Raw genomic sequence first — 139,919 nt, forward strand, 5'->3', positions numbered from 1 at the left:
ATGAATGAATGAATGAGAGGTGGAGGAATAGTACAGAGAACCATATCAAGATGTCCATTCTGGTTTCATTGATCTTTCAAAAGCATTTAACACAATCAGGGCTATGGACGATGCTAAGTAAATTTGGTTTTACTAAGAAATTGAAGAAATCCCTCAGGCTTTTTACATGAACAATTTAAGGTGAACACTGCACTCTCACCATTTCCGGTATAGAGTTGGGGATAACTGAAAAATAAATGGTATTTATTGAACATGGGAAGTAGCGTGGCCTAATGGATAGAGCAGAGTCAGTCAAATCCTGGCTCCACCACTTGTCAGCTGTGTGACTTTGGGCAAGTCACTCAACTTCTCTGTGCCTCAGTCACCTCATCTGTAAAATGCGGATGAATACTGTGACCCCCGTGGGGGATATAGACTGTCTGCAATCTGATTAATTCGTATTTTCCTTAGTGCCAAGAACAGTCCCTGGCACATAGTAAGAGTTTAACAAACACCATAAAACCTCCCCAAAACAATTACTGCATGCAAAATACTTTGCTAAGCACTTGCACATTTGATATTCTCCCCACACTAATAATAATAATAATGATGGCATTTATTAAGTGCTTACTATGTACAAAGCACTGTTCTAAGCACTGGGGAGGTTACAGGGTAATCAGGTTGTCCCACATGGGGACCACAGTCTTCATCCCCATTTTACAGATGAGGTAACTGAGGCACAGAGAAGTAAAGTGACTTGCCCAAAGTCACACAGCTGACAATTGGTGGAGCCGGGATTTGAACCCATGGCCTCTGACTCCAAAGCCCGGGCTCTTTCCACTGAGCCATGCTGCTAACCCACAGCACCTATGTACATATCTATAAATAATAAATTGTAAATTATTTATTTTATATTAATGTTGGCAGGGAATATGCCTGCCAACTCTTCTAGACTGTGAGCCTGCTGTTGGGTAGGGGCCGACTCTATATGTTGACAATTTGTACTTTCCAAGCTCTTAGTACAGTGCTCTGCACACAGTAAGTGCTCAATAAATACGATTAAATGAATGAATGAATGAATGTAGCATACCCTCCCAAGTGCTTAGTACAGTGCTCTGCTCATAGTAAGCATTCAAGAAATACTATTGGTGATCGTAAGGCTGTTGATGATACAGTCTAGTGGAGTTGGTAGGTAAAATCCCTGTCCGTAAGAGGGAAACTTACAGTCTAGAGGAGAGCTTAAGTCTGATGGGGAAGCAGCATGGCACAGTGGAAGAGCCACGGTCCTGAAAGCCGAGGGTACTGGGTTCGGGTGCTGGCTCTGACATCTGTTCACTTTGTGGCTTTGGAAAAGTCACTTAACCATCAGGTGCTTCAGTTTCCCCAGTTGTAAATCGGGGGTAATAATATCTGAACCCTACCTCGCAGGGGTGTTGTGAGGACTAAATATCTAAATAATTAATGTAAGACACGTGGGTAATAAAAGCACCATCTAGAAACACGAGCCCCTCTTCTAGACTGTGAGCCCGCTGTGGGCAGGGATTGTCTCTGTTGCTGAATTGTACTTTCCAAGAGTTTAGTACAGTGTTCTGTACTGTAACAGAGTAAGCACTCAGTAAATACGACTGAATGAGTGAATGATAATGATAATGATACTTGTTAAGTGCTTATTATGTGCCAAGCACTGTTCTAGATGCTTGGGGTAGATACAAGTTAATCAGGCTGGACACAGTCCCTGTCTCACATGGGGCTCACAGTCTTAATCCCCATTTTACAGATGAGGTAACTGAGGCACAGAGAAGTTAAGTGACTTGCCCAAGGTCACACAGCAGAAATGTGGCAGAGCTGGGATTAGAACCCAGGTCCTTCTGTCTCGCAGGCCTGTGTTCTATCCACTAAGCCACACTTCTTCGCTCCCTGGATAGATGAGTATTATCACTCATCCTATCCTGACTGGATTACTGCATCAACACCCTTTCTGCCCTCCCAACCTCCTGTCTCTCCCCACTTCAATCTGTACTTCACTCTGCTGCCCAGATTATCTTTCTACAGAAACATTCTGGGGATGTCACCCACCTCCTCAAAAATCTCCAGTGGTTTCCTATCAACCTCCCTAGCAAACTAAAACTCCTCAATATTGGCTTCAAAGCTGTCCATCACCTTGCCCCCTCTTACCTCACCTCCCTTCTCTCCTACAGCCCAGTCCGCACACTCCGTTCCCCTGCTGCCAACCTCCTCATTGTGCCTCGTTCTCACCTGTCCCACCATCAACCCCTGGTCCACGTCCTACCTCTGGCCTGGAATGCCCTCCCACCTCAAATCTAGAACTGACCTCTACAAATGAAGCACCCCAGAAATAATTGCTTATTTGGATAATAGGCTCTTCCCATTTAGGGGCAGAGTTGAAGATTGAATTTTAAAGGAAGTCTTGGACCTTAGAAGGCAGTTCCACCTAGTGCCTGGGAAATTAATGTGTCCCTTTTTCTTTCTGGGTGGAAACTAGTCTGAAACATTGAGAGGGTTGCCAGCGGAAAATAACTGACTTGTTTAAGGTTTTAAAGCTCTCTCCCAACCTTTAAAGTAGTGGCACTTTGATGCAGATACTGGTTAGAGTAAGAATATAATTGATAAAGAATACAGAAAGCATCCCGGATTTCCATGTCCAAATCTGTATTGTATTGCCCTTCCCATTTCTCCATTATCTAGTTTCATTGTGAAGCTCAGATAAAGCTCCTCAATTCATTTGGAGTAAATTTAATATTAATCAATCAATTATAATTTATTGAGCACCTACTGTGTGCAGGACACTGTATTAAGCATTTGGGAGAGTACAATACAACAGAGTTGGAAGACGTTCTCTGTCCACAACAGGATGTCAGAAGAGGTACACAATCACATTAAGCAGTGTTTTAGAAGTAGAAGAAATCTTATCAGTCTTCCCAATAGAAATGAATGGCAGACTCCACAGTGGTGTAAAAAGTGGATGTAGATGTGATATCTGCCCATATGGATCTTATAATCACCAGGAGGGGACTGACATTAAAATAAATTACAGATACGGGTACTAGTAGAGCAGAAGGATATTTAAGGTAAGTGGTGTGGGGCTCTCTCCTATGATTCAATGCCTTAATGATAATAATAACATTTATTAAGCGCTTACTATGTGCAAAACACTGTTCTAAGCGCTGAATTGTGCTGAAGCGTTTATTGTGGCAGGACAGTTTGTACTCTGATGAAGCTTAGAGTCATGTCATATAGGGTTACCCATAATGGAAAGATCTAAGCAGGAGCATCACACAAAGTCGATTCATCTATGCTGGGCGACAACGCCATGGGAAAGAGTCAAAGGCGGATAATCAAAACATTGATCAAAGACAATGGCAGAGACTCAGTTTTTTACTGCGTGGAAGAAGGTAATGGTAAACCACTTCCGTATCTCTACAGAGAAGACTCTATGGCTACACATACCAGAATGACTTTATGATTGAAGATGGGACATTCTGGAAAGAGTGCATCCATGGAGTCACTATGGGTCAGAAACAACTCAACCGCATTTAAAGAAGAAGGGGTGGGACAGAGGTGAGTATAAGAGCAGTCATTTGTATTCAAGGAAGATTCTCCTTATGGATGTCACCATATATGTGACATCCTATATATGCACGTATTGTACTCTCCCAAGTCCTTAGTACAGTCTTCTGCACACAGGAAGTGCTGAATAAATATCGTTGATGGGTTGATGTAGGGGAGGTTAGAAAGACCTCAGGGGCACAGTGAGATGGCAACTTCAGAAACAAGTCAGAAATACAACATTCTCCCTCACCACTTGTGTATATATGATATATCATTCTGCACTTTCCCAAGCAGTTAGTGCATTGCTCTGAACACAGTAAGCATTCAATAAATACCATTGATTGATGGAATAATTGATTGATTGATTTAAATGGTGATGGTGGCTGCAAAGAGAAGTACTGTTGTGGTTTTTGAATTTCTAGTACTGTGATAGGAGAAATATATTCTCCCTAGAATGTCATGAAATCAGGGAAATGTTGGCCTACCTCCTTTCAATCTGGGTTCTCTCTGATATTACTGGTATTGTGGTTTCATGCCATTTCAAATTCTTGGTGGTAATCCCAGAGAGGCAATGAATTTGTTCTGAAAAGAGATGTGAGGAAGCTTCCCAAGGAAACAGCAGCATTTTCAAGTCAAACACCCCTAGAATGAGGATATTTAGAACCCAGTCAGGATCCTTCTTCAGCATCTTCAGATTAGATGTGAGATTATATGAGTGGGATAAAAAACACTCACTGGATTAGAAATAGTTTGCTCAATTCTCTTGTCTGTACCATCCTCTTTCCTCCCAGGTTAGCAATGATAGTAATAATGATAATGATAAAGCAATAATAACAATATTTGTTAAGTGCTTACTATGCACCACACACTGTACCAAGTGCTGAATTAACTCATGAAGACAGTAATAATAATAATGATGGCATTTGTTAAGCGCTTAACTGTGTGCCAGGCACTGTACTAAACCCTGGGGTTGATACAAGCAAATCGGGTTAGACACAGTCCCTGTCCCATGTGGGGCTCACAGTCTCAATCCTCATTTTGCAGATGAGGTAACTGAGGTCCAGAGAATTGAAATGACTTGCCCAGGGTCACAGAGCAGACAAGTGGCCAAGCCAAGATTAGAACCCATGACCTTCTGACTCCCAAGACTTTGCTGTATCCACTAAGCCATGCTGCTTCTCCTAGAAGGTAGTAATCGTAACAGTATTTATTAAAAATACTCTAAACATATATATTAAATGAATTAAATACTTACTGTGCACTGTATTAAACACCAGGAAAGATTCTAAGGAGCTAATAGAGGTAAGGGCCCTTCTTCTCCGCAATATTCCTTACGTGATCTTTCTATTGCAGCCATAGATAGGTGACCCTGTAATAAACAACTTGAGACCTAAACAGAGGTCTCAGGCAGTCATTTTGTGACTGTCCCTGGGGAAGCAGGGTTCATTGAGTGGATAATACTCAGAAATAGAAGGACACAGTCCCAAGGGGAGATGAGGAAATTTCCTGGCTGGAGAATAGCCCCCATTTCCCCGGAGACAAACCAGGTTACATTGTAAAGGGGGTTTCAATTTAATCTTCATAAGATTAAGTTAAATGAAGCTTTCGTTAATCCGGGATGGTGCTGACTGATGCAGCCATAGCAGAAAGGAAAGAAAAGCCCTGGGTGTATTTGTCGGGGTCGGTCAGAAGTCGAAACCGACAACATGTCATGTTCAAGCGAGGCTGAAGTCCATTTTGCTCATTGCTGTGGTGAGCAGGTGTGAAACTCTGAGCTGTGCCCCTGTTGAAGTGGTCAGAGCTATCTCACACAGGGAAATAGAAAACAAACTGTCACGTCCCACCCATGACAGGGAAAGGACATGACTCTTTTTCTAGAATCTACAGTATGCACTTACACAGAGAAAATGTAGAAAACACGACTAGAGATCAGGCTGGCCTGGACTTTCCCTTCACGTGGATGCTTTGGGAGTGTGTCCTGTACTCGCAAACACCGTCCTTTTTGTTTCGGCCCCATCTGTGGATCCTGGATGAATAAGGTTCTTGCCATGGGGCCAGAGAGTCTCTGAGAGGAAAGGACTTTGCTCTGAGCTCTGCACGGAGAGGCACTGCAGCTACAGAGAGCTCTCCAACTATGAGGTTTCCTGTGTGGTTTTGGTCAAATTGTTCTAGTGAGTAAACAACTTTGCAAGGGCCAGTGCCTCTTTCCTTGACGTGTCCAGGGGCAAACATAGTAATAATGATGGTATTTGTTAAGTGCTTACTATGTGCAAAGCACTGTTCTAAGTGCTGGGGGGGATACAAGGTGATTAGGTTCATCCCCATTTTCCAGATGAGGGAACTGAGGCACAGAGAAGTTAAGTGACTTGCCCAAAGTCACACAGCAGACAAGTGGCAGAGTTGGAATTCGAACCCATGCAAACAGACTCCCAAGCCCGTACTCTTTCCACTGAGCCACGTTGCTTCTCAAACATGTTTATGGTGTTAATTCTAAACTAAGTGAGAGGTAGGAAAAATGTTCTTGGGTGATGCTAACAGGGGATAATCACCAGATTATTGGGTCCAGTAAGGTTTGGAACTAACGCATTGTGCAAAAGGCTATAAATATCTGTTCTTTCCGCTCAAAGATGATGCTATTGATGTGGCTGAAAAGATCTAGGCACAATGACACTCCTTCCCAAATTTGTTTTGAAGCTTATTAAATTAGCATGTAGACATTATCTTCTGTCATGTTGATTTGTCTACCTTTTGATGCTCCTATTGTTTTCAAATCTTTCTCTTAGTTTCTCAACAAAGCCAGTGAGGAACCCACATCTCTGACCACACTGTGCACTTAGTTTTGTGTCTCTGGTTGCATCAACATGTTCACTATTTATACTACTTTCCTTTTTGCTTCTTGTTCCTTACAAAGCTTTTTCTTGCAGACTTTCCTTTCTTGATAGCGGCATGCCATGCTGGTCTAATCTTCAGCAGTTTACTCCCAGATTATAACTAAGATGTAGCATTGTCTGAGGGTTAGTTTTACTACGTCCTTAAAATTTTTCCTCTGTTGTCCTTTGTTTTTGATTTCCCAACTGCAGCTTCCCATTCAGCAGCTGTTTGGGTATCCTTCTGTTGCTCTTTCTCCTCACCTGTCCCACCCAGTGGAGCTGATTTGCAGAATTTCATTTTTGGTACTGTCTTGCATGGGTTATTGAATATGGACCATCTCAAGAAGTCAGACCTAAGCCCCTGTATGAAGTCCAGATCTAGTTTGGTCTAGAGCTAATATTATCCTGCTGCCACACTCCGGCAGTCACCCAAAGGATATGCTGGTCTTCTTGATCTGTTTTATTCTACTTCCTTGTATCATTGCATTGCTGGTCACTTTGCTGCCTTCGGAACAGAATTCTGTAAATTTTGCTACAGCTTCTGTCTCTGTGGTCCTTTTCCACACCACTGAAACACCCACACACAGATTATAACCCAATAACCGATTTTTAATATGCAAGCATACTTCCTATTCAGCTATCCCATGATGCATTCAACAAGAAGATACAGCTGTTATTGTATGATATCTTACTCCAGGTTCCATCCACTCGATGAAACATGCAACTTAGGGGTACAGCTAGCATTATGCAAATTTCGATACCTTATCCCAAGTTACAATCACCCTCTGATATTTACAACTTGGAGATAAATCCAGAAAGATTTGATATTTGATATTTGCCACTGGCCACAAATACCCTACATACATATGTCTCAGAGTCAGTTTACTTTGTTTGATAACCTACCTATGCAAAAACCTACCTGCCCTGATACTTCGCTGAACACTACAGATAAGTAACTTCCTCTCTGCTTCCTCTTTTCCTGGATCTTGGTGGAAGTTCTATCCACAGCTTGTGTCAGAAAAAAAAAGGAGTTATCGAACCAAGGGTGCAACTTCATTTAGAAATAGATGATGCAGACATGATTTCATTGAGGAGAATTGGTGAATAGGTGAATTGGAGAACTGGTGCCCAATGAGAACATTGTCCAGCTTCGGCGATCCAATGCCTCTCTGTGATTGGTTGAACAGATATAGAAGATATAGATACAGATATAGAATTGGACTCTCCAATTTTAAAGAAAGCATATGAATTAGCAAAAATACTGAGAACTGATGAGGAGAGGAGTTCAGTGTTTTGTAGAGGTGTTTGGAAAAACAAAGTCTTCCTCAAGGTATTTTATGAAGACAAGAAGAAGGCCATCGGTCAGCCTAAGGTGGACAAATTCTTCATTAAAGGTGAAAGATCGTTACCTCAGTCACTGGTCAGAACAGACGCAACATAGCCTAATGAAAAGAGCACGGGCCTGGGAATGGGACATTAACTAGATTCAATCTGATCAGTGCTTAGTACTGTGTCTGGCACATAGTTATTAACAAATACCAAAAGAAAAAAAATCAGCAACAACAATACCAAAAAAAGAACAGGTTAATTTGCAGCCTGCTGTGAACAATCAACATCACACTACAACTTCTCAGTTAGGTAATGTGAGGTTTAGGCTTTGACTTTTACTAGGAAAGAGGAAGAAATAGTTTAGTGATGTTAAATGCAGATGTAAATAGTAAATAAAGGAGTTTCCTAATATTTTTCCAGAGAACAGATCACATTTGGAAAACACACCCCACAATGCAACTGTTCCATTAAATCAAAGTTCCTGAGGCACACATCTTGGCTCTTGAGTAGCCTATTCCTTATATATGGAGAGTGAACCTGTCAACCATTTCTTGTTTCAGTAACAGTAGAAAAGGAAACCAATTTCAAAACCCCTAGCCAAAGTTTAACTCTCTCTACATATCCCAGAATACTTTCAGAAATTTTCTCATTGAAGAGAGACTTTGGGAAGCTCAAGATGACAAGAGGAAAAATTGGAAATTGGGTCTTGTAAACAGCAACTTCATTAGCACAGTAAAGCAGTATTTAAATTCACACCCTGTGGAGGCTCTCGGCCCAGTGGAAATAGAATTAAAGTGGGACTCAGGAGACTCAAATTTTAATCCCGCTTCTGCTACTGGACTCCTGTGTGATCTTAAATAGTCAATTAACATCTCTACACTTCAGTTTCTCATCTGTAAATTGAGAAAAAAAATGCCCTGGTCTCTATTCCTTAGATCGCTAGCCCTGCATGGGACAAGGAATGTATCCGATTTTATAATTTCGTGTCTACCATAGCATTAAACACAGTGTCTGGTGCATAGTAACTGCTAAACAAGTGCCATCATTAAGGATTTTCAGCCATTCATTGGTCTTTTCATTCATTCCAACAAACTTGGATAGACTTTCACCAGAAATAGCATCATTTTTGAAAGTCAAAGATTACCTTTCCTATACACATACTGATACCCACTAAAGCTTCTCACCATTCTCCAACCAAAAAACAAGCCAGAGAAATGCCTATCAGAAGCAGCCACAAACAAAAGTGAGCAAAAAAGAAAAAAGAAAGTAATGTAACAAAAGCCTAAACTTATCTTGCTTTAATAGATCAAGTGAAAGGCAATTCTATATTCTCTCTGTAACAACTAAAATTCACATAAACACAGGAGGAAAAAGAAAAAATAGACTATTTTCTTCATTGAGAACTTCAGTGTTCTACCTTGCACAAAGCCTAAAAACCTCATTAAGAGAAAATCCAATCAGCAAACTACCTATAAATGCATCCTTCCATCAGAAATGTTTCGTAAGGAAGCTGTCCCCTGCTGACTTCTATTTCACCAAAAGATTATTTAGCAAAGTCAGTGTTTGGGAGTGCTGGGCAAACATCTAAGACATGTCCTTAACTCTTCTAAAAGTGACTCTTTGTTACAGTGACAAAACATCTATGCACACTTTACCTCCCCCACCTCCTCATCCCTCACTCCAAGAGTACTAGTAGATTGGGCAAAAAATAAGTCAGTGAGTTTCCTGTTCAACTGCATTGGCGGAATATATAAATCTTTTTCCACTCAGCTCACTTAACTCACTTCTCACGGAACCGTCAGCATCTGAACATCAGCCAGTGTCTGACTCTTTCTTTCTTTGCCTCAGAAAGTCAAGTCCAGGACACAACAATCTTGGGAGTCTCCTGTTCCTCTCCAGGATTCCTTCCATCTTCCAGAATTACATGCGCATCTCTCTGCAAACACTCATCTCTCTGTATAAGCTCCAAGACCCTCCTTCCTGCAGGTATTTCCCACGTGCTTTGTTTTCCGATTCAATATCATTCAGGCAATGAAAGGCATTAAGAGACATGTTAAGGCAATTTTTCTGTGAGAATCCATTCTGTGTTAATAATCTGGAGATGACATGAATCAGAACGTGAAGATTTGGGGATTTATTTTGGGAAACCTCTTGGAGTTCAAAATTTAACAGATTTTTGTTCTCCTCTGAGCACCTAGTCTACATGCAGTGTAAATAATATGAAAGGCATGGATTTCAGGGATTTATTTGAGAATGAAATAAAGAGGTGAAAAGGGGATAAATTTACAGAGGAATTATGTGTTCATTCAATCGTATTTATTGAGCACTTACTGTGTGCTAAACACTTGGAAAGTGCAATTCAGCAATAAAGAGAAACAATCCCTGCCCACAGTGGACTTACAGTCTAGAAGGGGGGAGTCAGATATCAAAACAAGTAAACAGGCATCAATAGCATTGATATGCATCAGATTCCTTATTTTAAAATCAAGTTTTCCATTCTGTGTAAGCTTTGATAAATTTTGGAAAACTGGAAATTTTAGAACTGTAGTGATTCAGATATTTCAAGATTTACAGTTAACACACCTAAATATATGTGAGTCATGTTACAAATGACTTACAACATACATTCATGTTCATTCACAAGCATAACTGAAGTTCCCAAAATTAAAGATGTATGTTTTTTTGAAAAATGACATCGCTAAGGAAAAGATGCATTAATTAATATTTGTTCTGAACTGAGCTAATAACCTTTTGTTACGTGCATTTAACCTTAAGCATTCTTAATAAACATCAATTTCAATTCAATTCCATCTTAGCTCAATGAATTAACCCATTGGCCTCTTTTTTCTCAGTCTTGTTTAAAAGTCCATCAGATAACATTTAACAAATTAAATTCTAAAGTCTTATGGATCAGTCTAGTATCTCACCAATGGCATTTATATTTACTACGTTAATGGCCGAAAGGCTCCCAATTCTAGACAAGATACAGAGAAGATGGTGTAAGTCAGTAAGAGATGGGTTTTGACTATAACTAATCAATCAATAATGCAACTATTACTAATGAAACAATCAATTAACAGTAGTAATAATAGGTAGTAAGAAAAGTAAGGAAGTAAGAAGAAGGAAGTAAGGAAGTAAGAAGAGAAGTAAGGTAGAAAGAGAAGTAGCATGGCTTAGTGGAAAGAGCACAGGCTTGGGAGTCGGAGGTCTTGGGTTCTAATTCCTGCTCCACCACTTGTCAGCTGTGTGACTTTGGGCAAGTCACTTACCTTCTTTGTGCCTCAGTTACCTCATCTGTAAAATGGGGATTAAAAATGTGAGCCCCCCGAGGGATAACCTGATTACCTTGTATCTACCCCAGTTCTTAGAACAGTCATTCATTCATTCCTTCAATCATATTTATTGAGCACTTACTGTATGCAATTGGAAAGTACAATTCAGCAACAAATAGAGACAATCCCTACCCAACAACAGGCTCACTGTCTAAAAGGGGGAAGAGAGACAGCAAAACAAAACAAGTAGACAGGCATCAATAGCATCAATATGAATATGAAACAATGGTGTTGATTGACAGCAGTTTCACCCTGGCATCTGGAAATCTTTAGGGAAGAATCCAGAGAGGGTGAACCTGAAACCTCGGGTTTTCCAAAAGCGGAACATGCACCAGGAGAGTTGCAGGAAAGCACAAAATATGCTGAGGGGAGCAAAGAGTTATATTAGAGGATGACATTCTAGAGAAAAGGCAGTTTAAATCAGAATTCTTTTACTTGTGTTGTCTAATTAAGGTAATATCTATTTTTCTTTTCAAATTCACCTTCAAACTCTAACTCCATTACTGCATTTCATAGCGGGCATGAGTGGCTCCTGGTTGTTAGAAAGATGATATTTTCCTGGGAATCTGAGGGAGAGGGAAGGTGATTAGACCCTTACAAACTTCTTGCAGGGAGTCTAAGGAGTTTGTGGCAGCTGGCTGGATCCCCTGGCTGTTTGGGGAGCTTATCTGAGAGACAAGCGGGCAGGGTAATGGCCTAAGAGATAGAAAACTGGGGTTTGCTTTGCTCTACGGTGTTTCCCCAATTCACATCCTTTTCTGGAAGGGAAAAACTGGAGGGATGCTGAAGGCACTATCTGGCTTCCTGGTGCTCCTATGATTGTCCCAGGAGTCCCAGATAACTAAGGAGACCTCAGGCAACCATCAGTGGGTACAAACTGTGGAAGTGAAAATTAGTCGGGAAGTGCCACTGGGAAGAAGTTGGATTTCAAAAGGCAGTCCAACCTGGACAGGATTGTAATCCTCTGGATTGGAAAAGGGAGCTGGAGGCTGGGGAGAATACTTGTCTATGCATCTTGTTAACTATTTAGGAAAATAGGATTGAAATGGACAAATGGTAGGTTATTCTAGCTGACATGGGATGATCACTGAAGAGCCAATCCAGAACTATTATCCCACGGGTCTTTTTGAACAACTTCAGAAGCCCAAGGAACGAAGGCTGGATCCTTTCTACCCCAGGTTCTACTTACTGTACCCAGCTCCTATGGGATAAACAGTCTGCCTTCTAACCACTGCCCTAGAGTTTGAACCCTTTTTCCTTTCCATTTTCCTTCTGCAGAGATGAGTGAGCGACAGATAACTTATAAAGGACCAGATCTCCAAAATTCCCAGAAGAAAAGATTCAAGAATAGAGGTACCCCACATTGCACACCCCTGGCCCTATAAAAGTCATGGATTGAACATTTTTATCCCACTCTCTAAACCCTCAAAAACTTAAAAATGGAAGCTTGCTACAGTACCCTCAGTAGCCAGAAAGTAAAGAGGAGTATGATAGAGAAAAATATAGTTCTGAAAACCATAGAATAGATGGAGTTTTCTGGGCATGTTTGAATATTTTTCTTTCTGAAACAGGAATGTTTGTTTTCTCCTCACTTTTTCACTGTAATGATAATAATAATAATAGTAAAGGTATTTATTCAGTGCTTACTAGGTACCAAGCACCTTACTAAGTGCCGGGGTAAATACACTGTCCCTGTCACACATGGGGCTCATAGTAAAAGACACTGGGAGAAGAGGTATTTAATCCTAATTTTACAAATGATAAAACTGAGGCACTGAGAAGTTAAGCAACTTGCCCAAAGTCATTCAGCAGGCAAGAGTGGAGCAGGGAATTAATCCAACAATCAATCAATCGATCGTACTTAGTATATGCAGAGCATTGTATGGGCTTTAGAGTCAGCGTTCATGGTTTCAAATCCCAGCTCCGCCAATTGTCAGCTGTGTGACTTCGGGCAAGTCACTTAACTTCTCTGTGCCTCAGTTACTTCATCTGTAAAATGGGGTTGAAGACTGTGAGCCCCCCGTGAGACAACCTGATCACCTTGTAACCACCTCAGTGCTTCGAACAGTGCTTTGCACATAGTAAGTGCTTAATAAATGCCATTATTTATTATTATTATTGTACTAAATGGTTGGGAGAGTACAGTAAACCAGAGTTGTTAGACATGTTCCTTACCGATGAGGAGTTTAAAATCCAGAGTGGAGAGATCAGGTCTCCTGTCTAGCATTATACCAATGGTCCCTGTCCTGGAAATGTTTTTTTTTAGGCTTTTATTGGGTAGCTCTAAGTATCAGTTTCCGCATTCCCCCCACCCTCTGTCAAGACTCCCAACCTAGTTGTTGCTACTGAAGTTTTTTTTGACTCAAACACCCCTTTTCTCTCTGATAGGTTCTCTCTGGAGGCTTATGACTGGGATCCTTGGAATTTTCTGTCTTGTCCTTGTGGTAACAGTGGGTATATTGGTGTCACGCTGTAAGTTGCAAAGATGTTAAGAAAAGATCACCTCTAGTACAGTGTTCTGAAACATACAATAATAATTATGACATTTATTAAGTGCTTACTGTGTCCCAAGCACTATTCTAAGCACTGGGGTAGATTCAAGGTTATCAGGTTGTCTCACATGGGGCTCATAGTCTCAATCCCCTTTTTACAGATGAGGTCACTGAGGCACAGTGAAGTGAAGTGACTTGCCCAAAGTTACACAGGGGACAAGTGATGAGACAAGTGATTAATTAGCTGGGATTAGAACCCACAATCTCTCACTCCCAAGCCCGGACTCTTTCTATTAAGTCACTGTAAAATTGGGGTTCAATCCCTGATCTCCCTCCTTCTTAGATCTGAGCTCCATGTGAGATAGGGATGGTTTTTGACATGATGACTAGTGTCTTGACTAGTGTCTCCCCCAGTTCTACAATATTTGGTACATAGTAACTGCTTAACAAATACCAAAAATGTCATTGCTATATTTTCATTCTTTAGTCTTGAGTCGTTAATCTTCTTATTACTTTTACACAGAAAATGTTTCTTTTTAGCTATTTTATTGATTCTCACATTTAAGATATGTGAGATATGTTCTCACATATCTCTATGTGAGATATGTGGCATATGTTATATTCCAGATTATCCAAACCCTGTCCAACAAGCTTCCGTGGCAACACCTGAAAGAGGTAGGTGATGAGTCTGTGTCATTCTGCTTTCTAGTCAGGAGTGTGTCAGGCAAATAATAATAATAACGATGTTATTTGTTATGCGCTTACTATGTGCAAATGTGATGTATGGAGCAGGGCTGGAGCTGGAAAGAAAACTCAGTATTTTGTCCTAGTCAATTTCATTTGCTACTCCAAATATAGCCCTGGTCCAACTACATGTCACATTACCATCAGTTAAAACTAGATTGCAAAATATTTATTAGGGAGTATGTAGAACAGGTTCACGAACCACCAGTGACACTGGGTATGAAGGAATAAAGAATCTTTGTCTTTTCCAGTTTCATAGCATTAATGCTTTATTCATTTTTTTTAAAATTCAGGGCTTCACCACTGTTCTTGCCCTGAGAACTGGGTTTGGTTCCGACACAGCTGCTACAGATTTTTTTCTCATCATAAAACCTGGAGAGAGGGTCGATCTTCATGTGAAGCTCAGAATTCCAGTCTCCTTATATTGAAAAGCAAAGAAGAGCTGGTACATTATGTCCTCTAGATTGATTTTGGTTTGTGTGTTGGGCTGTGAGCTCCCAGGATAATAATAATGATAATGATGACATTTGTTAAGTGCTTACTATGTGCAAAGCACTGTTCTAAGCCCTGGGGAGGATACAAGGATGAGATGATCAGAGTGCTAAGGTAGGTGTTGAGAATCTTTGATTCTCACCCCGATGAAGATGAACGGTATAAGTCCCTGAGACCTCTCAAAAGTCAATTAACCTCTATCTATCACAGTTTGTCTATCTATAAACTGGGGGAAAGGATACTTGAATTTTATCTTTAACAAAGAATTACAGGTAATAATAATGAGACATGAGTTCAATCAACCAATCACTCAGTGGTATTCACTGAGCACTTATTGTGTGCAGACCATTCATTCATTCATTCAATCGTATTTATTGAGCGCTTACTGTGTGCAGAGCACTGTACTAAGTGCTTGGGAAGTACAAATTGGCAACATATAGAGACTACTGTACTAAGCACTTGGATGAGTACAATACAACAGAATTGCTAGGCATGTTCCCTACCTTCAGTGAATTTACAGCCTGGAGTGGGAGGCTTTAATATATTAATATAAATAAATGTTACAGATATGTACTTGAAGTGATGTGGGTCTTAGGGTGGGTGGCAGATCATATGAACCTGAAGTGAGTTGAAAAGGTGACCCCATCCATCCCTTGTCTCTTACAGAAGCCGTGTGGCTCAGTGGAAAGAGCATGGGCTTTGGAGTCATAGGTCATGGGTTCAAATCCTGCTCCGCCAATTGTCAGCTGTGTGACTTGGATTCTCTGTGCCTCTGTTGCCTCATCTGTAAAATGGGAATTAAGACTGTGAGCCCGACGTGGGACAACCTGATCACCTTGTAACCTCCCCAGTCTTTAGAACAGTGCTTTGCACATAGTAAGTGCTTAATAAATGTCATTATTATTATTATCAATCAATCAATCAATCAATTGTATTTATTGAGCGCTTACTGTGTGCAGAGCACTGTACTAAGCGCTTGGGAAGTACAAGTTGTCAACATATAGAGATGATCCCTACCCAACAGTGGGCTCACAGATGAGAGCAGCCCAACGAATGAGACTCCTTCCTAGTTTTAAATAATCCTCACTGATACTGCATTCTCCTTATGCTTGAAATTCTTGGCTTCCTCTAAAATTTATGTTCTCACCTGTGGCCTTTAGTACATATGGCGAAGACCAAATGTCACCCTTTGACTAAGAGAACTTCCAACCCCTATATCTGAGTGTCTGAACATTGGAAACAGGGACTCATCAACAACCCACTTCATGTTATTTTAGTGGTTGTTTTATGGTATTTGTTAAGTAATTACTTTGTGTGAAACCCTGTTCTAAGTGCTGGGGTAGATATAAGTCAGTTATGTTGGACACAGTGCCTGTCCTGCATGGGGTCCATGGTCTAAGTAGTTGGGATAACAGAAGACCTGAGGAATAGAGAAGTTAAATGACTTGCCCAAGGTCACGCAACAAGCAACTGGCAGAGTCAGAATTAGAGCCCAGATCCTCTGATTCCCAGGCCCATGTGCATCCCACTCGGCCATGCTGCTTCTCATTCATTCAATCGTATTTATTGAGCGCTTATTGTGTGCAGAGCACTGTACTAAGCACTTGGGAAGTACAAGTTCGCAACATATAGAGACGGTCCCTACCCAACAACGGGCTCACAGTCTAGAAGGGGGAGAAAGACAACAGAACAAAACATGTAGACAGGTGTCAAAATCGTCAGAACAAATAGAATTATAGCTATATGCACATCATTAACAAAATTAATAGAATAGTAAATATGTACAAGTAAAATAAACAGTGAAAGACTAATAAGCCAACTAATGGTACTTGAGGAGAAGGACTGAGTGTTTGCTTAACACTATACTTGGTACTTGAGAAAGTATTATTCTTCTCAAAGATTCGGGTTCTAATTCTGACGTGGCTCATGGATGCTTATTTGACAGTAGGCAAATCACTTACCTTTTCAATTTCCTCATCTTTAAAATGTGGATTCCATACCTGTAACTTCCTTCTTAGACGGAGTCCCCCCTACCCCCGCCCCATCCAACATTCCACCACCTCTTTCTCCCTAATCTCCTCCTCCCAGCTACTCCTACCCCCTTCCTCCACCTCCCCATCTCCTCCACACTTCCCCCTGCCTCTTTCCTCCACCTCCTTCTCCCCCATCTCCTTCCTCCTCTACACTTAGCTCCTTCCTCCCACTTTTTCCTTGCCCCACCTCTGCCTCCCCATCTCCTTTTCATCCATGGAGAAGCAGCATGGCTCAGTGGAAAGAGCATGGGCTTTGGAGTCAGAGGTCAGGGGTTCAAATCCTGGCTCCACCAGTTGTCAGCTGTGTGACTTTGGGCAAGTCACTTCACTTCTCTGTGCCTCAGTTACCTCATCTGTAAAATGGGGATTAAGACTGTGAGGCCCCCTGTGGCACAACCTGATCACCTTGTAACCTCCCCAGCACTTAGAACAGTGCTTTGCATATAGTAAGTGCTTAATAAATGCCATCATTATTATTATTATTACACTAAAAGTAGGACACATGGCCCTGCCCTCAAGAAGCTTATACTCTAAAGAAGAAAGTCAATGAATTCATTTTTCTGCCTTTTTTTCTTGTGGCTCCCAAACAGGAATTCTTCACGTTAGAATCATTCCATTGGATTGGACTCTCCCAGGAAGAAGAGACTGGGAGCTGGATATGGGAGGATGGCTCAAATCTTTCTTCCAAACTGTACGTCTCTGGTTCAGTGAAGATTCACCTGTTCCCTAAGACATTGTCCCCAAAATTTGCACACAGCTGGCACAACCCAGCCCACATACTTTGTCCTTCTAATGCCAACCTACTCTTTGTACCTCAACTTCATCCATCTCTTCACTGACCTCTTGTCTGTGTCTTCCTTTGGGCCTGGGACTCTCTCCCTCTTCACATCTGACAGTCCACCACACTCCCACCTTCAAAAGCCTACTAAAATCACAACTCCTCCAAAAGGCCTTCACAGATTGAGCCCTTATTTCCCCATATGCCCTCCCCTCAGCATCCAGTCACTTGCAACACACTTGCTGTTCACCCTTTAATATTTTGATACTCACTCCATCTTCTTGTGTTAGTATCCTTTGACTAAGAGAACTTCCAACCCCTTTATCTGAGAGTCTGAACACTGGAAATGGGGACTCATTAGCAACCCACTTCATGTAATTTTAGTGTTTGTCTGTTTTATGGTATTTGTTAAGTGCTTACTTTGTGTGAAACCCTGTGGATACTCACTCCATCTCCTCAGCACTTACACTCTATTATTTCCCTTATCTGAATTGCATTTTAAGGCCTGTTTCCCCCTGTAACCTCTAAACTCCTTGTGAACAGGAATTGTGCCTAATCTATGCATAGTACTTCCCAAAATGCTCCATACAGTGTTCTGCACACAGTAAACGCTCAATAAATACCACTGATTGATTGATTGTTTGATCTAGGGAGACATTTAATTTTTTTTTTCTAGGCTTTCTTTTCCCATGGATGAAAAAGACAGGAGATGTGTGATTTACAAATCACAGCATTCAGTTTTATCAGAACGTTGTACCTACAAAACCCCCTATATCTGTAAGTTAAAATACTTTTAAACACCTTGCTTTGGAATAAGACAACTTCAGAATGTATCTAATTCACAGTGAAAAGAAGTCTTCTTCAGCAAAATGAAAGAATCCTTTCAATGCTCCCTGGACTTCACTTCAAAGTGTTTGTATAAGGCAATAATGTACTTGTTGACAGAGTAATAAACTGCTAGAATTGAGAGGAATGGATTTCAGCCTTTTATCTGTAATGGCATCTCTTAGGAGAAGAGAAGTAGCCTGGCCAGTAGATAGAGCAGGGGCCTGAGAATCAGAAGGACCTGGATTCTAAACTCAGCTCTGCCACTTTTCCGCTGTGTGACCTTAGACAAGTCACTTAACTTCTCTGGGCCTCAATGATCTCATCTGTAAAGCAGGGGCTGAGACTGTGAGGCATGGCTCAGTGGAAAGAGCCCGGGCTTGGGAGTCAGAGGTCATGGGTTCAAATCCCGGCTCCCCCACTTGTCAGCTGTGTGACTTTGGGCAAGTCACTTAACTTCTCTGTGCCTCAGTTACCTCATCTGTAAAATGGGGATGAAGACTGTGAGCCCCACACGGGACAACTTGATCACCTTGTATCCTCCCCAGCACTTAGAACAGTGCTTTGCACATAGTAAGTGCTTAGCAAATACCAAATTATTATTATTATATGGGTCAGGGACAACATCCAACCCGATTAGCTTTTATCTGCCCCAGCACTTAGAACAATGCCTGACACATAGGAACTGGTTAAGAGGTCTATAAAAAAAAAAAGAGTCAATGAAAGGGTGATTGAAAAACATGGTAAATGTGTTCCGTGATAAGATGTATCTAGGGGAGGGACATTTCTTAATTCTCCCTTAGTTCCCTTTCACCTCTCTTTCCCTCCTCATTTATCATAAAATCCTCCAAAATGAGATGAAAACCCAATTGGTCAGATAATCTGTGGCAACTGCCTCCCTCGCCATAGCTTTAGAGGGAAACTTCAAGGAATAAGACAAGGAATTACTCAGGAAAGCAGATTTGTGGAGGAATATCCAAACAATTACTCAATTACTGTCTCACATTCAAAGCCTTACTGAAGGCATTTCTCCTCCAAGAGGTCTTTCCTGACTAAGCCCTCTTTTCCTTTTCTTCCACTCCCTTCTACATTGCCCTGCCTTGCTCCCTTTATTCATCTCCCCTTCTAGCCCCACAGCACTTCTAAACATATATGTAATTTTATTTATTTATATTAATCTATTTCTCCCACTCTAGGCTGTAAACTCATTGTGGGAAGGGAATGTGTCTACTATAGTGCTGTATTGTACTCTCCCAAGCTCTTACTTTAGTGCTCTGCATACCGTCAGCTCGATTAATATGATCGACTGAACGAATATCACAAAATGCAGAAAAAGGTGAGCCTCAGTGTTTGGGGTTTGGGGCATAGTGTCAGGTGATTCAGGTGTGAGGAGAGATTTGGGCTTTCTGGGAGCCAGTGACAACAAGAAAAAAAATCTGTTTTATGCAAGCTGTATGCAGTGCATTTCCTGGTAGCACAATCACATTTAAAAAAATTTAAAACAATTCTAAAAATACCAGAGCTGTGAAAATTATTTTTGATAATAATAATGGTAGTATTTGTTAAGCACTTGCTATGTGCCAAGCACTGTTCTACGTGCTGGGGGAGATACGAGGTAATCAGGTTGTTCCATGTGGGACTCACGGTCTCAATCCCCATTTTACAGATGAGGTAACTGAGGCACAGAGAAGTTAAGCGACTTGCCCAAAGTCGCACAGCAGACAAGTGATGGAGCCGGGATTAGAAACTCTGACCTTTGGCTTCCAAACCCGTGCTTCTTCCACTAAGCCATGCTGCTTGTCATAACAAGGGTATTTGTTAAGCCCTTACTATGTGCCAAGCATATAAAACAATTCACCAAAGGCAAATGTTCTTATTTTCTTGAAGTTCCCATCTTTCTCCAGATGCTGGTGCCCGTATGTATGCTGATGTCCAAAATCTCTGGATCAGGTGGTCCAGTGGGACCATATCCCTGGGCCTTTCACATCACAGCTCAGATTGAAGATCTGATTATTATTATTATTAAAACGGGCCACTATACTAAGTCTGTTGTGTTGCCACTATGATTTGTTACCGATGTTGGTCTGTTGTGCTCCCTGCAGTTATCTTGTGCAGCTGTGCCAGCAACTCCCTGCACTGATTGGAGTAATAATAATGCTTAGTACAGTGCTCTGCACACAGTAAGCGCTCAATAAATAATAATAATAATAATGATAACAGTTGTGGCATTTGTTAAGCATTTACAGTGCTAGGCACTGTACTAAGTGCCAGGGTGGATACAAGCAAATTGGGTTGAACTCAGTCCCTGTCGCACATGGGGCTCACGGTCTCAATCCTCATTTTACAGATGAGGGAACTGAGGCCCAGAGAAGTGAAGTGACTTGTCCAGGGTCACACAGCAGACAAGTGGCAGAGCTGGGATTAGAACCCGTGACCTTCTGCTCTATGAAAAGACAGTACTGGAGGTGTCCTGCCCCAGGGAATGTAGCTGCCATGTAAGGATTTCTAGAGAAAATAGGGTGCCCCAGACCCCTCTCCCTATAGCCATATTCAGCATCCCCCCCTTTCATTCATTCATTCATTCAATCGTATTTATTGAGCGCTTACTGTGTGCAGAGCACTGTACTAAGCGCTTGGGAAGTACAAGTTGGCAACATATAGAGACGGTCCCTGCCCAATAGTGGGCTCACAGTCTAGAAGGGGGAGACAGACAACAAAACAAAACATATTAACAAAATAAAATAAATAGAATAAATATGTACAAGCAAAATAGAGTAATAAACATGTACAAACATATATACATATATGTACACACATATATATGTATATATATATATATATATACACACATATATACACACATTCATTCAATCGTATTTACTGAGCGTTTACTGAGTCTAGGCTCACTGTCTAGAAGGGGGAGACAGACTACAAAACAAAACATATGGACACGTGTCAAGTCGTTAGAACAAATAGAATTAAAGCTAGATGCACATTATTAACAAAATAAATAGAATAGAATCATATCATGTGCATAGACATCTGGTATCAGTGCAAATGAAAGTGCAGATGGTCTTTCATCTGACACAGTGAACTAGGTACCAATACTGCAGTGCCAATTTTGGGGAAGAAAAAGGGTCTTGGGGAGATATGGAGTCACATACCAGGCTCACTGGAAACATGGAATTAGTTTCACAGCTGGAATTAGAGCTGGCAACAATGATAATCCTTCAGAGGGGATCTGATGGAATGACTCTGTCTAGAAACTAGAGGGAAAATGGAGCAGGAGGTGGAGAGTGACCTGGGGTGTTTGCTGCTGGGAGCTATAGCTCTCTAGACTGTAGGTACCTGTGGGGTACTGATAATAATAATAATGGCATTTATTAAGCACTTACTATGTGCTAAGCACTGTTCAAAACACTGGAGAGGTTACAAGGTGATCAGGTTGTCCCACGGGAGGCTCACAGTCTTAATCTCCATTTTACAGATGAGGTAACTGAGGTACAGAGTCACACAGCTGACAATCGGGAGAGCTGAGATTTGAACGCATGACCTCTGACGCCAAAGCCTGTGCTCTTTCCATTGAGGCACACTGCTTCTCATACTGATAAAGGCAAGAGATTAATAAGTAGATTTATTGGGAAAGCTGCAGTGTGGCTTAGTGGAAAGAGTGCAGGCTTGTGATTCAGAGGATGTGGGTTCTAATCCCAGCTCAGCCACCTGTCTGCTGTGTGACCTTGGGCAAGCCACTTAACTTCTCTGTACCTCAGTTATCTCATCTGTAAATTGGGGATTAAGATTGTGAGCTCCACGTGGGTCCTGTATCTACCCAAGCACTTAGAACTGTGCTTTGCACATAATGAGCCCTTAACACACACCATAATTATTGTTATTAATATAAGTAAATGCATTACATGAAGGTGTTCCAAGAGGAAAGGAACATTCTAGAAGAAAATGTACAACAAACAGTTGGAAACAGAAATGGAAGTGACGGCTTTATGATCTCACACCAGAGGGCAGGAAGTTTAACACTTCACCATAAACGTGAGTGGTGAAAGTGATGCAGAGGAACAGGAGCATGAGGTAAATTAATTGATCAGTTGTATTTATGAAGTGCTTACTTTGTGAGCACTTGGGTGAGTGACCCCTCCACAATATAATAGAAATATTCCCTGCCCACAACGAGTTTACAGTCTAGAGGGGGAAAAAGATAATGGTATAAATAAATAAATTACGGATATGTACATCAGTGCTTTGGGCCTGGGGGGAGGGATGGTGGTGATTAAAGACTTTGAGCCCGTTGTTGGTTAGGGAACATCTTGATATGTTGCCAACTTGTACTTCCCAAGTGCTTAGTACAGTGCTCTGCACACTATAAGCACTCAATAAATATGATTGAATGAATGAATTAAAGGGAGCAAATCAAGGCTACACAGTGGGAGTGGCAAAAGAGGAAATAAAGACTTAGAGGTAAGGCCTCTTGGAGGAGACGTGCCTTCATTAGGGTTTTGAAGGTAGGGAAAATAACTGTATTTTGGCTATGAAGAGGGAAGGTGTTCCATGCCAGAGGTAGGACATGGTCAAGAGATCAGTGGATAGATAGATGAGAGCAAGATACAGTGAGTACTTTGGCAGGAAAGAAGCAGGCTGGGTTGTAGTAGAAGAGAGATGAGGTGAGGAAGGAGGGGACAAGATAATTGAGTGCTTTGTGTGCTTTAAAGCTGCTGGTAAGGACTTTTTGTTGCATGGGGAGGTAGATGGGCAACCACTGGTGATTCTTGAGGAATGGGGAAACATGGCCTGAAAATTGTTGTAGAAAAATGATCCAGGCAGCAGATTGAATTGTGGACTGGAGTCAGGAGAGCCAGAAGGCTAGGAGGGTCAGCAAGGAGGCCGATACAGTAATCAAGGCGGGACAGGACAAATGCTTGGATTAATGTGGTAGCAGTTTGGATCCAGGAACATTTCTGATCACACACACAAATCCTCACCTCAGTTCCACACAGTGGAGAATGTGGAATTCCAAGATTCAGATACCATCCCCTTTCCCCCACCTCAGATTCCCTTCCTTAATTAATTAGTTAGTGATGGCATTTATTAAGTGTTTCCTATGTGCAAAGCACTGTTCTAAGTGCTGGGGGGGTTACAAGGTGATCAGGTTGTCCCACGGGGTGTTCACAGTCTTAATCTTAGAGAAGCAGTCTTAGAGAAGCAGGGTGGCTCAGTAGAAAGAGCCCGGGCTTGGGAGTCAGAGGTCATGGGTTCAAATCCCAGCTCCGCTGCTTGTCAGCTGTGTGACTCTGAGCAAGTCACTTAATTTCTCTGTGCCTCAGTTACCTCATCTGTAAAATGAGGATTAAGACTGTGAACCTCTCGTGGGACAACCTGATCAACTTGTATCCTCCCCAGCGCTTAGAACAGTGCTTTGCACATAGTACACCCTTAAAAAATGCCATTATTATTATTATTATTATTAATCCCCATTTCACAGATGAGGTAACTGAGGGCCAGAGAAGTTTAATGACTTACCCAAAGTCACACAGCTGGCACTTGGTGGAGCCAGGATTTGAACCCATGACCTCTGACTCCAAAGCCCGTTCTCTTTCCACTGAGCCATGCTGCCTCTCTAATTTTTAATCTCAAACAGAACCATCTTCCTTCCTTATAGAGAATGAGACAACAGTCTACAAGGAACACACCTTCTCCTAATAATGGAGACTACCACAGACTGAGCCTAAAACTTTTGCAATCTAGAAATGATGGGAAGGAGGTGCTTCTGCTCCTCCTTAATTCCCCATCACAGAGTGGAGATTCCCTAAAATTCTGACAATTGGAAAATGGTGATAGTAGTAACCAAGTTCTTGGAAATATGTGTCGGGGAGGAGTAAACTGGAATTTGGAAGTTAGATTTCCTCCTTGTTTATCAGGATTCAGATTAAGGCAGAACTTGGAATAGTTACAGCGTGGTTTAGTGGATAAAGCACGGCCTGATAGTCAGAAGGGCCTGGATTCTAATTCTGGCTCCATGACCTGTGTGCTGTATGACCCTGATAAAGTCACTTCACTTCTCTGTGCCTCTGTTTCCTTGTCTAAAAATGGGGATTAAGACTGTGAGCCCCATGTGGGACAGCGGCTTTGTCCAATCTGACATGCTTATATCCACCCCAGTGCTTAGTACAGTGCCTGGCACAAAGTTAGTGCTTAACAAATACCTCCAGGCTAATGAGATCAGACTCCATCCCTGGTCCCACAGCTCACAGTTTAAGAGGGAGGAATAGTAGATATTTAATTCCCCTTTAACAGATGAGGAAACAGAGGCACAGAGAAGGTAAGCAACTTGCCCAAACTCACAAAGCAGGTGATCAGCGGAGTCAGAATTAGAACCCACACTGGGAAGCAGTGGGGCCTACTGGATGAAGCATGGACTTGGGAGCCAGAGGGCCTGGGTTCTTGTCCTGGCTCTGCTACTTGCCTTCTGTATGACCTCGAGCAAGCCACCTAACCTCTCTGTGCCTCCATTTCCTCAACTGCAAATTGGGGGTTTAATACCTATTCTCCTTCCTATTTAGTCTGTGAGCCCCATGTTTCACTTGTATCTACTCCAGCCCTTAGAACAATGCTTAACACATAGTAAATACTTAATAAATATCATAAAAAAGGTATCTGACTCTCAAGCACATTGTCTATCCATTAGGCCATTCTGCTTCCTTTTTCGCTTGATACTCTCCTCTCAATCAATGACCAATCCTCCAAAAGTGTTTCACAGAAGTTAACTTTCATTGAATAAATGAACAGTCCCAGAATCACTTGTTTGACTGTAAGCTGCTTGTGGGCAGGGAATGTGACTACCAACTCTCTTGTGTTTCACTCTCTCAAATGCTTAATACAGTCCTCTGTCCACAGTAAGCACTCAATAAATACCATTGATAGATTAAAATCCAGATGTTTATTATCCTGGTAAGAATCTCACATAGGCATTTCCAAAAGTATATGTATTTTACAAACATGCACACAAGTATACTTTGTTCTCAGAGATGATCTTGCCATTGTGCAATGCAAGAAGTTGATTGGTCTTCATATTAGATCCAGTACTGACAATTATGTGGAAGATTGGATACCACCACGGATTAATATTACTTCAATTTGGTATGAAGTTAGATGTCCCAAGGCTGCTACAACCTAAATAAATTAGATGACCATTGACAGTAACTGAATTGAAAGGTTAATTAGCTGGTGACAAACACAAAGAAAGGTGGAAGAGTGGCATTGGTTTCTCCACCATACGAAATGACCATCCATCTCCTTCCAAATCTGACAAAGGACCCTTTCTGAGAGAGTAGCTTTAAAAATGCGGAGCTGTATAAATATCACTGAAATGTTTAGGGCCAGTGTTGTTGGAGTTCCTGAAGGCATTATTTCCCAGAATGTACATTTTCGCTTCTGCTGAAATTCTTGGATTCCAAAATTATCACAGTGAGCAGGACTACAATTTGCAGATATAGGTCATTTTTTCTTTGCAATCATCATAGTAGGGAACATAAACTGTTCTGAAAATGACACAGTTCCCAGATCCTCGAGCTTTGTGTATTTGGATCCTAAAATGGAAGAAGACGTGTTTTTATTTTTTCTTACTTTTACATAGAAATCTAAAAATGGGTTTCTTTGTGGTATGATTTAACTACCTCACTCATCTTGTAAACTACCCTGCGTTCCTGTTCACCATCCAAATTTCTGATCTTCATTTCCTGCCCACTGGGGTGAGTTCTCCTGTCACCTCAAACTTAACATGTCCAAAACAGAGCTCCTTATCTTCCCACCCCCTGACCTTCACTTTACTGTAGATGAAACCACCATCATTTCTGTCTCACAAGCCCGTAACCTTAGCATTTTCCTTGAATCCTCTCTGTCATTCAACCCATTTATTCTATCGCTCCCTAAATCCTGATGGTTCCACCTTCACAACATTGCTAAAACCTGCCCTTTCCCTCTATTCCAACTGCTTCTACATTCATGCAATCGCTCATCCTATCCAGCCTGGATTACTGCATCAGCCTCCTCATTGACCTCCCAGCCTCCTGTCTCTCGCGAGTTCAGTTCATACTTCACTCTGCTACTCGAGTCATTTTTCTACAAAAACATTCAGGACATGTCACTCTGCTCTGCAAAAAAACTCCAGTGGTTGCCCATCCACCTCCACATCCAAAAATCCCTCCTCACCAATGGCTTTAAAACACACCACCACCTTGCCCCCTCCTAACTCATCTTCTCTCCTTCTACAATGCAGCCCACATGCTCTTGTCCTCTAGTGCTAACACTCTCACTGGGCCTCGATCTTGCCTGTCTTACCTCTAGCCCATGTCCCGTCTCCTGCCTGAAATTTCCTCCCTCTTCAAATCCGACATATAATTACTTTCCCCTGAGGCCTGCTCAGACTAAGCCCCACTTTTCCTCATCTCCCACTCCCTTCTGCGTTGCCCTGACTTGCTCCCTTGGCTCCTCTCCCATCCCAGCCCCACAGCATTTACATACATGTCTGTAATTGCATTTATTTGTTTTGATATCTGCCTCTCCTGTCTCTAGATTGTACGCTCATTGTGGGCAAGGAATGTGACTGTTTATTGTTGTACTGTACTCTTCCAAGCACTTAGTACAGTACTCTGCCCAAGTAAGCGCTCAATAAATATGATTGAATTAATGAAGGATGAATGAAGCTGTCTCTTCCATTTCCATTTCCTACTGTTTGATATGCATTTTCTTCTAGAATGTTCCTTCTTCTTGGAATACATTCATGCCATGTATTACTTGTATTTGCACATGTGAGAATAATGATAATAATAATGATAACACTAATAATATTCATTAAGTGCTTACTATGCACCAAACATTGTACTAAGAGCTGGGATAGGTTCAAGGTAGTTGAGGCAAACACATTACTACATGGCGCTCACAATCTAAGTAGAAAAACAAGTATTAAATCCTCATTTTACAGTTGAGGAAACTAAAGCCCAGAAAAGTTAAGAGACTTGCCCAAAATCACAAAGCAGGCAATGAGAAGAGCCAGGATATCCATTCAAAGTTTTAATATATAACGTCTCATCCAGAAATCTCTTTCTAATGAAGTGAAGGTGACAGTGGGAAAGTCGCAGATTTTGTCAAGAGAGAGTGATTAATCAAATATGATAAGAGGTGTTCCAGCCTTGGAAAGATTTCCTCCCACCTGGCAACCAGCCTCATCGATTAAGATCCCAAAACACCCTCCCTAAATATAACAACCAATTGGAACCTCAGACCACACCTAAGCTATCACAAACTAAAATATACGAACATGGTCAACGTGTGAGTATGGCCTAGTAGAAAAGACCATGGGCTTTGAAGTCAGAAGTCCTGGGTTCTAATCCTGACTCTGCCAATTGTCAGCTGTGTGACTTTGGGCAAGTCACTTCATTTCTCTGTGCCTCAGTTACCTCATCTGTAAAATGGGGGTTAAGACTGTGAGCCCCACATGGGACAACCTGATGACCTTGTAACCTCCCCAGTGCTTAGAACAGAGCTTTGTACATAGTAAGCACTTAACAAATGCATTATTATTATTATTATTATTATTATTATATGGATTGTATCCAACCTGCTCAGCTTATATCTTCCCCAGCACTTAGTACAGTGACAGGCACATAACAAATACAGGTAAAATTAAAAAGTGTGAGGATGAAATCTCTAAAAACAAATTCAATGGAAAGATCAATTGTAAAGCATCAACATTTCCTTGGCATTCATTCATTCATTCATTCATTCATTCATTCATTCATTCACTCATTCAATTGTATTTATTGAGCGCTTACTGTGTGCAGAGCACTGTACTAAGTGCTTGGAAAGTACAAGTTGGCAACACATAGAGATGGTCCCTACCCAACAGTGGGCTCACAGTCTAGAAGGGGGAAACAGACAACAAAACAAAACATATTGACAAAATAAAATAAATAGAATAAATATGTACAAATAAAATAAATAGAGTAATAAATCCGTACAAACATATATACATATATACAGGTGCTGTGGGGAGGTGAAGGAGGTAAGGTGGGGGGGATGAGGAGGGGGAGGAGGGGGAGAGGAAGGATGGGGCTCAGTCTGAGAAGGTCTCCTGGAGGAGGTGAGACTAGAAACTTTTGAATTTCCTGGCTGCTGGGCTCTGCCAGGTTATTTTGATATATCAGTTTAGTGCTCCAGAGATTTAGCATTAGAATGGTAGACTGAACAAACTGGTTGGCGATCTCTCTCATCTCATGGCCTTTACTCCAGCACTTAGGTATATACAAGTGTTGCATTAGCTGGATTAAATGTTGTAGGCAGAGTCCATTCTGTGCCAAGAATGGGTACTAGAAATTAAAGTCCACATATTCCCACTCAAATCCTCTCCTCCAGCTAACTTTCCCATGAGAAGCAGCATGGCCTAGTGGCAAGAACACAGGCTTGAGAGTCAGAGGTCGTGGGCTCAAATCATGGCTCCGCCACTTGCCTGCTGTGTGACCTTAGGCAAGTCACAACTTCTCTGTGCCTCAGTTACCTCATCTGTAAAAAGGGAATTGAGACTGTGAGCCCCATGTGGGGCAGGGACTGCATCCAACTCGATTACCTTGTATCTACCACAGTGCTTGGCACATAGTAAGCGCTTAACAAATACCGTAATTATTATTATCACCATCCTCTCCTTCTCTGAAGACTGTAAACTTGCTATTATTTTTGATTCTTTCCTCTCTTTCAATATTCAAATTCACCAAGACCTGTCAGCTCTTCCTGCACAGTATTTCTAAGGTGTATCCTTTTGTTCCATCTAAATGTCCCCCACGATGGTCCAGGCACTTATTCATTCATCCAATCGTATTTATCGAGCACTCACTGTGTGCAGAGCACTGTACTAAGAGCTTGGGAAGTACAAGTAGGCAACATACAGAGACGGTCCCTACCCAACAACGGGCTCACAGTCTAGAAGGGGGAGACTTATGCAATTGAGAACTACATAAACCTCCTTACTGGTATCCCTCCCTGCCTTCAGTCTCTCCCCTCTCCAAGCCCTACTTAGCTCAGCTGCCTCAATCATTTTTCTAAAGTTTTCTGCCCAAGTCTGCCCCTTCCTCATAAACTTCAAATAGATGTCCAATTTCCTCCACTTCAAGTATAAACAACTTGCCATTTTTCAGGCATTCAACCAGCTCTCTCCCTCCTTATCTTCTCTCTTCTCTCATTGTACTCCAGACTGCCCTTCTCCCCCTTCTAGACTGTGAGCCCACTGTTGGGTAGGGACTGTCTCTATATGTTGCCAACTTGTACTTCCCAAGCGCTTAGTACAGTGCTCTGCACACAGTAAGTGCTCAATAAATACGATTGATTGATTGATTGATTGCCCCCTTGTTATAATAATAATTACTACTAAAAATAATAATAGTGATTTTTATTAAGCAGCATGACTCAGTGGAAAGAGCCCGGGCGTGGGAGTCAGAGGTTGAGGGTTCTAATCCTGGCTCTGCCACTATCAGCTGTGTGACTTTGGGCAAGTCACTTAACTTCTCTGTGCCTCAGTTACCTCATATGGAAAATGGGGATTAAGATTGTGAGCCCCATGTGGGACAACCTGATTACCTTATATCTACCCAGCACTTAGAACAGTGTATGGCACATAGTAAGTGTTTAACAAATACCAAAATTATTACTATTATTATTATTATTAAGCAATGTTCTAAGGGTTGAAGTAGCTATAAATTAATTAGGTCTGTCACAGTTCCAGTCTCACATGGGGCTCAGAGTCTAGGTAGGAAGAAGAATAGGGAGTGAATCCCCATTTTACCACTCAGGAAACTGAGATTCAGAGAAGTTATGTGATTTGTCCAAGGTCACACAGCAGACAAGTGGAAAACCTAGTATTAGAACCCAGGTCTTCTTAATCCCAGGCCCGTGCTCTTTCCACTAGGTCATGATGCTTTTTATCTCTCTTTTCCTCATCATTTCTTGCCCTCCCTTTTTTCTGGAATTCCCTCCCCTTCATAATAATAATGATGGTATTTGTTAAGCGCTTACTATGAGCAAAGCACTGTTCTAAGCGCTGGGGAGGATACAAGGTGATCAGGTCATCCCACGTGGGGCTCACAGTCTTAATCCCCACTTTACAGATGAGGTAACTGAGGCCCAGAGAATAATAATAATAATAATGATGGCATCTGTTAAGCACTTACTATGTGCAAGGCACTGTTCTAAGTGCTGGGGGGATACAAGGTGATCAAGTTGTCCCATGTGGGGCTCACAGTCTTAATCCCCATTTTACAGATGAGGTAACTGAAGCTCAGAGAAGTGAAGTGACTTGCCCAAAGTCACACAGCTGCCAAGTGGCAGAGCTGGGATTCGAACCCATGACCTCTGACTCCCAAGCCCGTGCTCTTTCCCCTATAAATCAAACAGACCATAATTGTCCCCATCTTCTAAGTCCCTCTGGAATTACATTTCCTCTAGGAGGCCTTCCCTGTTTAAATTCTAGCCATCCAGTTTATATCCTGCCATCCAGTTTATATCCTCCCAACTGCCATTTCAACACCTCTCTGCTTCCAAACTAGTTGAACACTCATTACTTCCTGAGGCACATAAGTATATGTCCTACATATCTGGTTACTTTAACATTTACTCTTGTGCCTATTCCTTTTCCTATTTTTCCTATCTGTAATTTTGAAAGAGTATCTGTCTTTTACACTATGTTTTAAACCACTTTGAGGGGAGGGCTTGCATTTACTAACTCTATCATACTCTCCCAAGGGTTTAGTCCAGTGCTGTGTCCTCAGTAGATTCTCAGTAAATTCTTTTGGTTGATAGGTTGGTAATCCACAGAAGACGGAGGAACCTACAATGTGTTGCGTACTTACAAGTCCTTCTGTAAAAGTGAGCCATCAGTCCACATCCAAGTATCACCAGATGACTGGCGGGAGAGTCTCATCCACCCCATCATTGGAAGAAGTTTAAGGAAATCCTGTGTGGATCCAAAAATCGATCAGATCGTTAACATTTGCCATGGGCAGCAGTACCGAAAGGAGGATGTCTGGGACAGAGTAGATTCACCATCGTATTGGGTAGGAATCTTAAACATCTGATTAGCCAGAGGAATACTTTTTATTCTTGGCAAACAACAAGTGACCAAGTCACCGCCAGCATTTTGGATGTCGGGGCAATATTGCTTCCCAGTTGGGGCCAAACTTTCAAGAGGCTGCGAAGAGAAGACTTGGAAACTTCTCTGATAATTTCATGATGACACGTATGAGTGGGGCCCTTTGAGAAGGTTCAGTGGCTCCTTTCGCTCAGTGTTAGTGAGTCATGGCATGACCTGTTGGAAGGAACGTGAGCCTGGGAGACTGAGGATGTGGACTCTGAGCAAGACTCTGTCACTTGCCGGCTGTGTGACCTTGGAGAAGTCACTTTACTTTTCTGTGCCTCAGTTTCCTCATCTGTAAAGTGGGGATTAAATATTTGTTCTCCCTCCTATTTAGGCTGTGAGCCTAATGAAGGACAGGGACTCTCTCAGCTATATCACAGCTGAGAAGCAGCATGGCATAGTGGATAGAGCATGTTCCTGGGACTGAGAAGGTTCTAATCCCGGCTCCAGCCCTTGTCTGCTGTGTGACTTTGGGCACGTCACTTCATTTCTTGGGGCCTCAGTTCCCACATCTGGAAAATGGGGATTAAAACTGTGAGCCCCACATGGGACAGGGATTGGGTCCAACCCAATTTCCTTGTATCCACCACAGCGCTTAGTACAGTGCCTGGCACATAGTAAGCACTTAACGAATTCCATCGTTATTATTATTGTTATTGTTACCAGACTCCTTTAATCTGAGTGAGAGCAAGATGAGAACCGAGACTCATCCCAGACTTCCAATGGACTGACTCCAGCACAAGTAGGTTTGAAATGCACCTGTCCTATCCCTAGAAGGGGCTGAAATAATAACAACAATAATGATAATAATAGACTTTATTAAGCATTTACTCTGTGTCAAGCATTGTACCGAGCTCTGGAGTTGATACAATATAAGCAGGTCAGACACAGCACATGGAGGTCACAGTCTTAATAGGAGGGAGGACAAGAATTGAATCCGCATTTTACAAATGAGGGAACAAGGTAAATTAAAATTAAGTGATCTAGATCCCACTGCAAGCAAGATGTGAAGCTGGGATTAGAACCCAGATCCTCAGACCCCCAGGCCCATGATCTATCCACTAGGAAAGCTTAGGAATACATTCAACGTAAGTTATGCATCTAATGAAATGACCACTTTGAATCTCCCGTGTTCATAGAACACAAGTGTTAGATACAGTGTTATCTTTCGACAAAATAATTTTACAAATGGGAATACTGAAGCATGATGCAATTCCAGTGATTTAATCATTTAATAATATAAATCCACCTAGGACTAGAAGACTAGGTCTTGGTTTCTAGCCCTGAATGGTGGACATTCATAACTCAGGAAACCTCTCAAGGTAAGCTATAGGAAGAAAACATGGAGTAAATAGGCTACCAGCTCCTCCTTATTGTATATCTGAAGAAGGGTGGCATTCTGAGAGAAGCAGGCATCTTTGCTCTCGTGCCAAGATTTCTTTTCTGAAGAAATCTGATAACAGTTTCTTCCAATTCCAAACCAAGGCTCTGGGCAAGTTCGGTAATGACAACCTAGAAAGAGAGAAACTTTCACTAGAACAAATAGATTTAGACATTTTATATAGGCTTTGTCTGAGCATAGCTACAAACACACACATACATCTACAAACACACATGCACACACACAAATAACCACAAGCTAATTACTACCTAGAAACCTGTGACTTAAAAATAATGATAATAAAGATCTCTCCACTCGAGTTCATTCTTCATTCTGCTGCCTAGATCGTTTTTCTACAGAAACCTTCAGTCCATGTTTACCCACTCCTCAAGAAACTCCAGTGGTTGCCCATCCACCTCCACATCAATCAATCAATTGTATTTATTGAGCACTTACTGTGTGCAGAGCACTGTACTAAGCGCTTGGGAAGTACAAGTTGGCAACATATAGAGACAGTCCCTACCCAACAGTGGGCTTACAGTCTAGAAGGGGGAGACAGAGAACAAAACCAAACATATTAACAAAATAAAATAAATAGAATAGATATGTACAAGTAAAATAAATAAATAAGTAAATAGAGTAATAAATATGTATAAATATATATACATATATACGGGTGCTGTGGGGAAGGGAAGGAGGTAAGACGGGGGGATGGAGAGGAGGGCGAGGGGGAAAGGAAGGAGGGGGCTCAGTCTGGGAAGGCCTCCTGGAGGAGGTGAGCTCTCAGTAGGACCTTGAAGGGAGGAAGAGAGCTAGCTTGGTGGATGTTGGGAAGGAGGGCATTCCAGGCCAGGGGGATGACGTGGGCCGGGGGTCGACGGCGGGACAGGCGAGAACAAGGCATGGTGAGGAGATTAGTGGCAGAGGAGCAGAGGGTACGGGCTGGGCTGGAGAAGGAGAGAAGGGAGGTGAGGTAGGAGGGGGCAAGGTGATGGACAGCCTTGAAGCTGAGGGTGAGGAGTTTCTGCCTGATGCGCAGATTGATTGGTAGCCACTGGAGATTTTTGAGGAGGGGAGTAACATGCCCAGAGCATTTCTGGACAAAGACAATCCGGGCAGTGGCGTGAAGTATGGATTGAAGTGGGGAGAGACACGAGGATGGGAGATCAGAGAGGAGGCTGATGCAGTAGACCAGACGGGATAGGATGAGAGCTTGAATGAGCAGAGTAGTGGTTTGGATGGAGAGGAAAGGGCGGATCTTGGCAATGTTGCGGAGCTGAGACTGGCTGGTTTTGGTGATGGCTTGGATGTGGGGGCTCCACATGAAACAGGAACTCCTAAACATCTTCTTTAAAGCAGTCAATCACCTAGCCCCCTCCTACTTCACCTCATTACTCTCCTACTACAAACCAGATGCACACATCGCTCTTCTAATGCCAATCTACTCACTCTACCTCGATCTGGTCTATCTCAACTCTGACATTTTTTGCCCACATCCTGCCTCTTTCCTGGGAACGCCCTTGTTTTTCATATCCAACAGACAATTCCTCTCCCCATCTTCAAAGCCTTATTAAAGGCATATCTCCATCAGCACCCCTGCCTTTCCTGACTAACCCCTACTTTCCTCTTTTCCCACCACTTTCTGCATCACCCTGATTTGTTCTCTTTATTCACCAGCCACTCCCCACCAGTCCCCAGCACCTATGTACATATCCATAAATTATTTATTGATGTTAAAGTCTCTCTCCCCTGCTAGATTGTAAGATCATTGTGGACAGGGAATGTGTCTGTCATACTGTTGCATTGTATTCTCCTAAACACTTAGTACAGTGCCCTGAACACAGTAAGCATTCAATCAGCACTGTCTGTGCTTCTTGGGCAGGTACAGTGGCTCTGGAAAAGGACTTATATTCTTGGCTGGAGTGTGTTAAGGAAACAAGGCAATTTCATTTTTCTCACACTTGCTTATGAGTTAACTTGTTTAAACTATTACTTCAGTACATGACTACCTAATTGATTGATAGTAATAGTGATTATAGCACTATGCTAAGCATTGGGGTAGACAGTACTATCAGATCGAGCACAATCCCTTTACCACGTGGGACTTATGGTATAAGGAGTAGGGAGAATCGGTATTTTAAAATGCTTTTTTCAAATGAGAAAATGAGGCACAGAGAAGTTGTGAGTTTCCCAAGCTCACAAAGCAGTCGAGTGGCACATTCAAAATTAGAAACCGGGTCATCTGACTCCCTCTGACTCTTTCCACTGGGCCATGCTGCTCCCTTACTCCTTTTGTAATCCATCTGTTGGAAGGAAATGGCTCCCTGAACCAGGGAGCAAGACAGTGATTGGTCAGAATGTCAATCCTCAGGCTCCATTATGATTCCACATTTATTGTCTGCCTACTATTAAGTTTTCTGGAAAGCACAACAAAAGTAAGATGCATTTTTTCTGCTCTGAGGGAGCTTGCAAACTAGTGGGAGAGCCAGACGCTAAAATATATTACAAAGAGAAGGACTTGATAGATATTATACAATATGTACTAAATATGTACTAAAATACTTACATTTAATTCCACTGCTTCAATAAATCTATCAGTGGTATCCATCACTGGTAGCATTTAGGAACGTACAATATAACAGAGTTTGTAATCAATCAATCATATTTATTGAACACTTACTGTGTACAGAGCACTATGCTAAGCCCTTGGGAGAGTACAAGAAAACTCTAATAGATGGTAGACACATTTCCAGCCCAAAATGAGCTTATGAGCAGTGATCATGATGCAATGGAAAAGAAAACAGATATCTTATTGTGAAGTGGCTTCCCCACTAACTTTCTTGTCTTGTCTCATGCCGTTGAGTCGTCTTCGACCCATAGCGACTCCATGGACACATCTCTCCCATAACACCCCACTCTCCATCTGTAATCGTTCTGGTAGCTTATCCATAGAGTTTTTTTGGTCAAAATACAGAGGTGGTTTACCATTGCCTCCTTCCACGCAGTAGAGTCTCTACCCTCGATTCTCTTCCATACTGCTGCTGCCCAGCACAGGTGAATTTTGGTTTGTAGCAGATTGCCTTCCACTCGCTAGCCACTGCCCAAGCTAGAAATGGAAGGGGCATGCCTCTGCTTGACTCTCCCTCCTGCAGTCGAGACTGGTAAAATACTGGAAACTCTCCAGGTGTGACCCTGAGAGGGGCCGCTAACTTTGCGTAAGAAAAATTCTATACACTTCAATTCCAAGACATCTTTCTAAGAGACCAAAGGTGAATGCTGGGAGTGATTGCAGGATGATGATGAGAATATGTGAATTGGTTGGAGAAATCGTGGTGCTGTACTGCCTGGAAGGAAACAAAGGCAGGTAATGCCTTTTTGCCTTAGTTTATTGAATAGAAGGAAATTTTTAAAAAAACATCAGTACTTACTTTTCTGTGTCACTGCTTCCTGGGGAAGTTTAGTGGCTCTGGCAGAGGACTCGTGTTCTTGGCTGGAGAATGCTATGGAAACAGGGCCATTTTATTTTTCTCACACTCGTTTATGAGATAACTTGGTTTCAAAGATTACTTCAGTATGTGAGCAATAATAAATCAAGGCAAACTTTCTAGAGAGAGAATATCTGGTGTTAAACAACATCAACTTATCAGCCTCACCCGATTTTGTTCCCAGAACAGCCAACACAGCCACTGCTGCCAACAACAAGAGGCAAAGGATTCCCAGAGTCAGAGCAATGAGCTGCCAGAGAGGGGGTGCTGGAGAAAGGGAAATCAATCAATCACATTTATTGAGCATTTACCCTGTGGAGAGTACTGTATTAAGCTCTTGGGGGAGTACAATAAACAGAATTAGGAAGCACTTCCCCTCCTTACAACTATCTTATAGTAAAGAGAAGACATAGCCATTCTTAGGTATTCTGTGGGTGGAGAAAATTTGCAAAAGAAGCTGACAACCCAGGGCCCCAGGAGTCCCTTATCTCTTGGTGACAGTGAAACTTGGAGACCTTTAATTAAACAATAGATAATGTTGCTAATGAGTGAGACGTGTTGTCTGAAGAAGAGGTGAAACACATTCACACTCACTGGGCTTCTTCATCCTTCACTTTCTCCTGTTACTTCTTTCCAATCAACAACTCCATGACATTTATGGGGTGTTTACTGCATGCAGAGTACTGCTCTAAGTTCTTAGGAAAGTATGTTGCATTAGGGTTGGTAGGCATGATACCTGCTAACAAGGAGTTCACAGTCTATGGGGGAAACTGACATGAAAATAAAATTCGGATAAGGGATATAGGGCAGTAAAGTAAAAATGAAAATTCTTTGGGGTGAGGAACATGATACCAACTTTGTTATATTGCACTCTCCCAAGCGCTTAGTACACTACAGTGTTCAATAAATACAGTTGATGTACTGATTGATTGAAGCCCCGCAAAAATCACTTAGAGCATGGTTCCCTCTCTGTCTAAAAACGAGAGGATATTATAACAAGGAACTATCAAACTAAAATTGAAATATTAATGAATCACTAAAGTTGAACTATTTGAGCATAGGAACAGTAAAACATGAATACCAGTTCTATTTTCTGCCCTTGTGATTTGTCTTCCCTTTCCCCCTTATCCTTCATTACTCTCTCCTTGAAAGTGTTTCCCTTCATCATATCCATAATCTCCCTTCACTAAACTGTTCTTCCAGCTTGGAATCCCTCTGTCCTCTCATGAGTCAGCTCAAAACACTACCCCATTCAAACCTTTCCAAAAATTATACCTCCTCCAACAAGATTTCACCATTTAATTTCCTTTCATTGCCAGCTCTAGCGCTGTATTTCCACCCTCTTTAATACTCATGCATGTATGTCTGCTCAGTTTATTTATTTTGAGCACTCCAGTTGTAAATAGCTTGTTTGTCTCCCCTCTTACAGATTAAACTCCCTGTAGGCATGTAGTGAATTATTTCACTACTCGGAATTTTCCAAGCACCCAAAGTACTGTGTACCACACCAATTTGGCACTCAATACATTCTATTATTATTACTCCTATTACTCCTATTACTGTGATTATTATTACTACTACTACTGTTACTACTAATACTATTTCTACTATTACTATTATTACTACCACCAACACTACTACTTCTACTTTGCTATAAATCCAGAGACTTGATCATTTTGCTTTGAAAGAATTTGACGTGCAACGTCTCAAAATAAACAACATTTTTCATTCAGAATTCCAACAATAAAACAACAACAGCTACTGCTACTACTACTGCTGCTGCTGTGTCTACTGCTTCTACTAACTTCCTTCTTTATCATTTTATTTCTTTTAAAAAATATTCAGTCCTTAATGCACCTGCCTTCTTCTACCTTAATAAAAGATGACACTCAGAATCCCTTGATGTAAAGCTGCAGAATTTGGGAATGTATTTGCTCTGGGCAAGAGAAAAACAAACCTGCAGGGTTTGGGCTGTGCAACCTGCTTTTTCTCTTAAACTTCTCAGGTTTTCTTCTATGCTGCTCCTTCTCATGGTTGGGAATATTCCACTCAGGATATCTCTCCTGCTCTCTGCTCATCTCTGTCCTGAAGACTTGAAACACGGGGGGCCTTGGCATTTGCAGTTGAAAACAGAGGGTGAAATTATTGAGGCAGCGAAACGTGATTCAGTTGTATTGTAATAATAATAATAATGATGCTGGCATTTTTTAAGAGCTTACTATGTGCCAGGCACTGTACTATGAGCTGGGGTAGATACGAGCAAATTGAGTTGGACACAGTCCCTGTCCTATGTGGGGATCACCGTCTCAATCCCCATTTTACAGATGAGGTAACTGTAGCACAGAGAAGTGAAATGACTTGCCCAAGGTCACACAGCAGACAGATGGTGGAGCTGGGATTAGGACCCATGATGTTCTATCCACTGCATCACCCTGCTTCTCCCTAGTGTTTAGGACTCTCCCATAAGTGCTCAATAAATACGATTGAATGAATGCACGTAATACATGCTAAATAAATACGAATGATTGATAGACCAGAAAAAGATGATACAGACATTAAAGTGTTCCTGAACTTTCTTTACACGCAGTAAGCTCTCAGTAAATATGATTGAATGAATGAATGATCGTGGCAGTGTCAATGTAAAGAAAGATCCTGAGGTCTCTCTCTTTTACTTTGTCTATTCTCCACCTTTTTTTCCATTTCTCTAGGAATCCCTACCTGGATCACGGGGTTCCCTGGATACTGCGGTTGTTTGGCTAACTAGGAATGAACTCACATATGGTCATTTCAACTTTACCTCAAAGCTTGCTACTTCAGTCTACGATATTTCTAGAACACCCAACCTTACTTCAGAATTACGGAACACAAATGGTCACTGCGGATGTCCAAAATTGACCACAACCACCCAAGTGACCAATTCAGGGGGGTGACCAGGTAGCTATTAGCACGGTGCTTTGCTCACAGCTCACATATTGAATGAATGAATGATCAATAATATTCCTAATGCACAGAGATAGGTTCTGAACATAATTGTTATATTTCTTACAACCTTCCACAGTGTCTATGACAAGCAGCATGGCCTAGTAGAGAGAGAATGGTCCTGGGAGCCCGAGGATCTGTGTTCTAATCCCAGTTGTTCCTCTTGCCTGTTGTGTGACCTTGGCCAAGTCATTTAACTTGTCTGTACCTCGATTTTCTCATCTGTAAAATAGGGATTAAAGACCTGTTCACCCTCCTACTTAGAGTATGAGCCCCATGTAAGACAGGAACTGAATCTGGCCTGAAATACTTGTATCTATTCCAATGCTTGAAGCATGGTAAGAGCTTAATAAATGTAATAATAATAGTGATTCTACTGATAATAATAATGACTTGAACAATTTGTGATTCTCAATCAACCAGGATACAGAGTAGGAATTGACATTTTAAAGTTCTTCTGATTAACATCAGCAAAGTTGAGATAAAATGTGTAGAATATGTTGGAAAAATCGACTATGAAAAGAATCAACAGATGGTTAAGACTCTTTGTGAGTTCACATTATGCATCTCTACTAGGAAGAAGGTGAAACTGGGATGAATTTCTCGGAGTAGCATACTGATCAGGAAGAAGAAAATGATTTCCAGAAAAATTGTGAGATGCAACCTGTATTGAATCCCTCTTATCTGTCTTCTTCCCATTTTCTCTGTGGATTATTGAGAAGTTACAATGCAGTACACATTCTCTGAAGTTTTACTTTAAAAATAATCATATTCATTCATTCATTCAATCGTATTTATTGAGCGCTTACTGTGGGCAGAGCACTGTGCTAAGCCCTTGGGAAGTACAAGTTGGCAACATATAGAGACGGTCCCTAGCCAACAGCGGGCTCACAATCATTATATTCCCTGAGGAAATTACACATGAATAAACACTTATTTTCAGTTTAAGAATTGGAAATACTTCCTCAAATTTGTTAGGAAAGCAAAGGAAAACACAGGTATTTACCTGTGTGTGTGTGTGGATCGGCCAAGCGCTGGAATCCTGTGATAAACGTTGAAATGGAAGATGTGAACGGTGACTTCAAGGTTGGAGGACAGGCCGAGTTTAACAATCTCATCTGATGTGTTCAGGGAGGAATATATAAAGTGACAGAATGGAACTTTTGTGCTTTATATAATGTTCCCAATCAACCGCACAGGAAGTTCTCAAGCAGCTAATCGCTTTGCAGTTTTTAACACTCACTGACACCTTTAGGATGGACTGAGGCTTGGCAAATTTCTTTGCTTTATACTTCTTGAGATGAACTACATGATTTATATAAAATTTGACCTTGAATTCACTAGTGGGATGTTATTTTTTTAAAAAGGGAAAAATAAAAAACCTTTGCTCCACATAACAAGCTTCTTCAGGATATAGGGAAAGCCTACAGAATCAATCCATCTGCTCCTAGCGACTTTTATTTGGGCTGTATTTACTATAAAGTTTGCTTTTTTTGAGATGGGGCACTTCTAACCCTAATTTCCTGCCTCGTGCTTGGACAGCTTACAAGAACCATCACTTTTTCTATATAATCATTTTAGCTGGGGCCCTCTAACTTGATGACAAGAGCCCTTCCACTCCTAATTGCTGTTGACAGCATTAGCAGGAAGTGGCAGAAGAGATACTAACAGAACCCAGAATGAATCGCCATCAGCACAAAAACCCAATCTATGTTAATAAAATACTTCCACCAACCTCATTTTCAGTCACATTTTAATGGCAGCTCTGCCACTTGCCCGATGTGTGACCTAGGGCAGGTCGTCTAAATTCTCTGAGCCTCAGTTTACTCATCAGTAAAGTAAGCATTATGTGGTCCACTGCATCTGATCTGATTTTCTTGTACCCATCTCACCTAGTAAGTGCTTAACAAATACCACTACTAATATGATTTTTATCATGAAAACATTTAAGTTCCAAAATTTATTGAAATTTCACATCCTTCCCCATCCTCTGCCCTTGATGATACCAAAAAGCTCAGAGTAGATGGAAGAAATAATTACAATAGTAATTGTTGTATCTGTTAAGCACTTACTATGTACCAGGCACTGTATTAAGTACTGGGGTGGATACAAGCAAATTGGTTGGACACATTCCCTGTCCCATATGTGGCTCACACTCTCAAACCCCATTTTTCAGATGAGGTAAGGAAGAGAAGTGAAGTGACTTTCCCAAGGTCACACATCAAACAAGTAGTAGAGCTGGGATTAGAAACCATGACCTTCTGATTCCCAGGTTCATGCTCTTTCCACTAGGCTATACTGCTTCTGTTCCAACAGTGGTTAGTTGTGGTAATAATAATAATAATAATGATAATAATGATGGCATTTGTTAAGCACTTACTATGTGCCAAGCACTGTTCTAAGCACTAGGGAGGATACAAGGTGGTCAGGTTGTCCCACGTGGGGCTCACAGTCTTAATTCCCATTTTACAGATGAGGGAGCTGAGGCACAGAGCAGTTAAGTGATTGTCCAAAGTCACACAGCTGACAAGTGGCAGAGCCAGGATTAGAACCCATGACCTCTGACTTCCAAGCCTATGCTCTTTCTACTGAGCCATGCTGCTTCTCTATGTATCTACCATCTCCATTGTATTGTTATGTTGAACTCTCCCAAGTGCTTAGTACAGTGCTCTGCACAGAGTGAACACTCAATGCATATGATATACATTCTCAATGCATAGAGGAAGCAGCGTGGCTCAGTGGAAAGAGCCCGGGTTTGGGAGTCAGAGGTCATGGGTTCTAATCCCGGCCCCGCCACATGTCTGCTGTGTGACCTTGGGCAAGTCACTTAACTTTTCTGTGCCTCAGTTCCCTCATCTGTAAAATGGGGATTAAGACTGTGAGCTCCACATGGGACAACCTGATCACCTTGTATCCTCCCAGCGCTTAGAACAGGGCTTCTCACATCGTAAGTGATTAACAAATACCATTATTATTATTAAGATTGATGGATTGGGTAAACAGCCTCACATTTATCAAGCATGAATTGATTCAGCCGTGAGATTCTGGACTCATACTCAATACTCAATACTCATTGAACTTTCAGGATCTGTCTGAGTTGTGTCAAATCCCGGCTCCACCAACTGTCAGCTGTGTGGCTATGGGCAAAGTCACTTAACTTCTCTGTGCCTCAGTTCCCTCATCTGTCAAATGGGGATGAAGACTGTGAGCCCCCCGTGGGACAACCTGATCACCTTGTAATCTCCCCAGCGCTTAGAACAGTGCTTTGCACATAGTAAGCACTTAACAAATACCATTATTATTATTATTATTATTAACTTCTCTGTGCCTCAGTTCCCTCATCTGTAGAATGGGGATTAAGACTGTGAGCCCCCCGTGGGACAACCTGATCAACTTGTAACCTCCCCAGTGCTTAGAACAGTGCTTTGCACATAGTAAGCGCTTAATAAATGCCATTATTATTATTATTATTAAATAGGTTGGATGGGGGGGGGGGATACATGGGAACAAATCAAAGATAGTTTGGTAGATGAAAGAGGGAAACAGAACTCCAGGAGGAGGAAACAGGTGATTCTGAGGCAGCCAAACGTTTATCTTAAACCTGCGCATTGAGGGCTGAAGGAGGACAACAGTTTATCAATGACCTGAGCAGGAACAAAGTACAGTATGGTTTTACAAGCTCCTGGGTGCATAGTAAAGACCAAATATTGTCTTTTCCTGTGCAGAGGTTTCTCGGAGTCAGGGGACCTGAGATCGAATTTTGACTCTGCCACTGGCCTGTTATGTGTAAGCTTGGGTAAGTCACTTAATTTCTCCGTGCCTTAGTTTAGCACATTGTTAGGCACAAAGTAGGTGCTTAACAAATGCTGCAATTAATTATTATTATCAGTATTATCATTAGTCTTTAAATACATTTCCCAGACTTACAGGCCCCGAAAAACATTCAGTAGCAACAATGGAATAACATGCTGTGACTAAAGATTTCATGTTTCTCACTTGAAATGAGGGAATACATATATATTTTATATTATATATTAATATATAATATATTACATTATTATAATTTATATATTACATTATATATATTAATATGTATTTAATGATATTGGATAAGTGCTTTACTATATTCTAGGCACAAGATACTAGATAATCAGGCTGGACACAGTTCACATCCCATATGGAATTCACAGTCTTAACCCCCATTTTCCAGATGTGGTTACTGAGGAACCGAGAAGTTAAGTGACTTTCACAAGGTCACACAGCAGATAAGTGGCAGAGCTGGGATTAGAACTCAGATCCTCTGACTCTCCGGCCCGTGCTTTTTTCAGTAAGCCATGCTGCTTCTAGAGCAGTTAGAGCACAATGTTCTACCAATAAATCTACACATGAAGTTAGGGCCTAAAATTAATTAAATGTGAAAGAAAAAAAGCACTATAAAACAGATTTCTGTAGGAGGATGCCTCCACTCCCAACTCACATAAAATCTGGGAATCTGGCTGAGGTCCCTTTGTTAATAATAATTAAAAATTATTGGTTTTTTATTAAACACATACTAGGTGCCAATATTAAAAACAAAATAATAATAGTAATAAAAAAAGACTATAATATTTGTTAAGCATTTGCTATGTTCCAGGCATTGTATATAATGATGGTATTTGTTAAGTGCTTACTATGTGCAAAGCACTGTTTTAAGCACTGGACTAAGCACTGGAGTAGAGACAAGGTAATTGGGTTGAATATTCATTCATTCATTCATTCAATCGTACTTATTGAGCATTTACTGTGTGCAGAGCACTGTACTAAACGCTTGGGAAGTGCAAGTCGGCAACATATAGAGATGGTCCCTACCCAACAGTGGTCTCACAGTCTAGAAGGGGGAGACAGACAACAAAACAAAACATGTGGACAGGTGTCAAGTCATCAGAATAAATAGAAGTAAACTAGATGCACATCATTAACAAAATAACTAGAATAGTAAATATGTACAAGTAAAATAGAGTAATAAATCCGTACAAATATATATACAAGTGCTGTGGGGAGGGGAAGGAGGTAGGGCAGGGGGATGGGGAGGAGGAGAGAAAAAAGGGGGCTCAGTCTGTATACAGTACCCTTCCCTCATGGGGCTCATAGTCTTGATCCCCATTGTACAGATGAGGTAACTGAGGCACAGAAAAGTAAAGTGACTTGCCCCAGGTCACACAGCAGACATGCAGCAGAGCCGGGATTAGAACCAGGTACTTCAGAGTCCTAGGCCCGGGCTCTATCCATTAGACCACACTACCTCTCAGGTGTCCTCAGCCACCCAGACTTGAAAAGAGAAAATGAGCCTGTAGCTGTTCACACTCGATGAGGGTTTCTCTTTTTTGGCCCTGCATCAGTCTGAAGCTGGCTAAAGGGGACAACTCAGGAAATAACAGCAGTTTGTTTTTAATGGTATTGTTTAATAATAATAATAATGATGGCACTTATTAAGCGCTTACTATGTGCAAGTGCTGTTCTAAGTGCTGGGGAGGTTACAAGGTGATCAGGTTGCCCCACGGCGGGCTCCCAGTCTTCCCCATTTTACAGATGAGGGAACTGAGGCCCAGAGAAGTGAAGTGACTTGCCCAAAGTCACACAGCTGACAATTGGTGGAGCCGGGATTCGAACCCATGACCTCTGACTCCAAAGCCAGGGCTCTTTTAAGCACTCACTATGGGCCAGGCACTATAGTAAACACTGTGGTAGATGCAAGTCAGTCAATTTGGACATTGTCCCACTTAGGGCTAACAGTCTAAATCCCCATTTTTCAGATGAGGTAACTGAGGCCCAGAGAAGTTAAGTGACTTGCCCAAGGTCACACAGCAGACAAGTGGTGAAGTGGGATTAGAACCCCTCTAGACTGGAAATTCATTGTGGGCAGGGAATGTGTCTCTTTACTGTTGCACTATGCTCCCTCAAGAACTTAGTACAGTGCTCTGCACACAGTAAGTGCTCAATAAATATGATTGAATGAATGAATGAATGAACCCGAGTCCTTCCTTCCTTCATTCAGTCAGTCGTATTTATTGAGGGCTTACTGCGTGCAGAGCACTGTAATAAACACTTGGGAAGTCCTTCTGATTCCCAGGCCCATGCTCTGTCCACTAGACTATACTACTTTATGTAATGTGGGCAGGGCAGATTCCTTGTAAAGAGGTGACTTACACATTCATTAGATTGATTTTTAACTTTCAGATAATTCATGCAAAAACGAGGATACTATTTAAGTTAAAGTGCTTAGAGCAGTGCTCTGCATACAGTAAAGTGTTCAATAAATACCTGGGTGGATCATTTTTATATTACTCATTTTATTGCATTGATTATCATTAGTGTTAGCAATCACTGGTATTTCTTAAGCACTTTCTAGGTACCAAACCCCGGTAGGTTAAGTGCTGGAGTAGATTCAAAATATACAGTATAAAGTCTGTCCCTCATTGGACACATAATCTAAGATGTAGGGAGACAGGTATCTTCTCTCCAGTTCAAGATGCCGAAAATGAGACACAGAGAGGTGAAGTGACTTGTCCAAGATCACCCAGGGGGCCAGGGGCAGAGCTGGACTTAGAAACAAAATTTCCTGACCCTAGTCCTATGATTTTTCCACTAATGATAATAATAATAATAATTAAGTCATTTTTTCAGTGTTTATTATTTGCCTTGCACTGTACTAAGTGCTGGGGTAGATATGATAATCAGGTTAGACACAGTTCTTGTCCCACATGGGACTCACAGTGCAAGTAGGAAGATTTAATCCCCATTTTACAGGTGAGAAAACTGAGGTGCAGAGAAGTTAAGTGTCTTGCCCAAGGCTGCACAGAAGACAAATGACAGAGCTGGGATTTGAACCTAGGTCCACTGATTCCCAGGACTGAGCTCTTTCCACTAGGCCATGTTATCTTTCTAATAGTAATAATAGTTATAATAATAATAATAATATGTGTTGAATACTTAGGATGTGCTGAGCAGTAGGGTAGAGAAAAAATTATGAGATCAGACTCACTCTCTGTCCCACATGAGGTTCACAATCTATTTTCTCCCCATTTTCCAGATGAGGAAACTGAGTCTTGGGGGATTTAAGTCACTTGCCCAAGTTCCCATGAAGGTCAGTAGCAGAGCTGGGGCTCAAACTCATGTTTACTGTTTTTTCCACTGGGCCCTCCTGCCCTAATGATGTGGGAAAGAAAATTACTAATGAATTATTTGTTACGATGGAAGCTCTAGATGTGTCAGAAATGGCAATAAGGTAGACTGCTGGCAGACTGGCCTGAGGCCTGGGGTATTTGAGTCTCCCTTCCCTTTCTCAGTGGGTTCACTTGGGGACAGAGGGAAATTCTCGCTTCCACCCTGTGTGCCTTCTGGGTCAAACCAGGGTCTTGAAGGGCTGTATTCCCAGGTGAGCAAACACATTTATCACAGATATCAGCTCTGTGTGACTTCTCCTCAGAATACCACAAGACCAGTATTGTTTCTGACAAGCTGTAATGTCACCCGCAGTAGGGATTCTGCGTTATTCCCATTTCTGATTTTTCTAAATAGGCCTGGTACCCGATAAGGGACACTAAAAGCCCAGGCCTTTTGGGAGTTCAAAGTCACTCAGGTTGGCTAATGAAACTAGATCCAGAAGCTCCCTGTTGAGTTCTCTCCTCCATGATGAGGGTGCCTCTTTAGGAGCTGTGGTCAATCTTAGTTGTCACAGTAGTCTCCTGAGAAGCCAGCTTTCACATATGCAAAACCCTTGAAGTCTCATCCCTGCTCTGGGGAATTGTTCCCGGATAATTAACTCCCTCCTTAAATCCATCTCTTTCCACCTGAGCACTCGGGTAAATTGTTAAATCGAAAGCACCAGACATCACCTCCCTAAAGTTTCTGCTGCTCTTCTCCAGTCCTCTCCTTCTATGTCCTCTTCAACTCTGCCTTCTTACCCAACAGCATCTCAAGAGATTTCCTGCCTCCTCTCAAAATCTACTCCCTCCCCCATTCACTGAACCCATCCCTTCACACCTCTCTTCCTCCCTTTCTGAATGCCATCTTCAATCACTTTCCAATGGTTTGCCCCCTTTACTTCTACCCCCTCACCTTTCCTTGTCACCTCTGAACCTGTATCTATACCCTTTAAGCACTTGATTAATGACTTAGCCAGTGCCACGGCACTTATATAACCACAACGTATTTATTCATTTATTTATATTAATGTCTGTCTCCCACTCTAGACTTTAAGCTTTGTAAGGGCAACCACCTGTTTTGGGACAGCGCTCTAAACACAGAAAGCGCTCAAAAAATACCATTTATTCATTCATTCATTCATTCAATCATATTTATTGAGTCCTTACTGTGTGCAGAGCACTGTACTAAGCGCTTGAGAAGTACAAGTTGGCAACATATAGAGATGGTCCCTACGAAACAGCAGGCTCACACTGATTGATTAATTGATTGATATACTTCTTCAGACAGGATCTGGACCTGGACATGAGGGCGATGACAATGCCAGTATCCATGAAGCACTTCCATGTGCAGAATGCCCAGGTTGTTACCGGGATGGGAGTTGGGACACAGCGCTTTTCCCATATGGAGCTCACATTTTATTTCATCAGCTTCAGAAACGATTTAACAGATCAGATGACTGAGGCCAAGAGAGATTAAGGGACTTACTCAAGGTCACTGAGGAGGCTAGCGAGGAGGTGAAACTCAAACCCTGGCCTCCTGACTTAGAGTCCTGTGCTTTTTCCATTAGGCCGGACTCTTCTCATGGACTTGACCCTGAAGCTTCATGTCCCAGTGTAGGTTTCCCTGGTCAGCCTCCAGAGTCCTCTTTCCCCCTCCTCCAGTGGTTCCTCCCAGACAATGTGGATGCCCAGCTCCGGGTATCATCATGACTTTTCCTCTCCACACGAGCTCTAGAGACTCCTACCCTGTATGATCTCTGGCAGCGAGCAGCAGGGTGTTGAATGTTATAAGTTCAGGTTTCTGATAAATTCATGACTGGCATTCACCCCCTTCTAAGTCATGCTAAAAATAACCAGTTTGGGATCCTGAACTTTCGATGGGTGATATAACAGAGTCGGTAGACCAACTCCCTGCCTACAAGGAGCTTGGATAACTGGTGGATTTGCTCAGTTATCTGGTGGTGGATCAGTGCATCCATGAAATCTGGTTAGGCTCTGTCACGTTACCCTAAGGGACCAAAAACAAGGCAGAGATTCATAATGTGGTGATGATAAGTAAATGAGTTTAAATCTCACCCCATCCTATCTCACTTCACAGATCTCCTACTGCAGCCCAGTCAGCATAGTCCGATCCTTTACAATCAGCTTACTCACTGCAATCACATCTATTTTGCCACTGATCTCTTTCCTACATTTCCACTTAGCCTGGGACTCCCTCCACCTCTCCATGTGCCAGACCACCACTCTCCCAACTGTTGATGTCTTATCAAGGCCAAGAGAAGAGGAAGAGAACTTCCCTGATCTTCCACGTTTAAACCCTCTTTTCCCCAGCTCTCTCTCACTCCTGCATGACCTCTGGGCATTAGATATTCAGCCCACCACCAACCCCAAAGCAAATGAATACCTATCTTTAAATTATATGTTATTGTACTCTCCCAATTGCTTCTCACAGTGCTCTGCAAATAGAAAGTGTTCATTAAATGCCATTGATGGTGATCGACGATAAACATGACTTGAATGGCGGAATTTGAGGTCCTGGCTTCACTACTGAGATGTTTGGTGAGGGACAAAGAGAGCTCTACTTTGGCTTCCAGACTCAAGGGAATAGTTTTAAACCATCTCTATTTACCTTCCTGTGGCTCCATGGCCAGGGAGGAGCATCGTGAAAATTTTCCTCACAATTGCATGTGGTTTCAGTACATAAACTGAAATCGATTGTGGCTTAACTATCAAAAGAGGGAACGTTTTGTGCTGTACAATATTTAATCAGTATTTAATCACCAGTCTCACCCGATTTTGTTCCCAGAACAGTAAACACAGCCACTATTGCCAACAGCAAAAGGCAAAATGGATCCCCAGAGCTAGAGTCAGGAGACTCCAGGGAGACTACGGGGGAAAGAGGGGGCTGGGGAAGGTAAGGAAAACAATAAAGAGAAGCAGCATGGCTCAGTAGAAAGAGTACAGGCTTCGGAGTCAGAGTTCATGGGTTCAAATTCCTGCTCCACCAATTGTCAGCTGCATGACTTTGGGCAAGTCACTTCACTTCTCTGTACCTCAGTTCCCTCATCTGTAAAATGGGGATTAAGACTGTGAGCCTCCTGTGGGACAACCTGACCACCTTGTAACCTCCCCAGAGCTTAGAACAGTGCTTTGCACATTGTAAGAGCTAAATAAATGTCATTATTATTATTAATAAAAAATGAAATGCTGAAGGAAGTATTTGGGATTCAGTGGGCTCAGGGAGAGATGGAGAGAAGGTGACAGACACCCAAAGACCTATAAATGACTAAACTGGTGACTGAACAGTCACTGGGAGTCATTGGGAGGCCTCCAGGAGGCCTTCCCAGACTGAGCCCCTTCCTTCCTCCCCCCCATCCATCCTCCCCATCTTACCTCCCCACCGCACCTGTGTATATATATATATATATATATACAGATATATTTGTTCATATTTTTTACTCTATTTATTTTACTTGTACATATCTATTCTATTTATTTTATTTTGTTAGTATGCTTGGTTTTGTTCTCTGTCTCCCCCTTTTAGACTGTGAGCCCAAACAATCAATCAATCAATCAATCAATCATGTTTGTTGAGCGCTTACTGTGTGCAGAGCACTGTACTAACCGCTTGGGAAGTACAAGTTGGCAACATATAGAGACAGTCCCTACCCAACAGTGGGCTCACTTGTACTTCCCAAGCGCTTAGTACAGTGCTCTGCACACAGTAAGCACTCAATAAATATGATTGATTGATTGATTGATTGATTGGGAGACCTGTTAATTAAACATCCAATAAAATTGATAGCCAGAAAGGCATCGAGTCCTAAATCATTAACTCCCACATTAGATTACAAGATCCTCAAATGAAGAACCAGGTCTTTAATCAATCAATAGTTGGTACTCATTGAGCATTTACTGTATTGAGAGCACTAAATGCTTGGGAGAGTTTAAAGCAAAAATACAATAGGCAAGAATCTTAGCCCCCAACAACGGCTCATACTCTGTCCTAATCCTCCTCGACCTCTCAGCTGCCTTCAACACTGTGGACCACCCCCTTCTCCTCAACACGCTATCCAACCTTGGCTTCACAGACTCCATCCTCTCCTGGTTCTCATCTCCGGTCATTCATTCTCAGTCTCTTTTGCAGGCTCCTCCTCCCCCTCCCATCCCCTTACTGTGGGGGTTCCTCAAGGTTCAGTTCTTGGTCCCCTTCTATTCTTGATCTACACTCACTCCCTGGGTGACCTCATTCGCTCCCACGGCTTCAACTATCATCTCTACGCTGATGACACCCAGATCTACACCTTTGCCCCTGCTCTCTCCCCCTCCCTCCAGGCTCGCATTTCCTCCTGCCTACAGGATATCTCCATCTGGATGTCTGCCCGCCACCTAAAACTCAACGTGTCCAAGACTGAACTCCTTGCCTTCCCTCCTAAACCCTGCCCTCTCCCTGACTTTCCCATCACTGTTGACGGCACTACCATCCTTCCCGTCTCACAAGCCCACACCCTTGGTGTCATCCTCGACTCCGCTCTCTCGTTCACCCCTCACATCCAAGCCGTCACCAAAACCTGCTGGTCTCAGCTTCACAGCATTGCCAAGATCTGCCCTTTCCTCTCCATCCAAACCACTACCCTGCTCGTTCAAGCTCTCATCCTATCCCGTCTGGATTACTGTATCAGCCTCCTCTCCTATCTCCCATCCTCCTGTCTCTCCCCACTTCAGTCCATATTTCACGCCGCTGCCCGGATCATCTTTGTCCAGAAACACTCTGGGCATGTTGCTCCCCTCCTCAAAAACCTCCAGTAGCTACCAATCAACCTGTGCATCAGGCTGAAACTCCTCACACTCGGCTTCCAGGCTCGCTATCACCTCACCCCCTCCTACCTCACCTCCCTTCTGTCCTTCTACAGCCCAGCCCGCACCCTCCGCTCCTCTGCCACTAATCTCCTCACTGTGCCTCGTTCTTGCCTGTCCTCCCATCAACCCCCGGCCCACATCATCGCCCTGGCCTGGAATGCCCTCCCTCCCCACATCCGCCAAGCTAGCTCTCTTTCTCCCTTCAAGGCCCTTCTGAGAGCTCACCTCCTCCAGGAGGCCTTCCCAGACTGAGCCCCCTCCTTCCTCTCCCCCTCCTCCCCTTCTCCATCCCCTCCGCCTTACCTCCTTCCCTTCCCCACAGCACCTGTATATATGTATATATGTTTGTACGTATTTATTAGTTTATTTATTTATTTTACTTGTACATAGTTATTCTACTTATTTTATTTTGTTAATATGTTTTGTTTTGTTCTCTGTATCCCCCTTCCAGACTGTGAGCCCACTGTTGGGTAGGGACTGTCTCTATATGTTGCCAATTTGTACTTCCCAAGTGCTTAGTACAGTGTTCTGCACACAGTAAGCAGTCAATAAATAAGATTGAATGAATGAAAGAATGAATTTATAGCATAGCAGGGCAGACAGTTTTGGAAAGTGATTACAGTTAGGGGAAATGGCAGAGTGTAAAATTGATACATAAATGTTGAGAGGCTGAGAATGGGGAATCAAAAAGGTTAAGGAGTACAGATCCAAGTGCGTGGGAGGCTCAAAAGGTTGGCATTAGAGGAATGAATTTTTCTTCTAGACTGTGAGCCCACTGTTAGGTAGGGACCATCTCTATATGTTGCCAACTTGTACTTCCTAAGCGCTTAGTACAGTGCTCTGCACACAGTAAGCGCTCAATAAATACGATTGAATGAATGAATGAATGAATGAACTTCCTTTGGGCCCCCTCAGATGCTTAGCGAATTCCTCTCTGCCTAATAGGCACTAGTAACACTGACTGAAAGAAAAAAAACGTGAGCCATTCTCTTTAACCTCCACTTTCTTCCACTCCCAACTTTCATCATCATGTGTCTTTAGCCCTCGCTCTGTAGAAAAGGCTTTGTACAAAGTGGTGAAGAGACTGTAATGGAAATCAGTACACTTGGAAATGAGATAATTACTCTCCTCCTCTTCATAGCCTTACTGAAGGCGCATCTCCTCCAAGATGGCTTTCCTGACTAAGCCCCCGATTCCTTTTCTCCCACTCCCTCCTGCATTGTCATGATACTCCCTTTGTTCATCCTACCTCCCAGCTCAAAGCATGTATGTAAATATCTGTAATGTATTTATTTATATTAACGTCTGTCTCTCCCACCTAGACTGTAAGCTCCTTGTGGGCAGAGAATGTGTCTCTTTATTGTTGTATTGTGCTGTCCCAAGATCTTAGTACAGTGTTCTGCACACAGTAAGTACTCAATGAATATAACTGAATGACTGAATGAATCAGTTAGGAATCCCTGGAAAACAAGGGGTTCTTAATTTGAGAACACTTTTCTCATAGCCCTGAATCGTCCCAACAAGTTAAAGTGGATGATTAACCCAGCATGGCATTCTCCCCTCCTTGGGCATGATAAAAATATCCAATTTGGGATCCTGAACTTTACATTAAGTGACCAGGTCTGTTCTCCAGTGGCCTTGAATGGGAGATAAGGCAAGTTCTGAGGAAATAAATACTGCCCGGTTCTTTCCTCTGGTCTGCATCACTCTGCCTGCATCCAGAGAGCAACCATGAAATCCATTCTCTTCCTGGCCCTCTTGGGCGCCACTGGTGAGTTCCCCAAGTTTCCTTCTGCCTCTATTATATTACACTGTCCCACATACTTAGTGCAGTGCTCTGCACATTGTAAGCGCTTAGTAAGTGGCACTGACAGATGGCTGGTCTATCGGAACAGCAACAACAGGCAAATGCCTTTTCCCATCAGATTGGGCAAGACAGTACTGCTCAATCCAAGGGATGAGAGGTCGGGTTTCCAGGATGTGGGGCAGCTGGGATGAACTGAATTTGGGAGGATGCGTAGGAGTTGGTTACCGGGTTGACTTGAAGGAGGATCAGGGAGAGGAGTCTAAGGGGAAGCAGGGGGCCACAACGGAAGGAACTGGATCAGAGAGGGATATTAGATGATAATGGCAGACAAAGCCAAGAGAGGGAATGACTGCTACTTCCTAACATCTGTCTCCCAACAGCAGCCCTTAGGGCTGGTCAGCAAGGAGCTCAAAATGGGATCAGAGAGAGGGCCCTAGTGGAATGAGGGATGCAAAATGCAGTTCAGAGCATCAAAACCAATCATGGAAGATGTTGGGTTACTTCTACCTTGGGCCTAAATCTGGATTTGGCCGTGACCCTGAATGCTGCAGGTTGCATTTGGGGTTTCCAGGCTGCGTGAGCGTCTCTTTCCTCTAACTCCCGCTTCCCCTCGTTCTCTCTCTCCCCCAGTGGCCTTCCCATTGGATGACGACGATGACAAGATCGTTGGGGGCTACACCTGTCCTAGGAACGGCCTCCCCTACCAGGTGTCCCTCAACAGTGGCTACCACTTCTGCGGCGGCTCCCTCATCAACAGCCAGTGGGTTGTGTCAGCTGCTCACTGCTACAAATCGTAAGTGAATGAGGAGTCACCCCGCAGTGATTCTGGGTATCAGGCTATCACCTCAAGCTCCAGCTGAAGAGTCTCCCACAATGCCCTAGCAGTGTAGAAGGTGGTCCTGTTTGCTCTAGGGTTTCCTATCCCCAAACCTCTCCTAACTGGAGCTGGATGGGTCTTGGACTCAGTCATCGGGAATATGTGGTTGGGTGGAGGAGTGCAGTGGGTGAAAATATCTTCTTCGGGATGTAGAAAGAGGGTACGTGTTGATGCAAGTGACTAAGATCTCAGGAAAGGGAAAATGCTATTAGCCAAATAAAAAGCAAAGTATTATTGTAGTATAAGGGGATTAGCAACAATGCCAATTTTTAATTCCTCAACAGTGAACCCATAAATAATATGTGCTGTGTAACAACCATTATACATTTTGTTGAGAAGCAGTGTGGCTTAGTGGAAAGAACGTGGGCTTGCCAGTCAGGCGATGTGGGTTCTAATCCTGGCTTCACCACTTGTCTGCTGTGTGACCTTGGGCAAGTCACTTCACTTCTCTATGCCTGTTACCTCATCTGTAATGTGGGGATTAATTAATGTGGGATGACCCGATTACCTTGTAATAATAATAATAATAATGATGGAATTTATTAAATGCTTACTATGTACAAAGCACTGTCCTAAGCGCTCTACCTCAGAGCTTAGAGCAATGCGTAGCACACAGTATGTGCTCAACAAATACCATAATTATTATTATTATTGGGAAAGGACCTTTAAAAACATGCCAAGAAATTCAAGTCAACTGATCATATGGCTAATAATCCCTTAACCTTGCTCAACATTTTCATCATCCCAAGTGTTAAAATGTGAGGGTGCCCTTTCTGCATCAAGATCCGTTATGCCAAGTTTGCAGGATGAGGGGTTGAGCGAGTGGGAAGCTAGCAAGTCTGGACATGTTCTGTCTTAGGGAAACAGTGGGACCTTGTGGAAAGAGCATGGGCCCATGAGTCAGAGGGTCTGGGTTCTAGTCCTGCCTCTGCCACTGCTGCGTGACCCGAGGCAAGTCACTTAACTTTGTCTGTGCCCCAATTTCTTCAGCTGTAAAAGGGAGAATCAATACCTGTTCTGCCTCATACTCAGAATGTGAACTCTGGTTGGGGCAGTTACTGTCTGACCCGAGTACCTTGTAATAATAATAATAATAATAATAATAATAATAATAATAGCATTTATTAAGTGCTTACTATGTGCAAAGCACTGTTCTAAGTGCTGGGGAGGCTGCAAGGTGATCAGGTTGTCCCACGGGGGGCTCACAGTCTTCATCCCCATTTTACAGATGAGGTAACTGAGTCCCAGAGAAGTGAAGTGACTTGCCCAAAGTCACACAGCTGACAATTGGCAAAGCCAGGGTTTGAACCCATGACCTCTGACTCCAAAGACCGGGCTCTGTCCACTGAGCCACGCTGCTTCTCACGTATTCTTATGTATCCTCCAGCTCTTAGTACAGTAATTGGTACACTGTGAGCCCGTTGTTGGGTAGGGGCCGTCTCTATATGGTGCCAACTTGTACTTCCCAAGCACTGAGTACAGTGCTCTGCATACAGTAAGTGCTCAATAAATACAATTGAATGAATGAATGTAACAAATACTGCAATTATCACTATTATTGGCCAACCTGTAGGGCCAGACAGGACTTCCCTTGCCCCTACGCTCCTCCCCACAGCTTAGAAGGAGCGACATGGTTTACTTCACCATTTCTTTGATGCAGAATCATGGTAGAGGAGTTGTTGGTAGTGGGATGGGTGGCTCCCCAGCTCTGCAGCATCCCAACTGACTTAAATCTGCTGGGTGTCCAATACCTTTGCTGGCCACGGGGCCATCTTCGGGGGTGAGTGGCCTGTAGAATCACCAGGGAGTCTACTGGGCAATGTGCCTGGAGACATACTGATGCCACTGGCCAATATGGTCACAGTGAAAGGTGCAGTCTGCCATCCTGGGGACAGGGCTGGATAGTGGAGATACTCAATCAATCAATCCATCATATTTATTGAGCCCTTACTGTGTACTGAGCACTGCACTAAGGGCTTGGGAGAGTACAACATAACAGAGTGGGTAGACATGGTCCCTACCCTCAGTGAGCTTAAAGTCAGGTACTCCTGAGCACGGGGTGGGGTCAACTGTCCTCTCATCCCTCTGCCCTTTCGCAGCCGCATCCAGGTGAGACTGGGCGAGCACAACATCGATGTAATTGAGGGGACCGAGCAGTTCATCGACTCTTCCAAGGTCATCCGCCATCCCAACTATGATAGCTGGATTCTGGACAACGACATCATGCTGATCAAGCTGTCGACCCCTGCCACCCTCAACAACCGGGTGGCTTCCGTCTCCCTGCCCTCCTCCTGCGTGACCGCTGGGACCACCTGCCTGATCTCCGGCTGGGGCAACACGCTCAGCTCTGGCAGTGAGTGACCCTACAAGGCCTCGAGAACTCATCTGTGTCTCTTGTGACATTTCCTTTTCAGGGGCCCTGTGCGGGAAGGAGGGGGAGAGAGGTGATGGGATGCATCTGTGTTCTTGTTGGGGACTGGATGAGTCCGTTTGTAGCGCTTTGGATTTTACAGTGTGGCTTGGACTCAGATGTAGACAGAGGTGCTCAGAGGGGTGAGACGAGCAGGAGGAGAAACTGACAAGATTGTGTTTCTCTCTTGCTACATACAGGCAATTACCCATCGCTGCTTCAGTGCTTGGATGCCCCCGTGCTCACTGATACGGCTTGCCGCAACGCTTACCCCGGAGAAATCACTGGAAACATGGTCTGCCTGGGATTTCTGGAGGGTGGCAAGGACTCCTGCCAGGTAACTCTGCCCGTCCCCTTTTCCCCAGTGCCCGCACTCTCTGATTCTCTCCTTCCCTCTTTATTTCTTGCCCCAATATTGGATACAGTCTTAGGAAAATGGGTCCAAATATATTCTGTACCTTCCTTCTTTTCTTGGGTTCAGAGATCACCATCCTTCATCAGTGGTATTTATTGAACACTTACTATGTACAGAGCTCTGTACATAGTACATAGTGGTTGGGAAAGATGAGGTCCCCAACTCTGAGTCATGGATAGGGAGGAAGTTGAGGGTTTATGTTGCTAAGTTATAACAGCACTCTCCCTCCTGATGTACAGGACATTTTAGGTAGAGGACATGGTTAGGTAGAGAAAATTGACGGTCGGACAGTAGGTTGTTCAGGTTTGACCCTCACCCATGTCCGGGGTTCCCCGTTGGGACAATGACCAATATTGATTCTTCAACTCAGGCTGGAGTGCAGGTCTCGGCTGGCTGTGGTGAGGAGGGCAGCTCTGACCTCTCCCATCTCTCCCCAGGGTGACTCCGGTGGCCCCGTCGTCTGCAACGGCCAGCTCCAGGGTATCGTCTCCTGGGGCTATGGTTGTGCCCAGAAAGGCAGGCCTGGAGTCTACACCAAGGTCTGCAACTACGTTAGCTGGATCAGAAACACCATTAGCAGTAACTAAGTGGTTTCCTTCCTCTCTGATCCCTCCATGAGCAGGACACCTTGTTCTCTTCCAAATAAACCTTTGCTTTCCAACTTCTCTGTGTGGATAGAAATTACTTCACTACAATTCCTCCCACCATCCCGAACACGAATCTAGACCACCGGACGGCTCATTTTTTTCTATGAAGCGTTATTCTGGCGAAATCTTTCCAGATGGTATATTAGATGGGATTCTTAAATGTCTTCAGGAAAAGCTGCCTCGGTTTGAATTACTAGAACTAGAACACGTGGTCTGATGAGCAGGAGGAGGAGCTGGGGAAAAAGGAGACAGGACTTTCTGTGAAACTGGAGGGAAAGGAACTCGATTTCCTCCCAAATTGAAGCATGTTTGGGTGAGCCTTGAGTTGAACCCCTCTGAAGAGTGGACATCAATCTGGGCTGCTGTAGCCAGAGGTCTCCCAGCTGGTCATGGAGATCTGCTGCTCCTGCCCCGCCGGGACTACTTCTGTTCTTGGGGCTGTGGGAGGGGAGGAAAGAGAGCAGGAAAGCTGATTTAACTGCTTCCCCAGATAAAAAAAACACATTCCCCCATCGGTGGATATGCCAGGACAGGGGGAGGTGGCAGCGGACATTCCTTTCATTTAAAAATAAATAATATATGAATATAATATAAATATTTAAAATACATGATCTAAATATACATACATATCCCCCTGTACTAGTCAACCTGGCTTCTACCCCTCCTAGGAATCCTCTCTCCACCCTCCCTGGTCACCTTCTGAGGTTCTGCTCCTGGAGGAGGTGGAGAAGTTGTAGACTTGGCTCCAAACTCCTCCCACAGTAGGGGCAGTGGAGCCGGGAATGGAGAAGGATGCTGATTGTGGTTCTTCAGAAACTTTATAAAGTCTTTATAAAGTTGGAAATCCTGTTGGCAGGAACCAATGACAAGAGGTGGCTCAGAACTGCGACGGAAATTAAGTCCTTCAACCGAGCGAAGGAAAGTCGTATGACGCACTCAGGGCAGCTGTAATCCACTCAGATGCAGTTTAGGCAGTCCACGCCTACGCTGTGCACCCCATCAGACCTTTCGGTAATTTCTCCCCTGACTTCTCTAGGATACTCCGGACTATATTAAACAGAAACTTGTGAGGGTCACCTTATAGTTGCTAGTATCTGTGTTTTGCTTTGCTCAGAATCAAAATAAGCTGATCTTGCTAAGCGTCAAGTAGAAGTGAGAAGCACCATGACCCCGTGGAGAGAACACGGGCTTGGGAGTCTAATCCTGGCTCTGCCACTTCTCTGTGGTATGACCCTGTGCAAGTCAAAACTTCTCCGTACCTCAGTTACTTCGTCGGTAAAATGGGGATTAAGACTTTGAGCCCCATGTGTCCAACCCGATTAGCTTGTATCTACCCCAGTCCTTAGTATGGGGCCTGGCACTTAAATGCAATTAAAAAAAATGACATTTATCCAATTAGATGTTCATAATAGTGAGGGTGTGTGTGTGCATCTGTATCCCACTTTGACGCTTGGACCTGAGCTTTCAACACTGTTATCACAGTGATTCCCGGTGGCTGTCATAGACATCTCTGTGTGTTTCTTAGATGGTTTTGCCACCTGCCAGGGGCCAGCTCTTTCCCCTCTTTTTATCCACTCATAGGAGTTGTTTCAGGGGGCCACAGTGGGGGTCCTGATTCACCGCTCCATTTGCCTACAGTCTCAAGCTCGTTATCAGGTAAAGCCAGTGGGGGATGGCTATACCACCCCCCATGCCCACCCAACAGACTATCTTTGCAAGAAGCATCCACGAGTCTTTCTCCTGCCCAGCAGTAAGGCAACCCAGTTCCTCCTCAAACTCTTCTGTAAGACAATTCAACTTCTCCTCAAATTCTTCTGTTGATATTGCTGCTCACTGTGTCAAAGAACAGTCTCTTATGAAATGGCTTCTGCGTTACAAGATGGATTCACTCTTGCTCAGCACATTCATTCATCCATTCAGTCATATTTATCGAGCCCTTAAAGTGTGCAGAGTACTGTACTAAGCACTTGGGAGGTACAAGTTGGCAACATATAGAGATGGCCCCTGCCCAACAACGGGCTCACAGTCTAGAAGGGGGAGACAGACAACAAAACACATCCCACCCCTTGACACCATGGGGCAGCAACATTTACTCACACGCTCATCCAGGGTCAGCTTGAAGGGGGATTCACAGCAAGATACAAGATTTTGGCAGACAAGCGGGTCAAACGTAGAAAATGGTCAAACATTCATAGCAGGTTATCAAATACATTTGCAAGCAAAATGATGATCGATACCATCACCACTACCCTCAAAAGTGGTTTTCCAATTGGTACTAAATTTCACAATAAACTTCATCCTAATTATATGAACAATCCATTAATGACAAATGTTCCTCTGGTTTTGGAGTCCCCATCTTTATCCAAGTGATGCTGATGCCCAAAGCCACTGGATCAGGTGGTCTCGTCTTGTCTTATGCCGTCGAATCGTCTCTGACCCATGGATACATCTCTCCCAGAATGCCTCACCTGCATCTGCAATCGTTCTGGTAGGGGATACATAGAGTTTTCTTGATAAAAATATGGAAGTGGTTTACCGCTGCCTTCTTCATCGCAGTAAATTTGAGCCTCCACCCTCCACTCTCTCCCATGCTGCTGCTGCCCAGCACAGGCGAGTTCTGACTTGTAGCAAATTGCCTTCCACTCGCTAGCCACTGCCCAAGCTAGGAATGGGTAGGCCTCTGCAGATAAATACCCAGCAGCATCATATAGTCAGGTGTAATTGATAAAGTTTGAAGTAACAGTTCCGTGTGGATTTTAGGGTGAGGTTTGGGCTTGGATGTAGATGGAGGTGATCATTATTGTGATTCTCCCTTGTTATATGCAGCCAACTACCCCTCGCTGCTACAGTTCTTGGATAATAATAATAGTAATTTTGGAATTTGTTAAGTGCTTACTAGATGCCAAGCACTGTTCTAAGCACTGGGGAGAATATAAGGTGATCAGGTTGTCCCATGTGGGCCTCACAGTCTTAATCCCCGTTTTACAGATGAGGTAACTGAGGCACAGAGAAGTGAAGGGACTTGCCCAAAGTTACACAGCTGACAAGCGGCGGAGCCAGGGTTTGAACCCATGACCTCTGAATCCCAAGCATGGGCTCTTTCTACTGCATGCCCCTGTGCTTTCTGATACCGCTTACCACAATGCCTACCCCGGAGAAATCACTGAAAACATGGTCTGCCTGGAATTCCTGGAGGGCGGCAAGGACTCTTGCCAGGTAATTCTACCTCTCCACTTTTCCTCGGTGTCGACACTCTCTGACTCTGTCCCTCCCTTTCTATTTCTTCCTCAAATATTGGTGACAAAGGAAAATGGGTCCAGTTATATTCCATACCTACCATCATGAACGGTATTTATTGAATGCTATGTACAGAACTCTGGACTAAGTGTTTGGGAAAGATGGGGCTCTCACCTAGAGACATGGGTAGGGAGGGAGATGAGGGTTTGTGTTCCCAAGTTATAGCAGAGAAGCAGCGTGGCTCAGTGGAAAGAGCACGGGCTTGGAAGTCAGAGGTCATGGGTTCAAATCCCAGCTCCGCCACTTGTCAGCTGTATGACTTTGGGCAAGTCACTTCACTTCTCTGTGCCTCAGTTCCCTCATCTGGAAAATGGGGATTAAGACTGTGAGCCTCCCCATGGGACAACCTGATCACCTTGCAACCTCCCCAGCGCTTAGAGCAGTGCTTTGCACATAGTAAGTGCTTAATAAATGCCACTGTTATTATTACATTATATATTGTAATTTTTTAAAATTAATGATGCCTTGCCCCTTTAGACTGTAAGCTTGTGGTGGGCAGGGAATGTGTCTACCAACTCTGTTGTACTGTACTGTATATACTGGGGAGACAGATATAGAGATTGATTACAGCTATGGAAAATGGCAGAATGTAAAGATTGATACGTAAATTCTGTGAGGCAGGGAATGAGGTATCAAAAAGGTTAAGGGGTACAGATACAAGTGCATTTCCTTATCAATTTACATTTGAGTTGTGAATTGTACTTCCATAGGACACTCTCACATGCTTAATGTATTCATCTCAGCCCAATAGGCACTGCATACATACCATTGTCTGAGTGATAAAAGAAGTGAGACATTCTCTTACTCCTCTTCACCCTCACTTTCTTCCACTCCTAATCATCATCATCGTTTATCTTAAGTCCTTTCTCTGTGGAAAAGTCATTTTACAAAGTGGTGAGGAGAGTGCACATGAAAATCAGTAGTAAGGAATCCCTGGAAAACAAGGGTTCTTAATGGGAGAGTGTTTTTCTCATATTCCTGAATTTTCCCCTCGAGTTCAAGTGGATGATTAACCCAGCGTGACATTCTCCCCTTCTTGGGCATGATAAAAAAATCCAATTTGGGATCCTGAATTTTCCATTAAGCGACCGGATCTGCTCTCCAGCAGCCTTGAGAAGGAGATAAGGCATGTTCTGAGGGAATAAAGAACACCTGGTTCATTCCTCTGGTCTGCATCACCTTGCCTGGATCCAGAAAGCAACCATGAAATCCATTCTCTTCTTAGCCCTTGTGGGTTCCGCTGGTGAGTTCCCCGAGTTTCCTTCTGCTTCTATTACATCGTCCTGTGCACTTAGTGCAGTGTTCTGCACATAGTAAGCATTTAGTAAATACCCCTGATGGATTAATTGATGGATTGATTGAGAGTAGGAGGGCTGGTCTACTAGAAGAGCAACAACAGGCAAGTGTCTTTTCTCCCCAGCTTGGGCAAGACCTGAGGGCTGAAAGGCCGATTTACCAGGATGAAGGGCAGCTGGGATGAAATGGGGTAGGAAGGGTGAGTAGGAGTACAGCACTGAGTTGATTTGGAGGGGCAGGGAAAGGTGTCTAAGGGGAAGGAGGGGGCCACAACTGGAGGAAGGGAATCAGAGAGGGATATTAGAAGCATGCTGTAGAGAAGGCAGACGTAAGCCATGAAAAGGAAGGACTGTTCCTTCAAAACATCTGCCTCCCAGCTGTAATTCTTAGGGCTAGTCAACCAGGGGTCAAAATGGAGCCAGATGAGGGCCCTTGAAAAATGAGGGGAGCAGCATATAGTTCAGGCACCCAAATCAGTCCCCAGAGGAAGATTTTGGGTCACGTCCACTTTGGATCTAAATCTGGATTGGGCGATGACCCAGAAAGCTGCAAATTCCATCGGGGCTCTCCGGGCTGCATCTCTGTCCTCTAACATCTGCGACTCCTCTTTCTCTCCCTCAGTGGCCCTCCCCTTGGATGACGACGATGACAAGATCGTTGGGGGTTACACCTGTCCCAAGAACTCTCTCCCCTACCAGGTATCCCTCAACAGTGGCTACCACTTCTGCGGCGGCTCCCTCATCGACAGTAAGTGGGTCGTGTCGGCTGCTCACTGCTACAAATCGTAAGTGAATGAGATGTCACCCCGTAATGATGCTGGGTGTCAGGCTATCACCCCAAGCTGAAGCAGAAGAATCTCCCACAGTGCCCCAGCGGGGCAGAAGGTGGACCTGTTTCATCTAGGATTTCCTATCCCCAGACATATCCTAACCTTTGTGGACCTGTGGATGACTTGGTCTCAGTCATGAGGAATGTGTGATTGGGTGGAGGAGGGTGGTTGTGGTGTGGAAAATGGATGTACAGGAATGAGGAGAAACATAGTAGGAGAACACTGTGGGTGTTGGCTACGGAACTAAGATCTCAGGAAAGGGACAATGCTATTGGCCAAATAAAAAGAAAAGTGTTATCATAGTGTGATGAGGCTAGCTACAATACCAATTTTCAGTTCCTCATCTGTGAGTCCAGAAATAAAATGGGTTGTGAAACAACCATTATACATTTTGGGGGGAGAGGACCTTAAAAAGATGCCAAGAAAGTAAGTCAACTGATCAAATGGCTAACAATCGCTTGACATTGGATGACACCTTCATCATTCCAAGTGCTAAAATGGGAGGGTGGCCCTTTCTGCATCAAGATCTGCTATGGAGATATTGCAAGGTGTGGGGTTGGGAGAGGGGGATGTTTGCAAGATGGAAATGTTCTGTAACAGTGAAGCAGTGTTGTTGAATGGAAAGGGCTGGGAGCTAGAGTATCTGAGTTCTAGTTCTGACTGCCACTTAACTAATCTGTGCCCCTGTTTCTTCTTCTGGAAAGTGGAGATTCAATATCTGTTCTGCCTCACAGTCAGAATGTGTGCCCTCATCGGGGCAGTAACTGTCTGACCTGAATACCTTCTATCTACTCCAGCCCTTAGTATAGTGCTTGGCATGTGGTAAGCACTTAACAAATACTGCAATTATCCCTATTAGCCAACCTGCAGGACCAGACAGCACTTCCTTTGGCTCTTGGCAGCTGCCAAGAGAGGGTGACATAGGTTTCCTTAGCGATTGTATGAAGCAGAATCATGGTCAAAGTACTGTTTGTAGTGGGATGGGTGGTTCCCCAGTTCTGCAGCATCCCCACTGCCTTAAAGCTGCTGGGTGTTCGCTGCCCTTGCTGGCCACTGGAGGATGAGTGGCTTGTAGAGAAGCAGCACGGCTCAGTGGAAAAAGCACAGGCTTTGGAGTCAGAGGTCATGGGTTCAAATCCTGGCTCCACCAGTTGTCAGCTGTGTGACCTTGGGCAAGTCACTTAACTTCTCTGAAACTCAGTTCCCTCATCTGTAAAATGGGGATGAAGACTGTGAGCCCCCCGTGGGACAACCTGGTCACCTTGTAACCTTCCCAGCATTTAGACCAGTGCTTTGCACATAGTAAGCGCTTACTAAATGCCATTATGATTATCATTATTATTGTAGAACCACCAGCCTTCTGTAGGGTAAGGTGCCTGGAGACGAACTGATGCCATTGACCAAAATAGACTTGTAGACTGTGAGCCTACTGTTGGGTAGGGACCGTCTCTATATGTTGCCAACTCGTACTTCCCAAGCAGTTAGTACGGTGGTCTGCACACAGTAAGTGCTCAATAAATACAATTGAATGAATGAAAATAGTCACAGGGAAAGAGTGGTCTGCTCCACTGGGGATGGGGATGGGTAGCGGAGATAATTCATTGCATGCAGAGCACTGTTTTAAGTGCTTGGGAGAGTACAACTTAACAGACACTTTCCCTGCCTTCAACGAGGTTACAGTCAGGTACTCCTGAATTTGGAGGTTGCAACTGTTCTCACTGCCCTCTTCTCTTTCCCAGCAACATCCAGGTGAGATTGGGTGAGCACAACATCGATGAAATTGAAGGCACCGAGCAGTTCATCGACTCTTCCAAGGTCATCCGCCATCCCAACTACGATAGCTGGATTCTGGACAACGACATCATGATGATCAAGCTGTCAACCCCTGCCACCCTCAACAACCGGGTGGCTTCCGTCTCCCTGCCCTCCTCCTGCGTGACTGCTGGAACCACCTGCCTGATCTCCGGCTGGGGCAGCACGCTCAGCTCTGGCAGTGAGTGACCCTAAAAGACCTAGAACTGATCCGCGTCTCTCATGACAACTACTTCTCGGGGGCCGTGTGTGAGAGGGGTGATAAGATGCGTCTGCTCTCTCACTGGGGGCTGGATGGATCTGGTAGCAGCTCTGAGGATTGTACGGTGAGGTTTGGGCTCAGTTGTAGACAGAGGGGATCAGGGGGTGAGATAAGTAGGAGGATTAATTGACGAGATTGCTTTTCCCCACATTACATGCAGCCAACTACGCCTCACTGCTACAGTGCTTGGATGCCCCCGTGCTTTCTGAGATTGATTGCCGCAACGCTTACGCCGGAGACATCACCAAAAACATGATGTGCCTTGGATTCCTGGAGGGTGACAAGGACTCCTGCCAGGTAATTCTACCCCTTACATTTCCCCAATGCTCATCTCCCTCTCTATTGCGTGGCTTAGTGGAAAGAGCCCGGGCTTGGGAGTCAGAGGTCGTGGGTTCTAATCCTGGCTCCGCCACTGATCAGCTGTGTGACTTTGGGCAAGTCACTTGAATTTTCTGTGCCTCAGTTACCTCATCTATAAAATGGGGATTAAGACTGAGCCCCATGTGGGGCAACCTGATTACCTAGTATCTACCCCAGAGCTTAGAACAGTGCTTGGCACGTAGTAAGCATTTAACAAACGCCATTATCGTTATTATTAATAATGGTTATAATCAAAGGAAAATGGGTCCAAATATAGTCTGTTCCTATCATCTTCCCTTGGGTTCAGAGATCTAAATCCTTCATCAATGGTATTTATTGAGCACTTACTACGTACAGAGCTCTGCTACTAAGTGGTTGAGAAAGATGAAGCTCTCAACTCTTGAGCCATGGATGGGGGGAAGTTGAGGGTTTGTGTTTGTAAGTTCTAACAGCACTCTCCCTCCTGATGTACAGGGCCCTTAGGGCATGGTCAGAGAGAGAAAGTCTGTGGATGGATGGTAGGCTGTTCAGGTTTGGCCTTCATTTAAGTCCCAGGTCCTCTGTTGGGGCAATGACCAATACTGGCTCTTCATCTCAGGCTAGAGCGTGGGGCCTCGGCTGGCTGTGCTGGGGTGGGCAGCTCTGACCTCTTCCATCTCTCCCCAGGGTGACTCCGGTGGCCCCGCTGTCTGCAACGGAGAGCTCCAGGGTATCGTCTCCTGGGGCTACGGTTGCGCCCAGAAAGGCAGGCCCGGTGTCTACACCAAGGTCTGCAACTACGTCAGCTGGATCAGAAACATCATTAGAACTTCCTAAGTGGTTTCCTTCTCCTCTGATCCTCCCATGGGCAGGACACTCTGGTCTCTCCTTGCTACCATACCTTCTCTCTCTATTCCAAATAAACCTTGGCTTTCCAACTTCTATGTACGAATAGAAATGATTTCACTGCATTTCCCCCCCGGTCCTGACCACGGATCCGGGATATCAGATGGCTCCGTGGCAAGGCGGCGCATTTTCTGTTATTCGGGCAAAACCCTTCCAGATGATCTATAAGATGGCATTCTTCAACATCTTTGGGAAAAACTGTCTCACACTTTGAATTACTAGATCACCTGAGCCAGAGGAGGAGCCGGGGAAAAGGTAGGTGGGATTTTCAGTGAAAATGGAAGGGAAGGAATTCAGTATTATCATGGAAGCATGTGAAGTTTCCTCCAAAACTGAAGCATGCCAGGGTGAGCCTGGAGCTGATCCCCCCAACACCTCTTCAGAGGAGACTCCAGTCTGGGCTGCAGCTGGAGGTTTCCCAGCCGGCCATGGAGAGCTACTGTTGTGCCCCTGCTGGGACTATTTTTGTTCTTGGAGTTACAGGAGGATAAGGAAGAGAGTGAAAGAGCTGGTTTTTCTGCTGCCTTAGTTAAAAAAAAAAACACATCCCCCATCAGTGGATAAGACTGGCTGGGGAGATGTGGCAGTGAATATTCTTTTTATTTAAAAATAAAGTATATATCCATCTGTGCTAGTCAACCTGGTTTCTACCCTTCTTGGGATCCCCCTCCTCCTCCCTCTGTCACCTTCTGAAGCTCTGCTCCTGGAAGAGGTGAAAGAGTGGCATTCATTCATTCATTTCTTCAGTCACATTTATTGAACACTTACTGTGTATAGGGTACTGTACTATGCTCACAGGAGAATATGATATAATACAATGGTATGGACACTTGTTACTTATTTTGTTTTGTTGTCTGTATCCCCCTTCTAGACTGTGAGCCCGTTGTTGGGTAGGGACCGTCTCTATATGTTGTCAATGGCTTAGGCAGTTTGCATCGGAGTTATTGGTAATGTCTCCCCTGATTTCTCTAGGAGAAGCAGCGTGGCTCAGTGGAAAGAGCCTGGGCTTTGGAGTCAGAGATCATGGGTTCAAATCCCAGCTCTGCCAATTGTCAGCTGGGTGACTTCGGGCAAGTCACTTCACTTCTTTGGGACTCAGTTCCCTCATCTGTAAAATGGGGATTAAGACTGTGAGTCCCCTGCGGGACAACCTCATCAACTTGAAACCTCCCCAGCACTTAGAAAGGTGCTCTGCACATAGTAAGCGCTTAATAAATGCCATCGTTATTATTATTATTAGAATCCTCCAGCCTATATTAGACAGAAAGGTGTGGGGTTACTTTGTGGTTGCTTACACTACTTTAGTTGTAAACTTGATGAGGGCAAGGAATGTGTCTGCTTATTGTTATATTGTATTCTCTCAAGGGCTTGGTACAGTGTCCTGCACATAGTAAGCACTTCATAAATACGGCTGACTGACTGACTGACTGCTGTCTGCATTTTCTATTGCTTATAGTTAAAATAAGGTGATACTGCTAGGGGAGAAACTACAGGGAGAAGTGAGAAATGGCATGGCCCGGTGGCTGGAGCCTGGGCCTGCTGGGAATCAGAAGGACCTGGGTTCTAATCCCAGTTCTGTCACTCATCTGTTGTGTGACCTTGGGCAAGTCACAGCTTCTCTGTGCTTCAGTTACCTCATCTGGAAAATGGGAGTTAAGACTTTGAGACCCATGTGGGACTTAGACTGTGTCCAGCCTGATTAGCCTGTATCTACCCTAGTGCTCAGTCCAGTATACAGCACTTAGTACTTAACAAATACCCTAAAAAGTGATGGAGATCTGATTAGATGACCATAATAGTAGCGCTGTGTGTTTGTATACATGTGTGTATGTGTCCCCTTTTTTCACACTTGGAACCAAGCTTTCCGCACTGTTAACACCTTGCTGTGACTATAGGCAAGGTATAATCCAACTGTCCACTTGATACCCAGCGCATGGCTCAGTGGAAAGAGCCATGGGTTCAAATCCCGGCTCCACCAATTGTCAGCTGTGTGACTTTCGGCAAGTCACTTCACTTCTCTGTGCCTCAGTTACCTCATCTGGAAAATGGGGATTAAGACTGTGAGCCCCCCATGGGACAACCTGATCATCTTGTAACCACCCTAGCATTTAGAACAGTGCTTTACACATAGTAAGTGCTTAATAAATGCTATTATTATTATTATTATTATTATTATTATTGTTATGCCCCTAAATCTAGAAAATCATTCTTTTCACTTAGGTAAGAGGCAGAGAATGTCTAAATCAATCCCAAACCCAATATTACCATTTTTTCACCTATTCTCCTCCCAAATCTTGTTACAGAGCTGCAAATATCAAAATTGATTTTACTGAAACTACATTCCTTCTCTTCTATCCTTTCCAAAAAGAGTTAGTAGGAAGACTAATAATAATGATTATATTTGTTAATCAATCAATCAATCGTATTTATTGAGCACTTACTGTGTGCAGAGCACTGTACTAAGAGCTTGGAAAGTAAAAGTCGGCAACACATAGAGACAGTCCCTACCCAGCAGCGGGCTCGCAGTCTAGAAGGGGGAGACAGAGAACAAAACCAAACATACTAACAAAATAAAATAACTAGAAAAGATATGTACAAGTAAGATAAATAAATAAATAAATAAATAAATAGAGTAATAAATATGTACAAACATATATACGTATATACAGGTGCTGTGGGGAAGGGAAGGAGGTAAGGCAGAGGGGATGGAGAAGGGGAGGAGGGGGAGAGGAAGGAAGGGGCTCAGTCTGGGAAGGCCTCCTGGAGGAGGTGAGTTCTCAGTGGGGCCTTGAAGGGAGGAAGAGAACTAGCTTGGTGGATGGGCAGAGGGAGGGCATTCCAGACCCGGGAGAGGACGTGGGCTGGGGGTCAATGGTGGGACAGGCGAGAACGAGGCATGGTGAGGAGATTAGCGGCAGAGGAGCGGAGGGTGCGGGCTGGGCTTGAGAAGGAGAGAAGGGAGGTGAGGTAGGAGGAGGCGAGGTGATGGAGAGCCTTGAAGCCCAGGGTGAGGAGTTTCTGCCTGATGCGCAGTTGGATTGGTAGCCACTGGAGATTTTTGAGGAGGGGAGTAACATGCCCAGAGCGTTTCTGGACAAAGACAATCCGGGCAGCAGCATGGAGCATGGATTGAAGTGGGGAGAGACACGAGGATGGGAGATCAGAGAGAAGGCTGGTGCAGGAGTCCAGATGGGATAGGATGAGAGCTTGAACGAGCAGGGTAGCATTTTGGATGGAGATGAAAGGGCGGATCTTGGCAATGTTGCGGAGCTGAGACCGGCAGGTTTTGGTGACAGCTTGGATGTGAGGGGTGAATGAGAGAGCGGAGTCGAGGATGACACCAAGGTTGTGGGCTAGTGAGACGGGAAGGATGGTAGTGCCGTCAACAGAGATGGGAAAGTCAGGGAGAGGGCAGGGTTTGGAAGGGAAGACAAGGAGTTCAGTCTTGGACATGTTGAGTTTTAGGTGGCAGGCAGACATCCAGATGGAGATGTCCTGAAGGCAGGAGGAGATGCGAGCCTGGAGAGAGGGGGAGAGAGCAGGGGCAGAGATGTAGATCTGGGTGTCATCAGCGTAGAGATGATAATTGAAGCTGTGGGAGCGAATGAGTTCACCAAGGGAGTGAGTGTAGATCGAGAACAGAAGGGGACCAAGCACTGAACCTTGGGGAACCCCCACAGTAAGGTGATGGAAGGGGGAGAAGGAGCATGCAAAATAGACTGAGAATGAACGACTGGAGAGATGAGGAGAACCAGGAGAGGACGGAGTTGCTGGCTTGTACTTCCCAAGCACTTTGTACAGTACTCTGCACACAGTAAGCACTTAATAAATAAGAGGCGGAGTTGGGAATAGAACTCATGACCTCTGACTCCTAAGCCCGTGCTCTTTCTGGTCTTGGGAGTCCGATAACCAGAATCAGTTATGCTACCCTGTGATTCAGAAGGGCTTGAATCAATAAAGAAAAAAAAAATGGGTGGCATAGGGGAAATCTCAGAAAGGATGACAAGGACAGATGAAAAAGGGAAAATGCAGATAAGGGTGGAAGAAGAAGTATTTAAGAATTAGATATATGAATGCCTAAGTCTCTGGGATCTTCCCATTAAGAGTTGAGGATCCTTCTTGTCTTGCCCAGGGATTTGGGCTTTGCACTAAAGATTCAGGTCTTGGCTAGAGAAACCCCCCAGTACTTATGTACATATCTTTATATGTTATAAATCATTTATTTACGTTAATGACTGCCTCTCCCCTCTCGACTGTAAACTTGTTGTGGGCAGGGAACTTGTCTAGTGACTCTGTTGTGATGTACTCTCCTAAGTAGTACAATGCTCTGCATATAGCAAACACTCCATAAATGCCACTGATGATGATGATGATGATAATGATCATTCAAACAAGTTTCTTTAATCTCTCCTGGTCTCATCACTTCCCCCTTTGTTGATATTAGCTTGGGTTAGGATCACATGAAAACGTGAGGGTGTTTCAAGTCTTGTCACCTCTCTCTATTGAGTTATTTCACCCTGTGCTTCAGTTCCATTTTTAGTTTCAGGTAAATGTGTTTATCCCCCACTCGCTGCTGAGAAAAATTTCCAACCCCGGAAGTGACGAAAGTAGCAGCCACTGAGCATTTCAGACATTTTGAGGTGTGAACATCAAGCCTCACACTTTGAGGATATTAAAAGACTCTTTTGGGCCTTCATTTTATATTGCCCTATTTTACAAATTTAATATAGATTTATACCTCATAATAATAATAATAAAGGCGTTTATTAAGCACTTACTATGTGCAAAGCACTGTTCTAAACACTGGGGAGGTTACAAGGTGATCGGGTTGTCCCACTGGGGGCTCACAGTCTTAATCCCCATTTTACAGATGAGGGAACTGAGGCACAGAGAAGAGCACAGGCTTTGGAGTCAGAGGTCAGGGGTTCGAATCCCGGCTCCGTCACATGTCTGCTGTGTGACCTTGGGCAAGTCACTTCACTTCTCTGAGCCTCAGTTCCCTCATCTGTAAAATGGGGATTAAGACTGTGAGCCCCACGTGGGACAACCTGATCACTTTGTATCCCCCCAGCGCTTAGAACAGTGCTTTGCACATAGTAAGCGCTTAACAAATGCCATCATTATTATTATTATTATTATTAAGTGACTTGCCCAAGGTCACACAGCTGACAACTGGCGGAGCCGGGATTTGATCCATAACAGCAAAGAAGTAATTGGCATGTTTATAACAGTGACATCTGTTAGAGTGGGTGACATTTGAGGTTTGGTGGATGGGTGGCCAACAATTTGTGGCACTCAAATTATGTGTGTGTGTCTGTGTAAAACACTTTTCAAGGAGCAGTGGAGTGGGGCAGTTACTGGTAGAAGCATAGCAGTAAATGAACACTAAAGGAAGGATGTTGGGGCCAGGGTAGATGCCATTAGCAACAATTAATAAAATGGTATTTATTGAATGTTCAGTGTGCCTCTAGAGCACTGTTCTAACAGCTTGGGGGATTTCAGTGAAACTGAGTTGGAAGCCGTGGTTCCTGCCCCCAAGGAGATTACAGTCAAGATGAGGAGAAAGACTGGGTCTGACCTGATTAGCTTGTATCTACCTCAGTGCTTAATACAGTGTTTAGCACAAAGTAATGGCTATGGGAGTCATAAGGTGACAAGACTTGAAACACCCTCACGTTTTCATGTGATCCTAACCCAAGGAGGAAGTGATGAGACCAGGAGAGTTTAAAGAAACTTGTTCTTTCTAATTCCAGCTCCACCACCTGTCAGGGGTGTGACTTTTTACTTAACTTCCCTGTGCCTCAGCTACCTCATCTATAAAATGGGGATTAAGGCTGTGAGCCCCACTTGGGACAACCTGATCACCTTATATGTATCTCAGCACTTAGAACAGCGCTTGGCACATAGTAAGTGCTTAACAAATACCCTCATTATTATTTTCACTGTTACTCTCTCAAGTGCTTAGTACCATGCTCTGCTCACAGTAAGTGCTCCATAAATATGATCGAATGAATTTACAAAAACGCTTCCTTTGTGTATTATTCTCAGGTGTGAACATCCTGACCACTGATTAAGGGATTGAGCCTGGTATAATTTGCTTCCTGTACATTTTTCCTTTGGGAAAAATGCTTTCAGTCTAAAAGGATAATAGATCATGTAAAGACTTGAAAAGGAAACAAAAGGAGATTCCAGTCACAGACCATTTCTCTTTTGCAGTTCTAATTTAATAGAACCCAGTGAAACTCAATGAAATGGGGTTAAGAGATTGATTTCTGGGATAGCTAAACAATGCTCATCACAATGATAATCTCTCTCTTTCTCTCTCCTTTATATACAGTCAGTTCTACATTCACAACTTCTTTAAAATCCACCCTTTTCTGTCCTTCCAAACTGCCACCATACTAATCCAATGCTTATCACATAATGATAATATATGATAATGATATATATATATATTATAATATGATATGATAATAATGATAAGTATATCATCTTTCCACCCAGATTACTGCATCAGTCTTCTCACTGACCTCCCTACCTCCTGTCTCTCCCTACTTCCATGCTTCCTATGAAATTCATACTTCACTCTGTTGCATGGATCACTTTCATAAAAAAAAAGGTTCAGTCCATGTTTCCCCACTCCTCAAAAATCTCAATAGGATATCCATTCACTTCTACATCAATCAGTCCATACTATCAGTCCTTGAGAAGCAGCGTGGCCCAGTGGAAAGAACACGGGCTTGAGAGTTAGAGGTCATGGGTTCTAATCCCAGCTCCACCACATGTCTGCTGTGTGACCTTGGGCAAGTCACTTAACTTCTCAGTTACCTCATCTGTAAAATGGGGATGAAGACTGTGAGCACCACGTGGGAAAACTTGATCACCTTTTATCCTCCCAGTGCTTAGAACAGTGCTTTGCATGTAGTAAATGCTTAACAATTGCCATCATTATTATTTTTATTACCATCAGCTTTAAAGCACTCCATCAGCCATCCCAATAAGCACTCAATCAGATCAGCCATCACTGCTTTCCTACTACAATCCAGTTTGCCCACCTCACTGCTCTAATTCCAGTCTATTCAGTGTTCCTCCATCTCATCAACCAGTATGCCAGTATGGAGGTATGGAGGTATGGAGGTGGGAGCAATTTGCTAATGACAGCGTTTTGGGAGTCTCAAACGTAATATGGCTAAAACTGGACTTCTTATCCTCCCACCCAAACCCCATCCACCTGCTCACTTTCCCATTACTGTTAATTAATTAATTAATGATGGCATTTGTTAAGCACTTACTATGTGCAAAGCACTGTTCTAAGTGCTGGGGGGGATATAAGGTGATCAGGTTGTCCCACGTGAGGCTCACAGTCTTAATCCCCATTTTACAGATGAGGTAACTGAGGTTCAGAGAAGTTAAGTCACTTGCCCAAGATCACACAGCAGACATGTGGCGGAGCTGGGATTAGAACCCATGACCTCTGGCTCCCAAGCCCGTGCTCTTTCCACTGAGCCACACTGCTTCTCTTACTGTTCACCCAACCACCATTCTTCCTGTCTCACAAACCCTTAACCTTGGCATTATCCTTGAGTCCTCTGTCTCATTCAACCCACATATTCAAGGTGTCACTAAATCCTGTCAGTTCTACCTTCACTAGATCACTAAAATCCACCCCTTCCTCTCCATCCAAACTGCTGCCACATTTATGCAACCACTTATCCCAACCCGCCTGGTCCACAAGGCAGGATGGTGGTTTTATAAGAACTGATCTAATGCATACTTTCCACAGCAAAAGCACTTTCTACCATTACTAGTGAATTATTTATTGAAGTACCGAAGCATTCTATATCAGTGCAATGAACCAACAGAAATAAATAGCACCATAAATAAATAACAATTCAATAAGGGTCTACATGTATTTCTTGGGACACTATCAGAGTCTGACAAGTTTATCACATTAGGAGATTTCAATGTTTAGGTGGGTAGTGATAACAAAAGGTTAGAAAGTACAGTAATTTGGCCCCAGGAAATTAGAAAGATGAAAAGCATAAATCTTTCTCTGGATTGAAAATTTACTCTAAGGCAGGGAATATGTCAACCAACCAAGAACTTAGTAGTACAGGGCTCAATGAATATCTTAGATTGATTGATTCAATGATTTCCCTCCTCAGAATTTGTGTCAAATATCAGCTCCATCACTGTTTTCCATTTTTCAATCATAAAAAGGCACTGTGACTGTATCGTAATCTCTAGGTCATAGCTTTATCCATCTCTGGGAATTAAAAGATTAATCACTAAATTATAAATCAGTAGAAAGCAGAAATAAAGTCTATTCTCTCTCTTGCACTCTCCCATACAATTAGTAAAGGATTTTGCAGAGACTAAAGGACTTAAAGACTACTACTGATGAACTGCATGGGCCATTGTAACTATATTGAATAGCTTCATCACAGAGAAAGGAATACAGAGCCGGTGTAGAGTTGATGCAAATGATAGTGCAAGTTTCACACTGAGAATCTCTTGCAACCTATGCCCATGAAAATGCAGTATTGCACTTTTCTAACCCCCTGCAATTTGTGGCGAGCATCGATCACATACCAATGGTTAAATAAGGAAAGATACAGAATACTCTATTGCCCCGAAGACGTGCATTTATATTATTTTTGCATTCTGCAGAATCATCCACACTTCTTTTTCTGGTAACAGCATTGAAAACAAGTTTAAATTTATCTTCTGAACTGCCTCTCTCTGTGGAAGATGAGAACCTTCCAAGAATGGTAACTAATCACTATGTTTTTAAATATCTGTTCTCCTTCCCATTTAGATCGTGACTCCTGGATGGGACAGGGACTGTGTTTCATCTGATTATCTTGGCGTAGAAGTATTTTGGCCTAGTGGAAGGAACATGAACCTTGGAATCGTAAGACCTGGAACCTAATGACAGTTCATTCAAGCGTCTACTGTGTGACCTTGGGTAAGTCACTTAACTTCTCTGTGACTCAGGTACCTGATTTGTAAACTAGGGATTAAATACCTAATTGTGAGCTCTATATGGGACAGGAATTGTGTCCCACCTGATTATCTTATATCTTCCCAGTGTTTAGACAGTGCTTGACACAGAGTAAGAGTTTAACAAATATAATAATGATAATTACTATTAACACTAATAGTAATAATAATAATAATATTAATAAAATATGACTTTGGTCTTCACACTGAAACTATATCGGACAGCTTCCTCGAAGAACTTTACTGATCTGTCCTTTCTTAGAGAAGCAGCATGGCTCAGTGGAAAGAGCCTGGGTTTTGGAGTCAGAGGTCACGGGTTCAACCACCAATTGTCAGCTGTGTGACTTTGGGCAAGTCACTTCACTTCTCTAGGCCTCGGTTACCTCATTTGTAAAATTGGGATTAAGACTGTGAGCCCTCCGTGGGACAACCTGATCACCTTGTAACCTCCCCAGTGCTTAGAACAGTGCTTTGCACATAGTAAGTGCTTAATAAATGCCATTATTATTATTTCTGCTACTTTAGAACTACTACTATGCTGATCCAAGTACTTACCTTTTCTGGCTTTGATTATTGCATATTCCTCCTTGCTGACCTCCCTGCCTCCTGCCTCCCCCCTCTCCAGTCCATACTTCACTCTGCTGCCCGGATTGTTTTTCAAAGAAAACATTCAGTCCGTATTGCCCCAACTCCTCAAGTACCTCCAGTGGTTGACCACCTAACTCCACACCAAACAGAAATGCCTTACCATCAGCTCTACAGAACTCAATTTACTCACCCCATCTTAATTCATCTCACTGATCTACTGCAGCCCAGTCTGCACTCTTCAATACCAGCTTACTTTACCGTTCTCAGATCTTGTCTATCTCACAACCAACTCTTTTCCCACATCCTCTCCCTGGCTGGAACCTCCCTCCCCCCTCCATATCCACCAGACCACAGATCTCCCCTCCTTCAAAGCATTATTATGGCCGCATCTCCTCCACAGGCCCTTTCCTGATTAAGCCCTCTTTTATCCAGCTCACTCTCATGAAATTGGATCTGTGACCTTTTGGGATATGGTATTTACCCCACCCTTAACCCCCCAGCACTTATGTACGTATCTTTAAATTATGTATTATAAATTATTTATCAATCAATCTTATTTATTGGGCACCTTCTACATACCAAGCTCTGTATTAAGCATTTGAGAGAGTACAATGCAACAGAATCAGAAGCTTTCCCTGCCTATAATGAGTCTACAGTCTAGAGGGAGAAATAGGCATGATTATGAATAAGTAATTCATAATTTGTTATTTAAGGATATGTCAGTAAATGTTGTGGGGTTGGGCTTAGGGAGACTATCAAGTGTCCAAATGTCCCAGATTGAAGTATATAATAATAATGATCATATTCGTTAAGCGCTTAGTATGTGCAAAGCACTGTTCTAAGTGCTGGGGAGGTTACAAGGTGATCAGGTTGTCCCACGGGGGGCTCACAGTTTTAATCCCCATTTTACAGATGAGGGAACTGAGGCACAGAGAAGTTAAGAGAGTTGCCCAAAATCACACAGCTGAAAGTTGGTGGAGCCAGGATTTGAACCCATGATCTCTGACTCCAAAGCCCGGGCTCTTTCCACCAAGACAATATAGATGATGCAGAAGGGAGACAGCAGGCAAGGGTCTAGATAGAATTTTTCAGGGCTGGTCACTGCAGAATATACTTTGCCAGGTGATGTCTGAATTTCCAAGTGGCTTCAAACTAAAATACAACACAGCATGACAGATACGGGTAATGTTTATGGGAAATGTTGAAGGAGCCAGGCCAAGACTAATGAACTGTATTCACAGATTCAGGAAGCAGTTGAAACATCATCAGGCCTATGAAAAAAGGTGTATCTTCACTTGCCTTGAGAATTTCTAAAATATCTCAGACAATATCTCATACGATAGTTTGATCAATGGAGTCAGAGTTGAAGTTTGCCATTGTAGCCCTTCGCACCAATTACCATTCACAGTGAAAAATAGTTGTGTAGTAGAGCCGGTGATAAGGGCACAGAAGGCAGATTTTGATTAACCTTCTGATCTGTCAGAAAACTCTTCCAACGAACAGTGCGAACTTTTCATATTTGGTGTGAGAGTCACACTTAGGGCAGAGTCATGAGGGGATTAAGATTTGAAAGGTTGAGAGGAAGTTAGAAGCAGCATGACAGTGAATAAAGCACAGGTCTGGGAATCAAACCAGATTCTATTCCCGGCTCCACCGCTTGTCTGCTGTGTGACCTTGGACAAGTCACTTAACTTCTCTGTGCCTCAGTTACCTCATCTGTAAAATGGAAATTAAGAGTGTGAACCACATTTGGGACATTGGCTGTGTCCAACATGATTAGCCTGTATCTCCCCCAGTGCTTAATACAGTGTCTGGCACATAGTAAATGCTTAACAAATACCTTAAAAACAAGATCATTCATTCATTCATTCATTCAATCACATTTATTGAGCTCTTACTGTGTGCTGAAAAAGCAGGTGTGGTATCTGGGAGGAATTATTCCTAGAAGACTCCATACCAGGCTTCCAATGGGAAGCTCAAAAACCATCAAGTGTCCCTTGAGCAAGACAGGGAAGGGAAATTCCCCTGTCACTAAATCCCAACAAAAGCGAAAAGAGTCTCACTGGACGAGGTAAGCGTCCTCTAACTTATCTGCTTCTCCCCTGGAAAGGGTAATGAGAAAGTGTATAAATTAACCAACACAAACTCAGTTTGATACATTTCCAGATTTATTATCTTAATAAAGGGTTACATTTCCTTTGGTGGTGAAATCTTCAGCAATTCCATGGGGAATGAAAGGCACTGAAGAAGCTCTCTGAGTGACTGGCAGGATGCCTTGCAGATAAGGGTGTCTCCCCAGCCTGAAAATCCAGTCCATCGCCTTCTATCTCTCACCAATGATGGTGTCCAGTATTTGGAATACAGATGCTGCTTAGTGAAAACAGCACAGGGAAACTTTGGCTGACAAATGATGTCAAACTTCTCACTTTTGACGATGTCCACAGTTGGGCTTTTTCCTTGGCTGAATTCTTCCAGAATGAATTATATTGATCAGGCCTATGATTTGCAGATATAGGCAAATTTGGATGAACAATCACCAATGAAGGGGCCGTCTTTTGATCTGAACACAACACAATTCCCTTTTCCTTGAACGCCGCTTAATTGAATTCTGCAGTGGAATAGGACAAAATTTGTGATTTGAACAGCCATAAAGATTGGCTGCCCGGATCATATTTCTACAGAAACGTTCAGGATATGTCACCCAACTCAAAAAACTCCAGTGGTTGTCCACATCAAACAAAAACTCCTCACCATTGACTTTAAAGCAGTTCACCACCTCACTCCCTCCTACCTCAACTCACTATTCTCCCTCTACAACCCAGCGCACGCACTTCACTCCTCCAGTGCTAACCTTCTCACTGAGTCTTGATCTCACCTATCTCGCCACTGACCCTTCACCACCGTCCTGCCTCTGTCCTGGAATATCCTCTCTCCTCAAATCCTACAGACAATTCCTCTTCCCCCTTCAAAGCCTTACTGAAGGAACATCTTCTTCAAAAGCTCTTCCCAGAGTAAGTCCCCCATTTTTTCATCTCCCACTCATCATCACTCTGCATCACCCTGACTTATATCCTCTGCTCTTCCCCCTCCCAGCCCCACAGCACATATGTACACAGCTGTAATTTTATTCATTTGTATTCATGTCTATCCCCCTCTAGACTGCAAGCTGGTTGTGGGCAGGGGAATGTGTTCCATTTATTGTTCTATTGTACTCAGCATGGCTTAGTAGTGAGACAGCATGGCTTAGTGGGAAGAGCACGGGCTTGGGAGTCAGAGGTCACGGAGTCTAATCCCAGCTCCGCCACTTGTCAGCTGTGTGACCCTGGGCAAGCCACTTAACTTCTCTGTGCCTCAGTTACCTCCTCTGCAAAATGGGGATTAAGTTTGTGAGCCCCACGTGGGACAACCTGATTACCTTGCATCTATCCCAGCACTTAGTAAGCACTTAACAAATACCATCATTATTATTTTCATTATTACTCTCTCAAGTGCTTAGTACAGTGCTCTGCTCACAATAAGTTCTCCATAAATACGATTGAATGATTTTACCAAAACACTTCCTTTCTCCTGCCCCGACGAAAGAACCCTACAATGATGAGGGTGGTTTTAGTTAAGTCCTTACTATGTGCCAAGCACTGTATAAAGTAGATTCAAGATAATCAGGTTGGATACAGTCCCTGACCCAGATGGGGCTCACAGTGCAAGTAGGAAGGAAAACGGATATATTGAATACCCATTTTACAGATGAGGAAACTGAGACTTGCCCAAGGTAAAACATCAGGTGACAGAGTCAGAAATAGAAGCCAGATCCTCTGACTCTTGGGTCTGTGCCATTCTACTAGGACACAATGCTTCCCATGAGTTTCTATACATTTCTTGGGGTCAGCTTTCATATACTTGAGGTCCTGGACCTCCTCTTTTGGCCACTCTACAGATAATCAAAATAAAAATAATGATAATAATAATAATATTTGTTAAGTGCTTATCATGTGCCAGGCACTGTGCTAAGAGCTGTGGTAGATACAAATTAGTTGGATTGGATCCTTTCCCTGTCCCTCGTGGGGCTCACAGTCTTAATCCCCATTTTAGAGATGAGGGAACTGAGGCCCAGAGAAGTGAAGTGATTTGCCCAAGGTCACACAGCAGACAAGTGGCGGAGCCAGCATTAGATCCCATGAGAAGCAGCATGGCTCAGTGAGAAGCAGCATGGCTCAGTGGAAAGAGCCACTTTGGCACATAGTAAGCACTTAACAAACACTATTATTATTATTATTATTATTATCATTATTATCATTATTATTATTATGACCTTTTGACTCTCGGGTCTATGCTCTATCCACTAAGCCATGCTGTGATCTCCCAAGGAGTCTTGCATCACATCCCCTCAAACTTGGGAGACAACAAATGCAGAAGGGAAGTTCTTCCCAAGGATTATCCCCTTGAACATTTGGGCCATATGAAAAATCCACGAAATCCAACATTCAGTATAAAACAAATCAAGGAAAGCAGTGTCTGTCTTCCCCCACCCTGCCTTCTCTTCCAGTCCGCTGCTTTTATTCATTTGTTCAATCATTGTTATTGAGTGCTTACTGTGTGCAAAGCACTGCACTAAGTGCTTGGGAGAGTACAGCATAACAATAAATAGATACATTCCTTGTCCACAACAAGCTTACAGCGGGGGAGACAGACATTAATATAAAAAGATAAACCACACATATGTACATTAGTGGTGTGCTGTTGGGAGAGGGGATGGATTAAGGGAGCAAGTAAGGGTGATGCAGAAAGGAGTGGGAGAAGAGGAAAGCGGGGCTCAGTCAGGGAAGGCCTCTTGGAGGAGATGAGCCCTCAGTAAGATTTGATGGGGGCAGGCAACTGTGGATTTTAGTAGTGATGGCCAGAAAGGCTGCTCTTCAGACACACTAAGTATTAGATCCAACAATCATACATGAGCCTATACTGTGGGAAAGACTTACAGGCCAAGAGAAAGTTTAGAGCCATTCAGCCATCTCCAAGGCTTAACAGGTGATTCCCGGAAGATCCCAATCCATCCCATCATCGGCAGAGTTTGAATGGAATCCTGTTTGGAACCACAAAAGGTCTGGATAGTTAAGTTTACTTCTCTTTCTTTGGACAACAGAGGTCAAAATGAGGCATTCTGAAACTGTTCCTGGAATCAACTCTCTTCCCTGTCTCTCCCAGAACCAGTAACAATAATAATAATTGTATTTGTTAAGTGCTTACTATGTGCCATGCACTGTTCGAAGTGCTGGGGTAGATATAAGTTAATCAGGCTGGACACAGTCCCTGTCCCACGTGGGGTTTATAGTCCAAATCCTCATTTTACAGTCAAAGTAGCTGAGGCACAGAGAAGTTAAGTGATTTGCCCAAGGTCATTCAGCAGACAAGTGGTGGAGCCGGGATTAGAACTTAGGTCCTTCTCATTCCCAGGCCCGTGTTCTATCCACCAAGCCATGATGCTTCTCCAGTAGTCAATCCCATTCGTTCCCCAGCTAAGGCGTGATCATTCCAGGTATGCAGGCATCATTACCATTTAATCCTTTGAATCGAAGTCACCTTTAGGTGGTAAACAAAGTAAGCTGTTATCTTAGAGTGTTTCAGAGTGAAGGCAGATCTTGGGACCTTCCAAAGATGGGAGTCACCCAACCCTCACTAAAATGGCAGTTACAAAGCTAATTGCAAAGGTGGTCTTAATACGCTGCCTTTTTCAGAGACCGGGGTAAGTAAGGAAATGAGCCGTTAGCAGTATGTAAGTAAGAATTGGAGCTGAGCTTCCCAAGTGTACTCAGTGGAAGGGTGGCTATCAATCAATTCATTCAATCGTATTTATTGAGAACTTACTGTGTGCAGAGCACTGTACTAAGCACTTAATCAATCAATCAATTAATCAGTGACTTATTGAGTGTTTTTGTGCAGAGAACTGTACAAAGTGCTTGGGAGGGTATAATACAGTGGGTATATTTGATCTCTGCCCTCAGTAAGCTTTCAGACTAACAGATCATGGGGGCAGAGGTGCAGAAACAATCTTCAGTATAATATTGTGTATGCCATCATTATGTTACTCTGCATGCATAGGTGAACAGCATGATGGAAAGGCTCCACACAGTAGTGGGGAACAAAAGCCCCCTTGGCCCAATCTCAGGGCTGCGGTTGTGTGAAAATGGCCCTGCTGAGGCCATATCAGTCCTTATCCTTTATGCTAAGGGGCCAGTTCGTTCTTTCAATCAGATTTATTCAGCACTTACTGCATGTAGAACACTGTACTAAGCGCTTGAAAAGTACAATTGAGAACAGTCCTGGGAACTTGAGACTCCCTTAGTTTATTGGTGGTGACACTGAAGACCTTCCTGATGCTAACTCCTTTCCCTAGAAGATATTATCATGGCATATCAATTCACTTAGTACCACAGCAGGTTTAGAGAGATATCCAGCTTTGCCCCACAATGACATAGCCAGTACATTTCCCTGTTGCAAGAGAAACTTTATTTGATTATCCTCCAGATACTGTCTCATCGCTTACTTATTTCACTCTCTTAGTTTCTCTCATAGTTAAAGCACAGCAATCATTTTCTGTTTCCCAGATATGGAAACAGATCAAGAATGACTCAAATAACTTGATCAGTCAGTTACTCATAGTTCATTCATTCAATCATATTTATTGAGCACTTATTGTGTGCAGAGCACTGTACTAAGCGCTTGGGAAGTACAAGTTGGCAACATATAGAGACATTCCCTACCCAACAGCAAAGGGCTGTAACTCAGGAGACTTGGCTTACTGTTCTTTTGGGGATGAAGTGATCCACAACACCCCACAAAGCCGAATGGAAGAAGAAAACATGGAGTAAATACACTACCAGCTCATTACTGCTGTCGATCTGAAGAAGGGAGGCGTTCTTAGAGGTGCAGGCATCTCTGCTCTTTTCCCAGTTTAGCTGTTCAGATGAAATTTGGTAACAGCTCTTTCCATTTCCAAACCAAGGCTCCGGGCACAGGCGGCAGTGACAACCTGAAAAAGAGAGTCTTACAGTTGCATAAGGAGATTTAAACAATTTAGCTATGCTTTGGTTCTGTCTACATCTATGCACACCCACACACTCTCTCTCTCTCTATCTCTCTCTCTCAAACAAACAGGCAGGGGATGTGTCTGTTGTATTGTTATATTGTACTCTCCCAAGTCTTTGTGGCTCAGTAGAATGAGCATGGGCTTTGGAGTCAGAGGTCATGGGTTCAAATCCCAATTCTGCCAATTGTCAGCTGTGTGACTTTGGGCAAGTCACTTTACTTCTCTGTGCCTTGGTTCCCTCATCTGTAAAATGGGGATTAAGACTATGAGCCCCACGTGTGACAACCTGATCGCCTTGTATCCCCCCAGTTCTTAGAACAGTGCTTTGCAAATAGTAAGCACTTAACAAATACCATCATCATCATTATTATTATTATTAAATACAATTGACTGACTGAGACACATGCACACCTTAGTGGCCACTGACAATCAAACCTGGAAATCCTCAGTTTCTGATCCTTCTCTGATCCCTCTCAGCATTTCATCAGCTGAATACCAGTGGCTCCCTGAATCTTAAGACAATAGACACCACTAGTCAGGATGGCCTCACTCTGTCTCTGTGACATTTCTGTTGGCTGTAGGAGCAGGGAGCATATTCCACTGGAAGAGGGCACACATTGGTGAATTTCCCACTGTCATTTTCGCAGGAAACAATCAATCCATTTTGATTCTATGACATTACTTTATGTGACCAGAGACAAGGCTGGGAGTGATAATGAAGTTGACTGAATGAGACTTGTTTAAAGGAATCTGGGGTCCTAGGTCCTCTGCTGTGGTGTGTGGCAGAAATAAAGGCAAGTAAGTGTACTCTACCTTAGCTTAAATGTTTTAAATCCCTGGTACCCACCTTCCTGCTGTCCCGTGGCTTGTGAGGTGTGTTCGTACCCTTGGATGGGGGCTGCCGTGACAACAGAAACATTTACTTTCCTGGCACTTTCTGATGAGATCCTGTCTTGGATTAAAATATAATTTTAGTACACTGGCAGTAATAAACAGTGAGATGATTTTTTAGAAAGAGAAAATATTGAGTTCTGAACAATATTTGATCACCAGTCTCACCTCGCTGTGCTCTTATAGTAGCCAATCCAGCCACTGCTGCCAACAGCAGGAGACATAGGATTCCCAGAGTCAGACTGATGAGTCTCCAGATAGAGGATGGAGATTGTCCTGGAGTGAGAGAAGGAGACAACAGGAAATAAGAAATTTGTAGCAACTACTTGGGTTTCTATGGGAGAGATTGGAGAGATCACTAGGACTTGGGAGTTACTTATCTAATCACACTAAATCTTGGGGACCTTTTGCTGCCAATTGAAAAAACTGGCAAAAAAATGAGACATGCTGGCTGAATTTGAAAGATCTCCCATTTGATTGTACACTCCTTAAGGACAGGGTAATTATTTTAATTCCGCTATAAGGGAGATTAGCATAGTTAACTGCACATACAGGTGCTCACTAGATCGGCTGGAAAAAGAGGTTACACTTTGTCACTGGGCAGAACCAGCTGCGGGGTAGATCACGAGTTTGTGGATTGGAGGGTTGGAAATGGATTCATAGACTAGAGAGTCAATGAGTAACAGAAACAGGTTTATGGCGATGATGGCACAAAGAATGCATATTAAGGTAATCCTGAAGAGCAAAGCTATTCTTAGGCTAATAAGTAATAAGGGATTGCCTCTCTTTATTGCTGAACTGGACTTTCAAAATGCTTAGTACAGTGCTCTGCACACAATAAGCACTCAATAAATATAATTGGATGAATGGATGAATAATAAGTATACTGGACAACACAGTCTACAGTTCTTTCCAGGGCTACTTCTCAAATCACCCTCACATGGACTACCTTTCAAATCACCCAGGGGTTTGATATGCAGTACGGTGTAGTGGATAGAACCCGGTCCTGGGAGTAAGAAGGTCATGGGTACTATTCCTGGCTGCGCCATTTGTCCACTGTGTGATCTTGGGCAAGTCACTCAACTTCTCTGGGCCTTAGTTACCTCATCTAATGGAGATTAAGACTGCGAGCCCCACGTGGGACAACCTGATTACCTTGCATCAGCCCCAGTGCTTATAGCGATGCTAGGCACATAGTGAGCACTTAACAAATGCCACCATTATTATTACCTTTCAAAGCCCCCAGGGGCCACCTTTCAAATCACTCCAGCAATCAAGTTCCCCAAATGGGAATACTCATTTCTCCCAGCTTCAGAGGTTGGTGTCTGATAGAGTGGGCATCCCTAACTCTGGGTAGAGGCTACACACCGCACAGGTGTGACGGGGTTCCAACCTACTTCCAAGAGTTCATGGAGACCCCTCCCCAGATATACCTGGGGATATCGCTGTGCTTTAACTACAAGAGCAACCAAGAAAGAGAAATAAGTAGTTGATGAGTTGTTAAAATCTAACACAAAGGACTGAAGTTCAGCCATTTGAATGTATCAGCAGTAAAACGATAAATAAAGGTGACTCCATTTTATACCTCTCTGATTTATCAATCTTCCCACCCTTTCTAACAATTCTAACCACTTTATCCCTTTTCCACGTTTTCGTCCTTAATTATTACCTGCACCATTTTAATCAATCAACCATATTTATTTAGCACTTACTTCACACAGAGCCCTGTCTTAAGTGCTTGGAAGAGTGCAATGCAATGGAATTGGTAGATATGTTCCCTGCTTACAATGAGCTTGCAGTTTAGAGGGGGAAACGGACATTAGTATGAACAAGTAAATTGCAGAAATGTACATAAGAGCTGTGGGGCTGAGAGAGAGAGGAAAAAAGGGGGCAAACTCAAGTACAAGGGGGCTGAAGAACATAGTGGGGGAAGAGGAAATAAGGGCTTAGACAGAGAAGGCCTAGTGGAGAAGATTTGCTTTACTAAGTTTCTGAAGGTGGGGAGAATGTTAAATGTCTGTTAAATATAAAGAGGAAGGGTGTTCTAAACCAGAGACAGGATGTGGGAAAGAGGTCAGTGGCAACATAGATGAAACTGAGGTACAGTGAGTAGGTTGGCAGCAGAGGAGTGAAGGATATGGGCTGGGTTATACTGAGAAAGCAGTTGGGTAAGGTAAGGGGGAGCAAAGTGATTGAGTGCTTTAAAGCTGATGGTAAGGAGTTTCTATTTGATGTGGAAATGGATGGGCAACCACTGGAGTTTCTTGAGGAGTGGGGTAACAGTTTTCTAGAAAAAGGACCCAGGCAGCAGAGTGAATAATAGTAAATAAATAATGATGGCATTTATTAAGTGCTTACTATGTGCAAAGCACTGTTCAGGTAACAAAGTGATCAGGTTGTCCCATGGGGGGCTCACAGTCTTAATCCCCATTTTACAGATGAGGTAACTGAGGTCCAGAGAAGTTAAGTGGCTCGCCTGTAGTCACAGAGCTGACAATTGGCAGAGCCAGGATTTGAACTCATGGCCTCTGACTACAAAGCCCGTGCTCTTTCCACTGAGCTACACTGCTTCTCTATGGACTAGAGTGAAGAGAGACAGGAGGAAGGGAGTTTGGCAAGGAGGCTGATGCAGTAATGAAGGCGGGATAGGATAAGTGCTTGTATTAACATGGAGAGCAGATGGATGGAGAGCAGAGGGTAGATTTTAGTGATATTGTGAAGGTGGAACCAAGAAGAGTTGGAGACATTGAGTATGTTGGGTGAATGAGAGAGGCGAGTCGAGGATAACCCCAGTGTTAGGGGTTTGTGAGACAGTGAGGCGGGTGGTGTTGTCTACAGTGTGGGGAAAGTCAGGAGGAGGACAGGGTTTGTTTGGGAAGCCAGGAGTTCTGTTTTGGACATGTTAAGTTTGAGGAGTTTATGGGACATCCAAGTACAAATGCCCTGAAGGTAGGAAGATCTGTGAGACTGCAGAGAAGGAGAAAGCTCAGTGTTGGAGATGGAGATTAGGGAATCAACTGCATAATGATGGCCATTGAAATCATGGGAGATAATGAGTTCTTCAAGGGAGCAGGGATAGATGGAGCCCTGAGATACTCCCACATTTAGGTAGTGGGAGGCAGAGGAAGAACACAGGATAGGGACTAAGAAGTAGTGACCAGAGAGATAGGAGGAGAACTACTGAAGCCTAGTGGATAGAGACCAGGCCTGTGAATTGGAAGGACATGAGTTTTAAACCCAACCCCACCATTTGTTTGCTGTGTGACCTTGGACAAGAAACTTCACTTCTCTGGGCCTCACTTACCTCATCTGTAAAATGGGGATTACGACTGTGAGTCCCATGGGGGACAAGGACCAAGTTCAACCTGATAAATCCATATCTAATCCAGCACCCAATACAGTGCCTAGCACATAGTAAGTACTTGAGAAACACCAAAAAAAATGTGGAGAACAATGTCAACGAAGCCAAGGTTGTAAAATATTTTGAAGAGAACGGGTGGTCAACAGTGTCAAAGGCAACTGAGAGGTCAAGAGGGGATTACGATGGAGTATAGGTCATTGCATTTGGCAACAAGGGGATCATCAGTGACCTTTGAGAGGGAAGTTTCAGTGCAGTGAAGGAGACAGAAGTCAGATTTTGGAGGAAAAGAATTGGAGACAATGAGAGGAGGCAACTCAGGGAATTTAGAGAGAACTGGTAGGAGGGGGATGGAACAATAAGTAGAAGGAACCGTGGGGTCAAGGGAGGGTTTTTTTTAAAATAGGAGAGTCATGAGCATGTGTGAAAGCAGTAGGAAAGAAGCCATTGGAGAGTGAAAAGTTGAAAATGATGGTTAGGGAGGGAAGTGCTTTGATATCATTTAGCCTGTAATCCGCTTCATCATAATTATCAGTGGTATTTATTGAGTGCTTACTGGGTACAGAGCATTGTAGTAAGGGCTTGGAAGAATACAACACAAGAGTTTGTCCTCTGTCCCCTAGAAAGCCCCGAGGAAAGTTCATGGTTATGTTTCTTGACCTGAGGCCACTGAAGGCAGGGAATATTTCTGTTTATTGTTGTATTGTCCTCTCCAAAGTACTGAGTACGGTGTTCTGTAAAGAGTAAGTGCTCACTAAATATGAATGAATGAAGTTGAAGACTTTGAGATAGCTGTAGATTTTGTTCTAGCACATTGGTAACAAACCTGGAGAGTGTGGATTGTGTAATCTGCTTTTGCTCTTGACATTCTCAGGTTTTCTTCTATGTTGCTCCTTCCTGGGGTTGTGACTATTCACTTCTGTGTAGATCCCCTGCTCTCTGCTCATGTCTGCCCTGAAGAGGTAAAACACCAGGGGCCTTGGAAAATGTAAATTAAAAACAGAGTGTAAAAATATTGCTTCTGAGAGACTTGTACAATCAAGAGAACAGAGACGAGAAGCAGTGTGGCTTAGTGCATAGAGCATGGGCCTGAGTCAGAAGGAACTGGGTTCTAATCAATGCTGAACACACAATAAGCACTTAATAATAATAATAATAATGGCATTTGTTAAGCACTTACTATGTGCAAAGCACTGTTCTAAGCACTGGGGGGATACAAGGAGATCAGGTTGTCCCACATGGGGCTCACAGTCTTCATCCCCATTTTACAGATGAGGTAACTGAGGCTCAGAGAAGTTAAGTGACTTGCCCAACGTCACACAGCAGACATGTGGCGGAGCCGGGATTTGAACCCATGACCTCTGACTCCAAAGCCCGTGCTTTTTCCACTGAGCTACGCTGCTTCTCTTAATAGATACTACTACTACTACTACTACTACTACTACTACTACTACTACTACTACTACTACTACTACTACTACTACTACTACTACTACTACTACTACTACTACTACTACTACTACTACCTCTTCCCTTTATTTTGAATCAAATGCTTTCTTCCTCGTTAACCTGTTGAATCTTTAGCCTATTGCTATCATCTTGCTCTTGTTGGCTTAAAGAAAATACCCTTTCTCTAACTTTAATGTAATGTATCTTCCCTGATTTCTAATTGCTTAGCCAGTCTTTTCATAGGCAAAATGAGGTGGGGAGTTGAGGAATTGCCCAGTGAGTATGGACCATGGAGACTATAGATGGTTGTTTTGTTGTCTGTCTCCCCCTTCTAGACTCTGAGCCTGTTGTTGGGTAGGGACCATCTCTCTATGTTGCCAACTTGTACTTCCCAAGCGCTTAGAGCAGTGCTCTGCACACAGTAAGTGCTCAATAAATACGATTGAATGAATGAATGAATAAATTAATAATCCCGGCTCCACCACTTGTCTGCTGTGTGACCTTTGGCAAGTCACTTAACTTCTCTGGGCCTCAGTTACCTCATCTCTAAAATGGAGATTAAGAGTGTGAGCCACATGTGGGACAGGGACTGTGTCCAACCTGATTAAATTGAATCTACCCAAACACTCAGAACAGAGCTTAGAACAGTGCTGGGCACACAGTCAGTGCTTAACAAGTACTATAATGATCAACTATTACTATATGCATGACCTTAGGCAAGTCATTTAACTTCTCTGGGCCTCAGTTCCCTCTTCTGTAAAACGGGGATTACGACATAAACCCCAATTGTGACGTGGACTGTCTCCAACCTGATGAACTTGTAATTACCCCAGCTCTTTGTACAATGCCTGGTAATAATAATAATGATGGCATTTATTAAGTGCTTACTATGTGCAAAGCACTGTTCTAAGCGCTGTGGAGGTTACAAGGTGACCAAGTTGTCCCATGGGGGGCTCACAGTCTTAATCCCCATTTTACAGATGAGGTAACTGAGGCCCAGAGAAGGGAAGTGACTTGCCCAAAGTCACACAGCTGACAGGTGGCAGAGCTGGGATTTGAACCCATGACCTCTGACTCCAAAGCCCGCGATCTTTCCACTGCGCCACGCTGCTTCTCTGGGTCTTCTGCTGGTACATCGTAAGTGCTAAACAAATACCATTGAAAAATAGAGAAGACGTAGCTATTGAAACGCCTCTGGACTTTAAGAACTCAGAGTTGCTCTGGTTTATGCCTTTGGGAAATTTGTAGGTAAATAAGATCTCTACAGCCTCTCTCTTCTTCATTGTCTCTCTTGTCCATCTGTCTTTGCTTACAGAAATCTGTGAGAGTTTCTGTGGGATCCTGGCCAGCATAGGTATCTAGAAATTACCCGACATACAGTCACTTCACCTTAAAGGCTACAGCACAGATCAGAAAGATTCCACAAATAGGCATGGGCAGGGTAGTAAGAAGGACCTGGATTCTAATCCCGGCTCCACCACGTCTGCTGTGTGACCATGGCCAAGTCACTTCACGTCTCTCTGCCTCAATTTCCTCATCTGTGAAATGAGAATTAAGACTGGGAGCCCAGTGTGGGATAGAGACTGTTTCTGACTTGATTACCTTGTATCTACCCCAGTGTTTAGAACAGTGCTTGGCACTAAGTGCTTAACAAATACCATAATTATTATTGTTACCATTAGGGTAGAGTTTTATGTCCTTTTAAATGATCTCGAGTCTCCACTACCACCTAAGAAAGCAGCGTGGCTCAGTGGAAAGAGCCCGGGCTTTGGAGTCAGAGTTCAGGGGTTCAAATCCCGGCTCTGCCAACTGTCAGCTGTGTGACTTTGGGCAAGTCACTTAACTTCTCTGTGCTTCAGTTACCTCTTCTGTAAAATGGGGATTAAGACTGTGAGCCCCCCATGGGACAATCTGATCACCATGTAACCTCCCCAGTGCTTAGAACAGTGCTTTGCACATAGTAAGTGCTTAATAAATGCCATCATTATTATTATTAAGAAACAATTTCACAGGAGAGAGGGGTAAGAGCAGAAGAGATACTGAATTCACGAAGATACAGTTTGAGCGTAACTATTTAGCTTTATGCAACATCCTCAATGTCCTTAACAAGCAGTACAATCTTTGGAAATCTGAATCAATCAGGATACGGGCAAGAATGCTGTCATTTAAAATCCACTGGATAGCCAGATCTAGAGATGTGAATTCTGGAGCAAAATAGAGAAAATATCTAAAAAAAATGTCTCAGTTGCAGTCAACTGATAACCGTGGGAAAATAAAATGAGCATCAAGACTCATAGGATTATATCCCAAACAATTCTATTAAGGATTAAGGTGAAATTTGGACCATTAGTTTCCCACAAAATATGGGCAGTGAACAATCTTGAGAAGAATAGAAAACAAAACTTGGACTTTTTCAGGTTAAAGTTGAATTCAAACCTCTTGAATCCTTTACACATGCTTCTTCTTATTCTCCCATGGCTATAGCGATTTACAGCTTTTTGCACATTCTTTATAAAGTTCAGTTTAAATAGTATCTGAGTAAAATAATGTAGAAAACTAGGCCCTGATCTATTTTAAGCATTGATTGGAAAACTTTTCCTTAGCTTGTCAGGCGAATAGAAAGGAAACATTGGAAAATACCTGTGTGTATGTGTCTTCAGGGAGCTGGGATTCTTAAATTAACCTTGAAGTAGAAAATGATTGTTGTATCCACTTGTGACGCCAAAGCTTCAGGCCAGACAGAGAGTTGGGCAATCGCATCTGTTTGTTCAGAGAGAAATCTGTAAAATAACCAGAGTGGAACGTCTTCTGCTTTGTACTGTTCCCGACTGACTGACTTCACAGGAAGCTCTCAAGTTGCTGCTTGCTTGTCTGTTAGACTTTGTTAGACTTCAAGGATAGAGAGGCGCTTGCTTCAGTGTTTGCTGATGATTCCTCGAGTGAACTAAAGCGCTTGCATTTGCATATCCTTTCCTCAGTGATGCAAAAAGACAGGCAGTAGAAAAAATACTGAAAGGAGAGGAGAGTGCAAACTGGTTCATTAGAAGTTGATCACTTTGCCGCTGAGGAGTTGGACCCAGATATAATTGTCCCGTGCTCAGCGTATTTGCAAATAGTAAGCGCTTAATAAATGCCATAAAAAAATAAAATAAAATAGGAGAGGGGAATGAATGATATCAAAGCATACATAGTTCGAGAGATGAAAGAGGGTAACTGTAACCAAGGGTGATGGAATGGTACCTCTTAAATCACCTGGAGACAATACCTAAATCTCAACATTGCGGACATTGAGAAATGAGATAGGATTTTCATTGTCATAAAATCAGTTTTATGCATTTACCAAGTGGTAGCTAAGTACCGAGCAGAGTTCTAGGGTCTTGAAAAGAAGACTACCTGACAGAAAGAGCAATAAATATGCTCAGAACAAGAAACTGAGTGACTTATTGTCCTGATTCAGGTTTTACCTTGGAAATGAAATAAAAATTATAGACAAAGAACAGACCTCTCGATCAATCAAGTAATTAGTCGATGGTATTTATTGAGTGCTTCCTCCATGCACAGCACTGAACTAAGCACTTGAAAGAGTACAGTAATAACTGCGATATCTGTTAAGCACTTACTATGTGCCAAGAACTGTGCTAAGTGCTGGAATAGATAATTTGCAGATCAGACATAATCTCTACACCGTGTAGGGCTCAGTAGGGTCGATAGCCAAGATCCCTGCCCACAAGGAACCTACAGTGTAAGAGGCTCTTTCCTTTTCCCTATTTTCATTAGCTCTGCCAAGTCTTGATCTTAAAGGCGAAACAGGTTGTATCAAGATTTTGGGGAAAGATTCCCAGAAAATTAAAACCACTTCTCCATTTAGCATCATTTTCTCACACCCTTTCATGTTGGTATTTGCATTTTTAGTTTCTGAGAAAGAAATGAACTATTGAACCTCTACAGGGTAATCAATTTCCAGATAGTGAAAACACACAGAGCATCAAAGGCAGAAACATTAACTGCTAGAGGTGTTGCATATACTCATGTGTGAACCTCCAATGTCACATTCTTAACAAATTGCTTACAAAAAGAACTAAAAGAACCCCCGAGTTCAATTGCCATTTGGTTTATATTTTTAGTTGATCATTATTAGTGAACTGTCACAAGAAGGCTGTGTTAGAAAGAGGATCTGTGAGGCCTTCCCTGATTTGAAACACTTAGGGAATGTGTCTGTTTATTGTTGCATTGTATTCTCCCAAGCATTTAGTACAGTGCTTTAACAGAAAGCTCTCAATAAATATGATTGATTGAATGAATGAATGAACTCTATTGTGCTGTACTCTCCCAAGCACATAGTATAGTGCTCTGCACACAGTAAGTGTTCAAAGAATACCAAAGAATGACTTGACACCTGTTCACATGTTTCGTTTTGTTGTCTGTCTCCCCCTTCTAGACTGTGAGCCCATTGTTGGTTAGGGACCATCTCTATATGTTGCCAACTTGTACTTCCCAAGCACTTAGTACAGTGCTCTGCACACAGTAAGTGCTCAATAAATACGATTGAATGAATGAATGAAAGTGCTGAGGGATACAAAGCTATCAGGCTGTCCCACGTGGGGCTCACAATCTTAATCCCCGTTCTACAGATGAGGTAACTGAGGCACAGAGAAATTAAATGACTTGCCCAAAGTCACACAGCTGACAATTGGCGGAGCTGGGATTTGAACCCATGACCTCTGACTCCAAAGCCTGTGCTCTTTCCTCTGAGCCACACTGCTTCTCTAATGATGTAGGACCTATATACATGGAGGCCAGGTTGGAATGAGATTGTGGGGGGTCAATTCTGGCAATAGGAGATGTCTATTTCTTTGGTGAATCATTCAAGAAAACCACACAGTCTATCAGCCAGTGGAATTTTTGGAGCACTTACTAAGTACAGAGCACTTTATTAACAGCTTGGGTGAAAACAATACAACAGAATTAGACGGGCTTACACAATGTGTCAATCTGTTTCCTTTCTGTGGTGATTGATTAAGGCAGTTGCAGAGAGTACTCCACATTTTCTGATTATATGTAGCGCACATGTGCTATGAAGACCTTTAGCATGACTAGGGCAGAACTGGAGTGCCTCAAATATCAATTTATTTGAGATATTTTTTATTATAGAAAAAATAATCTAGATCTTTGAAGTGAATGGGAACTGACAACTCCTTTTTTTCTGTCATTGTTCAAGGGACACAGTTTTTAGTCATTTGCAAGGCTTACCTGAATCTTTGATCAGGAAATCAAAATTGGGACTTTGAAGCCCAAGACTGAAAGAAAATATTTTTGAGATGACAGATTCATGTTATAATGGAGGATTAACAGGTTCCAGGTAGGCATATATTTCATCCTTTTTAGCTATCTCTCAGCCATATATTCTTGGTACTAGGAGTAGAAGAAATCAAAAATGTGAAACTACTGATTAGTTAAGTTTGAAGCTGTTAAAAGAACAGGCTGACAACCTGGCAATCATAGAAAGGCCTCATATTCAGAAACAATGAATTCAGAGTTTGGGTGGGCATTCAATCCCAGAATTCCACTAAGAACAACAATTATAATTTGACAGGAATATAGCTATGGAGTTGCAGAGTAATTCCGATATGATAAATATTAAGAAAATATCATTTCCTTTTCTCCCACTCCCTTCTGCATCTCCCTGATTTGGTTCCTTTATTTATCCCCACTCAGCCCGCTAGCACTTATGTACATATCTGAAATGTATTTATTTACATTAATGTCTATCCCTGCCTCTAGACTGAAAGCTCACTGTGGGCGGGGAAAGTGTCTATTACATTGTTATGTTATATTCTCCATTATTCATCTTCCATCCTAGCCCCACAACATTTGTGTACATATATATGTATATATATATATGCATATATATATATATAGAATTTATTTACATCTATATCTGTCTCCTCCTCTGGACTGTAAGCTTGTTGTGGGTAGGTAATGTATCTAACACAATGTTATACTGTACTCTACCAATCACTTACTGCAGTGCTTACTGCAAGGTAAAGGCTCAGTAAATACAATTGTAAAAATGAATGTATGTTGCATGTAACATATGGAAAACAATTAAAAGATCATACTAAGTGAAAATCCTGATTTATGAAGATTTCCAAGGGATTAATGTTATTCATAACATTTTGCTACCTCTGTACCTATCAATTTATCTCTAGATCATTGATTACCTCTGAGTGTGCAGTACATTAAATTTCTAAATCTGCAAGCATATATAACTCATTTTCTCTAGAGACAGTTCAGCATTCCACAGAGACAGAAAAGAGCATTCAAGAAACAGAGAGATGAGAGAAGAAACCCCAGCTAGATATTCTGACCAAAGTCAGCAGACTTGCCCTTTGCACAAAGTCTGATCTAAAGGGGCCATTCCATGGAAGAGATATGAATAGCACGTGTCACAGGCTCAGCAGGCTGGATTTTTCTCCTTGCTCTTTTACTTTGGAGTTGAAATGTTCCTTATGGGCAAATGGAGGTTGGACTTGCAGATAATAATAATAATAATGGCACTTATTAAGCGCTTACTATGTGCAAAGCCCTGTTCTAAGCACTGGTGTAGATACAAGGTAATCAAGTTGTTCCACATGGGCTCACAGACTTAATCCCCATTTTACAGATGAGATAACCGAGGCACAGGGAAGTTAAGTGACTTGCCCAAAGTCACACACCTGTCAAGTGGTGGAGCTGGGATTTGAACCCATGATCTCGGATTCCCAACCCCGGGATCTTTCCACTGAGCCACGCTGCTTCTCAACTAGATGCAGCTAGATACAATTAGCTGTCCTGGTTGTCCACCAAAGCTATCGGTGTGTGTTTGAGTGTGTGTGTGTGTGTGTGTGTGTGATGGAGGGGAGTGAATGTGGGCTGCAAAGTGGCAACCATCCTTCAACAGGAAATGCAAAAGAGATCACACCAAACCTCAAACCAGGGAAACAAGGGACAGTAAGGTGGCAGACAGTTTATTAGAACTGGAGCCAGAATATTTTCTTAATATACCAGTCACCAGTGAGCCCTCCCTTGGTCCTCCTATTTTACGCCATAGGGAGGTTCAGATATTTTCCATGAGTATGAGAAAAAAATGCTTTTGTTTTCAACCTAAAAAAAAATCTCTAAAAGTAAAATTGGGAGAAATTCATTCCAGGCCCAGGAATATGTTGGGAGGCAATTGTGTTCAGATAGAGAGTGAAAAATCTAAACAACCTGGACAGGGATGCAGAGCTGAATGGGGAGCACTGTCTTTTCGGGTGCATCTTGCAAATAAGACACAACCCAGATCCGGGTACCAAGAAGTCAGGGTAAGCCAACTCTTTCTGCTCTTTATTGTTCCACTGACGTAGCGCAGGAAAGCAGAGCCCTAGGGGAAGTGAGGTTGCTTCTATGTGGCTAAAATGGAAGAGAACATGTAGTTGTCATTGTCTTTGATCGATCAATCGATCACTGGTATTTATTGAGCACTATGAGCGGAGCGCTGTACTAATCACTTGGGAGAGTACAACAGATTTGATAGACACATTCCCTGCCTGCAGTGAGCTTACAGTCTCAAGGGGGAGACAGGCATTAATAAAAATAAATGGATTACAGACCCATACAGAAGGGCTGTGGGGCTCAGCGTGGGGTTAATACCAACCACCCAAAGGGTACAGATGAATGCATGATGCAGAAGGGAGAGGGATTCAGGGAAAGAGGAATTAATAATAATTGAGAAGCAGCATGGTGCAGTGGAAAGAGCACAGGCTTGGAAATCAGAGGCCATGGGTTCTAATCCCACTTCCGCCACTTGTCGGCTGTGTGACTTTGTGCAAGTCACTTAGCTTCTCTATGCCTCAGTTACCTCTTCTGTAAAATGAGGATCAAGACTGTGAGCCCCAAGTGGGACAACCTAATAAACTTGTATCTATCCCAGTGCTTAGAATAGTGCTTGGCACATAGTAAGCGCTTAACTATTAATAAGGGAAGTCCTCTTGGAGGAGATACAACCTTAATAAGGCTTTGAAGGAGGGGGGAGTGGTGGCCTAGCCTAGGGGGAGGGGGATTGAGTTCCAGGCAAGGGGGAGGATGTGGGAAAGGGATCAGCACCTAGATAGGAATCAATGAATGTACACAGGAAGGGGGATTTGAGATTGATTGTACATGCCACCAGTACAAGAGAAGCAGCGTGGCTCAGGGGAAAGTGCACAGGCTTTGGAGTCAGAGGTCATGGGTTCAAACCCCGACTCCGCCAATTGTCAGCTGTGTGACTTTGGGCAAGTTACTTAACTTCTTTGTGCCTCAGTTCTCTCATCTGTAAAATGGGGATTAAGACTGTGAGTCCCCCGTGGGACAACCTGATCACCTTGTAACTTCCCCAGCACTTAGAATAGTGCTTTGCACATAGTAAGCGCTTAATAAATGCCATCGTTATTATTATTACAAGAAACTACCTTTGAACCCAGATCCAGATCTAGCCTGGAGAAGCATGAGAAGCAGGGTAAGCCATTTCTTCTTGATTTTTCTTCTTTGTGTTACGTGTTCTTCCACAGACTTGGCTGAGAAAGGGATTTTGGGGGAAAGGATTCTTCTACTGCCCTATGCTTCTTAGCTAAGTAAAGTGTGAAATTTTGTATGTACTTATAATAATAATAATAATGGCGTTTGTTAAGCACATACTATGTGCAAAGCACTGTTCTAAGCACTGGGGGGATACAAGGTGATCAGGTTGTCCCACGTGGGGCTCACAATCTTAATCTCCATTGTACAGATGAGGCAACTGAGGCACAGAGAAGTAAAGTGACTTGCCCAAAAATCACACAGCTGACAATTGGTGGAGCTGGGATTTGAACCCATGACCTCTGACTCCAAAGCCCGTGCTCTCTCCACTGAGCTATGCTGCTTCTCTTGTGAGTGGATCCCACTTATTTTACTTTTCTCTTTCCCACTCCTTCCCTATCTACAACTGGGATCACACTCCAGACCCCTTCTGATTATAGAGTAAGCTATCACTCTATTTCATGTGTCTGTCTACTGATTTGGGTAAGGAAAACAAGGGCAACTTACGGAGAGAATGCCCCCCCCCCCCCCCCCGCCCCCATATTCTGCTGTAAGTTGATGAAAAGTGTTGATCATAACTTGTGAGGAGATTTTAATTGTTTCTATCTGAATCCTTCAGTATGTACAAGTATCGCTTGCAAATTGTACCCTTCTGATCATGGGACTGCATGATGACGGGAATAGTCTGTGTGTAGAAAGGATGGTGGCACAAGTAGCTCGTGGACTGGCCAAATGTGCAGCTGATATTCATTCATTCAATCGTATTTATTGAGCGCTTACTGTGTGCAGAGCACTGTACTAAGAACTTGGGAAGTACAAGTTCGAAATGGGTAGTAAATAATGAAGGATATTCCTTTCCTCTTTCGATTCAAACTAAAATCCTAGACATATAACAGCACACTGAGCTCTTGCTTAGGAGAGACATGAGACATTTTACAGTTTCCTTGGTACTTGGAGAATATCCAGCATAAATGGCAAGGGCAGAAATGGTGCCCTGCTATATTTTCAAGGATAAGGTATGCAACTGTGCAAGAACACATGGATACCATTTCACTTTTGGTTGCACACGTAAAGGACAGTTCCGCGTACACAGTGAGGGCATGGACTTCACCTGATTTCATTTGATTTCCACCAGGAAGCTGGCTTGGGAAGCCCCCAAGGAGACTATTCACAGGTGAACTATCAAGAAAGACTGGGGAATGAGACTGAACACAGGAAAGCTACTTGCGGAAAATCAAAGTGATTTAGGAGGTCATCACCACTGGGGTTATTGCACTTGGATCGGTGACTTTGGGGCATTTGATTTTCATGCCATTCTCAGCCCCACAGCACTTACGTACATATCTATAAATGATATATTATAAAGTATTCAAAGTAATGTCTGTCACCCATTCTAGACTGTAAATTTGTTTGGGGCAGAGAATAAGTCTACCAACTCTGCTGCATAGTGCTCTGCACATAGTAAGCACACATTAAATAACATCGTTGATGGTGATGATGATGGGTGACAGTAGCAATTTAAGGGAAAATTGCTATGGAAACCAGACTTTATTTACAGCTGTTGCCTAATTAAGAATATTTCGTTATCTGTAAAGCCAGTTTAAAACTGGTTGAGATCACTAACCACCACATCTGGGCTGAGTGGAGAGTGTTTGAAGGTCATATCAATTAAAGAGGTCGAGATCACTAACCACCATATCTGGGCTGAGTGGAGAGTGTTTGAAGGTCATATCAATTAAGGAGGTCGAGATCACTAACCACCATATCTGGGCTGAGTGGAGAGTGTTTAAAGGTCATATCAATTAATGAGGCTCCACTTTAAAGCAGACTGGAGGGGGAAGTTGTAAAACTTCTCTGGACTTCCCAGCAAGCAGTTGTCTTGAAGAAATGCTTCAAGGTCATGCTTTTGTGTTTTGGGGGGGGTGCTTATCTAAAGAGGAATTTTGAGGAGTGGATTTTAGGGGCCACAACTTGGGGACCTCTAAATTTATTTTTCCTTGGAAGAAAAACAATGGGGTTTTAGGATATCTAATCAATGGATTAATCAAGAGTGTTTAATGTACACACTGCATGCAGAGAATTAAGTACTAAGCACTGGGAAATCACAATACAACAGAGTTGGTGGATATGATCCCCACCCAATCTCTCTTATAAGTGGCTTTAGAGACAATTTTGAGAGGGAGAAAGCCCAGGAAAACCCCAAAGTGTCACAAAATGATCACAGTGCCTGTCCAGTCCCCTGACTCCTCACTCTCTCCTGGGCTATCCTGCCACCATCAAATGGGTATTAAGATTGTGAACCCCACGTGGGACAACCTGATTACCTTGTATTTACCCCAGTGCTTTAAACAGTGCTTGACACATAGTAAGCACTTAACAAATACCACCATCATCATTATTATTACTATTATTCCCAGTGCCTCTAAACCTGTTTTCTCTCCTATTGACATAACCATCGCAGGGATATCTGAGCACCAGATCACCTTTGCAGATTTGCAATTTGACTGATTGCCTCAGCAGCAGCAGCACCAGGGAGCTAAGAAAGGTTTTGCTAATGAGGGACCGTCTCTATATGTTGCCGATTTGTACTTCCCAAGTACTTAGTACAGTGCTCTGCACACAGTAAGTGCTCAATAAATGTGATTGAATGAATGAATGGACAGCTAATACCACCAGGATCTTCTCTTCCATGTCAAAAAATTGCTCTCTCTCTAGCTTGCTCACAAAGGCCTGGAATTCAGATGGACCTGGGTTCTAACCCCAATTCAACTACTTGTTTTCTGTGTGACTAGGGGTACTTAACATCTTTGTGCCTAGGTTCCCTCATCTGTAAAATGTGGATTAAGACTGTATGCTCCATGTGGGGCATGGATTGTGTCCAAACTGATTAGCTTGTATCTACCCTGCTGCTTAAAACAGAGTAAGCAATTAACCTATACCATTATTATTATTATAATTAGGCAGTCATTTCTCAGCGTGCTCTTGGCCAGAGAGTGAGAGAGCACTAAGAAAGGTATTGCAAATGGACAGATAATACCAACAGCACAGTCTTTTCCATGTTCAAAAATTGCGCTCTCTCTCTTTGATAGTTATTTCTCAGTATACTCTTGGCCAAACAGGGCCTGTGAGAGAGTATGGATTGCTCACCATAGCCCTCTTCTCTGCCACCCCCAGAACAAAAATAAATCCAGCACATGTCCCACTAGTGATAGCTATAGGTAGTGAGTTAAATGAGATAATAATAATGGCATTTATTAGGCACTTAACTTTGTGCAAAACACTGTTCTAAGCACTGGGGAGGTTACAAGGTGATCAGGCTGTCCCACAGGGGGCTCACAGTCTTAATCCCCATTTTACAGATGAGGTAACTGAGGCACAGAGAAGTGAAGTGACTTGCCCAAAGTCACATAGCTGACAAGTGGTGGAGCCAGGATTCGACCCATGACCTCTGACTCCAAAGCCTGGGCTCTTTCCACTGAGCCACGCTGAGTTAAATGATCACAATTTGCCTTCAGAATCCCAGTGAGCATTCTTTCAGAAGGCAGTAACGTGCTACTGTGGATCTTCAAATTAGAACCTGCTTCAAAAGCGTTTGGGCCTAGGGAAGTGGAAATGATGTTTCTACTACACAGTGTGTGTGTGTGTGTGTGTGTGTGTGTCTGTGTGTTTTGTGGAGGGGTAATTTCTAGTATTAATGGGAGTGTGGATATTCTCCACTCTCAATAATATCTTCAATTATTGGGAAGATATCAATGCCCTGGGTTGTCTTCACTCCCAGTTGAGTAAATCATGAGACCTGGATCTTTTTTAAAAATGTATTTATAAAGTACTTACTATGTGTCAAACACTGCACCAAGTGCTGGGGTAGATACAAGTTAATGACGTTGGACACAGTCCCTGTGTCCCTGTATGGGGCTTGCAGCCTAAAGTTTGGTAAACATAGTTGTCTTGACTCTTTCCCTGATTACTAAACAAGGCGTATCCTCTGCCCTTCTTTCTGTTCAGTAACTCCCTTCTTTCACTGCAGATTCATCATCTTTTCCATGGAGGTTCATTGTCCTCATTCTTGGGATTCTGTGCCTTGTGCTACTAATACTACTAATAATAATGTTGGTATTTGTTAAATGCTTATTTTGTGCCAAATGCTGTTCTAAGCACTGGGGTAGATACAAAGTAATCAGGTTGTTCCACATGGAGCTCACAGTCTTCATCCCCATTTGACAGATGAGGTCACTGGGGCACAGAGAAGTGAAGTGACTTGCCAAAGGTCACACAGCTGACAGGTGGCAGAGTCAGGATTAAAACCAACAACTCTGTTGTTTTCTCCATCACAGGAGAAAACAAAGAAAGAAAAGCAAGGAAACAGTGCTGTTTATAAGTCAATCGATACAGTTTATACTGGGGACTGTTTATCTTTATATCCTGGTATCTGTGAATACAGAGTTGCTTAGCTCTCAATAGGTGTAAAAGGAATTCAGAAACCAAGAAAGTCACATCTGAGCTACAGTTTTGACTTTCTTCCCTGCGTTATCAGCTTTCTACTCCACAGCTAATCAAGAACTTGCAACTATGAAGGGATTTGTATATTAACCTCTCTAGGATTTGGGACTCTGCTTTCAAATTAAGATGAATGGAAGAGAAAAAAAGAATCCTTCACATCCATATGGGAGAATAAAGCAAACAACTGGGCTTGGGAGCCAGAGTTCATGGGTTCTAATTCTGGCTCCACCACTTGGCAGCTGTGTGACTTTGGGCAAGTCACTTCACTTCTCTGGGCCTCAGTTCCCTCATCTGTAAAATGGGGACGAAGACTATGAGTCCCACGTGGGACAACCTGATCACCATCTATCTGCCCCAGTGCTTAGAACAGTGCTTGGCATATAGTAAGCACTTAACAAAACCCAACATTATTATTATTATTATTATTATTATTATTATTAACCAGAGCTCCTTCTGAATAACTGTCATCTGAAATCCAATTTATTCAGTCTTTATGGAAAGTAGTAATTGGTTTATTATCATTCATTCGTATTTACTGAGCATTTACTGTGTGCAGGGCACTATGCTAAGCGCTTGGGAAGGACAAATTGGCAACATATAGAGACGGTTCCTACCCAACAATGGGCTCACAGTCTAGAAGGGGAAGACAGGCAACAAAACAAGTAGACAGGATAGTAACACCCTGAAAGTTTACAGAAATGTTGCAGTGTGATCTGTAACACAATCACTTGCTATCATCATCTCACAAACTGTTCTTGACAAGTTGACAACATTCTTGTTGAGGCAAAACTGACCATTAAGACTAATAACATGCACTCAAATTCCTCATTCTCAATGCTTCAAGTGGCAGAACTTCACAAACACTGGGACTATTATCAACAACTTGAAACCTATTCAGTGAGAATAGGGAAGTATCATTGGAAACTTTAAAGAATATAGAGTGGGTGTGGAGAAAACACAGATCTGTTAGACAACCCATTCCACATTTTCTGTAATAAATAACGTTCCTAGTTAGGTGGACGAGTTAGCCGCTAGTAGAATCTTTGCCTGTTTCAAAAATTATCTGTTGGCAACTGATCTTTCCACTGCATATATTTTGGAAACTTGCAACAGTGCTTTCTAATATCATTCCATTCCTATGTTACGTTGCTTAAGATTGTGCTTCAGCGGGTCTTTAATATATTCTGTCCTCCTAGTTTTTACTTTCTTTCAATTCCCATAGGTGTTCTGCCTTCATGCATTCTTCTTTTATGACTACTGAATGAAGAACACTGCATTGTCATCATTATCACCATCAACAATGGTATTTATTGAGTACTAACTGGGTTTACAGCACTGAATTAAGCCCTTGAGAGAGTTCCATACAAGAGAGTTAGGTAGATATGTTCCCCTCCCACAGTGAGATTACAGTACCAAGTGCTTGGGAGAGTACAATAGAGGTAGAAGATATGAGTTTCTAGTCTGATGGGTGAGGTGAACACGAAATAATTTGGATAGGAAATAAGATAGAATGAAAAGTTTAAATAGTGGCATACATAAATTGACAGGGACTACAGTGACTGTGAATGCATAATCAATCAATGGTATTTATCGAGTGCTACACGCGTGCAGAGCATTGTGCTAAACATTTCAGAGAGTATAATAAAACAGAGTAGGCATGCTTCCTACCCACAGTGATCATAGGGCCACTAAAGGGAAGTAATAGGGCTTCAGAATGCCTGGAGTGAATGGAAGAGGCACTGAACATTCATTCATTCAATCGTATTTATTGAGAGCTTACTGTGTGCAGAACACTGTACTGAGCGCTTGGGAAGTACAGGTTGAGAAGTACAGAAGGGGGAATAATAATAATGATAATATAATAATGATGGTATTTGTTCAGTGCTTACTATGTGCCAAGCACTGTTGTAGATACAAGGTAATCAAGCTGTCCCACGTGGAGCTCACACTCTTAATCCCCATTTTACAGATTCATTCATTCATTCAATCGTATTTATTGAGCGCTTACTGTGTGCAGAGCACTGTACTAAGCACTTGGGAAGTACAAGTTGGCAACATATAGAGACGGTCCCTACCCAACAATGGGCTCACAGTCTAGAAGAGGGAGACAGACAACGAAACATGTCGACAGAACAAATAGAATTAAAGCTAGATACACATCATTAAAAAAATAAATAGAATATTAAATATGTACAAGATGAGGTAACTGAGGCACAGAGAAGTGAAGTAACTTGCCCAAGGTCACACAGCAGGCGGAGTTGGGATTAGAAGCCATGACTTCCAACTCCCAAGCCCGGGTTCTTTCCACTAAGCCACGCCGTTGCTGAGCAGAAGGAAAGGCAGAGTTTGAGCACAAGAAGGTGAATTTGAAGTGACAGAAGGAGGCCTGGTGCCTAGATTTCAGCTCTCTGCAGCACAATTTTAGGCTTGGAGGATGTGTACTGAAGAGGTGATCAGGGTTGGGGGTTGGTGGTGTGAGAGTAAAAGAGGGACAAGGCAGGCAAATCAATCAATCAATCGCATTTATTGAGTGCTTACTGTGTGCAGAGCACTGTACTAAGCGCTTGGGAAGTACAAGTTGGCAACACATAGAGATGGTCCCTACCCAACAGTGGGCTCACAATCTAGAAGGGGGAGACAGAGAACAAAACATATTAACGAAATAAAATAAATAGAATAGATATGTACAAGTAAAATAAATAAATAAACAGAGTAGCCAAAGGAATTGAGTTGAATAGAAAGGGCATGGTTGAGGGAGAGTGAGCCCCTTGAGGAACAGGACCTGAGAAGAACTCAGTTATCTTGTTTCTACCTCAGATTTTACAGCCTAGTGGAAAGAGTATAGGTTTGGGCGTCAAAAGGTCAGGGGTTCTAATCCTGGCTCTGCCACTTGTCTGCTGTTTGACCTTGGACAAATCACTTCACTTCTCTGGGCCTTAGTTCCCTCATCTGGAAAATGGGGTTGAAGACTGTGAGCCCCACGGGGGATGATCTGATTACTTTGTATGTACCCCAGTGTTTAGAAGAGTGCTTAGCACATACTAAGCACTTAACAAATACCATTGTTATTATTATAGAAAGCACATGATAAATACCAATATAATCATCAAGGAAGGAGCTGATTGGTAGGGAGATCAATTTGGAGTGGATGATTCCCAAATCTACATTTCCAGCCCTGATCTTTCTCCTTCTCTGCAGTCTCATATTTCCTCCTGCCTTTACAACATCTCTACTCAGATGTCCCGCTGACACCTCAAACTTGTCACGTCCAACACAGAACTCTTAATTTTCCCACCCAAACCCTCTCCCCTGCCTATTTTCCCATCAGTGTAGACAGCACCACTTTCCCCTCTGTCTCACAAGCCCAGAATCTGGGCAATATTCTGTGATAGGTCACACCCTGACAAGGCTAAGAAGCTTAGCTCACTAGCACTGGAAAGGCTAGCAGTGAGCAACGGGAACAGGTAACATTTTCCATATCTCCCGACATTACCAACCCCAGAGGGGCTGTGTGAGCAATAAGACTGATCAATTAAACCCAAAATGAATAAATTCCAATGGGTCTTGTCTCATGATCCCTTTTTTCCCCACCCAAATATGGTCACTAGAACGGAACAGGATGAAGAAGTAGCAAGGTATATCTGGGGAGGAGTCTCCATGAACTCTCGGTAGTAGATTGGAGCTCTGTCACACCGATGTGGCAAGTTGCCTCTACCCAGAGTTGGGGACCCCCCACTCTGTCGGACCCTGTGTGATACCGAGTGATCAATCGGACCGTCTCGCTGGAAGTAGAAGTGAGTATTCCCCGTTGGAAACTTGAGTGCTGGGGTGATTCGAAACCTAGTCTGTGTTGATGTGATTTGAAAGGTAGTCCTTGGGTCTCCATCCCAGTTTTACTGCTAGGAGTTGGGGACCAGGCTGGCCAGTAAACTTATTACTTGTGAGCCTAGCTTTGCTCCTGGGGGCTACTTATTGCTGATTCTTTGCTGTCATCTCAATAAACCTGCTTCTGTTACTCATTAACTCTCTACTTTGTGAGTCCATTTCCAACCCTCCAGTCTGTGAATTCACAAGTTATCCCCCAGCTATTTCTGCCCGGTGACATTCTCAATTCATATCTCTCATACAACCCACTTATTCAATTTGTCACCATACCATGTTAAGTCTACCTTCACTTCCCTAAATCCACTAAAATTGAGAGAAGCAGTGTGGCTTAATGGCACTTATCCTATTGTTCCATCTTGATTACCGCATCAGCCTCCTTGCCGACCTCCTTATCTCCAGTTTCTCCCCACTCCAGTCCATACTTCCCTCTGCTGCCCAGATCAGTTTTCTAAAAATAGTTCCGTTCATCTTTCCTTGCTCCTCATGAACCTCCAGTAGTTGCCCATCCATCTCATCCCGAAACTCCTTACCATTGGCTTTAAAGCACTTGCCCCCTCCAGTCTTTCCTCATACAACCCAGCATGCTCACTTTGCTTTCTCTACTCACTGTACCTCAATTTCATCTATCTTGTTGCCAACCCCTCGCCCACAACCTGCCTTTGGCCTGGATCTCCCCCAACCCTTTTCATATCTGAGAGTTCATCGCTCTCTCCATGCAAATGAACAGGTTTGCCTCATTATTTGTAACCCATGGTCAACAGTATGTTCCAACTGGCCAAATAATAATGATGGCATTTGTTAAGTGCTTACTGTGTACCAAGCACTCAAATTTTAAGTGTTGGGAAAGACACCATCCCTGTCCAACATGGGGCTCACACCCTATGAGGGAGGAAGAACAGATAGTGAATCCGCATTTTACAGATGAGGCTAAAGAGGTTAAATGACTTGTCCAAGGTCACGCAGCAGGAAAATGGCAGAACTAGGATTAAAATCCCGGTTTCTGACTCTCAGGCCTGTGCTCTTTCTGCTAGGCAGTGGTGCTTCTCACAGTTGTCTTTAATTGAGCATGCTCCATTTTTATTACATTAAAGGGAGTGCAATGAATGAATTGTATAATTTTTTTCCTTTATTTTTCTGATATTTAGATAAAAATAGATTTACATAAATTCTTAGTGAAGAACATTTCAGATATCACACACTGACAGGAAAGTTTCATTGGCTGATGTATATCTTCAAAATTGGGGGAAATCTGATATTCCCCTATCCAAATACCACAATAGTCCACTGATCTGCATCACACTGTAATTCTGTAGAATAAGGTCTATTGCACCAGACACTTGAAAAATCTTAACATTATAAGTTAGCTATTAAGTGAGGATGTATAAGAACATAATTTTTAGAAGTTGAGCACTTGCATTGAAAAAAAGACTACATAGCTGTTTGTTTACAAATATAAAATGTTGAATAATTACAGTCATCGTGAACAAATGAATCCTCCAATCCATAATAGACGCACATTCCACTAGGGAAATTTTTTACCACCGGTAACCTGTGAAAAAGAAAGACATATTTATAGTCTCAGGTTCAGAGCAAAGAAATGATACGGTAGCATTTTCCAAGATTTATACACTTCCTTCATTATGAAACTTCTCAGTCAAATCTTTTCAGCTTTGTTGTATTGCATATTATGATAATAATAATTATTGCTTTTGGTAAGTGCTTACTATGTGCCAAGCACTGTTCTAAGCACTGGGGTAGATAGAGGGTAATCAGGTTGTCCCACGTGGAGCTCACATTTTTAATCCCCATTTTACAGATGGGGTAACTGAGGCACTGAGAAGTTAAGTGACTCACCCAAGGTCACCCAGCAGACAAGTAGCGGAGCCGGGATTAGAACCCAGATCCTCTGACTCCCAAGCCTGTGCTCTTTCCACTAAGCCATGCTGCTTCTCTGTCTTCCCAAGTAGAAAATAAAGAATAATGAAAAGCAGATTAAAGAATAGGCCAAAATATCAAAATCCCTATCTTACTTTGTAGCTATCAGGTTCTATGGTTGTGTAGCTCTGTGTTCTGGCATCTGAAAGGTGTAAAGGTGAAAGGTGTAACTCCTTGTTGGGTCTAAAGAAATGCTGAGAAGGTCTGGTAATATTTAGGTACAAGAGCGATTGTGCTCCTTGGATCCATGGAAAACTTTTAAAATCATTTTATTACTCGGTTAAGAAAGCAAATGATACAGAGATAAGGGGAGGGGTATGGAATATTTTGGTTAAATCTAAATAATGCTAATCCACCGGGACAATGAATGGGCATAGTATGGTTAAGATGGTTGGGAGGTAAGTCACATGATCTGTGCAGTTTGTCCATCTTGATGGCGGGACTTTGGAACTGAAGAATGGAAAACCAGTTGGGAAGTTGGATGATGATCACCAAGTCCACGATTGTGAGCCTGCCAAGGGACAGGGACCGTGTCTAATTCCCATCTGTGCATTATTTCCCAGCATTTAGGACAGTGCTTTGCAAATAGGTTCTTAGTAAATGTTATTACTACTATTCCTACTGAGTCAGTGAAAGGGAGGGGATAGGAAAGTATCTCTTGCCTTTCTCTCAAACCTTCTCTCTCACCTTGTTTCTCAACTATGAGATTGAAGGGATGGGGACTGTCTTTCTAGTTCCTATCCCAGGGAAAGAGGGAAAATCATGGAAGACATTAGAATGGGATGGATATATAAACTAAGGTTATTTGTTAAGCACCTACTATGTGCCGAGTACTGTATTAAACATTGGGGCAGGTAGAAGACAGTTAATATGGGGCTCGCAATCTCGGAGGGTTGGAAGAAAAGGGATTGAATCCCCATTTTACAGATGAGGAAAACAAGCCACCTAGAAGTTGTGGCAAAGCAGGCGAATGGTGGAACTGTGATTGGAACCCAGACCACCTGACCCCCCAAGTCCCTGCTCTTTCCACCAGGCCACACATCTCTCTCTTTGTTGTGACCACATTGGAAATATAAGCTTGGGGGGAAGTTAGAGTAATGTTGTAAAGGCTCTTCCCATCTAGGGAGAGATAAGAGGCTTTAGAGTTGAGAAACTTACAGTTCCTGGGAGAGAGTGACGCCATCATCCCACATCCAAGAGTTCTCTGTTACATTATAAGAAAGTCCAGTCCAATAGGAGCCTCTCAGAAGTTTCAGAAAATCCTGGTTGGAATCACAAACAAAGCATCAAGTCATATTTTCTATTCTTCTCTTTCACTGTTGCATGATATTTTACAAATGTACCAAAAAGTATTAAAAAGTATCATGTGGCTTTAACAAAATGTCACCTACTTTTGACCCTGGGTATTTTTTTGGAGATTGACCCTGCCCTCCAGGAGCTTTCAATCCACACCAGAGAACACTGACATAGATATCCATATATCTATGCATTGAATTCACTTGAATTGCTTCAGTGATAATGCAAGGAAAAGGTAGCATTTTCAAAGCACATAGTAGGCCATGGTAAAGAAGAGTGAAGAATGACTGATGGAATACAGACAGACTGGAGATAAAGCAGGCCAGAGTTGGGAAAATCTATGGGGCTACAGTGAGATTAACACAGATTTCATTTTCAACCTAATCAATGGTGCTTTAAATTAACCCTTCTCCACCTGGGTTCTAATCCCAGCTGTGCCGCTTGCTTGCTGTGTGACCTCGGGCCAGTCACTTCTATGTGCCTCAGTTTTTTTCATCCGTAAAAGGAGTATTACATAGCATCTTCCTTTCCCCCTCCCCCAGGCTCCCACCACCTTAGACTGTTTACCCCATGTAGAATAGGAGCTGAGTCTGTTCTACTTACACTGTGCCTAACCCAGAGATTAGTACAGAGCTTGGGACATAGTAAGCACCTAACAAATACCACAGTCATGTTCGTAATTATTATGAAAGGGAAGGGGCTTAGGCTTCTGGGCTCCTTCAGGCCACACTAGTATTCCCTGACCCACAGATCCTGCATGGATCTTTTCTTTTTTATGGTATTTGTTAAGGATTTACTATGTGAATAGTAAAGAAGAGAAGCAGAAGAGAGAAGAAGAGCTGCTTTAGAGAAGCAGTGTGGCTCAGTGGAAAGAGCCAGGGTTTTGGAGTCAGAGGTCATAGGTTTGAATCCCGGCTCGGCCAATTGCCAGCTGTGTGACTTTGGGCAAGTCACTTCATTTCTCTGGGCCTCAGTTACCACATCTGTAAAATGGGGATTAAGACTATGAGCCCCCCGTGAGAAAACCTGATCTCCTTGTAACCTCTCCAGCGCTTAGAACAGTGCTTTGCACATAGTAAATGCTTAATAAATGTTGTTATTATTATTATTATTATTATTATTATTATTATTATTATTATCATTATTACTATGTGCCAAATCTTGGACTAAGTGCTGGGGTAGATACAAGGTATGTTGGACACAGTAGCAGTACCACACAGTCTAAGGGGAAAGAGAACAGGTATTTAATCTTCAATTTACAAATGAGGAAACTGGGGCATCAAACTTAAGGGACTTGCTAAAGGTCTCCCAGCAATCAAGGGGTGGAAACAGGATTAGAACTCAGGTCCCCTGACTCCTAGATTTTTCCACAAGTCCACGCTGCTTCTCCAATGATCTTTTGTCCTAATGATCTTCCTGTTATCAATTATTCAATCATATAGACTGAGCACCAACTGAATGCATAGCACAGTAATAAGTGCAGAGGTCATGGGTTCAAATCCCAGCTCTGTCGGTTGTCAGCTGTGTGTCTTTGGGCAAGTCACTGAACTTCTCTGTGCCTCAGTTACCTCATCTGTAAAATGGGGATTAAGACTGAGAACCCCCTGTGGGACAACCCGATCACTTTGTAACCTCCCCAGTGCTTAGAACAGTGCTTTGCACTTAATAAGCGCTTAATAAATGCCATTAAAAAAATAAGTGCTTGAAGAGTGCAATAGAAGCAAAATACATGTCCCTTGACCTCAAGGAGCTTACAATATAATGATGGGACAGAAAAATGAGAATTATTTGCAAATAGAGAGGGGAGGAGGAGGAAAAAGGATAAAGAAGGCTCTAGGGAAAATTTGCCACTGATGCAAGTGTTATTTACCTCTCATCACATTCCATGTATTAAGACCAACTTCCAGATGTTGCACAGAAACCCAGTATTTGAGTATTGGAAGGTGAATATGAACTAAGGCTCTAGTCACATTATCTCTTTGATGGTTTTAGTTTGGAAAGCTATTTTGAATGAAGTTTGTAGCCAGATTACCTCTTCTTTCCAGTGATTCTAGAGTACTAAAAGGGCAAGGTGGTACTTCTCCCCTACCACTGGTGATGTGGTTGGATAAGAAGCAGCGTAGCTCAGTGGAAAGAGTCCGGGCTTGGGAGCCAGGGGTCATGGGTTCAAATCCCGACTCTGCCAATTGTCAGCTGTGTGACTTTGGGCAAGTCACTGAACTTCTCTGTGCCTCAGTTCCCTCATCTGTAAAATGGGGATTTAAGACAGTGAGCCCCACGTGGGGCAACCTGATCACCTTGTATCCTCCCCAGTGCTTAGAACAGTGCTTTGCACATAGTAATCGCTTAACAAATGCCATCATTATTATTATTATGAGATTCATATTAGAGGCCCATTGTTGAAGTGGTGGGATGGGTTATTCGTGTTACAATCTCATTGTAACTGAGGCAGTGAAATGGCAGGATGGTTTATGCATGCTGCAGGCCTATTACAATTCAGCCATTCGGTAACAGATTCAAAGCAATTGAAAATGGTGAAATCTGAGCTTCTGCAATCTAGTCCATCAGACCACAATAATTCTCAAAGTAAAGTACAATCATAATGTAAATGAACCCACATTCAACTCTTCCCTGCTTTCTATCTTCAGGAGACTGGAATTCCTTTTCATGCAGTCAGCTCTACTGCCTTGCCAGTTCATACTATGATTAGAAATGTAATAACAGTTTCCTCTACTCCAGATCCACTTCTCTGGGCAAGAGCCAAAGTAACATTCTAGAAATGGAAAAGAGAACACAATTAACTAGCTTTCATTTTTATAGCATTCTCATATTTCCCCAGCACTTTCCTTTCAGTTGTTACACTGATTTCTCACATCATCCCCCAAAGTAGGGAGAGGTAGGCTTTAGGGCCCCAGGCTAATGGATTTGGAAACTGAGGCCCGGAGAGATTACCCAGCTTGACCAAAAAAGACACCTAGAAGGCCAGTGGCAGAACCCAGGTCTTCTGACTCCTAGATTTGCTTCATTTCCCATAGGATCTAATAACTGTATACGGGATGACCCCTAACTCCAAACAACCACAGTACAGAAAATCCAGAGGAATGGCGTGCCCTAATTAATGATGTAGCTTTACATTATACCCCATCACTGCAGAGAAGTCTATTCTCTCCCCAATCCAATCTTCCTTCTCCCATCCTCTGTCAATCTTCTTCCCGATCAGTGGCTTCCTGATTGCAATTCCTGCTTCTATAAGGACTCAAGAGGGAGGCAGCCCAGATGGAATGGGATCTTCCCTCCTGCCCTGATATTGGGCTGTTTTAGATTGAAATAAAAGAATATCAAAAACTAACACCTGGCTTCCTAGGTGACAAAGATAACAGAAGTAGAAAGAAGCAGTATGCCCTAGTTGATAGAGCATGGAACTGGGAGTCAGAGGGACCTGGGTTCTAATCCCAGCTTGGCCACTTACCTGTTGTGTGACCTTGGGAAATTCACTTCACTTCTCTGTGCCTCAGTTACCTCATCTATAAACTGGGGAATGAGATGGTGAGCCCCTTAAAGAGAGAGTTATGAAATTCACTAGGAATAGCCAAAGGGAAGGGATGATGGGAGATGGGAAGTGGGGGAAGATTTCCAGTGGAATTTTTAACTTTCTATAAGTCTGAACTGTTTGGATGAGTTCTGGAATGAAACCTAGCAATTTACGTTTGTCTACTGGCAAACCTATTCCACAGTTTGATAGATCACAATAGATGTACATATTCAAGGAAAATATATCATGGAAAAATCCAAAATTACACCTTCCATTCCCAATCTGCTGCTATATTTGGAAACATCCTCATTTCATCAGATCCTCTAGACCTATAGAGCTGCAACTGATGGTAACATCCTTCATACGCACACGAGTGTGACTGATAAGATTTATGCATTCACTCATTCATTCATTCATTCAATTGTATTTATTGAGCACTTACTGTGTGCAGAGCATCCAATACTTCACCAAAACCTGCCAATCTCACCTTCACAACATCGGCAAGATCCACCCTTTCTTCTTTATCCAAACGGCTACCTTGATGGTTCAATCTCTCATCCTATCCCGACTGAATTACTGCATCAGCCTCCTTTCTGATCTCCCAACCTCCTGTCTCTCCCCACTTCAGTCTGTACTTCACTCTGCTGCCCGGATTATCTTTTTACAGAAATGCTCTGAGTATGTCACCCCCCTCCACAAAAATCTCCAGTGGTTGCCTATCAACCTTCAAATCAAGCAAAAACTCCTCACTCTCAGCTTCAAGGCTCTCCATCACCTTGCCCCCCCACCTCACCTCCCTTCTCTCCTTCTCCAGCCCAGCCCGCACCCTCCGCTCCTGTGCCGCTAATCTCCTCACTGTGCCTCGTTGTCGCCTGTCCCGCCATTGACCCCCGGCCTACATTCTACCTCTGGCCTGGAATGCCCTCCCTCCATACATCCACCAAACTAGCTCTCCTCCTCCCTTCAAAGCCCTACTGAGAGCTCACCTCTTCCAGGAGGCCTTCCCAGACTGAGCCTCCCCCTACCCTAACCCTTCCCCTCCCCACAGCACTCGAATATATTTGTACATATTTATTACTCTATTGTATTAATGATGTGTTTATAGCAATAATTGTATTTATTCTGATGGTATTGACCCCTGTCTATTTTTTTGTTTTGTTGTCTGTCTCCCCCTTCTAGACCGTGAGCCCACTGTTAGGCAGGGACCGTCTCTATATATTGCTGATTTGTACTTCCCAAGTGCTTCCTTCTAAATTATTTCACATACATGTTCACATGTGTAAACATGCACGTGGAATTGAACCTCCTTTCCTTCCCTCTCCCACCACCACAGAAGACATAAACTACATTTGATCGTGTACACAGTGGAAGTTTTTGTATCATTATGCTAATGTAAGTGATTCTGATTCTTCCCAAAGAAATATGCTTTTTTTTCCACCTCGATTCATAAAGCTATACACATTTTACCTCACTAAAAGCAGACAGTAGAACTATGTGGGTAAGGATGAAAAGGATAAATATGTGTTGAATTTCAGGGACTTTGAGTTTTCTGTTTTTTCCCTGCTCTCCTACAGGATGACAATGAGAATTGTAATGTTATTTTCACCTACCACTCTGGGATGTGGTGTTGAGAAGCGAAGAAGAGTTCTCGGGTAGTTGGAATGAAGATTCTGAGATATCGCCTGGAATATTAATTATTATTATTCCAATGATTAAAATAGGATCAGTCCCCCAACAAAAAAAATCCACATTATTGTTCCGTGATTTGATGGGAAGCAGTGTGGTCTAGTGGATAGAGCACGGGCTTGGGAGTCGGAGGATATTTGTCAGCTGTGCCACTTTGGGAAAGTCACTTAACTTCTCTGTGCCTCAGTTACCACATCTGTAAAATGGGTATTAATCAATCGTATTTATTGAGCGCTTACTATGTGCAGAGCACTGTACTAAGCGCTTGGGAAGTACAAATTGGCATCACATAGAGACAGTCCCTACCCGATAGTGGGCTCACAGTCTAAAACGGGGAGACAGAGAACAGAACCAAACATACCAACAAAATAAAATAAGTAGGATAGAAATGTACAAGTAAAATAAATAAATAAATAAATAAACAGAGTAATAAATATGTACAACTTGTACTGTATGTACAAGTATTAAGACTGTGAGCCCCACGTGGGACAATCTGTTAACCTTGTATCTACCCCAGAGCTTAGAACAGTGTTTGGCACATAGTATGCACTTAACAAATACCATCATTATTGTTATTATTATTAGGAATCAGAAGGACCTGGGTTCTAAACCCTTCTCCATCACTTGTCTGCTGTGTCACCTTGGGTAAGTTACTTCATTTCTCTGTGTCTTAGTTACTTCAACTGTAAAATGGAGATTAAGACTGCGAGTCCTATGTGGGATAGGGACTGTGTCCAACCTGATTAGCTTTTATCAACCCCAGTGCTTGGCACATAGTAAGCACTTAACAAATATCATCATCATCATCATAAGGAAAAAAATCCCTAGGGGAATTGTTATTTTGGTTCTTCCAGATGTTACTTACGTTTTACCACGAGGATCCCCAGTGCTAACATGATTGCCATGAGCACCAGACTCAGTACCCCCAGAATCCCAGCCAGGAGCTTCCAGGGAGCAGACAAGGAACCTGGCAAAGAGGGAAAGAAGATGGAGACAGATGGAGAAGAAGAACAGGTAACCCTTCCTCCTCACTGGGCCAAAATTGGCAAGCATCAGCCCTTAGGGACAACAATGACCCTCAAAAGGGATTTTTCATAAGCCTAGAGCAGTCCCTCTCTCATTTGGATAACAATGGTATCTATTAAGTACTTACTATAAGCTAAACATTGAAATAAGTGCTAGGGTAAAAGATACAAGTTAATCAGATTATGTACAGTCCCTGTTCCTCACAGGACCTTCACAACAGGGGAGGAGAACAGGTATTGAATTCTCATTAATCAGATGTTGAAACTGAGGCACAGATATGTAAAGCAACTTGCCCAAGGTCATAAAGCAGGCAAGTGGCAGGTGCAGGATTAGAACCCAGGTCCTCTGACTCTCAGGTTCCATGGTCTTTCCACTAGAGCTCCTGTTTCTCCCTTCCACATGCCTTCTCCAGAAAGGTGAATGTTAGTCTTTGTGATCCCTCAAAGCCACTCCAGAGTAGAGGGCACTGCTGACTCGGCTATCTGAAATAATTTATCGATGTTCCTGGGCAGCTTTTGCTTTGATTTCCAGAAATCCAGCAGAAAAAATGCATTTTTCAAAGTCAAAATTGGCATCCTCTCCACAGTGTTCACCTGTAAGCCCCGATATCATTGAGGAGACCAATGCATGATGAATGATAATTAGGATGTACTGGTAGAAATTCAGGAGAAGTTTGGCTCAGGACTCACATTTACCACAGAAACAGAAGTGTGTAATGTGCTATACCTTCTCTCGTCATATACTTATGTCCCCTCTTCTGCTTCTGAGTTGGGTGGGACATTTTCTTCTCTGTAAAGACTACATTCAGCTCATTCATCCTGTAGAGGACAGATATGTGGAGAGTTCAGAACTTAAAGCATTTTGGGGTGTGTAAATGTTGGAGGCGAGAAGGAAAGGTATGATTATGAAAAGTTCTTGGTTAGGTTCTGGGTTAAGTAAAATAGCCACCACAATGTACCTCTTCATAGTCTTCGGTAGCACAACTTGTACCCCAAGAAACAGAAAGGCCTAGAGCACAAGCAGGGGCTTGAAATTAGAGGACTTCTAATCCCATCTCTGTCATTTGTCTTCTACGTGACCCTGAGAAAGTCACTTCACTTCGCAGTGTCTCAGGTTCTGCAACTGTAAAATGAGCATGAAATACCCATCCTTCTTGTCTAACCTTAGATTGTGAGTCCCGTGATGACAGAAAAAGTATCTGATCTGACAGTATTGTATTTATTGTACAGTGTTTGGCACAGATTAAGCAGTAAGCAAATATCACACTTGTTATTATTAGCAGCCTGAAGGAAAAAAGACAATCTTTCCATCCTCACAGCATCATGACATACAGGAAAGTGAGAATTAGTCAGAACAATCTTCCCAGTCCCTTTCTCCAAAAGAAAAGAGTTTATAGAACTGATAGCATACACGAGAAAGATTGATTAACAAGAGGGAAAGTGAACAAATAGAAGGAGTCCCCAGGGTAATTCTGATAGAAAAATCATCTCTGGTTAAAGAAGTCACTAGATCTTTCATGTATATTTTGATTTTACTGATAAAAAACATTTGTGATCATCTGAAATCTTCCTAATTTAATTGTAGAACTACTCTGAAAATTTCTTTAAGGTCACCTTCATCATCAGCATCCTAAATTTTATTTACACTATGCACAATCCTTGACCCTGGAGAAGGTACATCGAAGCGTAGAATATGCCATCCATGCTCATACACTTTAAGGGAAGATAAATTGCAGGCGAACCATCTGTCTGTAACAATACATTTTTGAGCTAACATGCAAAACAAAGTAATAAACTGGGGAAGAATCTATACTAACAGGGCCTTCTCAGGATAAACTTTTATCTCAATGCTACCCTCTCTATCACAGTGTCTCCAGATTTCATATGTGCTTTCAAGGCACAATAATTAAACCTCTTTCCTTAGATATTTCCCAAACTGCCCCAAGGAAGCCAAACCTAACATGTCTTTAGAGTTCAGTATTCTCCCTCATTTCCCAAATCAAACTAAAGAGTTAAAGTAAAAATGGCAAATACCTGCTCTGAGAAGGGATTTTCAGATGACTCTGGCAGAAAACGAAGGTTCTGGAGTTTGAGGGATGAACGAGAAGCTGAGGAGGCAAAACAGCTCTATGTCCCTCAGAGAGAAACCCAGTGAGAAACTGTGTCTGTCTGGCAGTTCGGTGGCAGTTGTTCAAAATGAGCTGAGGACGGAACATTTCTTCACTGCAAAAAGCTCCGGATGGAACACACAGGAAGCCCTCACACTGCCACTGGTTTGAAGTCTGCTCTCCCTACAGTATTTACTCAGGGCTCAAGGGTCTTTCATCTCTTTGACCTACAGGCTTCATAGTAACTATCTTATAGGAGGTGTTTACGAAGGAGAAGCTCTTTAAAAAATGTTCAGAAAAAGTGCAGGGTCATGAAATTCCAATCCCTTAATGCATGCGGGTAATCTCTATTTAGAGCAAACAAAAGTCTCTGTCTCTGGGCCAGGACCATTAAGTATTTCTTGTGTTCTCTGGTTGCTTATCTTGCTTTGTCTATAATATTGTCACTATTCTTGAGTTCTTTAAGCCAGATAGTTACTATTTGATGATAATGCCCCAACAATGAATGAATAGGAGACTCACTGTAGTTACATACCAGTCATTCTCTTTTGGCACCTATGTACATTCTTGCATATCAAATGTGTTCATCGATTCCTCATTGATAATTTATTAGAGACTGACCTCAGAGTGTTAAACTCCTTCTGCTCTTTTGGAGCTGTCAAGTCATCAGCATGGATTATACTTGAAGAACGAAGTAGCAACTACATGTAGCGATAAAGGTGGCTACGGTAAACTACAGATTTGGAGAAAATTTTTTTTTTTTAATATCACACTGATTCCCAACCTGAAACGATGCAATTTCAACACGGTAAGTTGCGACCACGGACTGGTCATGTTCGTTATCTATCAATCAATCAACGGTATTTATTGAGCATTTGCTGTGTACAGAACACTTCAAAGTGCTTGGGAAAGTACAACAGAGTTGGTAGGCACATTCCCTGCCCACAGCAAACATATAATCTTGAGCAGGAGACAGACATTCATATAAATAAATAATTTAGAGATACGTACATAAGTGTTGTGGGGCTGAGGGTGGGTGAACATTAAATGCCCAAAATGCACAGAGGTGTCAGGAATGTGGTCTAACTTTGAGCAACTTGAAGCAGACCCCTCTTAGGGGCTCTGTCCCTCCATCTCTCTTCGGTATTCCTCCTATCCTTAGGTCAGAAGCAGTGTGGCCTAGTGGAAAGACTGCAGGGCCTGGGGGTTAGAGGATTTGGTTTCTAATAATAATAATGATGATAATAATAATGGCACTCGTTAAGTGCTTACTGTGTGCTCTGTTCTAAGCGCTGGGGAGAATATAAGGTGATCAGATTGTCCCAAGCGGGGCTCACAGTCTTCATCCTCGTTTTACTGAGGTAAAGAGAAGTGACGTGACTTGCCCAAAGTCACACAGCTGACAATTGGCGGAGCCGGGATTTGAACCCATGATGTCTGACTCCCAAGCCTGGGCTCTTTCCACTGAGCCACGCTGCTTCCCTAATCCCAGTATTTCCGCTTGATTACTCTGTGACCTTAGGAAAGTTACTGGCCTTTTTTTCTGCCTCACCTCCCTACAAAATGGAGATTAAATATTTGTTCTCCCTTCCCCTTAGACTGTAAGCCCCCATGGCCCGTCAACTGTTTCTGATCTGCCCCAGTGCACAGTTAATGCTCAACAAATGCAAGAATTATCCTTGTTTCTCTCTAGCAAACTTCTCACTCACTTTCCCACACTCTAACCCTCCCCACTCCCAATGTCTTGCTCATGTTCAAATTCACCAACCCCTGCTAACCTCAGCTTCTAAGTCCTTCGGTCAACACAACGCCTCCCTTCACTCAAGTGTCAGTGTGGATTGGGCAGGTGGCCCTCTCTCACGGTAATGGATCGCCATTGTAGATCGCAGCACTCTGAGTATGCGCAGCAGTGATAGTAAGTGAGGCATTCATTTAAACAGACTTCCCTGCAGGGATTGAATGTAATATAGGGGGTTGGTCCTATGAATCCAGGACCCTTCCTTACCCAGGGCTGGGCTGGCAGCCCCTAAGACTCCAACTTGATACGACCCTGATCACCAGGCTGCTCTTTCTCCTGCATTGACTTCCAACAGCTCTATCCCGTAGTACATTGTGACAAACTCTGCTTTAATACGTCTTCATATCGTTTGTAATAATAACCGTAATTTGGGGGTCTGCGGAGCACTGCGTAAAGTGCTGGGGTAGATACCAACAGATGAGAAACTGTTGAAACTGTTGTTGGATTTTGTATTAGTACAGTGCTCTCCACATTGTAAACACTCAATATGATTGATTAAATGAACGAATGAATGAATGGATGAATGAAGAAACAGTTTTTGTTAGCCTGGTTTGTGTGTGCCATTTCAGTTGCCCACCCAGCAGCTAATTGGCTTTCCTGCTGTCATCCATTCATCTCACATGTCCCACCCAGAGAAGCTGTGTTGCTATGAACTTTGCTTCGGTGCTGTTAGTTGACGGCATTCAAGAATCACATTGGGAATCTTCTTTAATAATAATAATAATGGCATTTATTAAGCGCTTCCTATGTGCAAAGCACTGTTCTAAGCGCTGGGGAGGTTACAAGGTGATCAAGTTGTCCCACGGGGGGCTCACAGTTTTCATCCTCATTTTACAGCTGAGGGAACTGAGGCACAGAGAAGTGAAGTGACTTGCCCAAAGTCACACAGCTGACAATTGGCAGAGCCGGGATTTGAACCCATGGCCTCTGACTCCAAAGCCCAGGCTCTTTCCACTGAGCCATGTGAATCGGACTATGGTTTGTAGGTGATGCTGGAGAAACTTCTCAACAGGGTGCACGTGGCAAATACAAGTCTTACAATTATAGAGAAGTTCAGTTGCAGCTTCTTGTGATGGAAGGTGAAATGTAATTATAATTCCGCCCACGGTACTGAGTATCATTTCTTGTGAGAAAGTGATTTGGGATTGGAGTTTGATCTAAGAATATCATGGCTCGCTGGTGTTGAGGGTCATTTATATATATATATATATATATATATATATATATATATATATATATATATATATATATTTTTTTTTTTTTTACTTTCACATATCTATTCTATTTATTTTATTTTGCTAATATGTTTTGTTTTGTTCTCTGTCTCCCCCTTCTAGACTGTGAGCCCACTGTTGGGTAGGGACCATCTCTGTATGTTGCCAACTTGTACTTCCCAAGCGCTTAGTACAGTTCTCTGCACACAGTAAGCGCTCAATAAATACGATTGATTGATTTTGTCTGATTCCTCTCTTGACCCCTGGTTGTAATTTTGACTCACATATTTGGAAGCATCTTCTAATTTCCTTTGTTTCTTGGTTAAATATTAATTGGCTTAGGACATCTATTTTTATGTCTCCTTCCTGCTCTCAACCCTGAATTCATTCATTCATTCATTCAATCGTATTTATTGAGTGCTTACTGTGTGCAGAGCACTATACTAAGCGCTTGGGAAGTACAAGTTGGCAACATAATGTAACCTAAGAGTATTTTCAGATTTTTGTTTCTATTTTCCATTTACCCTATAAAGCAACACATCATATCATTCACTGGGAAGCATTATGGTTTAGTAGAATTAGCACAGGTTTAGGAGACAAAGGACTGGGTTCTAATCCTGGCTCTGCTACTTGTCAGCTGTGTGACCTTGGATAGGTCACTTACATTTTTTGTGCCTCAGTCCTCCGTACCTAGAAAGAGGGGATTAAATGCTATTCTCTCCTACTTAGGCTGTGAGTCTCATGTGAGACAGGGACTATGCCCAGTCTGTTTATCTTGCATCCACCCTCACCAACTCTGTAATCCCTCTCTCTGATCTTAATCTTCTCACCTGCCTCCTCACTCACACTCCTTTCCCCTGTAAATCCGTATTACTCCCTCACAGAGATCTCTGCTCTCTGGACCCCACCCATCTTTCGGAGCGCCTCACACCCCACCTCGCCGCCCTCTCCTCTCTACCCAGTCTTGATGATCAGATTACTGCTCTCAACTCTACCCTTTCTACTCAGCTAGACTCACTCGCTCCCCTTTCTCTTTGCCGCTCTCGCACCACTAACCCACAGCCCTGGATCACTGCCACTGTCCGCCTCCTTCGCTCTTATGCTCGAGCTGCCGAACGCTGCTGGCGAAAGTCTAAACACCATGCCAACCTCGTTCACTTCAAGTTTATCCTTTCCTGCCTGAACTCAGCCCTCTCTTCTGCCAGACAAAACTATTTCTCCTCCCTTGTTGACACCCATGCCCATCACCCCCGCCAGCTCTTCCATACACTCAACTCCCTTCTCAGGCCCCCGGTTCCTCCCCCTCCTCCTTCCCTCACCCCCAACGATCTGGCCTCCTACTTCATTAACAAAATTAAATCCATCAGGTCCGACCTCCCCAAAGTCTCTTCCCCCCTTTCTCCATCCCCCCGGCTCTCAATACTCTCTGCTACTCTCCCATCCTTCCCAGCAGTATCCTCAGAGGAGCTCTCCTCCCTCCTCTCAAGTGCTACTCCGGCCACCTGTGCTTCTGACCCCATTCCCTCTCATCTCATGAAATCTCTCGCTCCATCCCTTCTCCCCTCCTTAACTTCCATCTTCAACCGCTCACTCTCCACTGGTTCCTTCCCCTCTGCCTTCAAACATGCCCATGTCTCTCCCATCCTAAAAAAACCCTCTCTTGACCCCACCTCACCTTCTAGTTATCGCCCCATATCCCTCCTACCATTCCTTTCCAAATTCCTTGAACGAGTTGTCTACACTCGCTGCCTAGAATTCCTCAACAACAACTCTCTCCTCGACCCCCTCCAGTCTGGCTTCCGTCCCCTACATTCCACGGAAACTGCCCTCTCAAAGGTCACCAATGACCTCCTGCTTGCCAAATCCAACGGCTCATACTCTGTCCTAATCCTCCTCGACCTCTCAGCTGCCTTTGACACTGTGAACCACCCCCTTCTTCTCAACACGCTATCTGACCTTGGCTTCACAGACTCCGTCCTCTCCTGGTTCTCCTCTTACCTCTCCGGTCGTTCTTTCTGAGTCTCTTTTGCAGGCTCCTCCTCCCCCTCCCATCCTCTTACTGTGGGGGTTCCCCAAGGTTCAGTGCTTGGTCCCCTTCTGTTCTCAATCTACACGCACTCCCTTGGTGACCTCATTCGCTCCCACGGCTTCAACTATCATCTCTACGCTGATGACACCCAGATCTACATCTCTGCCCCTGCTCTCTCCCCCTCTCTCCAGGCTCGCGTCTCCTCCTGCCTTCAGGACATTTCCATTTGGATGTCTGCCCGCCACCTAAAGCTCAACATGTCCAAGACTGAACTCCTTGTCTTCCCTCCCAAACCTTGCCCTCTCCCTGACTTTCCCATCTCTGTTGACGGCACTACCATCCTTCCCGTCTCACAAGCCCGCAACCTTGGTGTCATCCTCGACTCCGCTCTCTCATTTACCCCTCACATCCAAGCCGTGACCAAAACCTGCCGGTCTCAGCTCCACAACATTGCCAAGATCCGCCCTTTCCTCTCCATCCCAACCACTACCCTGCTCATTCAAGCTCTCATCCTATCCCGTCTGGACTACTGCATCAGCCTTCTCTCTGATCTCCCATCCTCGTGTCTCTCTCCACTTCAATCCATACTTCATGCTGCTGCCCGGATTATCTTTGTCCAGAAACGCTCTGGGCATATCACTCCCCTCCTCAAAAATCTCCAGTGGCTACCAATCAATCTGCGCATCAGGCAGAAACTCCTCACCCTGGGCTTCAAGGCTCTCCATCACCTCGCCCCCTCCTACCTCACCTCCTTTCTCTCCTTCTCCAGCCCAGCCCGCACCCTCCGCTCCTCCGCCGCTAATCTCCTCACCGTACCTCGTTCTCGCCTGTCCTGCCATCGACCCCCGGCCCACGTCATCCCCCGGACCTGGAATGCCCTCCCTCTGCCCATCCGCCAAGCTAGCTCTCTTCCTCCCTTCAAGGCCCTACTGAGAGCTCACCTCCTCCAGGAGGCCTTCCCAGACTGAGCCCCATCCTTCCTCTACCCCTCGTCCCCCTCCCCATCCCCCCCATCTTACCTCCTTCCCTTCCCCAGAGCACCTGTATATATGTATATATGTTTGTACATATTTATTACTCTATTTATTTATTTATTTATTTTATTTGTACATATCTATTCTATTTATGTTATTTTGTTAGTATGTTTGGTTTTGTTCTCTGTCTCCCCCTTTTAGACTGTGAGCCCACTGTTGGGTAGGGACTGTCTCTATATGTTGCCAATTTGTACTTCCCAAGCGCTTAGTACAGTGCTCTGCACATAGTAAGCACTCAATAAATACGATTGATGATGATGATGATCTACCCCAGCACTTAATACAGTGCTTGGCACATAGAAAGTGCTTAACCTCTCTGTGCCTCTGTTACCTCTTCTGTAAAATGGGGATTAATACAGTGAGACCCAAATGGGACATGGAATGTGTTCAACCTGATTAATCAATGGTATTTATCAATCAATTAAGAACCCGGGCTAGGGAGTCAGAGGTCAGGGGTTTAAATCCCAACTCTGCCACTTGCCAGCTGTGTGTGTGACCTTGGGCAAGTCACTTAATTTCTCTGTGCCTCAGTGACTTCATTTGTAAAATGGGGATGAAGACTGTCAGCCCCCGATGGGCCAAACTTGTACCTATCCCAGAGCTTAGAACAGTGCTTCTTGGGACAACCTGATCACCTTCTATCCTTTCCAGCACTTAGAACAGTGCTTTGCACATAGTAAGTGCTTCACAGATGCCATCATTATTAGAACAATGCCTGGCACATAGTAAGAGCTGAACAAATACCAACATTATTATTATTATTATTTATTGAGCACTAACTGTGTTCAGTGAACCTTACTAAGCACTTGGGAGCGTACAATGTAACAGAATTTGTAGACACATCCCTGCACACAGCAAGCTTACAGTCAAGAGGGGGAAACAGACATTAATATGAATAAAGAAATTACTCATATGCACCTAAGTGCTGTAGGGCTGAGGGATGGGCATAGCCCACGTCCCACATGGAGCTCACATTCCTAATTCTCATTTTATAGATGAGGTAACCAAAGCACGGGGGCATTAAGTGACGTACCCAAGGTCACCCAACGGACAATTAGTGGAGCCGGGATTAGAACCCAGGTCCTTCTGATTCCCAGGCCCGTGGTCTAACCAACTAGGTCACGTTACTTCTCAGGGTTTGCTGAGGTTCAAGTCTGGGAGTGATGTGGATGGCGTTGGCTATTGTCAAAGAGAGGGAGCGACGTGGATGCTGATGGCTGGTATCAGAGGATGCCTGCAATGTAGATGGGCTGGCTGATGCCAAAGTACGTGAGCCATTTGGATGGGGCTGGCTGAGGGATCCTGGGAGTGGTGGTGGGGCCGGATTTCCTGTGGCTGTTGGGGGTTGGGGGGGATGGGAGGTTGGGTGCAGGCTTGGCATTGGGGGAGACGCCATTGCTCCCGGGGGAGGCCGGTATTGTGTTTATGCCCCACCCTGGCAGTGTACCCTGGTCTTCCCATGGAGGAAATTTCACACCCAACCAACCAAACACCCTTCTCTTCAACCTCTGTCCACCACCTTCTCCCCCCTCAGGGCATAATTTCCCAAACCTCAGGCACGGGATCCCTAGGCTACAGCACATTAATATTGGCTCTGGACCTGGAACTCTCCACCTCATCCATGTCCCCATTTTCACCCTCCTCCTCCTCCTCTTTCTCTTCCTTTTTCTCTTTATCCTCCTCCACATTCTCCTTCTCCAACTCCATTTTTCTGTCTTCCTCCACCACCACCTCTTCTGTTTCTTCCTTCTCCTCCTTTTCTGCCTCTTCCTCTTTTCTCTTCTCTTTCTCTTCCATGATTTGGAGAATATGTTGGAATTCCTGGGCCAATCAATCATCTTTATTGAGCACTTACTGTGTGCAGAGCACTGTACTAAGTGCTTGGGAAGTACAAATTGGCAACATATAGAGACAGTCCCTACCCAACAGTGGGCTTACAGTCTAAAAGGGGGAGGCAGAGAACAAAATCAAACTTACTAACAAAATAAAATAAATAGAATAGACATGTACAAGTAAAATAAATAAATAAATAAATAAATAGAGTAATAAATATGCACAAACATATTTATGTACAAACATATTACGCATATTGTACAAACATATAAACATACAAACAAACATGGGCCAAATTCATATATGCCAGATGATTGAAATTTCACTTGCTTCACTTGTTTCTTCTGAAATGATTATCTTGTATCTATCCCAGCGCTCAATACACTACCTGGCACATAGCACTTACCAAATACCATAAAAAAGAACTTAGCAAGTATAATAATATTCACTCATCCACTCTCATACTCTTCATATACCTCTAATAATGTAAATTTACTTTAGATATACTAACTGGGTCTTGATTGTGCTACTCCTGAATATCAATGTAAGTTATTTCTTCCATCAAACCAAAATCCTTTAGGTACAACAAACAAGCTCATCAAAGAAAGCCTTCCAATCAGAAGGATGGGAGTTACTAGAAACTTGAGGAAGAAATGCAAAATTTTATTATTTATAAACACTCTCAATAATAATTCTTGCTTAGCTACAGTTTTTAATTATAAGAAGTAGAGTAATAATGAATGGTTTACATTTTCCTATGGTTTCCATAAATTCTTCATGAATAAAGTTATAGATGGCAGTCACTGAGGAGAAACACTCATTATCTGAAGAATAGCCTTGTAACTGTGAGTAATTTGATAGATCAAATCAGTTATTCCTTAATCTGAACAACATGCTCTCATATATCTTCATCACAATAATCCACTGATGTTTATGAGATTCTAAACAATAGTCTAGAATAATGTACATTTCCAGAGACAATAGAGTTGTTTGGAGCATTATAGGAATTCTTTGAAATGAAGATTTTCAATCACATAATTTTTAGTGATTTTTGAGTCAGCATTTGTGTTTTTCATCAGAAGAATAACTAGTACTTTGTTCACAAATATAAAACACTGAAGAAGAACAGTTTTCATGTAAAAATTCGTTTTCCAATCCATAATACACACATTTGCTTCTAGGGAATCGCTCTATCTTCGACGACCTGTGAAAAAGAAAGACATATTATGTCTAACGTTCAAGGAACGGAGTAGCATTGTCAACTGCTAAAGATGATTTTTATAAACAGTTCAAACAAAAATGGCTGACTTTCAAGCTTTTTTTACACCAACAGATTAAAAATTGCAGAGAGAAGTTCTGGCATGGGGTGGGTATTGCCTCTGATCATGTGGGAACAACATGCCAAACACACCACAGACTTAATTTGTAAAAGTCGTTCTCACCAACTGGCCACCCTGAGCCAGTTCTACCCACCCAATCCCAACCGGCCCTGCCTTTCTCACCCCTCTTGTGACTCCCTTTGACTACTCCCTTTGACTACTGTTTAGACTGTGCAGGAAGTAGCACCTTCACACTTCTCCCTTCTCAATCTGACCTACTAAATGTGCTCAGTCTCATCTCTCCCACCTAGGCCCTCTTATCTCTTGTCTGAAACTTCTTTCCCCTTCAAATCTGTTAGAACACAGCTCTCCCCAACTTTAAAACTTTCTGAAATCACATCTCCTCCAGGACAACTTCCCCTATTAATTATTCTCAGAACTTTTCTTAGGGTATTTGTTGAGCATTCATTCATTCTATCATATTAAGCACTTACTGTGTGCATCTTTAAAACTTTCTGAAATCACACCTCCTCCAGAACAACTTCCCCTATTAATTATTCTTCTCAGAATTTTTCTTGGGGTATCTGTTGAGCATTCATTCATTCAATTGTATTTATTAAGCACTTACTGTGTGCATCTTTAAAACTTTCTGAAATCACACCTCCTCCAGGACAACTTCCCCTATTAATTATTCTTCTCAGAACTTTTCTTAGGGTATCTGTTGAGCATTCATTCATTCAATCATATTTATTAAGCACTTACTGTGTGCAGAGCACTGTGCTAAGCACCTACTATGTGCCAGACACTATAATAAGGGCTGGGGTAGATTCAAAATAATCATGTCAGGCACAGCTCCTACCCCACAGAGGGCTCACATTCTCAATGTCCATTTTACACTACATTGAGGCACAAAAAAATTAAGTGACTTGCCCAAGGTCACACAGACCTTGATCCAGAGCCAGATCCTAGACCTTCTCAGCTCAGGTCTGCATTTCTGTATTCGCAGTCAGTCAGTCAATCGTTTGGATTCAGCACTTACTGGGAGCAGAGCACTGTACTAAGTGCTTTGGAGAGTACTCTGTAACAATGAACAGACACATTCCTTGCCCACAATGAGTTTACAGCCTAGAGGAACATAGAGACTAGAGGAGATACCAGTTGTACTTCTGTGCATCTTTCATTCCCTTTTATTAAAATACTAATTCACATGCATATACAGTCTTCCTTCACTACCCATCTGCAAATTATTTTAGTGACTATCTTCCTTGCTAGATTGTAAGGTCCCCTGAGGCAGAGATCATGCCTCCAAACACTTTTGTACTTTTCCAAGAACTTAGTACAATGTTCTGAATACAGTCAGTTCTCAGTAAGGAATAATGGCAGATTGATTGAACTCTTGTTCAAGGTCACAAGATTTGTGTTGATAAAGTTGTGGAAATTGAAGAAAGTGAGTGTTTAATCCATATAATAATAATAATGATGATGATGGCATTTATTAAGTGCTTACTATGTGCAAAGCACTGTTCTAAGCGCTGGGGAGGATACAAAGTGATAAGGTTGTCCCCCATGGGGCTCACAGTCTTCATCCCCATTTTACAGATGAGGTAACTGAGGTCCAGAGAAGTTAAGTGACTTGCCCAAAGTCACCCAGCTGACAAGTGGCGGAGCCAGGATTTGAACCCGTGACCCCTGACTCCCAAGCCCGGGCTCTTTCCACTGAGCCCCACTGCTTCTATATATGATGAGGACTCCTGAATTAGTATGGGAAAGGTGAAAGGATCCTTCTTTTCACACATTTTCTTCTTTTCCAGTCACTAAAATGTCTCAAAGAATGGAGAAGAGTTTGCATTTTCATTCATGTCACAGGGAGGGAGAGACATTTTCTGAGTGGGGGGAGAGGCACTGTGGATGTGTCCTCAGAATGGGATGAACGCACAAACCTAAACCTCTCTCTTTCTGTCATCCATTTTGGATTTCAAAGTTGGATTGTGGTTGCTTTGCTGTTCTACTCACATCAATATCCCTGGGCATTGGAGGCATCCTCCTCGTTCCCCTAGTTCAACTGGGAGAGACACCACAGGCCAGGTTCAGGAAATATGTACTCTGAGGATAGAGACTTACAGATCAGGGCAAAGAGCAGTACCATCTTCCCACAGCCAAGATTCAGTTGGGCCGTTATGAATCAGTCCAATCCAGTAGTACGATTTCAAATGTTTCAAGAAATTCTGATTGGAAACAAAAAAGAAATCACGAAAAATATTTCCTGCTCTGCTCTTTTATAATAATAGTAGTGACATGAGACCAAAGTGCTTGCTATGTGCCAACCATTGTACTAAGCACTGGGGAAATCCAAGTTAAAAAGGACAGACACAGTTCTTGGGCCACAATCTTAAGCAGGAGAGGGACTAGGCACTGAATCCCCATTTTGCTGATGAGGAAAGTGAAACACAGAGACAGTAAGTAACTTGCCCAAAGTCACACAGAAGGCAACGGTGGAGCTGGGATTAGAATCCAGGTCCTCTGACTCCTAGATCTGTTCTCTTTTCACTAGGCCACACTGCTTCTGAAGGGCAGCGTACCTCAGGAGGACACTGAGGGGAAAATAACCTATTGATAACCAAGAGCAAAATGCTTGAAATAACTGTCAGGCTATAATTGGACCTACAAACTCTTTAAAGACTCACACTACTCTCCAGGAGTTTTCCCTCCATGGCAGAAAATACTAGACATATATACTTGAACATACATTGAACTGATAGAAGAGTTTTATAGATACTGGATGCATTAAAGCTGCCTGCCAGGGTGTAAAAGCCATACAAATCATGTTGCAGATGAAAAATTGAGAGTAAGGGTTAAATTGTGGACATCAGACAAGGAAAAAGTAATTGAGACCAGAGTTGGGAAACTCTGAATGAGGATGAGATTAATGTATATTCCACTGTGAACCTAACCAATGGACTTCTTTTACCTAAAGAATGAACAATCTAATAATGTTAGGTAGTTCTTGAAAGCCACTCTTCAGGGAAGGAGCATAGCCTAGAGGAAATAGTGAAGGCCAGAGATTCCTTTGATCCTACCTCTGCCACTTGAATGGTCTTGAGTAAACCACTTCACTTCTCCAAGCTTCAGTTTCTTCATTTGCAAACTGGGGAAGCAATACCAGTTCTCTCTCCCATTTAGACCATGAGCCCCATGAAGGACAGGGACTGTGTCTGACCTGATTATTTTGTATCGATTCCAAAGTTTAGCACAGTGCTTGGCAAACACCACTATTACCATCTCTTCCCTGAGACCAAAGCAGGATTATAACTCTTCCAGGTGCGAATATAGACTGGGCATGGGATATGAGTTTAACCAGGGTGTGTGGGGTGATGGGGTTGGAGGAGGAGTAATTTTCACTGTATCGGCAGTCTCAGGCTCTGTTCTCCAGAAATGGGATGGAGATTTAGACTGGCCACTAAGCTCTTAGAGTTCACCTCTTTCGTGGAGTCTGGACGATTTCTCCCAGTTATTCTCATTTCATCATTGTCAGTGAAATTGATGGAGCGCCTATTGAAAGCAGAGTTCTAAACTGAAATCTTGAATACAACAGAAGTAGCATTCATGTTTCTGAACTTGAAGGAGACTACAATAATAATGATGATGATGGCATTTATTAACCGCTTACTATGTGCAGAGCACTGTTCTAAGCGCTGGGAAGGTTACAAGGTGATCGGGTTGTCCCATGGAGGGGGCTCACAGTCTTAATCCCCATTTTCCAGATGAAGGAACTGAGGCCCAGAGAAGTGAAGTGACTTGCCCAAAGTCACACAGCTGACAATTGGCGGAGCCGGGATTTGAACCCATGACCTCTGACTCCAAAGCCCGGGCTCTTTCCACTGAGCCACGCTGCTTCTCTAGTTGGGAAAGCAGACATACAAATCTATTTACAAGCAGTGAAAATAGAAGGTAGCATAGGTGCTAGAGCAGAGAGGTCATTGGTGTGAATATTATAATATTCTTATTAATCTCCATAAATTAAAGCCATCTCATCAGAGCCTCAGATTTGTTTAAGGGAAACCCAGCATTTGGGTATTGGAAAATGATTATGAGCTAAATTGCTATTCCCATTATCTTATTGATCATCATAATATTTCTGTGCTGTTGCTAAATAAATAGAGAAATCTCCTTAACATCTGGGAAGCGGCAGATCTGATAGGTGGTATTATAAGCCCATTGTAGATCAGTCACTCAGTGGATGGCTCAGAACAGTCAAAAATGAAGAATTGTAGACTATTAATTGAACACATAGTCTACTCCACCAATATACACCAGAAATTAGAAATTCAAATATGAATTTCTAGACTGTGAGCCCACTGTTGGGTAGGAACTGTCTCTATACGTTGCCAACTTGTACTTCCCGAGCGCTTAGTACAGTGCTCTGCACACAGTAAGCGCTCAACAAATACAATTGAATGAATGAATGAATGAATGAGAGAACACACTTCCAACTCTTCCCTGTCATCTATCTTCAGGAGACAGGAATTCTTATTCTTGCAGTCCATTTGACTGTCTTTCCAAGATCTGCTTTCTTTAGAAATGTAGTAACAGCTATTTCTGTCCCAGATCCAATTCTCTGGACAAGAGGCAGGGTAACATTCTAGAAATAGAAAAGAAAATATGATTCATCATTTTACATCACAATAATTTTAATAATAATAATAATAAAAGTGCTATAATAAAAACAATAAAATGAAAGTCAAGTGCTTACTATATGAAAAGCACTGCTCTAAGTACTGGCACAGATACAAGATGATCTGGGCAGACAGAGTTCCTGTCCCATTTGGGGCTCTCAATCTAAGTAGGAGGAATAGATATTGAATCTCCATTTTACAGCTGAGAAAACTGAGGCAAAATGAAGCAGTGTGGTCTAGTGGCTAGAGCCCGGGCCTTGGAGTCAGAAAGACCTGGGTTCTAATCCTGCCTCTGCCACTTGTCTGCCGTGTGACCTTGGACAAGTCACTTCACTGCTTCTTCTATCAACCCCAATGTTTAGTGTAGTGCTTGGTATATAGTAAGTGCTTAAGAAATACCACAATCGTTATCATCATCACACAGCAAGCAAGTGGCAGAGACAGGATTAGAACCCAGGTCCTCTCACTTCCAGAGGAAGTTCACACTTTCAAAAAACTTTCACTTCTGTTAGGTCCTTATATCCTCACCTCATCCTGGCAAGGTAGAGAGAGGCAAGGATTATCAACCCCACTTCACAGATGAAGGAACTGAGCTGTGGAATAATTAACTAGTCCAAGGACCCACAGAAGTTCAATGATAAAGCCTGTATCAGAAGCCAATTTGGTCTACTGATGCCCAGTTCTTCTTTTCTGTTCCTTGGATATATATATATATATATATATATATATATCGCTATTTTCATCCATATATTCTCCCTTTTCAAATAGGATGCTATCCATGGCAGGACACTGTGCAATTGTGGTTGAGAAGACAGATGTGACAGCAACTTTGTCCTCCACATCATTTGTACATATGACTTCACACATTCACCACAACTTTATCTGCTTCTCCTTTACCCTCCTGTCTCCATAATAGGCATAAACTTCTCCCTAGGACTAGAAGACAGAGGGGCAATGATTGTGTAGGTTTTTCTTGGGGTGTTCTATTGGTGCAACTCTCATTAGAGAAGCAGCGTGGCTCAGTGGAAAGAGCCCGGGCTTTGAAGTCAGGGGTCATGGGTTCGAATCCCGGCTCTGCCACTCGTCAGCTGTGTGACCTTGGGCAAGTCACTTCACTTCTCTGGGCCTCAGTTCCCTCATCTGCAAAATGGGGATGATAATTGTGAGCCCCACGTGGGACAACCTGATTACCTTGTATCTACCCCAGCACTTAGAACAGTGCTTGGCATATAGTAAGCACTTAACAAATACCAATATTATTATTATTATTTCAGAATGTGAGGTAAAATAAAGTCTTCCCAATAAATCAATGTTGTTTATTGAGTGTTTACTGGGCACAGAGTACTGTGCTAAGCACTTGGGAAAGTACACTAGAATAAAGGAGGAAGACACAATCCCAGCTCAGAAAGTCTGTTTTTCACCTTAATTCACAAAACAATATTATTATTACTTTAAGTGCTTACTATGTGTCAAGCATTGTTCTAAGCACTGGTGTAGATACATGTTAATCAGGTTGGATATAGTTCCTGACCCAGCTGGGGTTCACAGTTCAATTAATATCCACTCTATTTCACTGAAGAGCTAGAGACGAGCCATGTCTTGCCAAAGGACAAGAAATATGGATTGAATTTGAAGAACAAGATCTCCTTCAATCTGAAAATGAAAAATGTAAAGTTACCAACACCTACCTCTCTGGGATGTGGTGTTGGGAACTGAAGAAATTCTCTCAGATTCTTGGTTGGGAGGTTCTGTAGACATGACCAGAAGCAATATTAGTTATTATTTCAATGATTAAAATGGGATCAAGACAAAGTCGATATTCTAAGTCATCTGTCCACAATTCCAGAGGGAAAGAAATGCTGTTTCAGAATAATAATAATAATGGCATTTGTTAAGCGCTTACTATGTGCAAAGCACTGTTCTAAGTGTTGGGGAGGTTACAAGGTGATCAGGTTGTCCCATGGGGGGCTCACAGTCTTAATCCCCATTTTACAGATGAGGGAGCTGAGGCAAAGAGAAGTTAAGTAAGTTGCCCAAGGTCACACAGCTGACAGTTGGCGGAGCCGGGATTTGAACCCATGATCTCTGACTCCAAAGCCCAGGCCATAAGGGGAATAATGTACTGGGGCAGATCATTACTTTGTTACTTACAGATATTACTTACGTTTTGCCATCAGGTTCCCCAGTGCTAGCACAGTCGCCATAAGCCCCAGGCTCAGGACCCCCAGAGTCCCAGCCAGGAGCTGCCAGGGAGAAAACAGTGAATCTGGCAATGAGGGAAAGGGACACAGTAAGCAGAGGGAAAAGCAGAATGGGCCACCCTTCCTCCTCACTGGGTCAGAATTGGCAAACATCTGCCCTGAAGGACAAAAACGACTCTTCCAAAGGAACCCCTCTCTACCACTTTCCTCTTATCTGCTCTCCAGAAAGGTGACTGCTACTCTCTTAGGGTCCCTGGAATAGCACAAGATTTCCACCTCAAAGCCACCTCAGGATCGATCCGGCTATAAAAGGGAAATTATCCACATCCTTCGGAATCCAGCGAGTGATCATGCTTTGAAGGCTTTGCACTGAGAAAATGTTATTTTCCAAAGAACCTGCAGTCAAATTTGTTTTCAGTAATAAACTTACACTTTTGGTGGCTATTGTATTTGTTCCCCACTCAACATCCATCGTCTATAATCCCTTTGATGCCCGAAGCGATCAATAGCATAGTGAATGATCATTTCTATCAGGTCAAAAATTAAGAAGGAATTTCTCTCCTTATATGTCTATTAGCCCTCCTCACCCCTTTTTATTTTTAGATTGTGAGTTCACCCCAAGGAACAGGGATGAATCTAATTTTCACCTATGTATTCTTTCCCCGTGTTTAGTCCAGTGCTCTGCACACAGTAAGACCTTCATAAATACTATTTCTTCTATTGCTACTACTAGTTTCATTCTAGTTCTGTAAATATAAAATCGTAATGTGCATTACCTTCTTTCTTCAGATATATTTGTTGCCTTTTTTGCTTCTGGGATGGGTTGGGTTGTTTCATCTCTGCATAAACTACGTTCTGCTCACTCATCTTTGCAAAGGACTACAAAGAGTAAGGCCAGCATATATGTGAATATGGCATAGAAACAGTGTGGCTCAGCGAAAAGAGCTCGGGCTTGGGAGTCAGAGGTCATGGGTTCTAATCCCGGCTCCACCATTTGTCTGCTTTGTGACCTTGGGCAAGTCACTTACTGTCTCTGTGCCTCAGTTCCCTCATCTGTAAAATGGTGATTAAGACTGTGAGCCCCACGTGGGACAACCTGATTACCTTCTATCTATCCCAGAGCTTAGAACAGTGCTTGGCACGTAGTAAGCGCTTAGCAAATACCATCATCATCATCATCATGGTGGAAGCATTATGGAGAGTGAAGAGTCAGGTAAAACAGCGACCACAAGGCTCATCTTTTCACCATGAAAGATACAGCCTAATGAATCCATGGTCTTAGCCATCCTCAGAGCTTCATGATGGAAGACAAATTCAATCACTCAATCAATAGTATTTATTGAACACTAACTGTGTGCAGAGCACTGTACTAAGCACTTGAGAGAGTACAACACAGCAATGTATCACATTCCCTGCCCACATCGAGCTTATTGAGAATTATTAAGAGAGATATCCCCATCCTTTCCTTCATTCCACTTGTGAATGGTGGCATACAAAGGACAGACTGACTAACAGAAGAAAAGAAGGCAACTTGAAAAAAAGATTCCTTATGTACATACATGGGTGTACTCTATTTCCCAAATCATCTCCTGGCTGAAAAGTTACTAAATGATCTTTATAGACAATAATTAGAATCATTATTATGGTTACTTTTATCCTTTGCATATTCTATGAGTTTCCATTTAATAACATGTAGAGATGTTGGGAAAATTCCTTCAAATGTATTGAACCTAACTGCCCTGAAAAATACTGGTGGGCCCAGAATCAGATAAATGAGGAATATGAATGAAGTGTAGAATCTATGGCTCTTCCCCTCAAGTCGCTTACAATTTAAGGGAAGACAACCCACAGGTGATTCATCCATCTTCAAGACTTAACATATAGAGAAATGAGTCAATGGGAGTAGAAGTGATACTTAAAAGGCATTTCCCAATCACATATTCACCCCATCCAATGTCATATCAATTGTTCACAGTATATCAAATATATTCTTAAGACGTGGGAGTTGTTACCAGCCTGATCAAACCCCAGTCTTTACCAGACCAGGCCAGTATTAATAATTTTTATTGGACAACTACTGGGTTGAATGAACCGTACTGAGGGCATGAGAAAACCCAACAGAGAAAGAGATGTTCCTTGCCAACGGAGATCTAATGGGTTAAACCAGCATGCAAACTGTTACAAGCAGAATAATTAGAATAAATAATTGAACTATACACATAGCCACAAGTGCTGAGGAAGGGTAAAAATAAATGTTTAAGAATTAGAGGGCGTTGTTGGGTTGATGCGATCGGGGTGCTGGAAATAAATTTAAGGCAGCTGGAGGTACCCTGTGGGTTTAAGAAGACAGAGTAGAAATGCAGGGATAAGAAAGTTTAGGATCTGAACCATCGTGAGAGACGTTAAGCAGTAAGAATTTTGGAGCTGGCAATTACAGATATTTCCTCAAAATGCAGATTTTCCATACACGATAATATCAATCGTTAAATGGTATTCTTGGGGAGAGTGCAATACAAAAAATTGGTAATAACCTGGTTATCAGTGTGTTAGATATCTTGGTGTTCAGATGGTCTTCTACAGTGTATTACTAAATTACAGAGAATATGCAAGTAATGCATCCTACATACACATTTCTAATTTATATATGAAACACGAATGGAAAGAGATGATCTTAGACTCTAATAGCTCTTTCGAGTTAAGTAATCTCCCTCTTTTCCCAAATCTAAATAGATCAATCAGTCATTGGTATTAATTGCACACTTGCTCTATGCAGAGCATTGCAATAAACCCTTGGGCAAGTCGCTTGACTTCTCTGTGCCTCAGTTCCCTCATCTGTAAAATGGGAAGTAAGACTGTGAGCCCCACGTGGTACAACCTGATAATCTTGTATCCTCCCCAGTGCTTAGAACAGTGCTTTGCACGGAGTAAGAACTTAATAAATGTCATCATCATTATTATTATTATTGGGAGGAATAAATTGTAAGAATGGTAAATACCTGCTCGGAGAAGGGATTTTCCAGTACTTTTGGCAGGAGAGTCGGGTCCTGAGTACCGAAGGATGGATGAGAAGCTGAGAAAGCCAACCGGCTCTATGTCCCCCAGGGAGAAACCCAGTGAGAGACACAGCAAGTCTGGTGGCTCAGTTACAATTGTTCAGAATGGGCTGAGGGCGGAACATATCTTCACTGCACAAAGCTCTGGATGGAACACACAGGAAGTCTTCACACTGTAACTGGTTTGAAGTCTGCTCTCCTTACTGTATTTGCTCAGAACTCAAAGGTCTTTCATATCTCTGACTTTATCTACAGGTCTCATAGCAACATTTTCAGGGGTTAATTATAAGGAAAAATCTTTTGAAATAGAGTTTAAATCAAATCCAGGATTCTGATGTTTCCCATCATTTCTTATACGCATAGAGTCTTATATATAAGCGTATAAATATCCCCACCTCTGAGCCAGGATGGTGACACTAAGCTCGTTGTGGGCAGGGATTTTGTCTGCTTAATGTTATATCATACTCTCCCAAGTGTTTAGTACAGTGGTCTGCATGCAGTGAGCCCTCAATAAATACGATTGAGTGAATTAATGAATGAATGAACTACTACTGGCTTTCTACAGTTGTTTAACTTACTTTTCTTATTAGAATGTTGTGATTTTAAAATTGTCTGTTCCTACTAGAGAAGCAGTGTCATCTAGTGGAGTGTGGGCCTCAGACTCAAAGAACTTGGATTCTAAGCCCAGCCTCATCATTTGCCATCATATTTAAGTATTAACTAGAATGCCAAGGTTTAAAAATGGCAAATTCCTGCTCCAAATGGAATTTTCTAGGGTCTTTGGTAGAGGAAGCAGGTTATGGAGTCTGAAACTCCAGCCCAGATGTGAGCCCTGTGAGGGACAAGGGACTGTATCCAACCTAACTGAGAAGCAGTGTGGCTCAGTGGAAAGAACACAGGCTTTGGAGTCAGAGGTCATGGGTTCAAATCCCAGCTCCACCAATTATCAGCTGTGTGACTGGGCAAGTCACTTAACTTCTCTGTGCCTCATTACCTCATCTGTAAAATGGGGATTAAAACTGTGAGCCCCCCGTGGGACAACCTGATCACCTTGTAACCTCCCCAGTGCTTAGAATGGTGCTTTGCACATAGTAAATGCTTAATAAATGCCATCATTATTATTATTATTAATTAAGTTGCATCTACTCCAGCACTTAAAACAGTGTTTGACACTTAGTCAGTGCTTAATAAATACCACAAACAATCATTATTCATGAGTGATGACTGTAGAAGTGACATGCCTAGGGTGTTGTGAAATAATTTGGGAGGGTGTTCAATAGGAGGGTGGGATTTCAGAGGATCTCTGAAGATGGGAAGAGCTGTGGTTTGGTTGAGTGGAGGAAGTTCAAGGACTGTGAAGCATTGTGAGAAAGGGATCAGAGATGGTAGAGTGGAGAGCAGGGTGGTGGTAAAATGTGAGCTGGAAAAGAGCACAGAGTTGGGAAGTAGCAGTTGAAGAGAAAGATTTGCTAAATTAGGAGAGATGGAGAGAGTCTTGAGGACAATTGTTAGGATTTTTGCTTGATACAGTGGGAGGGGGATACCCATTGGAGGTTTTTCAGGAGTGAGAGGTACTAACACAGCAGTGTTTCAGTACATAAGGTAACAGTATAGAATGACTGGGGAAAGTCTCTGAAGCACGTTGAAGGGAGTGAGGCGATTGATCAGGTAATGAAACCATGCTTTGCCAAGAGCTTGAACAACAGTAGTATCTACTTGGGTGGAAACAAAGAACAAATCCAGGAAATGTTAAGGAAGAAGAACCATCTAAGGTATTTATCAGTTTACCAAATGATACTCATCGCAGATTTGAACCATTCTTGTTTTTGTGTCACGGTCATCATCATCGTAATGATTCAACACCATCGGCAGCTGCTGTCCCTACACTCAAACATTTACAATTTAATGAGTGATAAATGTGAACAAAAATTTCCAAATATTTAATAGTTAAAAGCAGAAGGACATAGATAAGAGCGAGCTATAATCTTTATTCAGTTTTACCACTGTGTTAAATACAGTGATGCCCACTGTTGGGTAGGGACTGTCTCTATATGTTGCCAAATTGTACTTCCCAAGCGCTTAGTACAGTGCTCTGCACACAGTAAGCGCTCAATAAATACAATTGATGATGATGATGCTTACAAAATAAATAACTCAGTCCTGGTGCCCATTCCCCAAGGGGCTCACAATCTATCTTGGTGATAGGTATCAAAGAAAACCTCTCAGACTCTGCGTCTTGTTCAAGTGGGTATGTCAGTGATGACTTTATTTCTACTAGCGCTAACAGGAAGCAGAAGTTCACAGAGTTTCCTCTGTTAGTCAAAAGATCAGCTCACTTCCATGTAATACAGTTTCTTTACAGTTGTTACAACATCCACAATACACGATACAGATTTTAATACAGGCAGCAGTAAATTCTCCCCCAGGGGCAATTGCCTGACCCTGCTACAGTAGAAGCCAAGTGAGCAGATACTACTAATAATAATGATGATGATGGTATTTGTTAAGCGCTTACTCTGTGCAAAGCACTGTTCTAAGCACTGGGGGGATACAAGGTGATCAGGTTGTCCCACATGGGCTCACAGTCTTCATCCCCATTTTACAGATGAGGTAACTGAGGCCTAGTGAAGTGACTTGCCCAAAGTCACACAGCTGACAAGCGGCAGAGCTGGGATTAGAACCCACTGAGCCCACTGCTTTTCTGCCTCTGAACAAAAAGGGGAGAGTGAACAAAAAGGGGAGGCTACCTGATGTGCTCGCTCAGAGTAGCAAGCTCAACGGTACTTGTGGTTTTCTTGTTATGAGGCAATCAAGTGGGCTGAGAGGCAAAACAGTTCAGAAGAGATGGGCAGAGAGAGAAGGGAGGAAAATGCCCTAACTATTGAGCTCCCACATAGGAATGAAATGACAAAACCCCCTATAAGTGACTAATTAAATAAAAGAAACAACACTGTTAATTTGCCTCAACCATTTTGCTTTTATTTGCTATTATTATTATTATTTGCTATTATTGTTATTATTCTTTTTGCCTTGGTTAGCACTCTCAGATTACAGCTGTTTATTCCACTGTTGTCCACAAGGTATGCATATATACAAGTGTCCTTTGTTTTCAAAGATGATACAACAGATGGTAGATTCATTCTAATGCATGTGAATGTAGTTGAAACATTCTACTGGAAAGCAGCCCATCTCCCAACTGCTTCCATCTTCCAACCAGATACTCTTATGACTCATTGTTTGAGATGGTGCTTTATAAATTATTTTAACTGCTTATCCTGTTCATCTCTGAGGTATCTCTCTGCACTGCCTACTATCTACCAGCTGCTTAGCTATTCTGCAGTCATTCATTATTCCACATTAATGCAAGCACTTATCCTAACCTGCCTCGATTTTTGTATCAGCCTCCTTGCTGACCTCCTAGCCTCCTGTCTATCCTCA

At 42.9% G+C, this 139,919-nt stretch overlaps 6 protein-coding genes, 1 non-coding gene and 1 pseudogene across 9 annotated transcripts; 3 read left to right on the forward strand and 5 right to left on the reverse strand.

Annotated features, from left to right (window-relative positions):
• The first annotated feature begins 7,690 nt into the window (after nt 1-7,690).
• LOC119939049 (natural killer cells antigen CD94-like) lies at nt 7,691-18,416 on the forward strand. The gene is made up of 9 exons (XM_038758820.1): nt 7,691-7,707; nt 7,750-7,813; nt 9,611-9,734; nt 12,359-12,433; nt 13,469-13,552; nt 14,200-14,247; nt 14,610-14,761; nt 17,432-17,532; nt 18,296-18,416. The coding sequence occupies exons 1-9, from the start codon at nt 7,691-7,693 to the stop codon at nt 18,414-18,416; spliced, it is 786 nt and encodes a 261-aa protein (XP_038614748.1).
• A 7,427-nt stretch (nt 18,417-25,843) lies between these two features.
• Nucleotides 25,844-38,574, reverse strand: LOC119938969 (annotated as a pseudogene).
• On the reverse strand, nt 36,076-36,213 carry LOC119939770. Its single transcript, XR_005454733.1, has one exon. It is a non-coding gene; the product is annotated as a small nucleolar RNA SNORA7 (small nucleolar RNA).
• Nucleotides 38,575-44,933: 6,359 nt separating the features above from the next.
• On the forward strand, nt 44,934-57,615 carry LOC119939442 (cationic trypsin-3-like). 2 transcript variants are annotated; one of them, XM_038759466.1, is made up of 5 exons: nt 44,934-44,976; nt 53,957-54,119; nt 56,303-56,556; nt 56,814-56,950; nt 57,466-57,615. In XM_038759466.1, the coding sequence occupies exons 1-5, from the start codon at nt 44,934-44,936 to the stop codon at nt 57,613-57,615; spliced, it is 747 nt and encodes a 248-aa protein (XP_038615394.1). The 2 variants fall into 2 exon arrangements, with proteins under 2 accessions (XP_038615394.1, XP_038615396.1); XM_038759468.1 differs by lacking the exon at nt 44,934-44,976 and adding an exon at nt 53,251-53,290.
• Nucleotides 57,616-62,175: 4,560 nt separating this feature from the next.
• On the forward strand, nt 62,176-66,347 carry LOC119939450 (cationic trypsin-3-like). The gene is made up of 5 exons (XM_038759480.1): nt 62,176-62,215; nt 62,890-63,052; nt 64,837-65,090; nt 65,332-65,468; nt 66,198-66,347. Exons 1-5 carry the CDS (start codon nt 62,176-62,178, stop codon nt 66,345-66,347), a joined length of 744 nt encoding a protein of 247 aa, XP_038615408.1.
• Nucleotides 66,348-78,205: 11,858 nt separating this feature from the next.
• On the reverse strand, nt 78,206-91,542 carry LOC119939661 (natural killer cells antigen CD94-like). The gene is made up of 7 exons (XM_038759818.1): nt 91,427-91,542; nt 88,164-88,315; nt 84,148-84,255; nt 83,936-84,040; nt 82,880-83,031; nt 80,981-81,084; nt 78,206-78,615 (listed from the first exon to the last, which is right to left on the reverse strand). The coding sequence occupies exons 2-7, from the start codon at nt 88,282-88,284 to the stop codon at nt 78,504-78,506; spliced, it is 702 nt and encodes a 233-aa protein (XP_038615746.1). The 5' UTR covers nt 88,285-88,315; nt 91,427-91,542; the 3' UTR covers nt 78,206-78,503.
• A 15,405-nt stretch (nt 91,543-106,947) lies between these two features.
• LOC119939627 (natural killer cells antigen CD94-like) lies at nt 106,948-116,037 on the reverse strand. 2 transcript variants are annotated; one of them, XM_038759752.1, is made up of 6 exons: nt 115,947-116,037; nt 115,060-115,161; nt 114,119-114,190; nt 111,595-111,749; nt 108,839-108,942; nt 106,948-107,294 (listed from the first exon to the last, which is right to left on the reverse strand). In XM_038759752.1, exons 1-6 carry the CDS (start codon nt 116,035-116,037, stop codon nt 107,174-107,176), a joined length of 645 nt encoding a protein of 214 aa, XP_038615680.1. In that variant the 3' UTR covers nt 106,948-107,173. The 2 variants fall into 2 exon arrangements, with proteins under 2 accessions (XP_038615680.1, XP_038615681.1); XM_038759753.1 differs by lacking the exon at nt 114,119-114,190 and having other exon boundaries at nt 115,947-116,024.
• Nucleotides 116,038-126,208: 10,171 nt separating this feature from the next.
• Nucleotides 126,209-136,507, reverse strand: LOC119939686 (natural killer cells antigen CD94-like). The gene is made up of 7 exons (XM_038759856.1): nt 136,425-136,507; nt 134,205-134,307; nt 133,392-133,493; nt 132,916-132,975; nt 131,039-131,193; nt 128,676-128,779; nt 126,209-126,439 (listed from the first exon to the last, which is right to left on the reverse strand). Exons 2-7 carry the CDS (start codon nt 134,293-134,295, stop codon nt 126,292-126,294), a joined length of 660 nt encoding a protein of 219 aa, XP_038615784.1. The 5' UTR covers nt 134,296-134,307; nt 136,425-136,507; the 3' UTR covers nt 126,209-126,291.
• Between the last annotated feature and the right edge of the window lie 3,412 nt (nt 136,508-139,919).

This window comes from Tachyglossus aculeatus, chromosome 17 (assembly GCF_015852505.1).
Source record: "Tachyglossus aculeatus isolate mTacAcu1 chromosome 17, mTacAcu1.pri, whole genome shotgun sequence".
In the NCBI taxonomy this organism is placed as follows: domain Eukaryota; kingdom Metazoa; phylum Chordata; class Mammalia; order Monotremata; family Tachyglossidae; genus Tachyglossus; species Tachyglossus aculeatus.

Excerpts from the sequence above, each read along its gene's own strand:
- LOC119939686 (XM_038759856.1), bottom strand. The coding sequence starts at position 134,295 with ATGAGTGAGCAGAACGTAGTTTATGCAGAGATGAAACAACCCAACCCA. Across the intron at positions 133,494-134,204 it reads AATATATCTGAAGAAAGAAG|ATTCACTGTTTTCTCCCTGG; the intron begins GTAATGCACATT and ends CCTCATTGCCAG. Across the intron at positions 126,440-128,675 it reads ACTGCTCTTTGCCCTGATCT|GTCGTCGAAGATAGAGCGAT; the intron begins GTAAGTCTCTAT and ends TCTTTTTCACAG.
- LOC119939442 (XM_038759466.1), top strand. The coding sequence starts at position 44,934 with ATGGCACTTATTAAGCGCTTACTATGTGCAAGTGCTGTTCTAA. Across the intron at positions 54,120-56,302 it reads GCTGCTCACTGCTACAAATC|CCGCATCCAGGTGAGACTGG; the intron begins GTAAGTGAATGA and ends GCCCTTTCGCAG. Across the intron at positions 56,951-57,465 it reads GTGGCAAGGACTCCTGCCAG|GGTGACTCCGGTGGCCCCGT; the intron begins GTAACTCTGCCC and ends ATCTCTCCCCAG.
- LOC119939450 (XM_038759480.1), top strand. The coding sequence starts at position 62,176 with ATGAAATCCATTCTCTTCTTAGCCCTTGTGGGTTCCGCTG. Across the intron at positions 63,053-64,836 it reads GCTGCTCACTGCTACAAATC|CAACATCCAGGTGAGATTGG; the intron begins GTAAGTGAATGA and ends TCTCTTTCCCAG. Across the intron at positions 65,091-65,331 it reads CAGCACGCTCAGCTCTGGCA|CCAACTACGCCTCACTGCTA; the intron begins GTGAGTGACCCT and ends CATTACATGCAG.
- LOC119939049 (XM_038758820.1), top strand. Across the intron at positions 13,553-14,199 it reads GGGTATATTGGTGTCACGCT|ATTATCCAAACCCTGTCCAA; the intron begins GTAAGTTGCAAA and ends GTTATATTCCAG. Across the intron at positions 14,762-17,431 it reads TGAAAAGCAAAGAAGAGCTG|GAATTCTTCACGTTAGAATC; the intron begins GTACATTATGTC and ends GCTCCCAAACAG.
- LOC119939627 (XM_038759752.1), bottom strand. The coding sequence starts at position 116,037 with ATGAATGAGCTGAATGTAGTCTTTACAGAGAAGAAAATGTCCCACCCA. Across the intron at positions 114,191-115,059 it reads GGGGATCCTCGTGGTAAAAC|GCGATATCTCAGAATCTTCA; the intron begins GTAAGTAACATC and ends TTAATATTCCAG. Across the intron at positions 111,750-114,118 it reads CAACACCACATCCCAGAGTG|AATGTTACTTTGGCTCTTGC; the intron begins GTAGGTGAAAAT and ends TTCCATTTCTAG.
- LOC119939661 (XM_038759818.1), bottom strand. The coding sequence starts at position 88,284 with ATGAGCAGAGAGCAGGGGATCTACACAGAAGTGAATAGTCACAACCCC. Across the intron at positions 84,256-88,163 it reads ACACAATCCACACTCTCCAG|GACAATCTCCATCCTCTATC; the intron begins GTTTGTTACCAA and ends CTCTCACTCCAG. Across the intron at positions 84,041-84,147 it reads TACTATAAGAGCACAGCGAG|ACAGGATCTCATCAGAAAGT; the intron begins GTGAGACTGGTG and ends TTTTAATCCAAG.